The sequence below is a fragment of the Dermacentor variabilis genome, chromosome 8 (genome assembly GCF_050947875.1).
Source record: "Dermacentor variabilis isolate Ectoservices chromosome 8, ASM5094787v1, whole genome shotgun sequence".
NCBI lineage: Eukaryota > Metazoa > Arthropoda > Arachnida > Ixodida > Ixodidae > Dermacentor > Dermacentor variabilis.
In genome coordinates, this window is record NC_134575.1 from 85,143,557 (window position 1) to 85,287,735 (window position 144,179).

General features: G+C 46.7%; 1 long non-coding RNA gene across 1 annotated transcript; it reads left to right on the forward strand.

Moving 5' to 3' along the window:
• Positions 1-30,975: 30,975 nt before the first annotated feature.
• Positions 30,976-58,832, forward strand: LOC142590382 (uncharacterized). The gene is made up of 3 exons (XR_012830086.1): positions 30,976-31,134; positions 45,131-45,245; positions 58,539-58,832. It is a non-coding gene; the product is annotated as an uncharacterized LOC142590382 (long non-coding RNA).
• The last annotated feature ends 85,347 nt before the right edge of the window (positions 58,833-144,179 follow it).

Consider the following 144,179-nt stretch of genomic DNA (forward strand, 5'->3'; position numbering starts at 1 on the left):
CCAGGCTGATGATGATGATGAACGATTCTGTTGTCTCTATATTTCGTTTTTGTTTCCTAGCACTTTCCTCTTTTTCTGATCGTGCTTCTTTTTTTCTCTAAAAGATACCCCTTGCCAGCGACTATAGTTTTGTGGCCATTCAAACCACAAACGTTGCACTCTAGTTACTCACTACAATGCTATTCTTAACTGAATTCATATGCTGGCCATGCATGTGAATTCAGTTAACTTGAATTCAGTGCTAACTTAAATCATTTCGGTTTCTCGGTGGATGAAAATTTCGATGAAAGGTGCTATACTTTATAATCTAGACATGGAAATTTTGAATAAGTTCTGTGATTCTTATGTTCAGAGTAGGGTTTGTTCAACCTAATTGTCCTATAGTCAACTCCGTCGGCAGTGAGTCATCGCTCTGTCTGCGTCAACTCTCTCAAATCGCAGAGAGGCTAAATAGTGTAATAAACTTGGCTATATTCAAGTGACCTGAACATTTAGATTAAACGGAATTGATATCCGTGGTTTAATGTAGCTTAGCTACGCCGTGAATATGAGGTATGCCGGAGTGAGTGACCTTAGATTGTTTACCACTTGCAGTTCTCTGAGGCGTAGCTATTGCTATTTGCAGGAGCTATTTCGCCCTTCGCCCTTATCAAAATGCGGAGCGCTCACTGAGCTACTAAAGAACGCATCTTTGACTTGTCTCTCATTGTAGCTGCGTAGGGAAATTGATGGAATAATCACATTTTCTTCGGAGTGCACGTCCCGCAAAGTTTTGAATACAGTAGTGGAACCTAGACCAGCTGCTAAGGCTCGCGTATATGTGATACTAGTGAACATCAGTCTCGTCACGCCTTCAATGTTCTAAGAAATGATTCTCGCGATGAAAATTTAGAGCATAATCTAAACGAAATGAAGCTTTGTTGCACGCGTAGAACCTTGCGCGCCAAGCGGCACGACACGAAGTTATCACATTTTTTACTGAACAAACCGATAATAAAGGGCCAGTAATAAATGTACAGTGCGAATACTGAAAAAGCCAGACGTCACAGAGGTTTTACAGCACAAGATACACGAGAAAAATTCCAAATTTCTAAAGAAAAAGGCCGGAACTTTTTTTTTGTTACTTTGGTCAAAGTTCCAGCAATGAAAGTCGATTGAAGCGATTAAAATGTTTACTTAATTTTTGTGTCAAAGAAGGCCATGTAAAAAGAACTACGCAAGTTATTGTAATAGTCAAGTAACGTTATGTTGAGCGAAGACTCAGCTTTCAATTCATGCTAAGAATTTATTGATGCCTCTGTCAATTCTGCGCCCTTAGCCTAGCACTGTCCCCGGAAGCAATTTTTCAAATAAAGTCGTGCAAGTTTACGTTGCAGCTTGATAAATCCAAGTATATCATTGCTGAATAGTCAGTAGCGGTGACTGAATGGTTGTACACGCACATATCGTGCGACGTCATGCTGAGAGCTGTTCACTACACTGATGCGCCATCTTTTGTTTTTTTTTCAGTAACCTATAACTTATTACCGATGACCCCCAACCATTGGACAGGAACCAGGGGCGCTATAACGTAAAACTATTCCAAACTTTTCTATTCCAATTCTGCACTCAGCCATCCGCTATTGTTCAAAAACTTTTTTAGACCACCCCCATTTCACCTGTCCGTCACGCGACGTCACGAAAACCGCGATAGCTCCCCTTCTGATATAACGTTTACACACGGATTATGCGTGGTTTGACCGAACAAAAGAAAAATAGTTATTTCTGATTCGACGTCTCTTCGCCATTAGCCCTCGGATATTGGTCAAAAGTTCTCGGGCTGCGCCCACTTCACCTGCCTCTCACGTGACGTCACAAAACCACAAAAACTCACCGCGTCAAAGTGACGTTTACGCGATAAAGATGCATTCATATGCCGAACAAAACTGAATTTTCTTCTGAATAGCCGCAGGCTGCCCCGTTCCGAAAGGAATTAAAGGTGGCTGCCGCCGATCGCGCAGGCGCTGGCTACTCACTCCTGTCGGAGAGCGTGGGTTTATTGGCGTGTAATAAAACTTCTTGCGTGGCCGTGTAACGTTTTCGAGCACTTTCAGCACGTTTGCGACCTCGTTCCGCCAACTCTTCTTTGCTGAGGATCCGTTTTAGCGTCATTGTTAAGTTTACGTTGCATGCCGCCCCGATTGTCGACGAGCCACCACAAGCAGAGTAAGGGAAAGCGGACCAATCGCAGACGCCGGCGCCACCCTCGTCATCCGGTTATCGATTTTCAGTGCTGTGGCTCGGCCCTATCGAATCCCTCTCCACTTTAGCGTGCTCCTCGCCTCTTGTGAACCAATTAGATAAGACAAGCCGCTCAGTGCAGGCAATGTTATTTGTTTTTCAAGGAAACAAAAGTTACCTCCTATGAACGAGGAGAGCGTTTGATTGGTCTGTTCAGACAGCCCTGCGGTAGTAGACCGCCCGATGCTTGCGTCGGCGGTTACGCAAATTTGACGTCATGAGATTGTAATAAAAACATATTGGAATAGTTTTACGTTATAGGGCCCCAGAATCGAAAGTTTAGGTTTGAATCTTGTTTTCCATCGTTTCTCATGAAATAATATATTTTGGCTTTCCGTTTCCAAAGGTATTTCGTTGCTCATTTGTCAGGTCTTGGCTTTATTAGCATTGTGTGATTCCACTGACAACATAAGGGGAAGCTGACGCAGGTTATTGTGCTAATTGAATAAAACGGTTTCGCGCATTAATGGTTGTAATACACCGTAAACGCACAGCTTTGGACGGTCGTGGTGATCGAACCCTCCTTACAGAGGCCTCTATAATAGCTGCTCATTACATAATTAACAAACCTGAGATTTATGGGCAGGTAGGGTGGAATGCGGCGAAGGCAAGTGAGACAGTAAGCCCATCTAGCTGTTGCGCTGAAGGAGGAATAGTTACAAACTAGCCATTTTTAAAATTATGGTCACTGAATACGTGAAAACCTGCACATATGTACCACTCTTCAAACAACCCCGTGCACGTCGGCGTAGGTCACATTAGATACGGGAATGGGCACGTAGCGTTGCTCAAAGACCACTCTTTGACGCCGACTTGGAGCACGGCATATGTGCCACTCAGTCTGTGCTCATCTTCGTTGACGCTCTCTAATTCGAACTTGACTCAGTACGTATGCGCTTTTAAGGCTTTACCCATCCCTAATGAACGTCGATGACGCCTTCAACTTCGGTAACTGGGCATGTGCAAGTGGGAATGTGCAATTCTACAGCGAGGAGAAAGATCCATTATGTTTCTCCGATGTTCAGCGGGATAAAACCAATTTGGAAATGCGTCCTCAAGAACAGTAACCCAACGCTGCAGCATGCTGCGCCACAAATACAGCTATGTGCCCCTTTTCCATGACCGTCTTTCACGTCAACGCGTCAGTGAGCTTCACGATGAATGCACTGGGATGTGGCGCTTTTAAACGAACCTCTCGCTGACAAGTGGTTGCCTGCCTAGCAAGGGAGCAGTTCTCAGCGTTCGCAGGCACCAGCGTGCCATGCGTATCGTCGCGGAGACTATACGCCACGCGTCGTGCAGCACATCGTGTCAAAAAAGAAACGGGGGAGAGAGGAGCCTCATTGTACGTGGCGCGTTTCTAAGCTAGCTAACTAGCTATTATGTAGCGCCCGAATTGGGCAATCCTTTAGATGACTCGTACAGAATACCCACCTAGGTTTTCATGTACTCAGTGAGCTTAGTGAAACTAACGGCTGGTTTCTAGCCTTTTTTTTTTTGCTTCAACACAAGAGCCAGATGCGCTTACTTTCTTACTTGCCAACGCCGCATTCCACCCTACCGGTCCATAAAACCTAAGTTTCTTATTTATGTAATAAGCAACTATTTCATATTCCTCTACAAGCAGGGCTCGATCAGTACGAACGGCCAAAGCTGTGCCTTTACGGTGGCGTACGCCCACGAAAACACGAAACATCTTTTTTTTTCACGTAGCACCAAGACCCGCGTCAGCTCCCGCTTAAGTTGTCGATGGAATCAAACATTAGTATTAAAGCGAAGACCTAACAATGAGCTGGAAATAGTAGGTTTCAGAAATGAAACCCAAAATATTTTTTTTTCATGAGCAACAATGAAAAAAAGAGATTTATACGTAAGCTTCAGTTTCTGGTTTCTGCCCTCTGGTTGGATGACAGCAGTACAAAGTTTTATGTGACTAAAAACAAAAAGAGGATGGATTGCTGTAGCGAACAGCTGTCAGCATGACGTCGCGCGATATGCGCGTCTACAAACCATTTAAACACTGGTACCTACTATTCAACAATGATAAGTTTGGATTCATCGAGCTTCCACGTAAGGTAGCACGATTGTACTTGAAAAATTGCTTTCGGGAACAGTGTTACGACAAGACTGTAGAATCGACAGAAGCATCAACTGAAGGCTGAGTCTTCCCGCATCATGCGTAGCCCCGGTTATTACTCTGGCTTATGCAGTTTTAATGGAGAGACAGTTTATCTAAAATATATGCAAGCACGTTATTCGTTATTGTAGACTTTAATTGCTGGAACTTCGTCCACTGTCGCAAGAAAGCTCTGGTTTTTCCTTTCAAAATTTAAATTTCATGTAAAAAAAAGTCATGTAGACCTTTTCGGTCACTTTCCTTGCTCTCTAATTCGTCCTGTACTTTTATTAGTCCGCTTTATTATCCGCTCGTTCTATTACAGACGTGATACGTTTTCGCCGAGGTCCCATGACACGCTAAGTGTTACGTTTGCTACAAAGCTTGATATGGCCAATTGCGAACATTATCATCTAATTGTGCATTTCGACAACTATTGCTTAACACAGTGAACGCGCGACGAGAGTGGCGTTCTGCAACATCAAATGTACGCGAGTGTTCGCCACTGCTCCAGAACAAATTGATGGCGTCAAATCTTTGCGGTACGTGGACTCCGTAGAAAATGTGAATATCCGATCAGTTCGCCTATGCAGGTGCAATGAGACAGAAGATAAAGATGTCCTTCGCAGAAGCCTGGTGCTCGCCGCCGCATTTCGATAAGGGCGAAAGGTGAAATCGCTCCTGCAAATAGCAATCGGTGCGCGTCAGAGAATTCGAGGTGGTAAGTAATCCAATGTCTCTCACTCCGGCGTACCTCCTATTCAGACGGTAGCTAAGGCATGTTCAACTACTAATATCAATCTTGTTTACACAGAAAGTTCCTTCCGTTTGCATATAGCCAATGTTATCACACTAGGAAGTCTATGTGATTTGAAATAGTTGACGCAGATTGAATGATGAAGCGCTCCCGACGGAATAGCGTACGGCGACTAGGTTCACCAACTGCCACTTGTTCTGATCAACCTTAACTTTCACTTGTACTTTGAACATAAGTAAGAAACAAAGCACTCTTTCAAAGTATTTATTTATATTTGAATTTGACGTAGCCGTTTCATTCGTTTGCACAGATTATGAAGTGTATCTCCTTAATTCTGTATTCTTATTCACCAAGACACTGAGGGTACATAAGATAGAAGAGACATGGTCAGCATATGATTTAAGTTCACGGTAGCAAATTTCTTTTCTTTGTAATTGAACTGCCTGAGTGCAGCGGTTGCAGTTTGAACGCCCACGAAATTGTAGTCGCTGGGAACGTGTATCTTCAATAATAAGAACGAGATACGATCAGAAACACAAGGCAAGTGCTGGAAAACATATACAAAATATAGAGACAGCAGAATTGTCCAGCTTGGCTGAAGCACAACATTATTTTCAGTGATGTTGTTTAATACAAGCAGCTGCAGCAGAATCTCAAATGCATGTGTGATGACTACCCTTTTAAATCGCGACTTGATATATCTGTAGACATTAGAACCTCTCCCGTTAATAATGATTTCTCAAAATTGCAATTTATTACAACGTGTGTAGATAAGACACCCACATTTTTGGTCAAGATAACATAACCTTCAATTTTTTTCACATTTTGCTCTCGGTAGACTTGAAAATTTTGTAAGGCTGCGAGATAAATTAGAGAGTTGTTTCTTAATGCGCTCTAAATACTGCGGTATAACTGTATAGATAATTCATTGTATATGTGATTTTAAATCTACACACAAAGTTTCGCGAAATATTCGCAATAATGTGCCTGTAGTTTTCAACAGCTATGAACATCTCACCTTTTTCTTCACCGAGGATGACGCGCCTTTACTAGGGAGCTTGGGTAATACATCAAAAGAAGGAACAAATGTTTAGATCACAAAAATCAATCTCATGCGAAGCACTTACGAGGCAGTTGGCTTCCTGCAGTTGTTTAAAGTTATATACCATATATACAATGAACACATACAAACGTTAATGTAAATCGAATAGCAGTATGTTTGACGACAGCATCAAGACGATGATGACGGTAACGAGAATCGCAAGGCGAACATGGCATTATTCCTATTGCGGCTGTTCAACAGAAATGTATATGACATGTCCATTGCGTTTTTTTCTTCATAGGTATGGAACGGGCGTAAGAAAAATGGTTTGTGAAGTTATCCATAACTACGTGTTGTACAATGTATCGTACCTAGGTCTACACCATGTGGTGTACAGTAAAACGACTATGGTCATTGTATTGAATGGCTAAGATAATTAGTAATTGGAAATTACAACCAATACTGATACTCGACATAACATTAGGGATGGACCACCGGCAATGTAAAACTTGTCTGCATTTGTCTCGAGTTAAAGCAGTGGTCGATGTCCTTTTGAAGCATCCCGCTGCAGAACCTGTGGCGCTATAGGCGCAATCACGACACGTTTAAAAAGAGTAGACGAGAGAGTGGCAAATCTTGACGCATGACGTCACATGAGCGCAGAAATGGGTCAATGGGACAGACGACTTAGTGTGATGGGATGGCATTATCTCGCACGCGACGACAGTGATATGGTGAAGGACGTGCTATCGGTTCGTGTACTGTAAAAATGGCTTTTCAGAAAGCTCCACGCATCGGTATGTGGAACAGAAAGCAGGAGGGCAGCCGGAAGAAAGCAGTTGTCCTGGGGGTGTCGCTAGTGGTGTGCCGAGGCAGAAAAGGTGCAGCTTCACTGATCACTGGTGCAGCTCGGTGGTGGTAAAGGCGCTTCTGGCTGTATTCGAATACGGTTGCATATTTCGCATGCATACTACGGGTAAGCTATCGAACGCATCGAGCCTATGCGAAGGTGTGGCTTCCCTAGTCACTGGTATAGCTTGCTGGTCGTGAAGCTGTTTCCGGCTGTCTTGAAACAGGGATGCATATTAGAGACGCATTCTCGTACGTAGTGGCCATGCAAAGCTCTGACTTCCCTAATAATTTGTACAGATTGCAGCGACATAATTATCCAATGCTAAACTTTGGATTGGTTGTGTAGAGAGAGAGAGAGTAAACTTTAATGACGACCAGCAGTTCAGTCGGCTTGGCCTAGGCCTCCCACGATGTGACGTCGAGGTCTTGCCTCTTCGCCGCTTCGTAGGCCTGCTGGGTCGCCCAGAGTTGGTCGTCGAGATGGGAGCTGCGCAGGGCGGCGTGCCATCTCGACGAGAGGGTCACGGGATTAAGGTCTTGGTATTGATCTTTGCACTCCCATAGCATGTGGGGGAGTGTTCCCGATTCAGTTTTACAGACCTTGCACGTCTGGCTCGGGTAGATGTCGGGGTATATAGTGTGATAGCGTGTGAGGGAGGGGTATGTATTCGTCTTTAACAGGCGAAGGGTGGTTGCCTGTGCCCTGTTTAACTTGCGGTGAGGGGTGGGGAAGGTTCTTCTTGCGAGGTAAAACGACTTTACAAGGTCGTTGTATCTTGTAAGGCGGTCGCGTCCTGCGCGTGCACCTGCACCGTCTCCGGCACGGTTGACTAGTCCTCGTGCTATGGAGTGTGTAACCTCGTTGAGGTTGGTGAGGTGCGAGTGGACAACGCCGGCGTGTGCTGGGATCCAGACGAGGGTGACTTGATTATCAGGCGAATGCGGGGCTTGTCGTAAGATACGGAGTGATTGATGAGAAATACGACCTTTGATGTAGTTGACTGCTGCGCGAGAATCACTCAGTATGGTGTGACAGGCTGGGTCAAGAGTGGCCAGGGCGATGGCCACTTCCTCGGCCGTCTCGGTATTTTTGGTAATGATGCTGGCAGCATGTCGGAGCAAGCCGCCTACTGTGGTAACCGCCGGAAAGCGCCGTCCATCTTGGTACTCAGCTGCGTCGACGAAGGTGACGCCCGCGGTGTTGGCGTAAGCTTTGATGAGGGAAGTAGCTCGTGCCTTCCTGCGTTCTTCGTTGTAGTCTGGGTGCATGTTTTTCGGAATAGGGTCGGCGTGTATCCATTGCTGAATGTCGCGTGGTATTGGGTGTTTGTCTCGATGTTGACGGTGGTAGGTGATATTAAGCTTGTTTAGAATGCTGCGGCCCGTTTCCGTGAGAGTAAGCCGCTCTAGTTGAGATCGACGTTGGGCCTCGATTAACTCGTCCAGCGTGTTGTGGATACCTAATTGAAGTAGAAGTTCCGTGCTGGTGTGGTTGGGTAGTCCTAAGGCCTGCTTATAGGCTCCTCTAATGATGATGTCCAGTTTAGTCTTTTCAGCTTTGTACCAGTTGAGAAAGGGTGCAACATGAGTAATGTGACAGACGATAAAAGATTGGACAAGGCGGATGAGGCTTTCTTCCTTCATACCCCCTCTCCGGTTGGTCACTCGTTTCAGGAGTCTGGATGTATTGGCGGTCTGTCGAAGGATCTTTGAGATAGCCGTAGAGTTAGCTCCGTTGGCTTCTATGGTCATACCAAGAACTCGGATGCAAGGGACCACGGGTATAGGTCTTCCACCCTTCAGGTTGAGCTCTATTTCCTCGTATTGGCGTTTAGTCGTGGAGCCCCGCGGGGGGCGTCCACCGAGTGTGGGGCGGTATAGGAGAAGCTCCTATTTTTCTGGGGAACAGCGGAGTCCCGTGCCTTCAAGATAATTTTCTACGACGTCAATGGCGTCTTGTAAGGCAGTTTCGATTTGGTCGTCACTGCCCTTTGCAGCCCAGATTGTAATGTCGTCGGCGTATATGGTATGTTCAATGCCGTCGACTTTTTGTAGTTCTTGTGCTAATCCGAGCATAACCAGATTAAACAGTATTGGGGAAATGACAGAGCCTTGCGGTGTGCCCGTGCTGCCGAGGGAGAGTTCCTCCGATCGAATGTCTCCGACCGACAGGAAGGCCTTCCGATTGGATAGAAAGTCTCTTACGTAGTTGTAAGTGCGTTCTCCAAGGTTGAGCAAGGAGATGCGCTCGAGGATGGTGGAGTGCCTTATATTATCGAAGGCGCGCTCGAGGTCGAGGCCCAAGATCGCCTTAGTGTGACGGGATTTTCCATCTAGGATTTGATGCTGAAGTTGGAGCATAGCGTCTTGGGTGGAAAGATGCTGTCTAAAGCCAATTATTGAGTGGGGGTAAGCACATGTGTCTTCGAGGTGAGTGTTTACACGGGTTAGGAGTGCGTGCTCCATGACCTTGCCTACACATGAAGTTAGCGATATGGGCCGGAGATTGGCGAGGCTAGATGGCTTACCGGGTTTGGGGATGAGAATTACTTTGGCCGTTTTCCATGTCGGGGGAATGGACCCCTGGCGCCAGCAGTTGTTGATGTATTCAGTGAGTTGTTGCACCGAGGGGTCATCTAGATTTCTTAGTGTTTTATTCGTAACACCATCTGGGCCTGGCGCCGAACGGCTGTTCAGCTTATGTAGGGCAGCATGAATCTCTGCCACGCTGAAATCTTCATCAAGGTCAGGGTTGGAGGTCCCTGTGCATGGGCCGTGAGGTTGAGTGGGCCCAGATGGGACATACTTTTGACATAAGGTATTCTTGACGTGGTCGTGGCCATGCGTCTTGCTTTCTGTGAATAAAAGCTTGGTGAGGCGATCTTGTTGATATGAGCGAGTGGCGGTGCTATCAATCAAATGTTTGAGGATTTTCCACGAGCGGGGGTGGTGGAGTTGCCCGTCTAGAGAGTGACAGAGCTCTGTCCATTGCTGTTGACTTAGAACGCGGCAGTGAGCTTCAATTTCCTTGTTGAGAAGTGCGACCTTCCGTCTGAGTCTTCTATTGAGCCGTTGTCCCTTCCATCTAGAGGGGATGGATGATTTGGCCTCGATAAGGTCGGCGAGTCTACTGTCCATGCGCTCAGTCGCGGCGTCTGTTGTGATAATGCGGGTGGCCGATTTAGTATCAGACAGTAGATCGCATGACCATGATTCTATGTCGGTAATGGGAGTGTCCGTCGTTGCTGTTACACAGCGTTTAGGGAACGCATCCCAGTCCGTCCAAGTAAAGTCCCTTGTTCTTCTAATAACGGCTGGTAGGTGTGGGAGAGTAATTTCGATGATAGAGTGATCACTTCCGAGGTCGTGTTGGGTGTTGCGCCAATGGGCGTTGTCTGCGTTTTTGGTGAAAGTGAGGTCTGGCGTCGTGTCTCGTTCAGTAGAAGTGCCGAGGCGAGTGGGGAAGGCTGGGTCAGTAATGAGTGTAAGCCCGATATCATGGGAGTCTTGCCATAAGTTACGACCTGCAGCAGAGCTGTGTCTGTAAACCCATCCTGTGTGCGGGAGATTGAAGTCACCTCCGATGATAAGGGGGCTGCTGCCTGCGATGTTAAGGGCCTTTTTGAAGAGGGTTAGAAATCGGCTATGGCGTTGAGATGGAGTATTGTAGATATTGAGGATAAATATTCCTTCCTTTCGTTTTCTGTGCGGGATGAGCTCAATGAAGAGGTGTTCGGTGCGCCGATCGTTGAGATCATGTTCGATTGCGGTAATTCTTTTTCGAACGAGTGTGGAGACTCCGTGTGGAGCGTTGTTCGCAGTGAAAGAGTGATATCCTGGAAGGCTGAGCGGAGTATTGTGCGTTTCCTGGAGCAAGATTACGTCGGGTTGACATGCAGTAGTACGGAGGTGTTGACGGAGAACGGGTTGTTTATGGAGGTAGCCTCGGCAGTTCCACTGCCACAATGTTGTGTCAGTTTTAGTGTGGGCCATGATGAAGGATAGGGGATGCCACAGCTGGCAGGGTGGCGGCGACGGTTCCTGTGGTATCCATGGCTACGGTTTGAGCGGCGGAAGCGGTGTGTGTGAAAAGGATTTGAATATTAGCTTCCATCGCGGTGACTCTGTGCATAAGGGCGATTAGAGAATTCTGTAGAGTTTCCACTGTGCTTTGGAGTGTTACGAGCATATCCTTGACCTCGGAGCGTACTTGGCCCTGAGTTCCTTCTTGGAGGGCTCGCTTTTTTGGGGCTGGTCTTGAGAGTTCTTCGGTTTGGCTGTTGGTAGCGGGTTCTGGGGTGTTAGGTGCGGGTTGGCTTTTGGGTTGTTTGAGGCTGTGAACCTCCTGGCTAAGCTTTTGGATTAAATCACGCATAACTGCGTTTTCTTTCTTAAGGTGTTCTATGTCTGTGTTGGGTTTAGGCAGTGGGGGGGATTTTACGTGACCCTCTCGCGAGACGCCCGTCAGGGCCTCTGCGAAGCTCACCTTTACTGAGGTATATCTGGCTCCTGGAGTCGACGTGGATCTTGATCTGGACCGGCCTCGGTCCGACCTCGGTCTGGAGAGGGAGCGGGACCGGGACCGGTGCTTGGTCTCCATGGACGGGAAATCTTCTGATAGAAGGGCTGAATGCTGTGCTACTCGGCGTTCTCCGAGGCGTCTTCGTATAACGTACGGCGTTTTGTATCTGGCAGTACAAGCTTTGTCCGCTGTGGGGTGGGGTCCACCACACAACATGCACTTGGGTGTACACTGATGATCTTGATCTGGGTTGCGAGCTCCGCAGCCCCGGCAGATCTTGTTATTAGGGAACGGGAAAACGTCCATGCGGTGCCGAGACGGCCGCAGTGGTAACAGATATCGATCTGCTTGCGGTACAGGGAGCATGGGATTAGTGTTGCGCCATACCGAACCATGTATGGTAATGGCACGTCAGGTCCGTCGAAGGCAATGACGATGGTCGTGGTGGAACCGATTCGCTTTGCTGCCAGGGCTAGAGGATTACGGTCATTTATGATGTTAGCATCGACTTGTCTGGCGTCATCGGTGAGAGGGATGCCTCTGATGACCCCTTTGGTGGTATTATCTGGGGCGGCTTCGTATGCGCTGACCTCGTGGGTTACCCCGTTGACTTGGATGCACTTGACTCTTACGTACCGGTCCGCATTTTGCGGGCTGGGCGTGCTGATCACCATCATGTTTTGCTGGTTGTTCGAGCATATTGTGTCGTTTTGACTGGCTTCTGAGCTAAGTTGCGCTGCTTGAAGAATAGCTGCAGTCACTGTAGGGCTGCCGACCTTGGAAATATTGAGTGCTCCTTTGGGTCTGACGATGATCTTGATCTCATTTGCTGGTAGTGGGAGCATGCGCCCGGACTTGAGAACCTGAGTTCTAACTTGCTGTCTGGGTCTATAGCGAGAGCGAGAGTCTTGCGTCCTAGGTTGTTGGTCTTGGGATAGTTTTCGGCCCCGCTGCTCGTCTGGGCGACGGGCGGTACACCGACGGGAACGGGCGGTACACCAGCCCATCTCGGCGGTTAATTCTTCTGGGGAAATATCTTTGCCACATACTTCGACTTCCATGCTTCGCAGATTTGGCCAGGGGCTTGTGCGTCGTAGCAGAGCTCGCACGGACACGCGCGGGACCGTGCCAGGTAGCCTGGTAGGCCGAGCACCTGGCGCACGCGCTTAGCCTTAGCACGGCGACGGCTTGATCGTAACACAAAAGTGGTCGCAGTCCCGGAAAAATAAATGTCCCACCTGATAACTGGGTATCTACAGAGTCCTGGTGGTCTCACGGTTCGAATGGTACAAAATGAGGGCTGGTATGCACAGGAAATCGTGGCGAAAACATTTCGAGAAGATGGAGCCGATGTAAACACAAGCTATCGATTGGTTGTGTAGAAAAAAAATTTTAAGATGGAGTGTCCAATACTACCATTTAGGAAATATTCTACGCGAATTGCTCGCATTATCGCAGTAGTTAGGGGATACGATCATGCAAGAATGTTAGTAAGGGTAATGTTGACGAGAATGATGAGTCTGTTGGTCTCGGAATGGTGCGATGCGGTGATCTTGAGCTGGAACAAGCAGCAGGCGCAGGATGTATGCTATGGATTTAGAAGAAAAGTTCACGCCTCATTTGGTCAGGAATAAGCGCGGAAAACCGCGTATCACATTACGTCACGAATTAGAAAGTTCGTCAGAGCTGTGACATATCCGGTCGAAATAGCTGATTTCATTGATTAGCACGTGTCACAGTCTGCAGTGATCTTGGCAGTTACGGCAATCGCCATTTGTACTTCGCCCAAGCTGAATGGTGCCCCTGCACTTTGGGAAGGGCATATATAGTGTATGTCGCTGTCACTCGAATAAAGTTGTCAGTGGGCCTCTTGCATTTTCTGTTTACGATAATTCCGGACTATCCGAGGCGGCGCTTTCAGCCATCGAGCAATGCTTATACAGCGTCTCGGACAGTGGGCGACTGTAAGGGATGAATAATCAAGAAGCCGGGTAGCTGCTATGATTAGCGTCTGCGCGTCTTGTTGAGGAATATGACCTCACGCTACATTATGTTGTTCACACTTAATGTGAAGTTGAACTTTGATGTCCTAAGTTTGATTTGATAGTTTCTGCTCATCCCAGCATAGTGCAGGATGTAGAAGTTAGAAGTGTTCGGTAGGGTAAAGTGAAGTGTGATAGGTTAGCGAGGCCTAAGATTAACCTCAATTTGAACATAGAAAGAGTAAAATTGGTCAGGAAAAAACAGGTCAACTTGGAGGCAGTAAGGGTGAAAGCAGGCAAATATAGGCTGGCATTTGCAAACAAAGATGCAGCCTTAGAGCAGAGAGATGATGATGCTGACAAAGACGTAATGAATGAAACGGTAAGGAGGCTGGCTTCAGAGGCAGCAATTGAAGTGGGAGGCAAGGCACCAAGGCCACCGGTGGGCAAGTTCTCCCAAGTAACAAAGGACCTAAAAAAGAAAGGACAAAGAATGAACGTGTCCAACTCAAGAGATAAGATAGAATTCGTGCAACTGTGAAAACTGATCAACTAAGTAAACATAAGCGATATTGGAAATTATAACGTGAGAAAGACTGAAGAAGCCCTAAAAAATGGATGCAGTCTGAAATGGGTGAGAAGGAAACTTGTCACAGGACAAACCAACATGTATACATTGGAAGATAAGCAGGGTAATATCTTCAGCAATCTGGAATGTAAAATACATTCAGAGGAGGAATTCTATACTGGGACCTGTACAGTACCCAGAGGATCAGGTGTATTCTTTTCGAAGCAATAACGGTATACATAAACTCTTCCTATAACTTGAGATGAGGTCCGAAGCGCCTTAGAAGGCATGAAATGGGGAAAAGTAGCCGGAGAGGATGGAATAACATTCGATATATTCAAAGATGGAGGAGAGATAATGCCAGGAAAACTGGCAGCTGTCTATACGAAGTGTCTATCGACTGCAAGTGTCCCAGTAAACTGGAAGAATGCAAACATATACTAATCGACAAAAAGGGCGACGTAAAATAACTCAAAAATTATACGCCCATTAGCTTACTCCCAGTATTACATAAAATATTTACCAAAATTATCTCCATTAGATTACGGGCAACATTGGACTTTGCCCAACGAAGGGAACAGGCTGGCTTCAGGAAAGAGTACTCTAAAATGGACCACATCCCTGTCATAAATCAAGTTATAGAGACATCTGCAGAGATCACTAAGGCTGTCTTTATGGCTTTCATAGATTATGAAAAGCTTTTGATTCAGTAGAAATACCAGCAGTCATAGAGGCATTGCTTAATCAATCGGTACAGATCGCTTACGTAAGTACCGTGGGAAATACCTACACAGATTCCGCAGCCACATTATTTCTACACAGGAAAAGTAGTAAGATACCTATAAAGAAAGGGGTAAGACAAGCAGACACAATCTTGACAATGCTATTCACTGCGTGCTTGGAAGAAGTGTTCAAGCTGTTAAACTGGGAAGCTTTAGGAGTAAAGATAAACGGCGAATACCTCAGCAACCTTCAGTTCGGCGATGAGATTGTTCTATGCCGCAACACTGCGGACGAGTTACAACAAATGTTTGAGGACCATAACAGGGAGAGTGTAAGAGTGGGGCTGAGGAATAATATGTAGTAGGCAAAGATAATGATAAATAACCGTTCAAGTCAACACGGGATCAAGATCGCAAGCAGCCTCTAGAGTACGTGTACCTGAGTCAACTAATCACAGGAAAATTTTATCTTGACAAGGAAATTCTCAGAGGGATAAAAATGGGTTGGATCGCACATGGCTGACATAGTTAGGGCCTGACTGGGAGCTTTCCATTAGCACTGAAAAAGAAAGCATACAATCAGTGCATTTTACTGGTGCTTACATATGGCGCATAAACTTGGAGACTGACAGAGAAGCTTTGAAACAAATTAAGGATTGCGCAAAGAGCAATAGAACAAAGAATGTTCTGCATAACTTTAAGAGAGGGAAAGAGGGCGCTTTGGGATCAGAGATCAAATGGGTATAGACAATATTGTAATAGATACTTAGAGAAAGAAATCGCGCTGGGCAGGTCATTTAATCTTCCAATCATAGTCGCGAAGCTAATGAAAAAGTACGGTCATGCCAGATCAACGCTAGGACACTAGAAATATTCCAGCATCATGTTGTTCAAACCATGTTATTCAAAAGGATCCTAACTTGGGCATATAACGTATTCATGTCGAAACTAATAAAATGTTATAGTGATGCATTCCCGGTATCTGTAAGGTACGTAAAACAGCACGAAATTAGAGAACTCTGGATAACTAATATCCAACTTACGAAAAGAAGAATAGCATGTACCATGAATTTGTAAAAACACGCGACAAAAATTTATTTATTGAGTTCAAAAAGTACAGAAACCAACTAAATGTTGAACTAAGGTGTGCAAAATGAAGATATTATGAGAATCTATTTTGTAAAATAAATAATGATCCCAGGAAAATTTGGAACGAGGTTAGAAATCTTTACGGTCGAATAAGGCAAAACCCCGTCCCTAGCATTCTAGGGACGGGTTGCGACCTCTCTGCAGCCTTGGCTACAGAGAGGTCGCAAATGAATTGAAAGTTACTTCGTTACTAGTTGTGGTTGCGATGACATATGTGATGACGATGATCCCAGAATATCGATAAATGACCGCGATTTACCTAACTCCATAGTTTTGCATTCAATCATATCGTGATAACGAAGAATTATAATCAAGATTAAAAACAACTGTGCGGCAGGACATGATACCATCAAACCTATGCAAATAAAACACGTTGCTGATGTGACGTCGCCCGCGCTCTCATACATCATTAACTTAACTTTCCCTACTGGCGTTTTTCCTGATCAACTGAAAATAGCTCGTGCTTGTCCGGTCTTCAGAGGTGGCAATAACAATGAAATCGCAAATTATCGAGCAATACTCCTACTTCCGGTGCTGTCGAAAGTGTGGGAAAGTGCTATTAATATCAGATTGCAAAATTTGTAATAAGTATATTGTCATAACAGTAGGCCTACTTTGGCTTTAAGAAGGGCAAATCCACCGTACTTGCATTACTCGACATTAAAAGTGAGATGCTAAACAATTTTGAGGGAAAGCTTTACACGCTGGGACTGTTTGTAGAGTATTGCCAACAGGTTACTACAAAATTACTTGAGAGACCGTTACCAATATGCAGTTAATAATCAGGAGACATCCTCGCATGCTAAGGTAAACAAAGGTGTCCCACGAGGGTCTCTACTCGGTCCACTGCTCATTATTTATGTAAATGACCTGTGTCGCATTCCGGATTCTCCTAAAGTAATTATGCATGCCGATGACACTCACATGTTTTTTGCTGGTGCTTACGTTTCTAACATTGAAGGTTGTGTAAATAAATATGTCGTGTTGGCTTAAAATCAATAAGTTACGGCTAAACGCGAGCAAAACTAAATACATATTGTTTGCACCTCTCAATGAGGCACGGAAAATGAGCCTAAACGTTTCTTTTCAGGGCCAGACGCTTGAGCAAGTTAAGGTTCAAAAATTTCTGGGCGCATGGCTCGAGGAAGACATGTCATACAATGAACATATATATAAAGTAGCATTAGAATTAAATAAGTGTCGCATGTATGTAGAGATTAAGTCGATCATTACCACTTTGGCTCAAGAAAGCGTTATATTAGACACTCTTCTATTGCAGGGGCATATACAGCGAGTTGATCGGGGGCACAACGACACCACAGAATTATACCACATTACTAAAATTACAAAAAAAGGTACTACGAATATTTGAGGGACATTATAATCACCGGCAATGTCTCAATACGGGTCCGCTATTTTCAAAAGATCTCATATTACAAGCTAATCAAACCTATTATCTTAAGCTCTTTTGCATATCCAAAATAATAAGCTATACCCCACGCACAGTTTTTTTCGATGTGTTCAATACTGCCGCCGTACACAAAGTATAACACCAAAAATTAGAACTACCTATGGTCGGCAGCATATTCTGCACCAAATGCCCAGTCTGCTTAATAAACTTGAAAACTTTCTAGACCTAAATAAACAAATTTCCAAAACTAGGGTCAAACAAATTGTTCTAGAAAACTGCATTTAATATGTTAAGGTACTCTTTAAGTGTTGATTACAACTTCGATGTGTATTCACCTTTTATCTTGCTCAACGTTCACTGTGTGTTTTATTTCTGAGCGCACATTATTTCTTTTTGTTGCTGCTCATAGTATATGTATGTTCATCTGCTGGTTTTCCTTACTCTGTGATATTTCTTGTTTTTTATATTTCTATAAAGACAATTTAGATTGTTAAATGATTATCTTATGTTAATTATTATATATCGTTGCTGTTTCTCGACTTGTATTATGACTCTGTGCTGAACTGTATCGCGGAGCAAAAGCCTCTGTCAGGCTGTATACCCTTTTACTTTTGCTTTGATTTCTGTTTACGTACAAAAGAAAAAAAACAATAAAAATGTGGTTGATTGCTGGAAATTAGGGGTAGACTCAGGACTCGATAGCAACCGAAGGTCAGCAGGACGTCTCGCATTGGGCGTTCACGGGAAGACTACAAATAAAGCTGTGCAGGGCGATATGGGCTGGACACGCTTTGAAGTGAGAGAAGTTCACAGTGAAATTTATTATAAAGAGCGACAGAGGTACATATGTAAGAAAGTAAATGAACTTCTCAAGTTTGCAGGTATTTGTAAAGGAAAAACATTGATTGACAGTGGAGGAATAGAACTAGGAAGTTTACCAGCAAGTATGCGACCTGTTTGGTCAGCAACATGGCAACAAACAACATTAAGCGGAAAGTCAGAGAGTCTGATATTACGTCATGGGTGACGGCAATGGAAAAGAAACCTGCGAAGCATAACTACTTATGAGGAAGAAACATAATCAGGAAACAAACAATTTATGAAAACTCAAAGGGTAGGTCGTTACTTTTCGAAGCGAGATCAGGATGTCTTAGAAGACGCACTTATAAAGCGAGATATAAGAAGGAAGAAGAAGCATGTGCTTGCTGCGGTAAAGCTAGGGAAACGATGGAGCATGCTTTATTCTAATATGAGGATATCTGGACAGCGGTCAATGTAAGCAACTCTGGAGTCTCTAGACGCTCATAGCAACCATCCATCCATCCAGCTGGCGCCACTACAGGAAGGCTTGCGTAGTTTTTGCTTATGGCACGTGCTATACTTACTGTCCTATGTGACAAAACAGAAGTTGCTGGGATGTGATAGTGTAAACGTTACAATTATTCATAGTCTGAGGAGAGCGCTTGGAGCTGGCGTCTCCTCAGCGCGTTGGCCGCGTACGGAGAAGGAGCGCGTAATCATGCGCCAGCAAATGGCTCCAAGCCGTGCATTTAGCAGCGAGGACACCAAAGCCCGAAAGAAGCGTCCCGCGGAACAGGAGTGTGTTCGCTAGGTAGCGAAACCTTGTGTAAACCACGAATGTGTGTATATGTCCTATACGTTTAATCTTATAAAAATTCATTTACGTACAGCCGCATAATTCAACTATTCTTTCAAACTACTTCCAAGATGCGATGTGCCGTGTGGGACAATGATAACGCTCAACTCTCTCAGAGATGATAAGCACGGACGCACAACGACGTCTCACGCACACGCGTTTACTGACGAAATTCAAACCTTGCTTTATTAGGGCATGCCTCTCTGTGTTTTCTGCGGGCTACGCAGACAAATAGCAATGGTGCCCGCAAGATAACATTTAATATCAACTCACTGCTCTCGTATTGGACTAAGCGCTGAAGAAATTACTCAATCGACGATAACATCACCTGTAATTATTGTCCATCAAAATAAACACCACACAAATAACAATACATCTATTGCCACATTTCGTGGGAACCCAATACTTTTTTTTTTCTGTGCCCGACTTATGTCCTTTTTTGTATGTTTCACAGACGAACGGTGTATAGTTTCTGAGAGCTTGTTCGAAGTGTTACCTCATTGAAATACTTTAGCCTCCAATGAGTGTTACACCATCCATGTCATCATTCTCTAAGGGTACCAATGGGCCACTTAGGGGTGGCTTTCTGGCCTATTGTTTTGGTATATATTTTACCGAGAGGGATTTTTATCGACAGGCATAATAAACATACCTTTAATTTGGCCACAAAGTATTGTCAGTCCAGCGTCTATGCAGCCAACATATCTTTGAAGCAACACCACTTAAATGTCACAGAATATTACAGCTGCACGCTACTTCCCTACATTAGCGATTTGTGTACCAATTGTGAAAGATAATAGATTAGTTCGGTGTACCATACTTAATCCTGAGAACTAAAATAAAAAAAGAAAATATGTATCGCCATAAAGAGGAGCTGAGAGGATTTACTTTTTAATAACGGCGCCACAACAGCTTAGAATATCTCCGGTCTTTAAGTCTGCATTGAAGGCCTCAGAACTGCCTAAGGTATGGCCCATCTAAGGCAAATTAAATTACTGTAGCACCATGCATGACCGTGTAACACGTATCAGAAAAAAAAGAAGCTTGTTTGAAAGCCGAGTACAGGATTTGTTTTCGTCTCTAGCAAGTGTCATAAAAAGTTCGACAACCATGCTGGACTTTTTTTTCTTTTTATGATGCCAACACACTTTCCATTATTTCACCGCAATCGTCCGGATAATAAAACTTGCACAAAACAAGAGAAAAAACATACAAACATCAGGAATAATGGAATAACGTACCCTTTACGTGTACCTGTATGTCCTTCCCCCTCTTTCAAATATTTTTTCGTACAATTTCTGCTGTTTTGTTGGTATGTGGAAGTAATACTAAGTTACCTTCGTAAACACTGGCTTTTATGCTGTGAAAGAAAGAATAGGTTCATTGTAAGTTCATAAACTACCTCACCAGACCCTACTTCAAATGGTAAGGAAATTTGGAATTCTAGTAATGATTAACTACCATTACTACCGAGTTCACAGTACGTGTCCTTAAGATACGAACGTTAAGTTCCAGTAAAATGTGATATACCATTAGAAAATAGCAAACAAATTTTTCTCTGCATATCTTTTGTACGAGTTAATATGATACTTCCCCATGTTCTCCTGAAGTAAAAATATGTGTGGCAGGAGTACAAACAATGTAATAAATTATAATTTATGGAAATATTACTTTGTAGGAGAGGTTGGAAAGTTATGTGGCGTTGCAATTTCAAAGTGTGCTTTTTTACAGGCAACCGAAAATCTTGCTGCAGCTCCTGCTATTAAAAAGCCTTATTGAATTATGAACGAGCTTCAACAATTCTGTTGTTTCTCTATTTCGTTTTGTTTCGTTGCAGTTTCCTTTTTTCGTGATCGTACTTCTTCTTTACTCTGGAAAATATACCATGCAAGCGACTGCGATTTTGTGGCCATTCAAACCACAAACGTTGCACTCTAGCTAATGCACTACAAAGCTATATTTAACTGAAATAATATTCTGGCAATGCGCCTGCTAACTTAACTCATTACACTTTCTTTGTCTATGAAGATTTCGATGTAGGAAGCAATACTTTATAATCCAGGCATGCGAACTTTGAATAGGTTCAGCGATTCTTATGTTCAAGGTAGTATTTGTTGAACCTAACTGCCCTATAGTTAACTCCATCGGCAGTGAGTCATCGTTCTGCCTGAGTCAACTCTCTGAAATCGCAGAGAGGCTAAATGGTTCAATAACCTTGGCTATAATAAAATGACCTCAACATTTTGTTTAAACAGAATTGATATCAGTGGATTAACATAGCTTAGCTACGCTGAGAATGTGAGGTTCGCAGGAGTGCGAGACCCTTGACTCTTTATCACGTGCAGTTCTCTGACCCGCACCTATTGCTATTTGCAGGAGACATTTCCCCTTTAGCCCTCATCGAAACGCGGCTGCGCGCACTAAGCTGCTGCACAAGGTGTTTTTTTTGTTTGTCTCTAAGTGTATCTGCGTAAGCAATTGATGGAATAAACACATTTTCTTCGGAGTCTACGTCCCGCAAAGTTTTGACACCATCAGTTAGCCTTCGAGTAGCCGCTACGGCTCACGTAGATGTAATACTGCAAACCACCAGTCTAGTCACGTGTTCAATGTGCTAAGGAATGCTTTTCTCCAGTCAAAATTAGACGATAATCTTCTCGAAATGAAGCTTTGTTGCATATGTAGCACATTGAGCGCCAAGCGGCAGGGCGCGAAGTATTCACATTTTTAATTGAACGAACCGATAATAAAGTGCAAATAATAGAGGTACAGTAGAATGAAGAAAAAGGCAATTGTCATAGAGGTTCCACAGGAGAAGATACACGATAAAAATTCCAAAATTTTGAAAGGAAGAGGCCAGAAGCTTTTCGTACTTTGGTCAAAGTGCTAGGAATGAAAAGTAATGGATGCAATTAAAATTTTTACATATTTTTGGTTTAAACTAGTCCCTGTAAGAAAACTACGGAAGCTATTGTAATTGTCGAGATGCTTTATGCGGAGCGAAGACTCAGCTTTCGATTGATGCTTAGAAGAACCTAATTGATGCCTCTGTCAATTCTACAGCCTTAGCCTAACACGGTTCCAGAAAGCAATTTTTGAAATACAGTTGTGCTACTTTCCGTGGCATCTTGATGAATCCAAGCACATCATTGCTGAATAGTCGGTACAAGTGTCTCAGTGGTTTACGCACACATATATCGTGGGACGTCATGCTGACAGCTGCTCACTACAGCGATCCGCGTCTTTTTTTTTCACTCACACAAAACAAAGTTCCGCAGTCTCCCAACTAGTGAGCTGAAACCAGAAACGGAAGCCAAGGTTTAATGTTTTTCATTGGTGCCCATCAAATAATGTACTTTGGTTATTCTTCCCAAAATGTACTATCTTATTGCTCATTCCTTAGGGCTTCGCTTTATTAAGTAATAGAGTTTTATTCCATCCACAACATAACGGAAACCTGCCGTGGGTCTCTGGGCTAAGTGAACAAAAATTCTTGAGTGTATTCATGTGTGCAATGCAGCTGAAACGCACAAATTTTGCCGGTTGTGGCGATCGAACTCTGCGTATCGATGCCTCTATAATTGCTGCTTATCACCAACGAAACAAACATAGTGCTATGGGCCGGTAGTGGGAGAACTAGACGAATGCAAGTGAGAATGCGCATCTAGCTATTGTGGTGAAGGAAAAAGGTGAGAAACCAGAGTTCAGATCAATTATATCGCTGAATACATGAAAACCTGAATATATGTGCCTCTGTTTCACCACCCTCACTCATGCCGACGTCGCTCACCAGTGCTCAAAGAGCCGAGCTGGAACATATGCCGAACATATGCCGAGCTGGAGCACGGCATATGTTCACTCGGTCTCTGCAGTCTTCGAGCATCCGCAGCGCTGTGAGTTGATTTTTCGCAGATTTACACGCTTTGGCAGCAGCAAGGCGGCGGCCGCCAAGCTGAGCCTACGGAGGATTCCCAAGCTTTGCTCGCCGAGGCCACTCGCCTCGCGCCTCGGCCACGAGCCGCCTGCCCGTGCCCGAGCTTTGAGACCGAGCTTTTCGCCTCGTGAACCATCTGCCCGCCGCGTACTGGCCCTTTGAAGGCGGGCTACGCTTCATACTCAAGATGGAGTATCAAGTGGCGGGGGAGCATACCTCCCCTGAAGAGGTTACCCAAGATCAAGGCTGGTAGTCTGTGGGGGCCAGAAGGGTTAGCGCCAAAACGCGCACGGCTGACACTAATGCGCAATCGCCCCAGCCGGGAGCGCGTCGTGGCAAATCGGGTGGTGCTGCGCTAAAATCCAAAGTGATACGAGCCTGACGAATGCCCTCACTTCCTCGAGACGATATCAAGATTGTGATGAGGCCGCGAGGTGGACTTAATATCTCCAAGGTTTGCGTTGTTACGGTGGCTGACTCAATACTCGCCGCCGCTGGCATCACTCAGGAAGATCTATGCCAAGGTACTCTATGCCGCAATCTACAACAAAATATTATGGTTGCCAGTACTCCCAAGCGCGAGAATGCGAACCGCTACGTCCGGATGAGGCAGATGCTCATCTCGGGCAAGGTATATGAGCTCAGTGCCACGAGACGGCCCCGCACTCTACGTGCAAGGGGGTGATCCGCAACATCCCTCTTCAAGACGGCCCTGACGTCATCGATGCCAAGGTTGTCAACGCCAATAATCCACTTGCCTTAGCAGCGAAAAGAATAGCTCAAACCGGCACGGTCATCGTCGCGTTCGACGGGCATCGAGTACCGAACTTTGTCAGATATAGACCGTTACTCATGCAGTGCTCACTCTACCGCAAGCAAATCGACGTGTGCGATACGTGCGGCCGCCTCGGTCATCGCGCCGACGTGTGTCCCAATCCAGGTGACGCTATTTGCCGTGGCTGTGGTGCCCCTAGTCCCGATGAGCAGCATCAGTGTACCCCGAAGTGTAAACTCAGTGGTGGCCAGTATCTCACGGCTAATAAGTACTGTGCTTAAAGGTTCGAGATCCCATACATCGTGCGTCGTCGTCGCAGCGAGCGCGCCAAGATGGCCGGTGCCGCGTCACCGTCCCCTCAGCCGCTCTCGGACACTGCGGAACTCGTCCAGGCTTCGTCCACTCCGGGTGCTCAGCGCAGAGGACGCTCCCGTTCCAGGGACCGCTCGAGAGTCCGTTCCGTAACCAGGGCCCACTCCGCCTCCAGGGCACGTTCCAGCTCCCGCCATGGGTCCAGAGAACGGGCCTGTTCCCGGGGACGCTCCGGTTCTCGGACTCACTCCAGCTCCAGGACGGGGCTCGACACGTCGAGGGGGACCAGGTCCCGCTCCCGCACGCCCACCGCCCTTAGAAGCAAGTTCACACTCTCCTGAGCCGACAAGGTTCCAGGGGGACTTGAGGGTCCAGGAGGTGACGACTCGCCTCGCGATTCGCACCACGCACACGAGCTCGAGGAGTTCCGACGAGTTAACGAGCAGTTGAGGAAAGAAAACGCGCAGGTTAAACAAGAAATTCGCAGGATAACTGCGGAGATGGCGGAAATTAGGAAGCTCGCGCTTTCACCCTCCTCGCCGCAACCCGCTTTGGCCCCGGTCACCATGGATACGTCCGGGACATCCCACGCGGCTCGCCCGCCGAAGCGTCGAGCGGTAGAGAACAGAGAGGAAGACGAGACTATAAAATAGCTCTCAGAACTCAAGAATGCCTTCGCCAGCATACAGGCTAGCTTAGCAAAGGTCCAGGAATCTATAGCGCACCCAAAAATGGGCTTAGGTGCACTCAGTGAACGGATAAGCAAACTAGAGGACGTCGATGCCAGGAGAGAACCCAGCCCCGCTCCTTCGCAGGTCGCAGCACGACGTCATGTACTAGCACCACCGACGGAGGGCGCGATTCTCAGGGCCGTTCAAGCCTCCACTCAGCCTAGCCATGGATAGCGCGGACGAGAACTTTAGTATCTGGCAATGGAACTGCGGAGGGTTTCCCAACAAGAAGCCGCTTCTGCAGCAATATTTATGAACTCTCACGGTTAAGCCCCAAATCATCGCCATTCAGGAACTTGATCGGCAATATGGAGCTCGCGCGAGTGTGCGCCACGTAGACGGCACACCGTCAGTGCACCTGGCACACATGCAGCGGTAACGCGGTCGATTCAGAAAAAGGTTCATAGCACAATGAATGTTCGTAGCACAAGAAACTGGAGTGTCCCACCTGAAAAGGAGTTGTCGACAGAGTGCTGGTAGCTTCTCGGATCAATTGATAAAAGGTTAAGGCACACTTCACAACAAAATGCTGAAAATCATTTCTCGAACACGGAGCCTACGCGAGCACGTCTACACTCCTCGGCGATCGCAGCGCCCCCTCTAGATTGAACAGAGCGAAAATCAAACTGTGCCTTTATATTATACTCTGTTGCATACATAGCAGCAACGCTGTGGAAGCTACGCAAGAAGTTTGTTCAAGAAACATTATCACTACGCGCGTTCTGTGCGTCCCTGGGCGTCAACAGCGTTCGCTGGCGCGAGCATGCACGTGAGGAGTCTCGCAAATGGTTGAAATAATAGAACCCGAAAGAGCAACAAAAATAAAGAGGATCTAAAGCAAGGCATTATACTATACTATATATACTACAGTAGTATACTAAAGTAGGTTTATTTCTAGGGATCAAAACTTGTTTAAAACAATACTGAGCACGTATGAAAAACAGTTACGCAGAAGTGCGGTCAAAAAATATCAAACTATTTCCGAGTGCGAGCGAAGCGACTGCAAGAAGTTTCTCTACTCTACGCAGCGTTGACTGCTATGTACTAAACGCAGTATAGGTACACGTGACGTAACTGGCAGAAAAAGATAACTTTTGTTTTGGAATGCAATGTTCCTATAAAGATGATTCTACACATGCTGCATTTGCATTCTCTCCTTTTTCAACTTCCTGCGCGTGGCATACCTTCGTCATCGATGATAAGAGCCACGTGCGTTTGCAATGGCCTTGCGCACGTATGTTTTCGATGAGCAAATTGTCGAGCTCGTGCTGAATAGCATGTCCCACAGCACCGGACACAAAATAAGGAGGCCGTGCGATGGAACTGGCGTCTACAGTATGATTCCAATGAGTGACCACCACCCCTTTGGCTAGACATCCTTCGTAAATGTCAAAGATGTTGCGATGAGATATCAACAGGTGTCGGAGATAGGCAGCGTAGGCTGGGACGAGGTCACTCGCTATCATCTCGTCAAAACTGGCATCGGCATTACGGTACGAGTAGGTGGCCGCAGCGGAAGAGGAGGAATCGCTAGCAGCGAATGCAGAAGGGATGGGCACATCGGTAGAAGAGGCGTTGGCCAGAGCCATGCCCACCGGGATAGTTTGCGTGCACGAGCTTAAGTTCAAGATGGACAGTGACGAGTGCGTCGGAGACGGCAGCATTTCGGCCCAATAGAACATCGCATATTGGAGTCGTTTAAGCAATCACCATCCGAAATAGCAGGCATAGACTGAAGTTCACGTAAAAACAGCGGGGGGTGGTAGTCGAACATGATCGATGGAGCACAAACGCGGTTGACATGCGGTGTTGAGCTAATGGCACCACTGGTGATGCACAGTAAGTAGTGCAATCGTAGAGCGTTCGCCAACATTTATGCATACTGAACACGTTCTGAGGGCAGGAAGTGTTTAACATCGGTGACAACGGAAGCCTGATAATGTGGTTGGTATGATGACCTTCTTTACGCGATGAGAGATATCTGAACGTATTACACATATCTGCATGCCCGTCTCAACAAGAGCAGCGATGAGTAAACCGTCAGATTGTGCCTAGTCGGCAGTGCCGTGTTGCCTTATTATAAATGTGTTGTCCACGTAACATACATCGTTATGGGCTTTTAATGGGTAGGATTTGAAGAAGTCTGCTTCAAGCTGTCCCAAGAACATGTTCGCATACATGGGAGTGAATGTTGTTCCCATGCTACTGCCGAAAGTTTGCACGTAGTGAATGGAATTGAACTCACGATAGCTGAGCTTAAGAACTAACCTATAGCGCGACAGGTAAACTTCAGGAGTGTACGCTTAGGATTTACTTGAGGGATTTCGATATGGCTTCAATTTCTTGACTCATAGGTACGTTTGTGTAAAGGACAGAGACAACCAAAGTGACTAAAACAGCGTGGTCGGAAAGGATTTGGTTGACGTTGAAGCCGTCGATAATTCGAAGGAAGTGTGGCGTGCCTTGAATGAAAGGTGAGGCATGGTGGGGATGTTTGACAGGTGGTGATGTCCGAATATATATAGTGACTCGGAAGGTGTGTTGTTATGGGACACTATCGGCCTCCCTTGATTTCGGTGGAAATATTTCTTCTACAGGAAAGTTATGTATCTTAGGAAGACGATCACAGTGGCCTGCTTCTTTGTTCGTGGGCATCGTAAAGCGATATTGAGATTCCGTTATTCTTTCGCTGAACAGGAGCTGAGCTCTGCTTTTGTGCTTTGCACAGTATTGCTGTTGTCTGAAGTTGGTTAGAGTCTAGGTTTTCGTAATGGGTGTTGTTATTCATTTCTTTGCAGGTCCCGTTATTTTACTTTTCCGGAGGCGAGATCACGATACTAAAGCCATCAGACAAAGGCCACCGCCTCCTAATGTGGCCTATAGAAAGGCGCAAGAATGACGCTTACACAGAAGTGAGCAACAATAACCATTGCAGAAAACTCCACTCTTCGAATGTGAAAGTTCGAATGCGATTTATATGCTTTAGTGTTCTTTCTGTAAGAAACAATATATCAGCGACATTGGACGATTAATGATTTTCAGATTAAAGGGACATCTCGAGGACACAGCTAGAAAGCTTCCCAAAGCCGTCGCCGAACGTTCCCATCAATGAGGTTGTAACCCTAAGGAACTTAAGCTCTGGATCTTACAGTCAAAGCTGTGTTCTGAACGGCAAGGAAAATACAGAGAATCACACCTAATTTATAAGTTCAGGACATTGCAGCCAATAGGCACAAACGTTACCAAGGGACCTTTAAAATGTATTCGCTCTGCTAAATCGCAAGCTATAGGCACCAACACTCATTGTCGTTGCGTTGTGTTTTTTCCCTCCCTAGCTTTCTTTTCGTTTTTTTATTTATACATTCATTCTATTTCAACAACTATTAATCATTTTTTTCGTGAGCACCGTTTCCTGCCGCTAATTTTATTATATGTTTTGTGAGACGCGATAGCCCACGACCACCAACGAAGCAGGTAATAGAGGGAAGCTGTGCACACGACTGTTGACACGCCAGCTGACAGACAGTCGTGTTATCGGCCTTGTACACAGCAATCCTTTATTCTCAATTCTACACCGTCTCCGCGAACACACCTTCTGTCATTGGCACACTCACCAAATTTACCACCTCTCCCGTTTAGAAGAAGCCTAATATATACTGTGCCGAATAAAGCATGTGTTGCCTTAGAAAAGACAAGTACACTTTTCTAAACGTTGGTTTCCGCTTTTTTCTTGTTCTCGATATACTGATCGCACTGGTGTCTCGGTTCACGAGTTTGAAACCTGACGCTGACATTTCTCGCGGCCACTTTCGCCTTGGCACTGACTACTTTGGAATCCCTGAATGTCAAAGGCGCTTTGTGCCAATGGAGTTAATCGAACATCTGTCTTTCTTGTATTATTTCTTCAAAGACTCCGCCAGCAGTGTCACCTATGGGCTGATACTGTAATTGTGATTACTTACACGAAAAATAGGGCGATCTCTTAGCATATTGCAGGTAGTTACTATCAAAATGACATTCGTTTGCAGACTTGCGAAGTTCATTGAAGCTCTCTAGATTTGGCTGGTCTAATCTCTGATTTATTGTAAACAACCTATAACTTGCCGCATTGTCATTGTGTTTAGGCCCATAATGCTTGCTGAGGCACGACAATGCTTTCTTGTAGCTCAAGTCATTTTGTTTCCGACGGGCACAGTTAACAACTAGCAGGCTTATTGCTCGCGCGGCTATGGCATAAGACAAAGTTATCTCTTCTTTTCCTGTCATTTATGTCATTAGCCTCGAAAGAGGCTTCAATGCAGGTCAAATAAATGTCCAAATTAAGATCGATTGCGTCCAAGCTTGGAAAACAAGTAGCTTGGAACCATAGCGTGGATTATCGAACACACACTGGTCCTAAAAGCATATCTGAGGCGGCTGTACACCCCGTCACCACTGGAGCAATGGCCGACAGTTAGGCCGAGCCATTTTATGGCAAAACAAGGTCTCCTTATTTGCAAGACAAAACAAATTTTTATAGGTATTTTACTTCGTGAAGTAATGTAAACCAACAAATCCTAGACGACACGTGTCAGCATGAGAACTAACAAATTATGAGAGATGCCACCAGAGGTGTCGAGCTATTGCGAGATTGCCCCCAATTTTCAGATTTTTTAGTTGGGCAATGAATATGCTATAAAATTTGGCTGACCAAAAAAAACTATTTTTATGAGTAGTATCAGTAGCACATTCATGAGAAAGACATCAGAGTAGCAGGTATTAAAAATCTTACCGAAAATCGTTAACCGAACGGAATGCTTGAAAAAAAATGTAGCTTAGCTGATGAAGCAACTGTTAGTGCACCTGTTATTCCATTTCAGTTTCAGTTACAGTTTTCAGTTTCAGTTTGCTTATTCAGACATACATTGCCTGGGTTGAAAGGACTAAAGGCAGATGAACTCTGCGAGACTAAGGTCCCTCCACCCATACATTTAATTCCACCCATACATTCTGTACGTGTAATTTATATGGTAATCTCGCTCTGACTATTTTAGGATGGTGCTTTCTGATGTGCTTATTGCTGGTGCTTGCTGCCTGAAGTTTGATTGCTTCTAGTACTGTGACTCAACACTCATTTGAGAGGCGGCACACCTACAATTCGCCGTGATGGCGCATGCCAAACGCATGGAATGCTGTTTAATTTTTCATAGTTGTTAGCAGGCAAAAACATATTCATGTACTTGCGAAGTGTATGTGACTCGCGCTATAATAAAACACGTTGAGATAATGGAATCAAAAGAGCTTGCTATATTAAGCAAGGTCCTGGGCAAAAAAAAAACTAAACTTCATTTCTCCCATTGCAGATGGTACGTTAAGTAGCACACATACGTGCTAAGGTGCTCATGAAAGCTGAGTATTCATTAAGTCAAAGCTAGCGTGTTAATGGTGTGAATTTATTACAATGGGTTCATTCCGTGAAGAGGGATAAGCAACCACATACTAAGTGTGACCAAGAACAAAGAATGAAAAATGACCTCATTGATTTAATGGAACATTGCTCTTGTGCACAAATAACCTACCGAACATTTGATTTACCCTCGTCATCCTGAATGTAATCAGTAGGTGCAATGGACGCCATATTTGAGTGCCCGAGGTATAACTTGGCCACTGGGTGCTCTCATAGCGTAACTAATTCTAAATAAGCGAATGTGATAGCCCGCACAGAAGTGCGGCCGCAACCGCCAGGAACCAAAAGAGGCGCTTTTCATAACATTCTACCTGCACGGTTGGTGAATGTCATTACACAAATGTTTAATCTGCACGTGTCGCAGTCAAAGGTTTTACCAGTAACATGCGTCGTCGCTAGTTATTTTCTTTTCGTTGTCTATGCGCTTGGCTGTCACCAATGTTCATGAGTGATTAGAACGCTGCTATAAATCTTTAATACCGCAAAGAGCACTTTAGGTTATAGGCCAACAGAAATTTTTAACCAAGAAGGCGTCCCTTAAATATGCTGAATGCCGAGGTCATCAAAGATGTCGACAACCTTTTCATGCAGGAAGATCGGCGCAGAAGTTCGCAGGAAATGTCATGAGCGCTGTATATGAATAGGAAAGCTAGCGAATTATTTTTTCGTTAACTTGGGTCTAGAATTCACTGAAAGCGTATTTAAAGAGGCAGTGCCAGTCTCTCAAGTTGTTTTTATTTATAAGCGTGCAAGATTATATTTCCTGTTCAACAGTATGAGCGTCCTTTGCCTGTCGTTCATAAGTGTAGCTCTAGCCACATTTTGCAGAGTTAGTTCAATTACTTGGGTACCAGTACCGCTTGTTAACGGTACTAACGGTAAGTTTATTGTACCGTTTGTCATCATTCTCAAACATGTGCTTAAAGCCCATGTCACACGGAGCATCTGTCATTTCTTACTAATGACATTTCGTGAGGCTAATGTCACCATCACAGCACGCTGCCACAAGACAGAATTTAATGTCGTTTTATAGGAATAAAATTGACGATAGTTCAATGGATAGAGAACCAGGAACAGCTTCTAACCAGCTTTTTTCCGATAATTATCTTTCAATAATCTACATTTCCTTGAAATATGTATTCCTCCCTTGAAATCTGCGCTTTTCGATAACTGACCTGTTCACGCGGCCAACAAAGTCAAGTGAAGCAAAGGCGAAGATCAGGCTACCAACATGGCGGAAACCGCGACCGGCGGTGGCTTCGCCTGGTCCGTCGTGAAGAAATTCAAGAGGACATCGGAAAGTTCTATATTGTGAGCAGCTTTCTATAACTTATAGACCTCTTGGATGGCTTCTCTATTGCAAAATCACTATCAGCAGAGCATGCTTCCGACCTTTACATACATAAACGGTGATGAGCATTCTTCATGTGTTTCTTCCACCTTTTCGCGTTAAAAAAAACTACAGACCGGCGTTAAAGTGAACTATTTGCCGCATTCAGCATTCGTGTTACTGAGAGCTCAACAACATTTGTTATGAAAAACATCTTAGCAAACAGATCATATTAAATGTCCGTATTCAACCTGGTTACAGACTGCTCCTGATGGTTTACTGTTGGTCGTGCTGGTTTTCCGCAGGCACAGCACCATACTTTTGGCTCTTGTGGACCGTCAGCACCTTCAGATATATATATATATATATATATATATATATATATATATATATATATATATATATATATGTGGGCAGCCAAGCGAGATTTCACGATGGAAGTGTTTGCGGCCACACCAAGCTCTACCACTCGGTGGAAAGTTAAAGTGCACAAAAGCAGCCCTTACAATAATCTGCAACCAGGTGTATCCTTTGAACCCAAAACTCCTCGAGCCATTTCCAAATGCTGTCTCAAGAATCCATGAAGGAGTTTTCAACTACCACTTACCAAAAAACGAGAAGAATAGATATGCCTTGAAACAACTACAAGATCATTTCAGAAACACATCAAAGGGGATGGAGGGCAAGCTCAGGACAGCAAAACAAGCCATCTCTGTTCCTTGCGTGCCACACCACATCGATCAATTGCCCCAGGAACCCATTGAGCAACAACAGGAGCAAGCGCTTGAAGACATCAATCAACACTATCCCCAGCCAGTGCAGAGAACTGATGCTGTTAGGGGTTGAAGGCTGAGAAGTGGGGGCCTCGCTGGCAAAGTAATTTTGGAAACTTGCTCGCTAGCATGATCACAATCATGATTTTGGAGCAAACGTTCCACTCGATGACGAACAGCACTAATTGACAACATGGGCGCTGTAACGGAAAACTATTCCCAACTTTTCTATTCCAATTCTGCTATCAGCCCACCGCGATTGGTCAAAAACTTTTTTGGACCACCCCCACTTCACCTGTCTGTCATGCGACGTCACGAAAACCGCGATAGCTCCCCATCTGATATGACGTGTACATACTGATTATGCATAACTTGACCGAAGAAAACAAAAATAGCTTTTTCTCATTCAACGCCTTTTTTCCATTAGCCCTCGACTATTGGTCAAACGTTTCCTGGCTTCGCCGACTTCACCTGCCTCTCACGCGAGGTCACAAAACCGCAAAAACTTACTGCGTCAAAGTGACGCGTACGCGATAAAGATGCATTAATATACCGAACAAAACTGAATTTTCTTCTGAATAGCCGCAGGCTGCCCCGTTCCGAAAGGAATAAATGATGGCTGCCGCCGATCGCTCCGGCAGTAGCTACTCGCCACTGCCGGAGAGCATGGGCTTATTTGCGTGTAATAAAACTTTTTGCACGGCCATGGAACGTTTCCGAGAACTTTCGGCACGTTTACGCCCTCGTTTTGCTAACTCTTCTTTGCTGAGGATCCGTTCTCGCGTCATTCTTAAGCTTCCGTTTCATGCTGCCGCGTTTGTCGACGAACTACCGCAAGCTAAGTAAGAGAAAGCGGACCAATCGCAGACGCTGGCACCACTCTCTTCATTCGGTTATCGATATTCAGGGCAGTGGCTCGGCCTCATCGAATCCCTCTATACACTTGATCATGCTCCTCTCCTCTTGTGAGCCAATTACGTAAGACAAGCCACTCAGTGCAGGCAATGTTATTCGTTTTTCAAGCAAACAAAAGTGACCTCCTATGAACGAGGGGAACATTTGATTGGTTTGTTCAGACAGCCGCGCGGGTGACCGCCCGATGCTTACGTCGGCGGTTACGCAAATTTGACGTCAGAAGATTGGAATAGAAACATATTGGAATAGCTTTACGTTATACGGCTCCATAATAGACAAGGCAGTATAGAAAAAGTAATCGTTTTAAACGTTGTGATGACAGCTAATCCACCGTCCATGTCAAGGTCTGCAAGGATACAATGTTACATGTGCTGTCACGCTGTCAAATATGCATCTGTGGTATGTCTGGTGCTTGCGACCTGAAGTCATCTTTTGAAATACCAAGCATAAACTCTCACTGGTAAACGTTATATCAAAATAGTGGCATGAGGTGTGATGCATTGTGAAAATCAGGGTCATGCAAATATTCAATTTTATTACATTCATTCCCAAATTCGCCCAAGTAGAAATGTAACCTGCACTCATCACATATTATTAACTATTTGGAAGCTTTGTTTTTAATGTGAAGCATTCTTTTCTCATTATTGGCACTGCGCGAGAGTTAAACATATTTTAGGTTTTTTTCTCACGTCGCTTTCATAAAAAGAAAATAATGTTTACCGGATGGGAATCAAACGTCTGCTGTCGGGCACAGTAGCCCAGTACGCTGATCACTAGGCCAGAATCGTTGCACAATTTCTCATTCGGAAACTAGCTAGTTTTGTGAAACATTCAGCACATGCAATCCGTGCCGATTTCTAGTATTCGATCCTCGTTGACAGCTCTCCACATTGTTATATCGTAGAAATATGCCTCGTATATCTCGCGCCAATTTCTAGATTTACGGAAATACACTAATCACCTTGGCACCACTTTGAGGAGGGCCAAACAATGCGACATAGAGAGCAACCTGCTTAATGCATCGCCTAACATTGTTTCCCAAAGAGCGTGGGGCGTGCTCATTTTTTTGTAGTAAGTAGAAAACATTCTATTGTGCTTTATGTAAGCAAACGCCAGCATCAAATGTTTGTTTTCTGGATTGCCGTGTCAGGCAGGCAACCATGGTAACGCGCAGTTTTTAACCTGTAATTGTCACAATCGTGCAATCTGCTTTCTTTCAACATGGCTGTTACACTTTATCATAGACCAATGGATCTACTGGCTATACCAATTGCATTGAAGGTGAAAGTTACCCAAGAGCATAAAAAATTTGGTGGACGAGCAAGCTGCAGCAGTCCATAATGCGAAAAATCTTACGAACGGAAAACACATAGTTTCGATCTGGTGCGTGAAATACGTCGAAGTAACTCTGAAAAGCAACTCTTTCTCGCGATGTGCTTTCACGTGTATACCACGCGTGTTATTATTAAGAACCATGTCGGTACATTTTGCTCTTAACAGATGATAGCTATTAAACACTTGAAGCTAAGCAAAAGCCAGTCCCACAGCACGCGTGTACAGTCATTAAAAATTTCTGCAAATGAAGAACACGATAACGTTGAGCGGCTGAATGTAATTATTTTCCCCTATATCCGCCAAGAAAATAGTCTATATTCCCACTCAGCAGCCTTCTCGCCCCGACCAAGAAAGCCACTCCAGATAACAACCCTTTCTTTCTTGGAATTTTTTAAGTGCAATCATCAATTTTATTTACTCTTCAATGAGCTGTGCGAGCATAGATTATTTCTTCGTTATTTTTAGCAATTGGATTTTTTTCCCAATTCTAGAAGCATTTGGTTCAGGTAACCCGTCTGGTTCGGCTATTGCTACGAGTTCTTCGCGGTCGTTGCCCCAGTCGAATGTCGTCAACGGCCATGGTGGATGGCTGGCAAGGTCCGCTTCGAGCACTGCTCTCTCTGCGCTGAAAGTGATGTCATGTGTCATCTCATGAACGAGTTGACTTGCACAATGATACCTTACACACGGAAAAACATGGAAAAAACAGACTTCCGTGGTGCGTCGCTAGAGCGGGCAGCGATATATGGTCCCGCCGTATGCCACGTAGTTGCTCATCCTCATGCCCTCGATAAACCACCACCACCACCGCCGTGGTATTCTTCATCCGCCTGGCCTCTAAAGCGCCCAGATTGCGGCGATTTACAATTCTCGCTCTGAGTTGAGCCTCGCTGACTTCCACGTCGACTCCTCTTATGATTCCCTTACACGGTTTCTGGGGTCGCGCTAGGTACGCCGCCACCCCAAACGTCCCTTCGCCGAGCCTTATTTGCTGCACTCGGGCCTACGCGTCTGCATTTTTCTCGCGCGGCGTGCACACCACAAAAGTGTTCTGAACTCTATTGGGACACATCGTGTCCTCTTCGATTGTCACCAGAGCCAAGGATTCCTCCATGGGCAAGGCTTGCTCATAGCGCATTTTACTAACCTTGTTTACATTCAGGCCATCCAGAGTTCTGTCAACGATGCGAAAAGTGCCCCTCGCCAGTCGAGGCAGCCTCGGAGCAGCGGTGACGCGTCGTAACGCGTCTCGAGGTGCTGCGGTGCGGGCGCCATCCATCCGTTTGCCACATGTATTTCCACCGTCTGGAGCCGAACAGTCTTCCCTGCGCCTGCCGGGCCGTTGGTTGTAGGCTACCTTCCATCATGGGTCACGTGCCTCTTCTTGAGTAATCTCTTTTCCTTCCACAACGTCCATTCTGGGTTCCATTTGCCATACGTTCGGGAGTAGGCCGAAGCCTGCCTTCGCTGTGTTTCAAACACTCACAGAACGGCGGAACATCCTTCAACCGAGGAAAATCCGGTGCCCGCAGAGTTATCTTGACTTGCGATGTCCATTACGGTTTAAATCTCCCGGTTCCGCGTGGAGAACCACTCGAGAACATCGATGAAAGCCGGAGACGACGTCAACGCGTCCGCACTAGTCGACTTCTTCTTCTAGCCTCAACAGAGAGACAACAATTTGTTCACATAAAGAAATCCCTCGACGTGTCCACAGTCATTACACTTGTGCGAAATTATCGTTGATTGCTTACTCAAGCCAAAGGACTTTCGCGAATCAGCAAACTTCGGCGCATCACACACGAGTTCGGCCATTCTATAGAGTTTATGCCTTTACAGTTTGATACTTTGTCGCATGCATAAAAACCAATTCTTTATGTGCGTTTCTTCATGTCTAGGTATAGCAAAGAAAAGGTTGCTGAGCGTCAACAACGGAGTGGAGATCGTGTCTGCAAATTATAAAGACAGCTGCGCGACGCGAAAATGATAAAATTTTCAATCCGTGCTCCGAGGGAGAGAATCTAGGCGTGGTATTATGTAAAACTATTTCAATCACCTATTTTGCCTCCATGATACATAAAAATCGCTTGTGTCCCACCCATACAAGCGCCACCGCGCTGTATGAAGGTGTCCGATCCATTTGCATCTACGGATTGGGCACTACTTGGAACGTCTAGATCATCGAACTCAAGTTAAATCAGTTAGCCAGCGCGGAGGTCACAACGCCGCCACAAGAAATGTCGCAAGCAGAAAAAAAATGAAGAAAAAATCATGAGCCCTTCTATTCTGCGAAAGAGGATGACACGAGAATTTGCGCAGCTAACGGCAAATAGGTGACACAGAGTTATGAATAAAGGTATGGACACATATATTGTCATGCTGGGTGGTCATCCATCTTAGCAAGAAACAAGCAGCAAAATCCGTCATCACTAAGCCTCATGTCAAGCTGACGTCAAATCATTAGCTATGTCTTGGCAGAATTGCAGAGATGGATGGATGGATGGATGGATGCAAAACTTTAATGAAGGTCTTGAGGTACGCGACTCAGCGCGCTGCGGGCCGCTCCCACGTTGGGACAGTCAGGCCATGCCCGACCGCCGCATCGTGGGCCCTCTGGACAGCCCATAGTGGCGCCCCGGCATCGGGGCTCTTGATAGCGGAGAGCCACTTGTCCTCATTGATTTGTTCTGTGCTTTGTAACGAGGGGCAACGCCAGAGCATATGGTCTAGGCTAGCGATGTCATTGCAGTGCCTGCAAAAATCAGTGGCATAGGTGTCGGGAAAAAGCTTGTGGAATAAAGCTGGCTGGGATACGAGTCTGTTTGCAATAATCTGAGGGTCAATGCGTGCTCTCTATTTAACTTCTTGTGTGGAAGGGGAAAGTCTCTCCTGCCGAGATAAAAGTGCTGCGCAATGTCATTGTATGTGGTAGGTTGATCTCTGTTCTCCACCACTGCGGGCCGGCGTTGGAGTTCTCCATGGTCGCGGAAAGCGAGACCTCGCGCCTTGGAGTGGGCCAGCTCGTTGAGGTTTGTGGGGCCTCCCATGTTGGATCCCATGTGAGCGGGGAACCATGTGACGGTGTGGGTGGCAATGCTTTTGCCGTCAAAGATGCGACAGGCTTCCTTACACACAGCGCCAACGCTGAAGGCATGGATGGCTGCCCTGGAGTCACTGAAGATATGGGCATGTTTGTCTTCCAAGAGGGCCAAGGCAATGGCCACTTGCTCGGCCGCACGCGACGACGTGCTTCGTACCGAAGCGGCGTTAACGGTCGAACCCCTGTGGTTGATCGACACTACCGTGAAATTGTTGCTGTTGCCATACTGGGCCGCGTCAACGAAGCAGCTGCCGCCAGGGAGTTCTATCGCGCGGCGTAGGAGCGCCACCGTCCTGGCCTTCCTTCTTTCTACGTTGCGCTGGGGGTGCATGTTGCGCGGGGCAGGCGATATGAGGATGTATCTTTCTGCTCATTCAGAAGGCCCTGATAGGCGTCTTCGACAGTGGCCGGGGGGACGCCCATCTCTGTTAGGAGTCATCTGCCTGCCCTGCTGCCGGAGAGCCTGAGTATCTGTGCCATTTCTTGTGCTTCTGCAATTTCTTCCAGGGTATTTTGAATACCCAACTGTAGGAGTCGGTCGGTGAGTGTGTAGTTTGGTAGTCCGAGCGCGCTCTTGATCCCCCTCCTTATCATGGCATTTAGCTTGTCTCGCTCGGCCCTCTTCAAGACGTGCATGGCCGCTACGTACGTGAAATGGCATAACAAGAAAGCGTGGACTAGCCTTATCAGATTCTCTTCGCTCTGGCCTCTCCTTCTGTTACACTCGCCTGATTAGACCGATGACGCTATCCGTCTTCTTTGCTAATTTGTGAATGGTGGTGCTATTTGTGCCCGCCCCTTCGAGTGTCATTCCCAAGATTCGAATGGACGCGACTTTGGGAATGGGATCTCCGCACTTGGTGTAGAGATTAATGTCAATTTCAGTGGGGGGTTTCCAGTTATGTGGCTTGCGGCCCTTTCTAGTTGGGCTGCAGAGAAGGAGCTCCGATTTCTTTGGGGAGCACCGGAGTCCCGTTTCGGTTAGAAAGCGCTCTGTAGTGTCGACAGCTTCCTGGAGAGCGGCTTCGACTTGTCCGTCACTGCCACCCGTGCACCAGACAGTGATGTCGTCTGCGTAGATCGTGTGAACGATGCCCTGGACCTTGCCTAGGTACCTTGAGAGGTTGACCATTGCGATGTTAAACAGGAGCGGTGAGATGACTCACCCCAGAGGGGTGCCTCTTCTGCTCAGCTCCATTTTCTCCGATTCCAAATCTCCAGCCTTGAGGATGGCGCATCGTTCGCTCAAGAAAGATCTAACGAAGGCATGGAAGGACGAGCCTAGGTCAAGTTTGGAGATGGCGTCGAGAACGAACTCGTGACGGATGTTATCAAAGGCCTTCTCCAGGTCCAAACCAAGGATGGCTCTCGTGTCCCGAGTGCAGCGTTCCAGGATTTGTATCTTGATAAGCTTCATGGCGTCCTGGGTGGAGAGGCCTGGCCTGAAGCCTATCATGTTGTGAGGGAAAAGGTCGTTGGTCTCGATATACTCGACAATTCTGTTATGGATGATGTCAGATGACGTCAGTGAGATGAGGTGGAGGTTGTCCAAGCTCGGCGGTTTACCGGGCTTTGGGATTAGTATGACCTTCGCCAACTTCCATTCTTCCGGTACAATTCCCTCCTCCCAAATCCGATTTATCTCATCTGTGAGAAACTCGATCGATGCGTCCTCTAGGTTTCTCAGAGCCTTGTTGTTAATGTGATCCGGGCCGGGCGCTGACCTGCCATTTAGGTCGTGTAGGGCACGACGGATTTCACTGGCTTTGAAAGGCTCGTCCAGCGCGGAGTTCGGCTTCCCTTTGTATACTGGGTATGCCGCATCATCGGCCACAGTTTTGAGCGGCAGGTACTTTTTAGCTAGCATCTCGAGCACGTCCTTTTCCGTAGACGACTTCTTGGCTTCGTCGAGCGCTTCAGCGAGGACACTTCTCTGGTTTGACTTGGTGCCGGAGTCGTCGAGCAAGTGTTTGAGAAGATTCCACTTGCCTCCCGTCCACATCTGCCCGTCGATTGAATTGCAAATTTCGTCCCATTGCTGCCTAGCCAGGGCTTGGCAGTGCTCGTCGATCTGCTTGTCGATCTCGGCTATCTTTTTTCTGAGCTTGCGATTTAAGCGTTGGCTTTTCCACCTCTCGAGAAGTGATTACTTGGCTTCGAGAAGGTGTGCTAGCCTGTTATTCATTTTGTCTGTCTGTAGATCCGTCTCTGTAGTTTTGGTGGTGGAGCAGACATCTTGCAGAATTAATGTGCACCACTGGACGAGACTCCTCTCCGGCTTTTCTCCGCCGGCGGCGCGGGCCCTGCGAACCTCACGGAATTTGTCCCAGTCAGGGACCGAGAAGGCCTTTTTTCTTTTCTGCTCCACTTGTAAGGTGGTGACCGTGATGTAGTGGTCGCTACCGATGTCTATGAGCAGATTCGACCCCACGGCTGAGCCAGCGTTTTTAACAAAGGCGAGATCTGGGATAGAGTCCCTGGTCGAGGAGGTGCCACATCTGGTGGGAAAGGCTGGGTCCGTCAATAGAGAGAGTCCCGCATCTCCCGCCTCCTGCCACAGGCTTCTGCCCTTGACCGTGTCGTGCGTGTAGTTCCACGCGTGAAAGGGGGAGTTGAAATCGCCAGCCACAACCAGTGGAGAGTTTCCGGCGATTTTCGTTGCACTAGTGATGATGGTTTTGAAACGTTGTCTGTGATCGCTCGGGCTGCTATATACGTTAAGTATAAAAATGCTGGAGATGTTGGATTGACATGGGATGACTTCTACTAGGGAGGTCTCCGTCTTGCTAGGCCGGACTCCTAGATCGCGTGCGACGAAAGTGAACTTGCTGCAGACTAATGTGCAGATTCCTCTGCCGTCCCCACGGAGAGCCAGAGCTTTGCATCCCTGTAGTGAAACCTGATCAGTCATCATTTCTTGCAATAATATAACATGTGGCTTTTCTTCGTGAGTGCGAACAAACTGCTGCAGGCTACATCTTTTATGGTGGAGTCCCCTGCAGTTCCACTGCCAAATTCTAAATTGGGTGTGTGGCCCCATCATTGCTGTATAGAGCACCTTCCGGCGTTGCTACTACGGTCTCTAGGGAGATGGTTCTATTAATCGGTCCGGAGATGTGCAGTGGTGGTGGCGTAGGTACCGACGCACTATCCGGGAAGTAAACTGGACGTACGTGGATCGACGTCCTGATGTCCATTTCCTGCACCTTTGACTCTATCTCTGGCATTCTGTTTTCTAAGCATTGAATTTTGATGTTTTGCTCGTCTGACTTCTGATCCACGACCAAGAGTCGCTGATCCACTGCAGATAGTCGTTCATTAATCTTGATCTCGAAGCAGATGGAATTCAATATTTCTCTGACTTCTGACTTGGCTTTAGCCTGTGCATTATCGGGCATGCTTCGAACGGCCTTTCGTTTCGCTGGGTTGCCCGAGTGGCTTGCATCCACGACCATGGGAATGTCTGCTGTTTGGGGAGAGGGGGTCCCCGAGGGGGATGAACTAGGGACTGGAAGGGGTTGAGGTCCCCCAGGGGGATGGGACGAGGGGGTCGCCGAGGGCGTCCCTGAGGGGGTTGAACCAAGGGCGGGAACGTGGTGAGGTTGATTAGCCTTTCTGAGCTCTGCTATTTCGGCTCGCATTAACTCGATTATGCTGCGCATCTCGGCATTTTGTTTCCTGAGCTGAGCTATTTCAGAGGAACCATGCTCTAGCGCCGCACCCGCCGTTACTTTTTCGGCAGTTCTCGCTCCACTACGCACCCTGTCTGCCCAGGTGGCGCCTTGTTTCCCAGGACCGGCTGGCTCCTCGAACCGGACCCTGTTCTGTGGGTCCCGGGACCTGGACCTAGAACGGCCCCTAGACCTGGACCGGGAACGGCTCCTGGACCTCGAGCGGCTTCTCGAGCGGGAGCGCCGGCTCGAAGATCTAGCTGGTTCGCTTCTGGCGCATGTCTGTGCTGGTGACGGGTCTCGATTCCCGGATTCCGCATTTAGTTCATTCCTCCTCCGTCGAACAATATACGGGAGCTGGAATCTTTGCTTGCATATCTTGTCCGCTGTGGCGTGCGGGCCGCCACAGAGGCCGCAAGTAGGCGAGCAGGTGTGGTTGTCAGGGTTGTTGGCCCCACATTTGCTGCATAGTTTGTCCTCCGGAGTTGGGCAGACGTCGGCTCTGTGGCCTAGTCTACCGCAGGCATAGCAGCAGCCGTGCTGCCTGAGGTACAAAGAGCACTTCACTAGCGCCGAGCCGTAGAAAACGAAGTTGGGGACCTTGTAGTCGTCGAAAACGATGACTACCGTTTCGCTATTCTTGATTCGCTTGGCTCCCAGGGCTAAGGGATTTCTCTTGTTGAGGATGCTTCTGTCCAGGTCGGCCTGGCTGTTTGACACATCAACTTGGCGTATGACACCCTCGCACGTGGCGTGAGGCGCGGCTTCGTAAGTGCTGAGTTCGTATTGTTTAATTCCCAGAGTGATGCAATTCATTTTTAGATAATCATCTGCGTTATCGCGAGACGCGGTGCTGAGGACGATAATATCTTGTGCTGCGTTGGGGCAGACGATGTCGTGGCTAGCTTGCTCGAACGTGAGTCCTGCCGCGGCGGCGACGGCCCGACCAAGCCTTGCGGAGCCCGTTTTCTGAACATCCAAACCACCCCTGGGGCGGGCGATAATCTTCCAGTGTTCCTTCGGGAGCTGAGGCATTCGCGACGACTTGATGGATCTTGTGCTTTAGGCTAATGGGCTTCCTGCTGCCATTGAGACGCTCGCGGTGCCCCTCGCTGCTTGCCGCTTCACGGGTGCTGTCGCGACGAGAGACGCGCAGGGCGGTTTAACGCGACAGCGTTAAGGAGCTCGTGTCGCAGAAAAGCCGTGTCGGCGTCGGCGTCCGCGGCGTTGGCCGTGAGCGATAAATCAGGGCAGGCACTTCATAAATAAAAAGCAACATCCAAGATGGGCTGGGTGGGAATTGAACCAGGGTCTCCGGAGTGTGTGACGGAGACGTTACCCCTGAGCCATGAGTTCGATGCTTCAAAGCAGTACAAAAGCGCCTCTAGTGAACGTGGTGTTGCCTTAGAAAGGAGCTGTTTCTAAGGCTCAGGCGTGCGTCGCTTGCTCAGGCGCACATTTCCTTGTCGCGCCGAACGCTGCGTTGCTCGACGCTCACCGCGTCGGATGCGGGGCGCGTAGTCGCTGCGCCGTAGCCCATTGTCTTACACCCCTTGGCGGGTCGACGGGAACGCTGTCACGTTCAACTCTTGAACGCGAAGCTTAAGCGTCCTCCAATCTTTTTCTTGATAGCAGAGGAGCGCCAGCCGTGCTCCGCACCAAATTCTTCCGGAGGAAGATCGTCTCCTTCAATTACAACGACCATTCCGTCTGTCATGACGAGGCGGGATTAACCCTGCCCGGCGAACGCTGGTTAGGCCTTGCCGTCAGACTGAGGGAAGCGCGGCGTCACGGAAGAGAAGCAGCTCGAAAAACCGCCTAAAAGGCCACCCACCGTTGAAAAGTTGCTATCCGTGGGTTCCTCTTTTCCTTATGCATCCGCTGGTGCAGAAATCATCGAGATTGAGATGAATTGCTCACCCAAAAAAATCGAAGAAAGCAGGAGCCGATGTGGGCACGACCGTACTACTCGGCTTCTTCCATTCCATTCCATTGTAGAGATCGCCTGTTTGTTTTTACGCTGCTAGGAATACCGACACGGCAAGAAGCCGTAAAGCTCGTTTCATCTTTAGTGAGCATATGGTACCACAGCATTAGGATTGGTGATGCGTTGACAGTGCTCTATGAAAGCCTAATTTTTCACTACATCGTTAACTTACTACCCCGCTCTATCATGGTACGTGATGGTGGTAGCCTGCAAATGCCGAGTACGTGCTAAATAGAGGCCGAGAAGACACTGTGGCTCAGGTGGATATCTGTAGGCACATTCGCCCGTACTACTTGCTAAGGAGGCTGAAAAATAACTGCAGCAAAAACGTATAGGTAAAGCGAAGTCTTGCTGTCGTATGCAGGTAAACGCAGCCGATGCTTACGGGGTGAAATCATTTCTTGCGCCAATCCACCAACCATGGATAATGTAACATGAAAGCAAGCAGACAGTGAACAGACGACGTGGTGCGAATGTTACCATATCGAGGGATATTCGGCCTTCCTAATGACTAAGAATTCAAGTAGCTTGCATAGCGCTGCAACCAGCTTCTCAGATGGATACCCTCTGTAATACCTTTGTGATCTGGAGGGTATAATAAATAAAATTGTCCCAGGGCGAACTATAGATGGGTTCATTGCAGCAAAGTTGATTGCAAGATGGCAGGCTTATGCCCAACTATTCATCGTATAGAGAGCCATATATACAATAACTCTAGTCAGCGCATTCGCAGAGGGGAGCATAGTAGGAACGTTGGCATTAGCGACATCGAAGCCAGCTGTGGATGAAGACGAACGTGCGAGCAGTGGCACGATCACTTTCGCCCGGTTACGCCGAGGGGCGCCAACGAGCCAGCTGTTGAAGAAAATGACGACGAACGCGCGAGCAGCTGTAAGAGCTATTGTTCATGATGACAGATTTTCTCGCACACAAGAAAATTTCACTTAACCCTAGCCATAAACGGCTTCGGCGTAAAAAAGGAGGTGGGCTTATCACATCATTGAGACGCAAGCAATTTTCTTCAGTAGGCTATAAGGCAGTGAAGGAATTGTCACTACTGACGCTGACGCTAGTCCTCGAAAAGGAGAAGAGTATCCCTGTTGAGTATGAGACTCGAATCGTTGCTGAATAACAACAGGAAAATTGTATTGGTCCTTTGCCTTCCTATAATAAATCGATCTAAAAATGTTTTCGTTAAGAGGCTCCTTGGATGGCGACTTTTAACTTCCAGAACATAACATAAATTTGCCATGGGTGTTCCTTAGGTGTACTTTGAAGCTATTAAAATTTTATGTCGAATGACAGCCATCTCAAACAAACCATCCGGTAAAAGAAGCTGTTCCTGAAAACTATAATATGTTTTACCATCTGGTGCATCAGAATACTTGTTACTCGAGTGTAATAGTGGCAGTTATTGATGCTTGTTTCATGCAGTTCTAGTTACAATGTGCCACAATTGCCATGTTTACGTCCTACGAAAACATGCGAAAAAGAGAAACCTTCAGTGTGACAATCAACAACTTTATTTTGGGTGTTCAGTTTCACGGTTGTAGCCATGTTACAAACCTCAAGCATTTTAAACAACAGTTCAGCGTTAAAACGCTCGCTTCGCAAATGCGGTTTGGCCGTGTGGTGCAGTGCCTATAATGAAATTACCACTATAATAGCAACATCAGTCTGATACGCTCTAGTTTCGTAAAGCTTTCGAACGTGCTTGAAGAATTCGGTTAAGTGCGATATATTTTGGCCTTCATTTTACGCAGCTACATCGTGCCTTTATTTTAATGATACACTAGAGAATGGTGTGGTACAAGTCAGTGATTGGCCATGCGAAAGATTACGTTGCAATACTTCAACCAATGAAGTGGAAGTGACTGGGTAAGTTACTTTTCAGCTTCCTAATGACATCAACTTACCACTGCTGCGCATGCGCACTTATAGAGGAATGTTAACGGATGAACAATTGTATCAAAACTTGATTTTCAACCAACAAAAAGAATGCGCCTTTATTCTATTAGGTATTAAGAAGATTTTTTTTCACGAAGTGCGATTGATCGTGCCTTGATTCTGTTTATTCGAACCCGTGTTAAAATGAACGAAACCTTAACCGCTTGAAATAAAACGAATTAGAAATGTTTGAATCGTAGGTTCGCGCTTGTACAGCAGACCACAAGTAGCGGGCATTGATAGTAAGCGTCACAGAGGCATATAGTAACACTTTTTACCATAACGGCGCTTAGATTCAAGATGGTCGAATATTGTTTTTGAAAAAATAGATGGAGAGGCATAGTAGAAGCTGAGTAGGTAGATAACTGTACGCGTGGTGCTTAACGACCTTTCGGATTGCGCAGTAAAACTTTCGCTTTTTCCCCTGCACTTTGATAATTTTCCGGGGTAGGCGAATTTTCGGAGCTTCCAGTTCTAATTCAAATAGTTAGCTTGAATGATTCGTTTCCTACTCAAAAATCAGGCATTCCGTATTTTCGAATACTCGTAAAGAAAGAGAAACGTTGCAACAGTTGACGGTATAAGCCTGGCTTCTGTTCTTCATCTGCTAAAGTACGTATAGATAAATATGAGAAGTGTGACAACACCCGAACCTTATGAAGCAAAATGGGTAATGAAACAGAATTGGTAATGGGAGATTTGTGTTTGGTTTCACGGCCGAAGAACAAATCCTCACCTGTTATTTTTTTATTATTCTCTGTAATATAGTGTTTTGTCAGTCTAGCTATGTAGAAGTTTCATTACGTACGCAACAACCAGTGATGTCTTCAACGGAACGGGCCCTTTCTTGAATGGGCAAGAAAGCCGTAATTCCCGAAGAAACCTTTTTCTTTGAGCAGAACTTAGCTTTTTCTTGGCAGCCGTTTTGTTTGAAAGCTACTCATGCAATAGACATTCTTTCTTGGAGAGCTTGTTTTGAATGAGGCTCTAATGTTGCTAAACGCTATTCATACAGTATTTTGTTATGTTCGGTGGCATTTTCTTAAAGACTGATTGTTTGGGAGCTAGTCAGTACAGGCGTTGTACCTTACTATACCAGCGAATAAATGTCCATTCTGTAAATAAACGCACGTGAGCTTGAGTAGTCAACATTCAACAAAATATTCAACACGAGCTATTATAATTGATTCGCGTTAAAAAAAATGGCACCACCCATCTTGCCATGACTGTCCACGGTAGTGCGATTAGCGTTGAACAAAAACAGCCAGGCAATGTATTTCCACCGTCAAAACAAGTTATGAATGAGTTTTGTTTGATGCATCCAGACTCCTCTTTCGTGCTTTCCTCAGAACACTCGACGTCACCTTGCACCACTGCGGCGAAGTGTCCACGTAGCCCCTCATAAGCATAGCGCGCCGGTGCGTGCTAACACTGAGAAACGCGTCGTGCGCATATTGGTCTCCGCTGTCGCGCCACTTTCTGCACACATCGTATAACCTACTGTCCCTGCTGAGAAGTCCACGCGCGGGCCCCGATACCAGAAGCATTCTTCTGCAGAGCTTGCGCAAGCTGGGAAGTGCTACCCCGCTGGCCGCACTTCTAGTGGCACATACTGTGATGACCCCAATATGGAGGCAACGGTTCGTGTACTCAAAAGGTTCTGACGGTTCTTTTAGGCGGAGCCTCCGAGAAGCCAATTGAGGACAAAGCCGTTGGTTTGAACACACACACAAAGACTTTTATTCCAACTAAAAAGAGGCATAAAGTAAATAGAAGGAAATAGAAAGCATGCCTAAAATGAACACTCAAGCAGACATAGCGGCAAGGAACACACATAGGGCTTGCATGAGGTTAACGAGTGCGCGAGTCCGGGCTTGCCACGAGGGCAGGGACGCGTAACAGTCTCGAGGCGGCGACGCGGCGACAGGCTAGCGAAAGGAGGGGCGCCGGTCTCACCATAGGTCGCGGTGTAAGCTGACCGACCGGGCGACCGGAGCGCGCCAGTTCGGGCTAGGCGAGGTAAAGCGGGCGGCTTGGTGGCAGGAGCAGACGGCGTCGGCGTTCTGGCCGGGCAGCTGGGTGTAGAGTTCGGGCCCGTAGCCCGACTATTCTTGTCCCGCCCACGGGCGCAGAAGCTCGAACGCCGGCCTCGGACAGCAGGCGGCACGACAGACGGGGGTGGCGTTCTGGCCGGGCAGCTGGCGTAGAACTCGGGCCCGAAGCCCGACTGTTCTCGTCTCGTCCACGGGCGCAGAAGCTCACCGGCCTCGAGAAGCTGGCGGCCCGCTCAGGTAGACGGGCGACGCACAGGAACAGGTTGGCAGGAGGCCCCGGTTGGGTGAAGTCCTGGTGGCTCGGGTCGGGAACCCGACGTCCCGTCTTCAACGCCCGCTCCGTTGGTTGACCTCCTCCTGCCGTTGCTTCCTGGAACTCTCCTGGCGTCTCCCCTGCGTCTCCTTGCGTGTCCTCCTCTTCTGCCGGCGCACCACGCTTTTTAACGCGATAGCGTTAAGGAGCTCGTGTCGCAGAAAAGCCGGTGTCGTCGGCGTCGGTGTCGGCGTCCGCGGCGTTGGCTGTGAGCGATAAATCACGGCAGGCACTTCATAAATAAAAAGCAACTTCCAAGATGGGCTGGGTGGGAATCGAACCAGGGTCTCCGGAGTGCGAGACGGAGACGTTACCACTGAGCCACGAGTTTTTTTTTTTTTATTACCGGCTAGGCAAAAGAAAATACAATGTGAGTATTACATGGCCATAAAAAACAACTAGTCAATGCCGGATCAGTGTGGTGTGATAAGAACGATGTAGGCTAGTCACTTTGTCCAAAGCACTTAGCCAATCAGGAGGATCACTCTGTGTGCAGAAAAATTCGCGTATATATAACACACTTTCAATGAAGTATTCATGTGCTGGGGCCTGGACAATGCGCTCATGTCTAATATCCATACGCGTTCGCCACACACTGTGCATGCACAGAAGCATTAACAGATCGACAGGCACACCCTCTGGTTCCGCGCATGGCAGGAAGCGTATTCCGAAAGCACTTAACGGCAATTCCTTTTTAAGGCTACGTTTTAGAATATCCCACAAAAACACTGCGTCATGACAGTCCAAAAAGATATGCTCAATCGTCTCCGGTTTTTTGCATATAAAGCACTTCACAGACCAAGGTACAAAAATGCCTTTGCTTTGCAGCCACGGTTTCACTGGGAGAGTGCCTGTATGTAGTTGAAGAAAGAAAGATTTAACAGAAGCTCTTACCGGCATACCTTTAACTCTCTTAAGAACATCTCGTTCTGAACCTAAAACAAATACTGTACGATACAACGGTACAGGCAAGAATACATCAACAAGATCTTTGTACAACTTCTTACTAGTAACAACGGCCAGGTATTCACTAGAAAATCTTGCTTTTAGTATTCGGAAAGACGCGACCACTTCACGCAAAAAAGCACTCAAAGGCATTGGCCCCGCATACATGGACGACACTACATAATCATGCAATGAATCACGCAGTCTAGCTTGAATCATTGTTCTCAGAAAAGCATCCTTTTGATCACGCAAAAAAGTAAACCTGCTTGCAATCTGTTTGAGGAACAAATGTGACAACCCCAGCCCCCCGTTAGACACTCTATGGAACAGATTACTACGACTTGTACGTTCCCATGTTGAGGCCCAAATGAACACCGCAAATACTCTATGTAGCTTTTGCACAGACATCCTCGTCAGACATAACGCTTGCATCACATAAAAGATTTTCGCCACTAAAAACAAATTACACACTGTGGCTCTTGCAAACATTGAAAATTTATGCCCTCCCCATTTGCCGGTCTGGGTTTTCATTCGCGCTACTTCATTGTCCCAATATTCTTTGCTATCTCGATAATGTTCGAGGGGGACACCTAGGTAGGTGCCTGGAGTTACCGCCCATTGCATGTTACAAAAAGTCTCAGGCTTGTATTGCCAATTCCCATGCCAAAAACCAAGACACTTCTTCCAGTTAATAGCACTTCCACTTTCAGTACAAAATTTTACACACTGAGCCACGAGTTCGATGCTTCAAAGCGGTATAAAAGCGCCTCTAGTGAACGCGCTGTTTCTAAGGCTCAGGCGTGCGTTGCTTGCTCAGGCGCACATTTCGTTGTCGCGCCGAACGCTGCGTTTCTCGACGCTCACCGCGTCCGATGCGGGGCGCGTAGTCGCGGCACCGTAGCCCATTGTCTTACACCCCTTGGCGGGTGGCCGGGAACGCTGTCGGGTTCCACTCTTGAAGGCGAAGCTTAAGCGTCCTCCAATTTTTTCTTCTGGTCTGGCCGATTTGGCCTTTTCTAATTGGTTGCTTTTCTTCTTTTTGTTGTCTTTGATGCACCGCGCGTTCTCGTGCCGGACGCTCTTCGGCGTCGTTGTTTTCCTTCTTCCACCTCGGCGCGCGTGCACTCAGTGTCGTCTGCTCCTGGCCGTCCCGATCAACGCACCATGTCGCGCACCACACATGACACATACTCAGTGACCCAAGTAGGGAGAAGTTCATTGAACACTGCCACATACCCATTGCATTTACGGCGCCGCTCGAAGCACTGTACTGAATGAGGTATATAATATTATTGAAAAGCGGCACAAACACAGGGAATTGCTGGGAAGTCTGCTAAAGCGTCTAGCTTCTGTCTTTGAGGAACCAATGTGACGTGCGTACAATTGCGCTCAGTGTGGCAGCAATTTAAAGGGTCTCATTTGCTATTCGGGAGTGGAACATTCCCGGTGGCGCACACCTAGTTACGAAATTTGGCGGCAAAGATGCTTGTTGAAGGGTGGTGAACTCTCATTAGCACACACCCACTACCCTAGTCGGCATGAAATTGGTTCACTGAACACCAGCATAGACCACACGGCACATATCAAGTGCAATTATTGCGAGCCTGTTAAAGTGTCGACATAATGTCATTGAGTAACCGGTATGACGTGGGTACAATTAACCTCAGTGCAGAATAAATTGAAGGGATCCTACCTGTCACATTGGACTGGCAGATTACGGCACGGGCGCTACGGCACCACCAGAGTGTTTCCTACTACAAGCTGCACCACCGATCTATCTCCAGAACCACCTATCTCCACGTGCTTTCGCCTCCTACAAAGTCAGAGCTCTTGTAGACGTAGAAGCTCACTACTTCATCAGCCCCGGTTCATTTGCTGCAAAGTTGAAGAAAGCAAAGACTTCGTGGTATGACCCTCTAAGCTGGAGAGCTGAGGGACACCTGGTAGTGCCGACTGAAATTTGCGCAGCAAGAATTTCCATTTACGATTGAACGTACCCTGCGACTTTTGTATTTATCGGACAGTGCTCTCAAGAAATTATTCTGCGCATGATCATTGAAAGTCACTAACGCTACCAGCAGACCAAGCAATACTTCGAGAGAGCTTCTTGAGTCATTTTGACTAGAGCGTGCTCACAGAGCAAGTTAGCATTCCACGTCCCTCCAGTATCATCATTTCCTCGGCACCAAAACGGCAGCCGACGCAAAAAGCGTCGCCAAGGGCGAACAACCTCTACTGCTCGACCACGAAATTTGCTTCGCAAGTGGTATCTCCGTACTAGACGGAAGTAAAGCGCTGGTGAGGCTGTAAAACTTTAGCCAGGAAAACAAACACTTCAACAAGGAAGCCATGATCGCATAATAACCGAAGTATGCGAAAGGCCACTTCACTAAAGCCCGTATCGATGTTTGACGCGGGATTTAGAAGACACAAAGGGAGGAGTCGGTAAAATGCTACGCGACGTAATCATCCCGCTTTTGAAGAGCCCATGGGCTTCTCCTGTAGTCATGGTGAAGAAAAAGGACAGTACCCTGCTGCCACGACTCAGTGTCGATGCATTAGCTCCTCCTGAGGCTGTGGCATAATGGAGAGGAGTCAGGTGCCCGTTTTCACCACTTGTAGTCGCGAAAGAGACAAATGCCTGATAAAAACGCGCAAAGAAACGTAATTTTGATCTTATATCTCAACAACAAGGCAAATTGACTTTGTTAAGCGGTAGTTAGGAACTTGGTATAGACACAAAGTGCATGACAGAGTCAATCGTGAACGACAGGTTTAAAAATGCAGAATCATTACAATCTGCAGTGGTACTCTCAAAACAAATTATATATATATATATATATATATATATATATATATATATATATATATAATCAAGCACCGCGATTGAAAGATATGGAAATGCCACGTAGCCTGACGGAGCCAAGGTAAAGTGTTTGCTACTGCTTGGAGATACTGAGATTATTTTCGCAATCCGCCTAATTCAACAGTTAGTCTGACATAATCAATAATCTTCTCAATTAAAGTTATTAGATGAAAAGTGTCAATGAGAAAATTGTAGAGAAAATGAAAGACCGCCGATACACCTTTATGTTGCTTAATACGTGCTACATAAAAGTGTTTCGGAGCGTGAGCGACGCCCACAAATATACTATATATTGCCGGGCGATTGGCTGATGGAGGCATTTCTCGTTTATTTGCGAGTGACATTAAATAAATCTGGCGCGTCGACAGTCGGTGCGCACCGATACGACTTGAAATTGTTCCTCGAAGTCAGCGCATCCCCGTACGTGGCTGGCTTCCACTGCTGCAGGGGTGTTTGGTGTCGAAACTGATGTTCGCAGGGTGCTTTCCCGGGAGATACTTGGTGTTCATTCCTCCTTAGCGCAGGACACAGGTGAAGTGCCGAATCGCTGCCTTTTAATAAACTTCTCGAGGCGTCTGCATGCACCTCTAGCTATGTCGAGATAAACAGAGCTCTTTATTTAAAAAAAACAGTGTTTAGCCCGAGTTTTTTAGCTTGCCTGCTAATTGGCAGAGAATGGGACGGATATGCGAATAAGGCAGCCCGCAAAGGCAATGATCCCATAAAATTTCTAAAATGTATTTTATTAAATGAGGCCTCCATTGTAGGGCCTTCCTTCTTCTTAGGTTCTCGTTTGTAGCGTCGAAATTATTCTATTCAGCATTCTGTAGTGGCGTGACCTTCAGTGACCGGCCCTACTGTGTGTGATTTGTACTCTGTTCTACTTTACTCTTTATATTTGTCCTGTTGCTCTTGCATTCCTCATTCCTGCCCTCCTACCTATCTTCCATTTCTGTGTTTCTGTCACCTCCCTTCAGAAGTGTAGGCAGGCGTTGTGCCCCCTCTGGTGGCAGTTGCCAGCCTGCTCCTCGCTATCCCTTTCCTGCTAACTGTCTATATGTGTTCAAAACAAATAAAATTAATAATGGGACGAAGAGCAAGAAAGGCCCTAGAAGGAGGTTTCATTAAATAAAATACAGTTTTAGAAATTTAATGGAATCATTGCCTTTGCGGGCTGCCTTATCGGCATTTTCATAACCTGTTAAACAGCAATGTCCTTGAATCCACTGAAATACTATCGCATGTCCAGCGGCTGAAGCCAGGTGGTGTACATGTCCTGCACCAAAATGTAATTGCTTGATTTAGTCCTTTTCGGCCAAAGGCTTTGCAATGCTGCTTTGGAATCTGTGAGGACTGTACATTGTTGCTGAAGCTACCGTAGTGCGTATTTTGTCGCCTGTATCATCGTGTACAGCTTAGAAAATGCTGATGGTTACTTTATCTAAGGCCATGAAAATACCTGGCCCGTGGAAGGAACCAAATACCACAGCTACAGGTATATTTTCAAGAGGAGCCTTCAGTAAATGTGTGCATCTTAGTCTAGTATTTCCAGCTGACGTAAGCCTGTGCTGTCTGCAAATTTCTGCTTGCGATATTTTCTTGGAATCTATTCTTCCCGAAAAACACTTGAACTGCACATGCGAACACTGGCTTTTGCCGCAGTTAGATGCCACTGGCTGTCACTTTCACCAGAAGGCAACGTAATTTAGGCAAAAGACTAGCTACGATCAAAAATATCGACGCACGCAGTCCGGGCATGCTTCAGACTGTGCTAATGGTCACCTTCCCTGGTGAAAAATTTAGTCATACACAAAAAGTCACGAGTGCACATAGCTCAGCGTGTGCTTGATGCACCGAATATCACGTTCCATAATGTTTACGCAAATGTGGTGCTCGTATGTTTGCGTTCTCTCAGAGGAGCAATGCCTAATAGGCCTGTATGGAGGCGGTGAAGTGGAGACATCAATGAATAATGCGAATTTTGTGAAAACTGCGTTTCTGCATCGAATATCGTCGGCTGAAAAAGATCACGAAGCAAAATGTATGCCCCCGCCCACTTATTTACGACGCATTGGATCAGCTTTACAACGTGACCTACTACTCGTCGGTGGATCGAAATGACTGGCGATAGCAGCGAGAAATCGATGAGAGGGATCGCGAGAAGACTGCCTTCATTAGTAAGGCCTATACCAGTTTGAAGTCACACTATTCGGGATACGCTTGGCACCCGCGATATTCCATCGCGTGATACAGACGGTGTTATAAGGTTTGAAATGGCGGACCCGGCTCCTCTACTTGGGGCGCTGTCGTCTTTGCCTGCAATTCGGACAGTGAACTTAGGCGGCTTCGGACCGTGCTAGAGTCCATCAAGTCGCGCACTCACTATAAACTTAGACGAGCGTAGCTTCGCTTACCATCAAATTTTGTGCCTGGGCTACATCATCAGCAAGATTTTAGTACGCCCTGATCTGCAGGAAAAGAGGCCTAGCATCTTCTTCGTCCTCATCTTGTGCGCAAAAGCCTGCATTCATAATCATGATCAGTCTATTTTATGTCCACGGCAGAACAAAGGCCTCTCCCTGCTATCTCCAATTACCACTGTGCTGCGCCAACCGATTCCAACTAGCACCCGCAAATCTCCTCATTTCGTCGCACTACCTAGTCTTCTGCCGTCCTCTACTGTGCTTCCCTTCTCTTGGTACCCATTCTGTCACCCTAATGGTTCCTTCGTTATCTAATCTGTGCATTACATGATGTGCCCATCGCCATTTCTTTTTCTTAATGTCTCTAAGAATGTCGTCCTTACCCGTTTGTTCTCTGATCCAAACTGTTCCCTTTCTGTCTCTTAAAGTTGTGCCCAGCATTCTTCGTTCCATCGCTCTTTTTGAGGTCCTTAACTTGTTCTCAAGTTTCTTTGTCAGGCTTCAAGTCTCTGCCCCATATGTCAGCACCTGTAAAATGCTCTGATTGTATACTTTCTTTTTCAATTCTAAAGGAGAGCTCCCAGTCAGGAGCTCACGATGTCTGCCGTATGCCAATACAACCAATTTTTATTATTCTTCGGTGAATCTCCTTCTCATGGTCAAGGTTGCCTGTGATTAGTTTACCTAGGCAGACGTACTCCTTCACAGACTCTAAAGGCTGACTTGCGATCTTGAACTCTTGTTCCCTTGCCCGGTTATTTATCATTAGCTTTGTCTTCTGAATAATGATCTTTAACCTCAATATTACATTCTCCCTGTTAAGGTCCTGAATCATTTTTTGTGCCTCGTTCACAGGGCTGCTGAATATAAGAATGTCATCAGCAAACCGAAGGTTGCTGAGGAATTCGCCATCGATCCTTACTCCTAAACCTTCCCAGTTTAATAGCTTGAATACTTCTTCCAAGCACGCAGTGAACAGCATTAGAGAGATTGGGTCGCCTTGTCTGACGCCTTTCTTTATAGGTAACTTCCCGCTTTTCGTCTGCAGTATTACGCTGGCTGTAAAATTTCTGTAGGTATTTTCCAGGGTATTTACGTAAGCGGTCTGCACTCCTTGATTACGCAGTGCCTCTACGACTGCTGGTATCTCTTCTGAATCAAATGTTTTTTGTATTCTATAAAAGCCATACGGAGAGGGTTATTGCACTCTGCGCATTTCTCGATAACCTGATAATTAAAATAGTTGTGATCTATTGTAGAGTACCCCTTCCTGAAGTCATCCTGTTCCCTTGGTTGACTAAAGTCCCGTGTTGCCCTTATTCTGTCGGATATTATTTTGGTAAATATTTTATATAATACTGGGCGTAAGCTAATGGGCCAATAATTATTCAGTTCTTTAACGTCTCCCTTTTTGTGGATTAGTATGTTTGCATTCTTCCTGTTTTTGTGACCCTTGCAGTTGATAGACACTTCGTATAGAGAGCCGCTAGGGTTTCTAGCATTAAGTATGCTCCATCGTTGATTAAATTGACTGTAAATCCATCCTCTCCTGCCGATGTTCCACGTTTCATGCCTTGCAAGGCCCTTGTGACCACATCTCTAGTTATAGGAGGAGTTTGTATATGCTGTTTATTATTGTTTCGAATAGAGTACTCGTGAGTCCTCTGGGTACTGTACAGGTCAGTATAGAATTATTCCGCTGCATTTATTATACCTTAGAGATTGCTGATGAGATTACCCTGCTTATCTGTCTGTTCATACATCTTGGTTTGTCCTACGCTAAGTTTCCTTCTCACTGATTTCAGGATGTGTATAATTTTTACGGATTCTTCAATCTTTATCACGTTATAATTTCGAATATCACTTATTTTCGTTTTGTTGATCAGTTTTGACAGTTGTTCGAATTCTGTCTTATCTCTAGAGTTGGACACTCATTCTTTGTCGTTTCTTTATTAGTTCATTTCTTACTTGGGAGAGCTTGCCTACTGGTTGCCTTGGTGCCTTGCCTCCCACTTTAATTGCTGCCTCTGAAGCCTGCCTCGTTAAGGTTTCGTTTATTATCTCTGTCATCATCATCTTCTCTATGTTCTAAAGCTGCATATTTGTTTGCAAGTACCAGCCTAAGTTTGTCTGCTTTTGCCCTTACTGCCTCTAAGTTGACCTGTTTTTTCTTGACCAATTTTACTATTTCTCTGTTCAAATTGAAATGCATCCTTGCCCACACTAACCTATGGTCACTGCACTTTACCCTAGCTATCACTTCTACAACCTGCACTGGGCTGGAATCAGCGGAAAGTATGAAATCAATTTAATTTTATATATAACCATTAGGGCTTTTCCAGGTCTACATACCGTAGCCACACTTTCTGAAAAAGGTGTTCATTATTTGAGGCTTATTCCTTTCTGCGAATTCTACCAGCATTTCTCCTCTAGCGTTCCTGGAATCGACGCCGTAGTTGCGAATTCACTGCTTTTCCCCACTTTTGCATCGCAGTCACCCATTACTACCGTATACCTAGTTTGCACTTTCTCATCGCTAAGTCAACATCTTCATAAAACTGATCTACTTCCTCATCGTCGTCACTGGATGTTGAAACGTAGGCTTGTACTACCTTTAATCTATACGTCTTATTAGGTGTGATTACGACTACTGCTACCCTCTCGTTAACGCTGTAGGATTCGTCAATGTTGCCCGCTATGTCCTTATGGATTAGGAATCATACACCGTATTGCTTCTTATCAGGGAAACCTCTATAGCAGGGGACATGGCCGTTATTTAGCAGTGTCTAAGCCTCACCAGTTCTTCCATCGCTCTAAGGCTGATAAAATACCAAACAATGCCTGATAGTTCCACAAAAAGTCCTGCTCAGCTAGCCTCACTCGAGAGGGTTCAGGTGTTAATCATTGCATGGGTCAATTTCTATTGGTGGCCTGTCCGTACTCCGATATTCTAAGCATCCTCTGCTGTGTTACAGGTTTGACCACCGCCTTGGTCAGGTTCTCTACAGCTGCTGGGGACTGACGGCATTGGTTATTTATGGATATTATCAGGGAGGTCGTGGCCGAATACAGACAGTCCGATTCTTTTTCTAGTGAGGAATTGTCGTTATGAAGGGCCTTCCTATCTTGGTTGTACCTGGATTAGCATAGCTCCACTCGCTCGCAGCATCTTTCGCTGGTGTCAGGCGTCACTCCAAGCCTGCAGATCTCCGGAATTAATTCACTTTCCCACTTGCAATGCTAATACATCGCCTTGGTGTAGCGGTACCAAGCTGCTCTTTATGCTTCTCGTCTTTAATCTTCATAGCAACTAAAGGAAGTCGATTTTGCTAGGGGACCTGCCGAAGCTAACCAGAGGTTTTGGCTGCGTTTCACACGTGTGTCATGCCGTGATACGCATTGCACAGCCTGTGTCGATGCACAGGCTATGCGGCTGCCGATGTGCCTACGACATACAACAGTAGTCTGGAATAGTACGTTGCGCAAATAGGTGGTTCTGCATGGGGGTCGCGTTTAATACTCTGATTTAAATATTGATGTTTTCAGAAGTCATGTTATTCAGAACAAGTAGTAGCGCATTCTAAGGCAACCTGGACGTCTAGGCTGCTGTCATATGCTTGTTTCTGTTTAAATGCGTAAGCATATTTATGGTTACCCAAAGGAAATAATGTCCGTATGTCTGTATTTCGGTAAGGATGACAGCTTTCAAGATAGAGCCAGCCAACTGTGGGAGAAGCTGACGAAGAAGGCACCTGCAGGGGGCCATGTGACGTATGATCAGGCACGCAAAAGACGCACTTTTAGCAAGCCAGAATTGTGGAGCAGCCATGGCTTCGTATCTGAACGTCATCAGCGTGACTTAATACTTCGGTGTTTCAACCACGCTTCGCAGTTTCACGATTCATTCACGGTCGTTCTAGCAATTACACGAAACACACCCGCAAAAGACTACGCAACACCACGTCGTTACTACAAAATGCTTGGGCATCATTTAGATAACTCCCCGAGGGGATGCTACGTAATTAGTTTAAAGCAGCAGAGTGTGGTAATGAAATTGAGGAATTATAATTTTTTTATATGCGTTACAGGTTCATTGATGAATAAGTCAATGTATGAAAATTTTGGCTAATATGTCGTTAGCAATTTTTTAGCCAAATGAGTGCACGAGATTTCAGGTAACAGTTGGAATACTAACAATAACGACAACAATGCTAACAACCCACTGCGATAGGTAACCTTTTAGTAACAGCACAGGAAACCTTGCCTTTGGAAAATAAACGGTGTGAATTTCAACAAGTTCATAATGTTTGCAATTGCGAAATTGTTGTCTGAGCATTCACATTCCCAGTTGTACCACTTTTGAGCAAACTAAAAAAGAAAGGCAAAGTTGTTCGAAATTCAGTTGCACATTACCCGCCATGTTGAAATTAGCGTACCTCCAAATTTGAGCTAACGATGAGAAGCATTAATGTTGCGCCTGCTATGCTCGAGGCATACTTTTCATGCTATGAAGTTAACTTCTGCATCACTTCCTAAGCCTATCGTCAAAGCAGCTGGGAAGTTTCGTTGTGTTGCCGTTATTACAAAGCAATCGCGTATACAATCTCTCTTTTTTCCTTGCAGCTGTCCTGCGCCAAATGACGCTTGGGATTACTCGAATGGGACCCGCGGCATCTGGCCCAATTGTTGCAGAAAAGTGGGGTCTACGTAGAATTGAGAAGTCTCATCAAGTTCCCTCTGTAATTCACAAAATAGGCAGGAAGATCACTTTCCTAATGTTACAAAATATAGCTGTTGATAAAGAAAATGAATTGAGTATTTGCTTTCATTGGCTCTAGCCTTATTTAAGGTGAGATAGTATCTGTTCCGGCAGATGTGATGTAGCATTGACGGTTAATAAAGCACCAGAACTATGAATGACAGAACTTGCGTCTTACTGGGCGAACCTGTGCCCTCAAAAGCTGGCTTATCTCAAAGAACAACGCCAGAGGAAAACACAGTCGCCGATGGTCGAAAATCTCATCAGCGGGTCAAGCACGTTGGCTTTTATACATGAGTCATCGAAGGTTCCGAGTAATCGCTGGTATCTGCCTGTCTCTCACAAAGCGCTACACATCTTGCGGTGAATGTACATGTAATCTGATTACACAGGGTTCGGTGACAACAGACAGCGGATAGAACCATCGATAACATTCGAAAACCTCCCGATATGCAGGCGCATCCTGCACTAAGCGATAACATTTGTTAGCGGTAACCCGATAAAGATGAACAAGTACACGTGTCAATTGCCCCATCTGAAAAAAAAAATTGTCCCGATGGAACCAACACGAAAGCACAAACATAACCACGCATACTAAAGAAAAAACAACAATAATATAACAAAGAGGCTAACTTCCTAAGTTTGTCAGCTGGCGTAGAGAAGTTTAGGACGCCCCACATGGATGAATTCAGATAGTGCGCGGCGCCACTCTGAATGCGAAATGTCTCGCACGACCATATAGTCCAGTGCGCCAATCCGTCGAATGATCTTGTAGGCACCGAAATGGCGGCCTTACCGTTTGTCGCTAAGTGCTCGCCAGCGAATCGGAGTTCAGACCCAAACGCGGTCGCCGCACTGGCGCTCGACGTAGCGTAGTCAAACCTTGTAACGTCGGCTGTCGGTCCTCTGCTTGTTCTTGATCCGCAGGTGGGTGAGCTATGGCGCTTCTTCGGCGCGTTCGAGATAGGTGGAGACGTCGAGATTCTAATCGTCGGTGACGTGCGGCAGCTTGGCGTCGACAGTCGTCGTCGAATTTCTGTCGTAGACCAGCTTGAACGGCGTGGTCTCAGTTTCTTCTTGCAGCGGCGTGTTGTAAGTCAAGGTTACGTAGGGCAAGACGGTTTCCCACGTGTTGTGTTCGACGTCGATGTACAGTGCAAGCATGTTGGCGAAGGTCTTCTTGAGACGCTTCTTAAGACCATTCGTCAGCAGGTGGTAGGCACTTATCCTCCTATGGCTGGTGTGGCTGTATTGCAAAATGGCTTGCGTCAGCACTGCATGACGGCTGTTCTGTCGGTCATCAGGGTTTCTGAGACACTATGTTGCAGCAGGATGACCTCCATGAACAATTTAGCGACTTCGCCCGCACTAGCTTTTAGCAGAGCTTTCGTTTCGGCATAGCGTTTGACGTAGTCAGTGGCCACGACTATCAACTTGTTTCGAAATGTTGACGTCAGAAAGGTCCCCAACAAATCCGTCCGGATCTGCTGAAACAGTCGACCAGGTGGCTCAGTCTGCCGTAGTAATCTCGCCGGCCTTGGTGGTGGTGTCTTGCATCGCAGGCAATCTTGATGTGTTTTGACGTAACCGGTGACGTCGGCGGTCAGGCGTGGCAAATAGTAATTGTCTTTTATTCTTGCGACCTTACGTCAAAATTCCAGGTGCCTGGCTGTCATATACTGCAGGGCATGCAGGACTTCTGAACATAGTGCTGCGGGCAGAACGAGGATGTTTTTTTTTTGCGCGGGATAGCGAATCGTTCTTCATGAGGAGCTCGTTCACTTGGCCTCCTGTAATTGGTCGACATTTCTCTTGCGTCATAGTCCGTCAGAGACAGCGGCGCGGTCGCGCAAATTATGAATACGTCACTATCACTTCGTGGCATTATTCAGTTCAGCGAAGCACCGATCGACGGGCGCCAAAAGGTGGCGGAAATAGGGACTGCCAAGCAATACGGTTATTGCCGGAAACTCGGGCAAGCGGCCGAAAGAAGTGGAAAGCAGGTTTAGAGATTATTCTCTTGTCGCCGGCGCGACCGTGACGCCCCGACGGCTTTTTGTGGGAACACCTGTGTATTCTCTGCCCGACACGTGCATTGAGACGCTTGCTAAGAAGTCAGGGGTGCTAGTACTCCGAAATATTTGGTGTCTCTGGGCAATCCTTTGTCAACGATTTGCTCACAGTGTATCTGTGCCTACTGCGCCGCATGGCCGGCTGCCGTAGTTTCTCCTGTGTTTGTGAAAGAATAGAGGCTCGCCGCGGACTGAAACGTGTGCGTGTGTGCTGCAATACAAGTGCGTTACGTCTAGCAGCAGGGGCGAATCACCCATTCCGTCGCCCCTAATTAAAATGAGCGCGTTCAAGACCTTGGAAGGAGCCGGGAGACAATAGGGTGAGCTTGATTTGATCGTCACCAATATCTGCGGTTCCACATTACAGGGAGCTAGGGAAATGATAAGTTACTTTAACGCAGATTTTAGACCGAGCTAAGCAGTCTAGGAGCTTAGCCTAGAATCTGCTGAGAAGCGTCATGGAGCTAGTGTCGTCCAGTATCGCCTGGGCTACCTACTCGCGTCTGAAGCGCGAGTTAGTAGTTGACGAAAGAAACGACAAACCAACGTCTGCAACGAAGCTCAGGGTAGTTCCCTTCAAGATAGCTCAACTTGCTCGAGGGAAGACGTCAGATCTAGGCTGTCGGGACACCCAGCCCAGCAATCGCATCCACCGCAACGAGACCTACAGGCCAGCGTTCTTCAGGAAAGCTCTGCCGTCGACTCCACGCTTTATGAGGTTGCAGCTACTGCCCGGCCACGCGTGTGTGATCATTTGTTTTCGTTTGAACTGTGTTTAGTTGCCCACCGTTAAGTGTGTTTTGTGTAGTGTTAACTTCTATATACACTGTTAACTCGTGTATTTCTTCGTCTTCATCATTGATCTATATTAAGTGCATTAAAATCTAGATATTTTTTCTAGTTCTTTTTGCCGTGTTTAAATTTGTGTCGTTGTCAGTCTTTAAATATTTTTCTTTCTTTCTCTTTACTCTCCTTCGCTGTGTTGGCTTGAGTAAGGAAGGACCAACTGGCTTGTCTACCTGGTCAATGACATCGTGCCAACGGACAACGGGTGACAAACCATGCCAGTCACGCATCTGTCAATCATTTTTCAAAGCGAACGCGTTGTTGGCTAAGAGCGGAACTGGCGAACAGGTAGTCCGCTCTGCGTTCTGTTGCTGTGGCTGAGCTCTTGGCTTGTGACACGGGCAGCGCGAGCCGTAGCGCGACCTCGGAGATACCTGGGCATAACGCACGCGTGCGTTGGTTGCTTTGGAGGCTTTCGCGTGCCCTTGTGGTCTGCTTAGCTTTGCTCTTTCGGTATCGAACACAGCTAGAAGTGCACTACGCGCTCGAAGAGTTGGCGGAAAATTATGCGCACCGCCCCTGCCGTCGTTGTAAGCAGACCGTTTGCTGTATACGCCACGAACTGGACAATACTCCAGTGTAAACGCAGCATTGGTCATTCCATGCAGTGCAAGAAATTGCGCGTTGCGGTTCATCGCCACTGGCCTCCAGGTCTGTCAGAAGCGAAGTATCAATCGGAATGGCCTATATCTCTGTTTGCGACATTGTCAACGGAGTTGCTGTTGCAATAACTTTACTGGCTGGTAGAAGGACTGTGTCAGCTTTCCCGTGGCTTCCACTTCAAAGCCAATGCCAAGGATATATTTGCATGGTGATATCCATTTTACAGTGCTATCGAAAGCGTGAATAGCTGACCGATGGCCATTAGGCAGTCAAAAGGGTTCGACCTTGGCTCCTTGAGAACTTCCTTCGTGCGGCTGATAGAGTCCGGACGGGAAGATTTTGTGGAGATGTCCTATTTGGCTGCCATTTCTTGTCTACCTTGGGAGTGCCGCTCTTTCGTTCTCAGTTGCAAGGCACAGCGCGCACTGTCAGCACCCCGATTTTCGATTTTACTTTGTGCAGGCAATCCACTGGGCCGTAATCTGTAACGGTTCGCTTCGGAAGCGGTTAGGTCTGGCTGTTAATTCACGGTGACGTCAACCGGAGAAAGAATGGAATGTCGCGGCGCGAGGAAGACTAGTGAACAACCGGGGTTTTGTAGCAAGGTCACGTCATCACTTGCATTTCTACCTTGGGGACGATAGTCTAATAGAAAGATGTTACTTTGGTGAAAAATATTGGTTGGTATGCAACACTTGCACATATATTTTCCAGTAATATTTGAGCCTCCGGCACAGACAGCTAGTGGTTTCATGTTATCTGCGTTGCTTTATTCTTTTTTTGTCCCTAGGTGCTGCGCCATACGTTAAGTATTCAAAGCGATTCTCTGCGTGTCGGCTGCCGCTCTAATAGGATTTTGTTTAGCCGCGGCATACGCTCTTACGGTGGACAATTGAAATGAGAATTCCGTCCACGCGTTCCACAACTTAGAGAATCTTGCCGTGGCCAAGGAAACGTTCTTAACTGCGACTTTCTCCTGCAGCGTGGACGGAAATCTCACACCCGCTTTGCTTTTCGCTCAACCTTAATAACCCTAGCGACGGTGGTAATGATGCAAGTCACGGAATGTTGCGGCACCCAAAGCTTGTACATGCCAGATGCACCGCTGAAAGAGCCCCTAGAAAAACAAAGTAGCGCGCGCAGCACTTACGTCGCAGCGCCAACGCTACTAAATGTTGTGGTCCGCGATATTCTAGCTCGTCGCAAATCCATAACATTCTGTTTTTGGGCAGCTAAAATGCTTGCGGAACTCGCCTTCGCTCATGTCGAGCGCGTCGCGCCGTTGCCTCTCGTCACGTCGTTGTCGTTGGCCAACGCTCTCCAGAACCACAACCAAAGAAGCCACTATCGGCATCCCTCTCGTCGCGCCGGCCAGTGCGAGACTAGCAGACAGCCACGGTTGCCCTAGCAACCCCCAACATTATGCTCGCCACCGCGCGCCCCCCTCCAGCGACTATTTTCGTAGCAGACGACAGGTTCCTCTCCAGATTATTGAACACCTGTATGACGACAACAAAATTTGTTGTCACGCCAACACGGATGACGAAAACTAAGCTCCGACCAATGGCGTTCATGAAAGCGTACCAGTTCCAAAGCAAACCATTACAGAATACGGTCCCAACGTCCGTATATGGCAAAGTTCAACTTCATATTCCATTTCTTCTATCACTCAACGCCCCGTGAAGCAGGACGCAGCGAAAGCGGCAGCGAACGGGTCATGTCCGATCCGATGAGGAAGGGCGAAAAAAGGGAGAAAATTGATATATTCAGCTACTAAAGGCGGCCGTAAAAAAACAGTTCACTGTTTTGCTTCGCTCGCGACATACGAATTGCTGGCAGTGCATTCCTGGTGCGTGCATCGTGCAAGCTCCTGGTAGCAGACAACGTAGCGCTGCGCTCTGCCAACTCATTTACGCTTGCGATACAGCCTGTCGGATGAGAATGAAAAACAATGACATAAATACATATACTTCAACAATTGCGAAATCGCCCACCAGCGCACAATTATACTTCGGAATTGACAGATAACATTTAATTCTTATTTTAACTTCCATTATCTAGCAGACACTTTCTGCAGTTTCTCGATTAGGTCGTCATATGGTGACGTACACTTCAGAGATGGCACCCTCTCGTCTATGGGCCGCCTCCACCCTTTCTTTCAACTCCGGCTCAGGGGTGACCCATTCGGTGACATAAGCGGCTAAGTGAATCGCTCGCTTTTGCAGCCATTATAATTACCCACCAGATTTGCTGATGACATGGCTCAAGAACAGAAGCTCATTGTAAGCGAACCGGCACTTTTCCGGCCCTGATAACTTGATGGCCTCTAGTACTGTCGCAAGCCGTCTATGGTGATCATAGAAATTTCTGGCGAACACGTTATCGTCGTCGCAGTGAACAAGACAGGTCTGCCACTTCAATCGTGCTAACACTGTGACCCTGACGTGCTAGAATGTTGCAGGAACAGAGCACATACCGACTGGCATGACCACGAAGTCTTAGAGGCGATCTGGCGTGATGAAGTTCGCGTTTTCCCGATCCCTCTCGTCGACTTCCATTTGCCAGTAGCCATATAGAGAAAGAAATTTCAACAAGAGCGGACACTCCCATAGAACCCTGCGGCCAAATTTACTGTAGCGCACCAAGCGGTTGGTGTTAACACCTTCTGATTTCGGTTTTGATCGCGCACGTTTTGAACGCTACTTGGTACACGCCCCACCGGCTCCGCTGATCGGCGCGGCATTTATTTATTTTTTGCGCTTCTACTGCTGAACCAAGCGTGGCCTTGGCGCTGAATCGTTTTAATTTTTAGTAAAAATGATTGCGAACAGTCTTTACAAGCCTCTGCCGAATCTGTGTCACGTGCAATTTCATAAAGAAAACGCAAGACGTATTATGAAGTGGTGAAATGTTTATTTTGCTTTATATAAATGCTCGTTCCGGACTTCTTGTGCATTCATCCAAAGCTATGGCACCAGGTAAGCAGCAGTACGAAGCTGAACCGGATGCCATCAGCTGAGAAAAGTTAATTACAAGCATGTATCATTTTGATATATTGACCTAACAGGAATATTGCGCGTAGAGGCGAAATGTGCGTAAGATGTGAATGAGCAGCATTACAGATAAATTCACTTTTACATACATTTCCTAGCAAATAGACTCCTCTGTAGAGTTTATTACATTTGGAAGCAAATGCTAATACATGTGCAGTAAGAATACAAAATCCGCAACATATTCAATGTTTATTGGTTTCTGTGCAAGAAAAAAATAATTCTCCAGAGGAGAGGTACAAATTAACGTGCGTGTAATATTCGAGAACAAATAAGTAACGCTATTTATTCAATCCACAAATTTAATGCTATCTTAAAAGATTCATTACAATAGCCTACACTTTTTCTCTGAAAAGTTTAATAAGTGAAATAACCTTTCAAGATGCATCGCGAAATTCACGCCTCACAACGGACAAGGAATGCATCTGAACGGTACCGCGTTAAACACAACGTTGAAACTTTGAGTACATTGGTGTCTCGTCATTTGCCGTTGCCGAGGTGGAAATACTTCAGGCTGCTCTGTAAGCGCAATTTTTGCATGCTAAACAACAAATGAAAATTGTGACGACCTCGTCATTGGTGGCGACCGAACGCCTCCTAGTACTGACAACTCACAAAGGCGTACGAAGCAAACGTGAAAATGCACTTCCTTTGCTGCGTACCGTGTCAACAAACGCATAGAATTGGGAGAATGGAATGTGCGGTACAAGTTTTTATTCTTCCTTCACGTACGTACCAAGTTCGGCAGTTCACGTATCCGCGCATTGCACCTGTTGTGCGAGACGCCGTTTTCCAAAACGAACCATCGAAATAGCTTTATGGTAGCTCTCCGCGCACTTTCGACGGAAAATCGCAGCGATCAGTGCCAGTGCACGACCAACCAGTTGGTCGCAGCCGAAAAATGGGGGAGGGGGTCGGCACTGCAACTGCTATTTTCATCGCAAACGACGGAAATCGCACTGCCGGTGCGACGAAAATCGCATCATGTAAAACAGGCTTAACAGATGTTATTCTGCGGTGCACCGATTACTCTGGAACCTTCGACTCATGTACAGCCTTCGACTCATGTACAAAAGCCGACGGCTTGACTGCTCAATCAGATATTCAACGATCGCTTGCTGTGTTCGCCGCTAGTGTTCTTTGAGTGTAGTTTGCTTTTGAGGGCTCTGACTCGCCATATAAAAGGGCAGTTTTGTCATTCACAGCTCTGCTGCTTTCCTTACCGTCACTACTACGAGACATCTGGTGGAGGTGCTAGTCCTTTCATACACCGAACCCTCCCAAAAAGGCACCATCCAACTCTAACACCTAAGGACAACGCCAACTTCACCAAGGAACAGCGAGCTAGCCGTAGGCATCAAGGACTGCTACCTGAATACGGACCCCAAAACGACAAGAGGAATCAAGGCAAAGTCAACAACCACAATGGTTACCACAGCCTCCCGCAGCCTGCTGCGAATCGAGACTTTCAACAACTAGGACTCCAACGACAAGCTGTGGCATGTATACTTCGCCTCAGAAGACGCCGCCAGAATGTGTTTTTTGAAACCGGAGCCAACCCTGACAACATCGGACCTGTTGTGCAGTGGCTTCCTGCAGATCTTTTCAAGCGTCGTGCGCAAGGCAAGGACCTAAACTATGCCTAAAGGCCGAGTACACTTACCCAATGAGAGCAGCGCTATTTTCACCGAAGGGATGACTTGCCTGTTCAGACATGCGCATCCCGATATGCCAGAGGAGAAAAAAGTTTGTTTCTTGATGAGTGGTGTCAAGCAAGAACTCTTCGCCGGATTAATACTCAACCCACTCAAGAGTGTTGCTAAATATGTTTTCGAAGCAACAACTCTTCAGAAGACGGTGGAATGCTGACAAGGCAATATGGCCACGGAAACTGCACCAATTTTGAAGCACGCGGCAGCGACGACATGCGAAAGACCATCAATGCGGTCGTTCGTGAGGTACTGGAGAAGCTGTTTCGAAGGTCGCAGCCTTAAGTGGCCTCAATCGCAGACGTCGTCACAGAAGAGGTTCAGCGATCAACTGGGCTTTTACTAAGTGCAACCATCATGGCCACAGCCCCAGCCGTAAGCGGTCAGATGTGCCGGCGTTGCTCGCAGCCTGATGCCACTCTGCTCCTGCGGCAGGGGCCCTTGATGCCTTTCCGTCGCCAGACGCCACCACCACCGTCCCACCCACATGTCGCTCACCGAAACGCCCGGAGGAATAACAAAATTCGGCGCGCCCCGACCACCGCCCGCTCATGGCCACACAGCCACTTGGGACTGCGAGGTTTCCCTTTTAATGCGCCGCAGCGACTGCTTGGGGAGCGCCGTCGTGGCATTGCCGACTACCACGCGCCACCCCTCTGTGAAGTTCTCGATGACCGTCCCGTTCGCCGTCACCATGTCGCCACCTGCCACCGCAGCGCCGGCCATACGCTGGCTCAGCCGGGGGCCGGTCCATAAGTCCATATTCGCAAAACTAAACAAACTGGCTGCGGCTTAGCTAACCCTGAATAAATATAGCTCAGCTAACCCTGGAGCTTGGTTTAGCGTGGCTAAGCTTTGGTTTTGCTTGGTTAAGTTTTCATTAACCTGCAATTATTATACTTATGTATACACTCATCGTCAAGCCAGGCACGGCGTCTATGCCTAGATCTGTGGATAGACATGACTGTGGTGAGGCTTCAGTACACACGGATCGTTCGACGGTACGACGTCTGTTGTGCCACAGGGAAAGTGCAAGTGCCAGACATGCAAAGAGACGCCGCGAACATGCGCAGCGTCGAAGCACGAATGGAGAGGGCGCGAACGCGGTCGCTACATAGACCTCGGTGGTGCGACGCCTGTTTCATTCCGAAGCCCCTTAAGCGAAGCAGCTCACCGGCCGATATCCGTGGGGTGGCCAGGCGCCGCTTGGCGACGACGGCTCAAAGCTCTTGCTCCCGCACAACGACCAGAGAAGACGGTCCGGCTTCGCTCTCGTTCATGGCCAAGCTCGCACTGACTAGGCAGGCGTGGCGCTCCACTTAACCAGGCGCACGGCGAGTCACGTGGTAAGGCGCCGACCCAGCTGCGGAATGCGCATGCGCAAGCCGGCAGTGGCGGCGGAGCTCGGCCCATCGCTTTGGCATGGCTACGGTGCAGCTGCGGTCGAATGAAATTCAAATTACAGGTAACAGCGAAACTGCGCTTGACGCAGTTAGTAACGCTTTCGCCTTAAAGGGAAGCTGAAAGGTTTTCCAGAAAAAATGAGTGAACATCTGTACATAATGGTTTTAAACCCTCCTAATTCGAATATCGTATCGAAATTGAGCGAAAGAAAGCGCAAATATATTTTATTTCGACGAAAAGTGCAGCAGCGGACACGCCCAGCTCGCGCATCTCGTTTCCGCCTGTGATTGGTCGGGCGCCTCGTGACGTCAACACTAGTGTTCGTCCGAACCGACCGCTGCCGCTACACATGAAGCGTGGTGCCAGGTAGTTTGGCGCTGTTTTTCTGAGACGGTAATGGAAAATTTAGAGAGGCTGCGTTTTTCTGAGGAGTTCGGCGTTACTGCCTACATGTACGAGCCGATTGCGAAGAGCTGGCCTCTCGAAGAAGCAAACGATGCTGGTGCGAGCAGTGCTTTCGACGCGAACAAAAGCGAAGTCTTGGGATCTCCTCGTGTTGGAAATGCCCTTTGGTGAGTATGTTTTTTGCAAAGCGATCTAATGATCTCGCCGATCTTTCGCCGATCTAGTGAGCACGTTTCCGGTCAAACAACTGTAGTGTTGTGTTCCTGCATGCCTCCTCGTGGAACGTAAGCGGGGATGCGATCGTCGGCATTTGTGCGCTGTCCAAAGCTGTCGGCAATCTACAAAGACGGTTTAAACGCGTGAAAAGCTTCCCGGTTCATGCAGTACCTGTAGTGACCTTCATCTGTGTGCCATCCGCACACTACTCATAACCGAAGTCGTAAAGGCGGCGAATTCCGTCGGCTACGTGAGACGGTCGGTTTCTCGCTGTGCGCGAGAGAAGGGGTAGCGTAGCGCCCTGGCGTGCGCCGGCTTTCCAGCACATGCAAACTCTACATTTGCACTGCGTTATGGTAGCTGCATGCAGGCTGTTTCACAACACACGTGCAGATAGAAAATTCGCGGCGCTTTGCGACGAAACCTGCTTCAAGGGCGGGAGATAAACATGCACCTTCCGTTCAGCGTGCTAACACGAAGGAGCTCGCAGTAAATAAAAATCCAGGTTTGGGCGAGTTCGTGTATTCATAAGGCCTTCCAACACCAGTTATCATCAGTCAGTCCGCACTCATGCCGTCTTTGTTTTCGTTGCTCCGATCTTTTCGCGCTGCGTTTAGAAAGCCTGCTAGTGGCAAGTAGTCCTCTCTCATTCTGTGGCCATATACAGCAACTGCGCAGGCCGAATTGCAGGGCTGGCCGTATACTACCACTCTACATACACGCAGACGCACCAACAAAGGAATGCAGGGTCGATCGAAGCAGATTACGATGGCACGCACGCAGAAACAAGCACGGTCAGGCACGGTCGCGGAGGCTGCGAAGGAACGGAACACTAGTGTTGACGTCACAACACCGCGGTTTCCAGTCTCCGCTCGCATCGTCAGCGTCAGCAGCAGCGCGCGGCATTCGACGGGAGGCGGAGCTACAGCGCAATTTTAACCGACGATTACGTCGCTCCTAATTGAAAAAAAAACCCAAATTTTACCTACATGGTTTATACGGTTCCCGCATCCGTATATGAGCGTCTTATTGAATTCGACAGACTCTTCAGCTTCCCTTTAAAAGCAAGAACCGGTGAAGGTGCGTTTGCTGTACGCCTAAATGCCGAAGATCCTCCACCGACGATGACAATACCTCAAGATCTAGATTGAAGATGTAGCAACGACACGCCGCCATACGGACAAAGCCTGGAAGTCAAGAATACGCCGCCGAAAGACGACCTCACTATGCTACGCACCAGCCACAAATCAACCTGACGTAGCCGTGATTCGACGCCAACACTTAACTGCAACAGAAGATACAGAGCCACCGCCCTCGACGTGCTTCTCGACGGCCATAAAATCCCCGCGCTTTTAGAAATTGGAGCCGGCTACTCTATTATCAGGGGCATATTCGCTGCCAAGTTGAAGAAAGTCAATACTGCAAAGTACGGCCCTAAAATTCGGACAGCTGGAAGACACCTGGTGGGGGGGGTGTTATTCTATAACAGTCCACCTAGCGGAGTGTGCATTTCGGCCACTCCTGATTGGATGCAGCTGTACGAGAGAGGAGGAGACGAGAGGCCCTAGCCAATCAGCAGGGGCCGAAATGGACAGTCCACTAGGTGGAATCTTACAGAATACCCTCCCCCCCCCCTGATAACGCCGTCTAGAATCTGCATAGCACGAATTGCCATTCATCACCGGACCTGCATTGCTACTTTCCTTTTCTCCCAACAGAGTTCAGGAGTCGTGATTCTCGCGATGCACTTCCTGAAGCAACACAGAGCCATAATCGATTTGATGTTGAAGCCAATAACACTACCTAAAGTTTTAGCAGTACCATGGAGAAGCCCACAGGCGCCACGCCTTGAGCGTGTTCGAAGAACAATTCAGCATCCCACCCTACTCGAGCGTTGTTATTTCCCTCTGCACCGAAAGACCCAGAAATGTAGAAGGCATCACCGAGGGCGACCAATGTCCACTGCTCGAATGTGAAATTTGCGTGGGAAGAGGGGTCGATCGACTGCAAGAAGCGAAAGCGAAAATGATTCCGACAAACTTCAGCAAGGAGTTCAAGCACGTCAACTGGGGCATGATGATCACATACATAAAGGAAATTCTCGAAACAAGTAATGCGTTTGTATTCTGAGATTCTGCCACATCTACCCAGACGACCATGGTTCTCGAACAATACTTCGACATAAATCAATCTCTCCCATGAGTAAGCAGCAATAGCTCAGAATTGTTCTACGACGATGCATAGACTGCTGTTTGACATCATCAAAGATTCGACAAACACCAGTTGCAAAACGTCGCATCATAACCGAAGAGTGCCCTCGACCACTCCACCAAAGCCCTTACAAAATTTCCACGCAAGAACGTGAAACAATAAAGTAACAAGTCTAGAAAATGCTGCACGACGACATCATCTAGCCGCCGAAAAGCCTACTGGTATATTGTGTAGTCTTGGTGAAAAAAAGGACGGAAGCCTATGTTTATGCGTCCATTATCGCCGACAAAACAAGATCGTTATGAACGACGTATAACTCCTTCAAGAGATCAACAACGCATTGGGTCACCTATGCAACACTAAACACGTCTCGTCAATGTGTCTCAATACTGGCTACCGTAGAGAAAGAAATCCAACAAGAGGGGACACTCGGCAAAAAATGGCAACAGAAAACACGTCAGGCCTAGTGTCAACTCCATCCGTTAGTTGACGCGAGCATCAAATTTTTTTTTATTCGTTCCCACTCAAACTAAATATGTTTTGCCTGTAAATCAACTTATACTTTGTGACTTATTTTCTTGCATTGCCTAGGAACAAGCTAGTGGTACGCCAAATGCGTGTGCAAAGGCCATACGCCAGACATGCCACAGGAGTGAGCGAGGCCTACTGCGCATGTGAAGCTCGCATGCTCGGCGACCCGTCTGTTTTGTCTGTAGCCCGCTTTTTGGGCTCCCGGTGTTCTCTTGTATTCCGTCTGCATTTCGACACCACACCGCTGCACTAAGGCAAGGTGAGGAAGGACTACAGCAAGGTGATGAATTTTGTTTGACAGTCTGCGACGCACTTCAAGCACATTTAGGCTCAGTGCACAGAACTGAATTTATATAGTGCACAGTAATCGAAAAACGGCTCTGCCGTAGAAGCCTAGTCAATTTGATTGAATTATTCGTACTCAGAGACGTTTGCGACGCTTTCTATGAGCCCAAGCATTATTATAACTTATTTCGAAAGTTTTCGGGCACGCTCGCCGCGCCCGGCTTTGTGACGAAAAGCACCTCGGCCGTGTGATGCAGTTTCGCGTGTAATGAATCTTACGGGGACAAGTCATGGCGCTTTTTCTGGCTCTAGGCATTCTTGTGACAAATTTCGCTACTTTTTTCGGTGTTTTTCATGCACAGTGGGTGCACTCGGCGTAGTGGCGGAATCAGCTAAAAGCTGCTCCGCTGTGTGCCGCAGTTGGTTTCGTGCCTACTGAATCTTACTGGGGAAATTTCGTGACGCATTGTCTGACTCAAAACATTGTAATTCAATTCGTAACTTTTGGGGATACTTTTGAGCCATGCACGCCGCGCCTGGGGTTGTGAAGCTGTTAGCAAAAAAGCAAGCCGGCCGTGGTAAGTTAGTTTTGCGTGCACTTAATTTTAGTGGGACAAGGTTGTGACGATCTTATGACCCTGAAACAACCTATAGCTCATTTCGGTACTCACGCTTGTCGGAAACGCGACGAGTGATTGCCGAAAGTGATAACACGGAAATGTGTTGCTTGCGCCGGCAGGACGCTTAAAAGATAACAGTGAGGAGCTCAGCAGCTTAACCTTTCTTTCCTCTGAGCGACTAAAAAGAGCCTTTGCACCCACGAATCTGTCTTGAGGGAGAATAGAAGACACTCTGCGAGCGTGTAACATGATCTGGCTGAGAGCCTGCATTGTAGCCCACCGCGGTGTACTTGGCGTACCATCGCGTCGGCTGAGACCGAATTGTTTTGGAAATGCGCAGTCACCCGTGTATTTGTGCTCTTGAAGTGGAGGAAATAAGGCTCTGGAAGAGAGGGACGATTGAAAATCGGATATTTTCGTGAGATTTTATGGCATTCTTTGGGAGTCTATTTGCTACGAAATGTATGTAAAAGTGAATTCATCTGTAATACTGCTCATTCATCACTTACGCACGTTTCGCCTCTACACGCAATATTCTTGGTAGGCCAATATACCAAAATGACACATGCTTGCAATTAACTTTTTTTTTCAGCTGATGGCATCCGGTGGAGCTTCATACGGCAACGACTGCTGCTTACCTGGTGCCACAGCTTTCAATGAATGCACAAGAAGCCCGGAAAGAGCATTTATAGAGAGCAAAATAAACATTTCAACACTTCAGAAGACGTCTTGTGTTTTCTTTACGTGACATTGATTCGGTGGACGCTTGTAAAGATCGTCTGCAATCAGTTTTACTAAGTAATAAAACGACCCCGTGCCAAGGGTACGCGTGGTTCAGCAGGACAAGCGAAAAAAAATGCCATGTCGATCAGCGGAGCTGGCGTGGTGTATAACAAGTGGCGTTCGAAACTTGCGCGCCAAAAACTGAAACCGGAGGTGCTAATGCCATCCGCTTGGTGCGCTACAGTCAATTCGGCTACTGGGTTCTATGGGAGTGTCCGCTTTTCTTGAATTTTTTTTTCTCTATATGGCTACTGGCAAATAGAAGTCGACGAGAGGGATCGGGGAAACCCGGACTTCATCACGCCAGACTGCCTTTATGACTTCGTGGTCATGCCAATCGGTCTGTGCTCTGTGCCTGCAACATTATAGCGCGTGACGGACACGGTGTTAGCACGATTGAAGTGACAGACCTGTCTTGTTTACTGGGATAACGTCAATGTCCTGGGCGGAAATTTCTATGATCATCATAGACGGCGTGGGTAAGTACTAGAGGCCATCAAGCCATCAGGGCTCGCTCTGAAGCCGAAAAAGTGACGCTTCGCTTACATTGACCTAATTTGGTGTAAATTTGATAATGGCTGCAAAAGCGAGCCATTGACTTCGCCGCTTACGTCACTAAATGGGTCACTCCCGAGCCGGAGGTGAAAGAAGGGGAGGAGGCGGCCCATAGACGAGAGGGTGCCGTCTCTGAAGTGTACATCATAGGACGACCTAATCGAGAAACTGCAAAAAGTGTCTGCTAGGTAAAGAAATTTAAAATAAGAATTAAATGTTACCTGCCAATTCCGAAGTATAATTGTGCGCTGCTGGGCGCGTTCGCAATTGTTGAAGTATATGTATTTATTTCATTGTTTTTCATTCTCATCCGACAGGCTGTATCGTAAGCGTAAATGAGTTGGCAGAGCGCAGCGCAACCTTGTCTGCTACCAGGAGCTTGCACAGTACACGCACCAGGAATGCACTGCCAGCATTTGCTAAGTCGCGAGCGAAGGAAAACAATGAACTGTTTTTTACGGCCGCCTTCAGTAGCTGAATGTATCAATTTTCTCCCTTTTTTCACCTTTCCTCATTGGATCGGACATGACCCGCTCGCTGCCAGTTTTGCTGCGTGCTGCTTCACGGGGCGTTGAGTGATAGAAGAAACGGAACATGAAGTTGAACTTTACGATATACGGACCTTGGGGCCGTAGTCTGTAATGGTTTGCTTTGGAACTGGTACGCTTTCAAGAACGCCATTGGCCGGAGCTTAGTTTTCGTCATCCGTGATGGGCGTGACAACAAATTTTGTTGTCGTCATACAGGTGTTCAATCATCTGAAGAGGAACCTGTTGTCTGCTACGAAAAGATTCGCTGGAGGTGGGCGCGCGGTGGCGAGCATAATGTTGGGGGTTGCTAGGGTAACCGTGGCTCTCTGCTAGTCTCGCACTGGCCGGCGCGATGAGAGGGATGCCGATAGTTGCTTCTTTGGTTGTGCTTCTGGAGAGCGTTGGCCAAAGACAACGACGTGACGAGAGGCAACGGCGCGACGCGCTCGACATGAGCGAAGGCGAGTTCCGCAAGCATTTTAACGGCCCAAAAACAGAATGCCATGGATTTTCGACGAGCTTGAATATCGCGGACCACAAGATTTAGTAACGTTGGCGCTGCGACGTAAGTGTTGTGCGCGCTACTTTTTTTTTTTCTAGGGGTTTTTTCAGCGGTGCATCTGACATGTACAAGCTTTGGGGTGTCGCAACATTCAGTAACTCGCATCATTACACCGTCGCAAGGGACAATAAATTTGAGCGAAAAGAAAAACGGGTGTCAGATTTCTGTCCACGCTGCAGGAGAAAGTCGCTGTCAAGAACACTTCCTTGACCATGGCAACATTCTCTAAGTTGTGGGATGCGTGGACGGAATTCTCATCGCAATTGTCCACCCTAAGAGCGTATGCTGCGGCTAAACGAAATCCTATTAGAGCGGCAGCCTACACGCAGAGAATCGCTTTGAATGCTTAACGTATGGCGCACAACCTAGGGACAAAAAAAGAATAAAGCAACGCAGATAAAATGGAACCACTAGCTTTCTGCGCCGGAGGCTCTATTATTACTGGAAATTATATGTGCCAGTGTTGCATACAAACCAATATTTTTCACCAAAGTAACAACATCTTTCTGTTAGATTATCGTCCCCAAAGTAGAAGTAAAAGTGCTGACGTGACCTTGCTACAGAACCCCGCTTATTCACTGGTCTCCCTTGAACCGCAACATTCCACTCTTTCTGCGAGGGACGTCACCTTTACGTAACAGCCAGACCTAGCCTTTTTGAAGCGAACCGCTACAGAATAGGGCCCAGTGCATTGCCTGAGCGAAGTAAATTCGAAGAGCGGGGTGCTGGCAGTGCGCGCTGTGCCGTGAAATCAAGGACGAAAGTGCGGCAGTCCCGAACTAAAGCAGACAGGGCAGCCAAAAAAGTTGTGGAATGTAATAGAAACAGTTCAGTTTCCACTACTTTATTGTAGCAGAACAGGCGTTTCATTTTCCTTTATTAGTGTTTTCACCATAGCTGCTTGTGTAGATGACGCTACATATGCTTTATGAAACATCTCACCTAATTGCAATAAAATATGTAATCCTACAAAAAAATATTACAATTTCTGCTGTAGAAACTGTAACAGATCATATGCACATCTCTGCAATCGCTCAGTGTTTAGGTGGCTGTTAACATTGAAAAGTTCCCTTTGTACAAATGCACCAATTGTAATTCTTTATAAATCTTGCCCCCATTCGATGATTACGAAGTTAACATTAGAATGTCGCTCAAAAGGTGTGTACAGTGCTAGAGTCTTGGTAATCAAGTATCAAGGTTTGCCTTAGCAGGCACTTTGCCTTTCAAAAGGGAATTTTCGCAATGCTGCAGCCCTGCGGTATTAGCTTGACAGCGGGGCACTTCATTCGATATGTAGGACAACTGGTCACATATCGCAGTATAGGAAAGAGGCGTTTCATAAAATGTGTAGCACATTCTCTTTGTCGTCTATTGCATTAACAGTATTTGGTATTCATAAAAGAAGGAAATGCAGTCAAAGGTGACAGCATTGCACAGAATAGTGTTATAAGATTATGATATAAGAAAATTAGTGGCCATTCGGTAGGTTTGGTTTATGCGTGAAAGTAATTATATGTTGCCGAGGCCTCTATACACTATGGTGGACTCTGCCTGATCAAGAGGTATAGAAAAACGCTAACAAAAAATGCATACACTGATTGGTGCTTTTTCAGAAAATACTTGATGGTATGTCTAGAACTTTTAATAGAAGAGATATAAGCAAACAAACAAATACAATTATCCTATAGCCGGGAAGTTATTTTGTATTCCTTAAATGTGTCGCACTTGAAGGGTAATTGATATTGTGTATTGCACATGCAGCTACTTCTTATTGCCAATTAAGCTTTGTGAAAACAATGGATTGAAATTTAAATATATTTCTACTCATCTTCACTTACAATTCAATGGCGGACATTTAGCAAAATATCATAGGATATGTGCCAAGCTCCATCTACAAGGCCCATTTATCATTACATGTTCGTTCATAAATTCTGGCTCCATATTTAGCGTACTGTACAAAACAAGGTGCTGGATTTGCTTTAATGTGTACCTTCATAAAGATATGCTTTTGCTGGTGCGTTCTCTTTTGTTTGTTAATTAGATCAATCCACTACAACTACATGGCAATGTATTGATTAGTGGAATAGCATACGCCTAATCTATCAAAACAATGCCTTAATTCGTAAGAATTGGAGTGTAATGCTTTCTCCTAATGTATGTTCTATTGTTTGTTGATTGACAGTTACATTCCTGCTATATAGGAAAACCTACTGCAGTATCTTGGCCATCCTCCATTGCATCGAATAGAGCAAGAATAATTCGTTTGAAATGCAACATACTTGAATTTTGTATCATTACTGTACAAAATAAAGCACTTAAGAGCTTGAATACTTAACAATATTTGCCCGAAGATAAACATCCTTGCTAGACATTTGTACTTTTGGCGCCTTGAAACTGCACAGATGCTGAGGTCCAGAGAGTCCATTGAAGGAAAGCATATTGTAAACAACCTAATTTGTGCAATTTTGCTGAACACCCTGCAGAACGATTTCACAACGAACTTTTTACATTAGTGGCTGCCCTAAAGAACATTGTCCTTCAGCTATTTTATAATTTTAGTTCGGCATTCTATGTCTTGCCGCTCTGGAACCTTCATTATCGTATGTTTTATGTGCTAAAAATGTATGATTGTCATTTGTACCCATTACACATAAATCATATAAGAATAAAATTGCTGTTTGCCATGAAGATTCCGTGCTTGCTGTCTCAACACTCACTGAGGGAAAGTGCTTCCCAATATGCTGACGGGTATATCCAATTTACCATAGCCACTACGATTTAGTTGCACAGACATATTTATCATGGTTTACTTTCACCATCAATGTTCAAGTTGAATTAAACTTAATATCACTTTAAACTCAAATCATTACAATAATGAAAACACCTATATAAATATTAGACACAAATTTAGCGGGGTACAAAATTAATAATTAGGTAAAAATAATGAAATAATATATTGAAATATTATAATAAATGGTACAATAAAGTACATGTGCATATAATATGTGCATTGTAATAAATTGCTGCTTATTGAAATCATCATTTGCGTGAGAGGTTTCAAAGTTGTCGGGTAAATGAAGTTGCGGATGAAAAATGTGGTTTTCTTTACAGGCCTCAGAAATTCTTGTTGCCGCTGCTCGTAATAAACAGCTTCACTGAAAATTCCCGTGTACTTCAGCAAGGCTGAACAATTAATTATGCTATCTGAACAATTATGCTATTTCTATATTTATTTTTTGTTGTTTTCTAGAACTTTCCTTGTGTTTCTGAACGTACTTTGTTCTTTATATAAGTTATACTCTGCCACTGACTACAATGTTCTGGGCGTTCAAACCACAATCATTACAGTCTTGATGTAGAAATATAAATGGAAGGAAATTTGCTGCCATTAATGGATTTCATATGCTGGCCATGCGCCTCCTACATTAGGCCACTTCAGATTCTTCGTGCATAAGAATTTCGAAATAAGGATATATATGGACTGATCTACGGATATAAGGACAAGGGATATACAGACATTAAGGATATATTTTTCAATACAAATGGTTATATAAATTCAGAAATGAAGGAACAGCTTTGGAAAAGTTCTGTTTTTTAACTACATTTAATGTTCAAATCAAATATAGATGAGAACAAGTGGTGTTTGTTGAGCTTAGTCGCCTTAGTGAACTCCACAGTAAGTGTGCCGTCATTGTGTCTGCGTCAACATATTCAATTCGCAGAAAATCCAGATAATGTAAAAAACGCTGCCTATGTGCAAACGAGCTAAATTTTTAGTGTAAACAAAATTGATATCCATGGTTTCACGATGCTTTCGTTACGGTGTCAATACTCGTTGCACCAGACTGAGAGACCCTGCATTATTTACCACTTGGTGTTTTCTGACGCACACCTGCTGTTAAGTGCAGAAGCGATATTGCGTTTTACACTAATCGAAATGCGGTGGCCGGCACTAAGGTTCTGCGGACGATATCTTTAACTTTGGCTCCAAGTAGCTGCATAGACAATGGATACGAGAATCACATTTTCTTCGGAGTCAACATCCCGCACACTTTTGACGCCATCAGTACATTCTCTAACAGTTGCTAAGGCTCGCATATATTAGATATTGCACAACACCACACTCGTCACGCGTTCAACGTGGTAAGCAATGCTTCTCACAGTACGCAACTGGACAATAATGTTCGCAAAATTTGGCAATATCAAGCTTTGTTGGAAAAGTAGCATTTATCGCGCCATGCGGCCCCGGGGCGAAGTAATCATGTTTTTAATCCAACGAGCGGACCATAAAGCGAGCAGAATAAAAGTACATTGCGAATACTGAAAAAGGCAGGTGACACAGAGGTTGTAGTGCACAAGCCACACGAAAACGGTTTTTGGATACTGAAAGACAAGCAAAACATTGCTCCTAAAGTGCTTAGAGATCTAGCAATGAACGTCAAGGAAGCGATTATTATGCTTACTCAATTTTCGAGATCAAACAGTCTCTGTGATAAAACTAGAGAATCTATTGTAAAAGTCGGGACGCCGTTATCTTGTGCGAAGACCTGCTTTCGATTGATGCCTCTCTCAATTCTCAGTTCTTAGCGTAGAACTGTTTCCGAAAGCAATATTTGAAATACGGTTGTTTAAGTTGGCGTGCCAACACGATCAAAACTTTGCGTATCACTGTTGAATCGCCGGAACCAGTCCGTGAATCGTTTATGCACGCACATATCCCCCGACGAAAGGCTGGCATCTCTTCCTTACATCGCTCTTTGAACTTTTCTTTTTTCAGTCACATAGAACTTAGTTGGGCAGGCTCCCAACCAGAGGGCACAAACCAGAAACTGAAGCTTAGGTTTAATCTTGCTTTTCATTGATTCTGATCAAATATTACAAGTAATGAATTTTGGGTTTTCGTTACGAAACGTGGTATACCTTTCGCCACTCATTTGTTAGATCTTCGCTTTGATATTAAGCTTTGATTCCATTGACAACATAACTGGAAGCTGGCGCTGCAGCCAGGTTTCCTTATGTGAGCGTTTCGACAGCGAGTTTCAGCGGTTATCGACTGAGATGTATTCATGTTTGCATGTGCTCCCGTGACAGCATATTTGGTAGTTTAGTTGGCACACGAATGTTTACAAGTTCATGCGTCGGATAAAACTATTATCCTTAGTTCTGGTAACTGTCCACTATTTTGCTATCGCAATTAGTGCTTCCCCATAGCGGCGAAACTGCTACTTTTCTTGAAGTGCAAGTGATCATGCCTTGATTGGATTTATTGAATACACAGCTGGAGTAAACAAAATTTGAACTACTTGACATATATCAAAAACAAATTCGTAATATTTGTTCCCGGAAGTGTTGCGGATCACAAGACGGCAAAATTAGGAAGCGCCATAGTGGCAGGGCATGTGCCATAATATGTATAGAAGCGTGCAAAAAACAACAACAATGCAGCGTTCGCCGCGCTTGGGCGACGACGAAGTGTTGAGCTCCAGCGGTGCGTGGCGCGTGGTGCCGCTGGTGTTTCGCGCTGCTCGGCATTCACGTCAAGTCGTTTCTCGCTGGACGCCAGCTACGCAAAACTCCGGATCCACCACTACGTCTTTCTCGGATGCCAAGGACCTGTGTTCCTGCTGGGCGGCTACCGGTCCAGGGTGCCCGCTTTGCCGGGCCACTTAGATGACTGGCATTGCTGCCAGTGGCGCAAGCAGTAGCTCGAGCCATCATTCGGCTACCGCGGCAACGTCGGCTGCCGTGGCTGTGATCACCGGCGCTGCTGGTGGCGAGAGCAATAGCTGGAGTCAGTACATACATTCCGTGGCTACGTCAGCTAGCGTGGTTGCCTTTACAGTCGCGGCGGCGCCTGCACGTTCTGTGATTTCGTGGTGAGCCTTGTGGTGAAGCCGTACATAGGCCAGTCGACCCTTCGGGACCGACATTGGCATCGACGCGTGAAAGGTATCTGCACGCACGAACGCAAGGCGAGGGACTATTAGTATCATAAAACAAAATTTTTTGTTCGCAGCCGTTACACTGAAAGTGCTAGTCGTAGTACCTTTAGGTACGTTTCTCAAGTTTATGTTTGGTCTTGTGAATATAGATTTTGTGTTGCGTGTGCACACGGGTGTCGACTCCGATCCTCGGTGAGCGACCAAGGGAACAAACCACTCTTATTCAATCACAATCTGGCGAGCCTGCTAGTATTCCGCTCGCGAAATCATCAAAGGAACTTATCCTCCCTCGAATGCGCGCTCACAGAAAACTATTTAATGGATACAGAAAGATGAGCCACTATTTGATCACAGCTTGGATTGTCAGGTGTTGAATTGCGTACGTGGATTTAGAACGAAAAGTAACAACAAAGAGCAGAACGTGCTGCTGAAAGAGATGCAAGTAAGCAAGCAAAAAAATACAAGTCGACAAATACTTGAGCTCAAATTGGGTTTCCAAGATGGAGCTCAATCTGAATCCGCAAGGAACAGTGATTTGATATGTCTTCCGAGTAGCGCTTCTTCAGTGCTAAATCAGCAAAAATTGCTTGCATTGTTTGATGAGGAACGTGATTATTTGCATACACACTTACAAACGCTCGAGCACGTGGCAACCGGACAAGAGTGGCCACAAGACGAGGGGCTATTTGCTGTGAGCATGTGTTTCAGTTATGAAGCGTAAAGAGAAATTGGCCGAATGACTACTGCTAATTCTTAAGACTATGGAAAGTAAATCAAGCTTTGCTGCAATTATTAAAATTCGCTGCACAATGTTACCAGGAGAAAATTTGTGAGGAACAGGTAGAAGATGGCGAAACCGGGAGACAGGCAACTGCTGGGCTTTTTGGCTACTTCGACCACCGGATCGACATTCCTAACTCATCCTGAACGTTCGACAGCCTTCGAGATAACGTGGTCACTGAACAGTTTATCCCGTGCTTCCATCCGGCGTCTCCTCGTAGCGACGGCACACCGTCATGATGGACTCAACCGTTGCAAAGCTCTTGCAAAGAAACAGATTGAATGCATCTTCCACACTGCCCTTTAAATCTGGCCGACATCGCGTGCCTCCATCGACTCCGCATCTACTTTTCGACAAAGAGCCTGAACATACTGAATATATGAATGATACTATTCCACGGATGTCTGGGCACGAGAGGCGAACTTTTTTTGGCTCCTAACTTGTGTCCACCGAGCTTTCCAAAAACATCAAGCAGCTTCTCTTTGCATGTGTCCAAGGTGCGAGGTCGGACTCGTGCGTCTCAAACAATACCTTCGCGGTTCTTTGAAAGAAAATATAACATTTGCCAGCATAAGTGTGGCATCCCATCTGTTGTTGCTGGTGAAGCGTTCATACCACTCCAGCAGTTCTTCACCTTCATCGGTGCCCGTGAATGTTCCCGGATCGAGTGGGCAGGAAAGACAACTTGCGGTGCTGTCTTAGTAAGGCTGGGGCAGCGTAATCAGTCATGGCAGCAGAACAGAAACGCCGTCTGCTGCGGTGACCTAGATCCGTGGTTTGGCACGTTCAACAAATACAAAGGGCAAGCATACGTACGGGGGTTATACATACAGGGAGAATACTCAGCACGAAACCACGGAGTAGAGCGATACAACTGATCGATTTTAGCGTCGCATAACATTCTTTCTCTCCTTACCACCTATTTCTATAGCGGCAAAACTATATATATATATATATATTCTGAATTTTCTGAAGAAGAAACAGTTGCTAGCTTGAGCTTGGTGCCCGGTGTGTCTACTGACTCAACATGGTATGGTATAAAGAACTTTATTTAGGTCCTGTGGGATCAGTCTGGGACAGATGCGGGCCGCTCCCACGTCGGCACAGAGAGGCCGAGCCCATCTGCCGTCACACGGGCCCTCTGGACAGCTTTGAGTTGGTCCGCCAGCACTTCACTGTGCAGCATCCGCTGCTACCACTGTTCACCTCGAGAACCATCACCGGCCAACGCCAAGCAGCGCCTAAGCATGCGTTCTAAATAGAGCAAACCCCTACACTTACTACAATATACTGAAACCCCGCAGTCCGGATTAATTGTAGTCATGATGACCTGGTTAGGGCACGTTCGTATCTGCATAAGCCTTGGCAGGGGGAATGCCCTGCGCCCTAAGTATTAGTGCTTGGTGATTTTGTTGTAGGTTAACAGTTGGTCCCTGTACTCGGGAGCGGGAGATCCAGCCCCTTCACGGAGTACGCGGCACACTAATCCTCGTGCCCCCCTGTGCGCCACCTCGTTGAGGTTACGCGGGGCTCCCTCCACTGTCCCCATGTGCGCCGGGGAACCAAGTAACTGTATGCAAAGTGATATCCCTACCCTGCAGCAGTCTGTTAGCCGGTTCCCCAACAAGTCCCCTCGAGAAGGTTTTAATCGCAGCTCGCGAGTCACTAAGCACCAAAACACTTCTGGAATCAATTAGTGCTAGAGCAATAGCCACCTGTTCGGCAACCCCCGTATCTTTGGTATGAATTGAAGCGGTCTTTCTAACGCTGGCTTTGCCATCTACCACCACCACCGAATAAGCATATTTACCATGAATCCATGCGGCGTCAATAAACGCAGACTCCTCCTCCTGATCCTTTGCCTCTCGCAACAAAGCCCTAGCTCTCGCGACCCGCCTCCCTACATTGAGCACGGGGTGCACATTCCGCGGAAACGGACGAACCATGATATTTGCCCTAAGGTTCACGTTCAGCTCGTGTAGCGGAGCCCTATCGTGGGACACAGCCACCGATTATTCAATTGACTCTGAAGTATACCTACCCGCTCGTGTACATAGCAACCGCTCCCTCTATGCAGTACGCTGAGCCTTTGCAATTTCATCTAAAGTGTTATGCAAACATAGTCGTAACACCATATCGTTTGACGTAACCATAGGCAGACCAAGCGCAGCCTTGACGGCTTAGCTGATTAATGATTAATGCTTCCAATTTACTTTTCTCCCCCCTATTCCAATTTAGTATAGCTGCCACATACGAGAAATGACACATAATAAATGCGTGAACTAAGCGCATTGCACCTTCTTCTCCTAAACCCGTATGCCTATTAGAGATCCCTCTTATAAGTCTTATGGCCTCCTCCGTCTTCTCGGTAATACGCTGAATGGTTTTAATGTTCGATCCGTTCGCTTCAAGTACAAAACCGATGACCCTCATTGCTTCAACTTTGGGTATCACCGACCCTTTCTTAGCATAAATTCTAATGCAAGGCTCAACTTCCGGTACCCAACCCTTCGGGCTACAACCTAGCTTCTTAGATTTGAAGATCAACAACTCCGACTTTTTAGTGGAGCACTTAAGCCGCATGAGACCCAGATACTCCTCCGTAAGCGTTACCACCTTCTGCAGCCTAGCCTCAAGGTCTCCATCACTAACCCCGACACTCCATGTAGTAATGTCATCCGCGTACATAGAATAGCCAATATCCAGGACAGTGTCCAGTGTATTAGCCAACTTCGACATCGCCAGATTGAATAGCATAGGCGAGAGTACAGATCCCGGTGGAGTACCACAGCAACCCAATTCAAAGACTTCCGATTTTATTTCCCCAAACCTGAGACATGTCCTTCTATCCATAAGGAAAGCCTTGACAAAATGGAAAAGCCGCGGCCCCATATTGCCCCATATAGCACCCATGGAATGAAAGAATGTCGGATTTTGTTGAAAGCTTTTTCCACAGCAAGTCCAATTAGTGCCTTAGCATCTCTTGTGCGCCGGTCAAGGAGCAGATGCTTAATCCTGATCATACCATCTTGAGCCGAGAGGCAGGGCCGAAATCCTATCATCGAGTACGGAAGACCCCATTGCTCTCAACATAACGCGTTAGCCTATTTAAAAGGACATGCTCAGTGACTTTCCTCAAACACGATGTCAGGGAAATGGTTCTGAGATTTTCAAGCCCTATGGCCTTCCCCGGTTTGGGTATCAGAACAGTAGTTGCAAGTTTCCACCCTTCCGGGAAAGAGCCTTCCTTTCATCGACAATTGATCTCCCGCGTAAGGAACTCAATTGACCCGTCGTCTAAATTCCTTAACATTTTATTCGTAATGCCATCCGGCCGTGATGCCGATCGACCATTAAGATTCTGCAGCGCCATCCTTATATCACATTCAGTAAATTACTCATCCATAGCTGAATTTTCGTCCCCACTATATTCCAAAATCACGTCAGGTGTATCGTGCCAGGTCTCCAACGGAAGGAATCTCTCAGCCAAATCCTTGAGCAGCTCCTGCTCCGTGGAGTACCGACACGCCTGATGGACCAGCTTACCTATCACAATCCTCTCATTAGATTTAGTGTTTGTCTCATCTAGTAAATGTCTGAGCAAACTCCAGGCGCCTCCCCTCTTAATGCGACCATCAATAGAATTGCATATTTCATCCCATTGCTGCTTGCACAGTACCCGACAATGGTCTTCAATTTCCTGATTAACCACTGCTATACGCTTTCTAAGCCTTCTGTTTAATCTCTGACCGTTCCATCTCGCTAATATCGAATGCTTCGCTTCGAACAAATGTGCCAGGGGACTATCCACGTGTACCGTGTCAATATGTGTCTGAACCGCTTTAGTGGACGCCTCAACGTCACTTTTAAGCTGAGTAGTCCACTGTTCTGAGGTCAACTCATTTCCCTCATCTTGGATTCTGTGCGCTCTTCCTTTCCTAAATGCATTTCAGTAAATCATCCTGAATATGCGCTCGTTTTATTAGCCACTACCAAATGAATCATCCAGTGTGTAATGATCGCTACCAAAATCTATATTAGAATTCGACCAGGGCGAATCCACCACCCCCCGAACAAAAGTGAGATCAGGTGTCGAATCTCTACATGTCGACGTGTCACATCTGATGGGATACGAAGGGTCTGTAATCAGAGTTAAATTCAAGTGTAGTGCCTGCTGTCATTGTCTCTCCCCCTTAATAGTGCTATAAACATACTTCCACACATGATATGGTGCATTGATTTCCCTTCCAATAAGCAACTGTGCATCCTTAGCCAGATTGATTGCCTTGGTCAAGAGACATTTGAAACTCTGCTACGTGTCCCGGGGGCTACTGTACAGGTTAAGCAGGTAAACGCTCCTCTGACATGACCTCTGCCAACCTAAAATTACCTCCACCATAATATATTCATTCTTGCAATCCGCCATGTGAATATCATGTCTAATATACGCCAACCTCCTATTAATGAGAGTAGCGAGTCCTCTGCCCTGTTCATTATCCTTAACTTCCGCTTTGAAATCCGTTAAGGTCACGTTAGACGTCAGTGTTTCCTGTAACATGATAACTTGAGGTTTCACACAATGCGTTCTAAAAAACTGCTGCAGAGACGCCTTCTTATTATTGAACCCCCTACAATTCCACTGCCAAATACTTAATGAACTATTTAATAAGGCCATCTTGACCACAGAAATTTGGTGAAGTAGTTTTGAGCTCAAGTTCACACGGCGACTTACCCTGCTGGACTAATGGCCGAGTGCATTCCCGCTCCATAACAGGAATCACCGTCTCGTTTAGATATATTTCAATTTTGCCTAATCTCTGATCCGTGATATTTTCCCGTTCTTCTTTCCGTTCCAGTCTACTAATGATCTGATTTACACTTTCTTGCAATGTCGCCATCATTGCTTTAAGCTCGGAACCTACTTTGCACTGAATTGGCACGGTCGAGAATGGGGCCCTCTTTTTCGGAGCAGGCGTCTCCTCGTCCGCCATGTTCTCTTCCGCGACCTCCACAGAACACGGTACCTCAACCGAGTCATTATGTTTCCTAGCCTGTCCTAAGCTATCGCTGTTACCGGAAGGTAAGCAGTTCCTAAGTTCAGCTCTCTCTTTGATAAGCCCGTCAATGGCTGCTTTTAAGCAAGGATCCTCTCAATTCAATTGCGCAATCCTATCCATATCCCTATTACTATCCACGTGCTCATGGCGCTGCTCGCGCGCTCGGCCGGCGCTGATGCCGCGCTTGGCCTTGTCAGCCCAAGTGGTCTGGCTTCCAGCTGCGCCGCCACTTCCACCAGCTGCAGGAAAGTGCAGCCGCGCCTCCCTAGAAACGAATCGGCTCCTGGTCGTTGGAGTCCCAGACGATGGCCGCAGCCTCGACCTGGAGCGGCTCCTAGAGCGCGAGCGTCCATTAGAGCGTTAGTGGGCGCTCACCAGCCGCACCATCTCGGCTGCCTCCTGTTCTGCCGTTAGCTCCGTCCTGGCTCTCTCCTGTCGTCGAACACGATCGACGTAGGGAAGCTGGTATGGTTGTCTGGATTGTTTATCCGTGGTCAGGTGTCGTCCGCCACAAAGCTTGCAACAAGGCACACAGTTGTGATCCTCTTCAGGGTTCCGAGTCCCGCATTCTCGGCATTCAAAGCAATCTGGCGCCGGACTGACATCCGCCCGATGTCCAAGCTTGCCACACACATGAAATACATGCAACTGCTTTCGATACAGGAAGCACCGGACCAGAGTTGGCCGATAGCTGACGAAATTGGGTACCTTTAACCCGTCGAAAACAATTATAACTGATCCTGTGTTTTTGATTCGTTTGACCGCCATTGCCAGTGGATTGCGATCGTTAACAATGTTCCGCTCAAGTGTAGCCGGGCCATCCATAACGTCTACGTTGCGAATGACCCCCTTACACGTAGTGTGTGAGGCCGTCTCGTACGCACTGACTTCAAAATCTTTGTCTGCCACTCTGATTGACCTGAGTCTCACAAATCGTTCAGCGTTGCTGCTTTCAGGCCTACTAGCCACCAAGATATATTGCATAAAGTTAGGCCAAATAACATCTTCCCTAATCTGCTGAATACTGAGGCATGCCACCTCTGCGATTGCCTTGCCCATGGCTGTAGAGTTAACTTTCTCCAAATTCAGTCCACCCCGTGGGCGAATGACTATTTTGATGTGTTCTTGTGGCATCGGTGGCATGCGCGACGCCTTCACAATGCGATTCTTGATTGCCGAGCCTCCGCGCCGTTAACCTCAACGTGGCTCAACATGGCCTATCCGGCATCCTTACGGAAATCTCTTGGTATGTGTACACCAAGCTCAATGCCGCATTTTCTAACACATCTTCATTTTCTTTTTTTCGCCAAGTGTAACTCCTGAATTAAGCCGATTTAACAGGTTAATCACCACACCTTATCACAGTACCACAGTGAACCAGCGATGGCAGGTTTTATTTCGATGATTTACGTTGTAACAGCCAACATTATATTGGTCGTGATTTCAATTCACTATTCCAATTTGAAAGGTGCGACAACGCCATCTCTCCGTGTAGTGGTACGAAGCCGTTCTTTACGTTCCCCACCTTTTTTATTATTTTTATATATATATATATATATATATATATATATATATATATATATATATATATATATATATATATGTGTGTTTGTTTTCGCAAACGTGCAAGCATTTATTTGGGTACCAAACGAGAAAGTTCTGCCTACGTCCGTGCTTCGCGTAGGGCGATCGCTGTCAAAATAGAGCCATACAGCTGTGGAAGAAGACGACGACAAACACGGGTGTAGTGGCAAGATCGCGAAGGGAAGTATGGGAAGGCTGGCATGACGAGCGTTATCGTAACCAGCTATTTAAGGCGATGACGAACGCGGGAGCAGTGGAACGAGGGCGTCGCCTCGACCACGTGACGTGCGATCAGGCATCCACGTGGCACACTTTCAGTAAGCCAGAACGGTGGAACAGCCATGACTACAGATTGGAATGTGGTCCCCGCAAGTTAAGAGTTCCGTGTTGGCACCGCGCTTCTCTGTTTCGCAATTCTTTCACGGTCCCTGTCGCAGTTACAGAAAACACATCAATGCAGGACTTCTCCACACCCCGTCGTTACTATGCTTATGCATCATTCGGATAACTCTCTTAGCAGATTACGCGTAATTCTTCAAGAGATCAGCGCATGCCAGTGAAATTGTCAAATTACGATGCCGCCATATGTTTAAGGGTTTGTTGAAGAATAACAGTATGTAGGAAAATTTTGGCGCATGCGTTACTAACAATTGGTTAGCCAAATAAGTATGCGAGCTTTCTGGTTTTTAGCTGTAAGAATGCTAACAGTAATGTTAACAAGGCTTACAACACGAGGCGACAGGTAATCGTTTAGTAGCGGTAACGGAAACGTTGCCTTTAGAAAATAAACTCTGATGTTCATACAAGTTCATTATGTTTCAAGTTGTGAAACCGTTTGTTTGAGCATCCACATTTCGTCATTATATCACACTTTTCAGGAAACTCATAAAGACACCTACAAATCTTAAGAATTCCGTTACACGTTGCCACCACATTCAAATTTGGTTACTTCAAAATTTTAGCTAACGAAACAAGCTATAAATTTGAGCCTACCCCGCTCGACGCATACTTTTTATGCTACAAAGTCAACTTTTGCATCACTTCCTAAGCCTATCTTCAAAGCAGCCGGAGAATTTCCTTGTGTAGCCGTTATTACAATGCAATCGCGTAAACAATCTATCTTTTTCTTTGCAGGTGCCCTGACCCACGCTCCCAAAGGATATACTCGCGAAAGCCGCGCGACTGGCCGGAATGCTGCAGAAAAACTGTGCCTTACCCGACATTTCTAGGAAGATCTCTTTCCTAACTTGACAGAGATATTGACGGTTGATAAAGAAAATGAATTGAGTATGTGTTTTCATCGGCTATAGCCTGTTTTAAGGTGTGATAGTATCAGTTCTGACATATGATGCGTAGTAGTGACTGCGAAGAAAGAACCGAAACTGTGAATGACAAACCTTGCACCTTACTGGGCGAACCTGAGCCCTCAAATGGAGGCCACTTTCAAAGACCAACGACAGTAGCAAACGCTGTCGCCGATCATCGAAAATCTCACTTGGGGGTCAAGCACGTTAGCTTTGATACATGAAGCATGGAAGGTTCGAGGGTAACCACAGGTGCCCGCGCGTCTTCTACAAAGTGCTGCACATTTTTCAGCGAACGTACATGTAATCGGATTACACAGGGTTGGGTGACAGCAGACAGCAGATCTAACCACCGATATCATTCGAGAAACTTCCTATACATGCTCGCGCGTCTTGCAATAAGCGATAACATTTGTTAGACATTGAAAACGGTGACCCGATAAAGATGAAGAAACATGTGTGTCAGTAGCCCCCTCTTAAAAAACATTACCCGGGCGCACGAAAGCGAAAAAAAGACCGCGTAGACTAAAGAAAAACAACAATATAACAAAGAAACTAAATGTCTAAGTTCGTCAGCGGGCGTAGAAAAGCTTAGGATGCACCACGTGGCTGACTTCAGGTTGGGCACTGCGCCGCTGGGACTGCGAAATTCCGTCTGGTATGACCTCATAGTCCAGTGCGCCAATGCGGCGGATTATACTGTAGGGCCCGAAATATAGGCCATACCGTTTCCCACTAAGTCTGCGTCGGCCTATCAGAGTCCAGACCCAAACACTGTCGCCAGGGCTGGTGCTCGACGTAGCGTCGCTCAAGGTTGTAGTGTCGGCTGTCGGTCTTTTGCTGCTTCTGGACGCAGAGAAGGGTGGGCTGTCGGGGTTCTTTGGCGCACTGCAGATAGGCGGCGAGGTCGAGATTTTCTTCGTCGGTGATCTGCGGCTGCTTGCCGTCGAGTCATCATCGGGTTCTGCCGTAAACCAGCTTGAACGGTGTGTTCTGCGTTGCTCCTTGCACGGCCCTTTTGTAAGCGAAGGTTACATATGGCAGGAGGGCTTCCCGTGTCTTATGTTCGAAGTGGACGAAAGTACATTGCAAGCATGTCAGGGAGGGTCTTGTTCAGCCGCTTGTTAAGGCCATTCGTCTGCGGGTGGGAGGCACTTGTTCTCCTGTCACTTGCCTGGTAGTATTCCAAAGTGGTTTGGGTGAGCTCTACAGGGAAGGCCGTTCTTCTGCCGATCATGAGGACTTCAGAGGCACCATGTCGCAGCAGGATGTTCCTCACGAACAATTTAGCGACCTGGGCTGCACTACCTTTTCACAGAGAGAGAAGGGAAGAAGGAAATGCAGGGAGGTTATCCAGACTGAGTCCAGTTTGCTACCATGCACGTGGGGAGGGGAATGGGGAGTGAAAGCTATCGTTTTGGCGCAGCGCGTAAGGTCAGATGCCGCCAATACTATTTTATTATTGCAAGCGTTCGAAAATCTGGAGGCTGCAGGTTGTCGTTTAATTGGTTAGGACAAGCCGCACTTCTCATCGCAGTACTGTAGGCCCAACGAGGGGTAGTTTGCGCAGGCTAGCGAACAGTTCTTCACCAGGACGTCGTTCACTTGGCCACACATAATCGGTCAACATTTTTCTTGTATCAGAGTCTGTCAGAGGCAGCGGGGTGGCCCCGCAAATAATCAATAGATCACGCATCTCTCAATTCTTTTCAAAGCGTACCCTTCGTAGGCTTAAAGCGGAAAACGTGAAGTAGTCCATTTTGGATTATGTTGCTGTGGCTTGGCTATCGGCTTCTGACCCAGGCAGCGCGCGCTGGAAGCACGACCCCGAAAACACGCGGGCGTCACGCTTGCGTGCGTTGGTGCCTTCAAAGGCTATCACTTTTCCTTGCGGTCTGCTTGGCTTTGCTCTTTTATTGTCGACCACTTATAGAAGTGCGCCACGCGCTCAAAGAGATGGCAGAAAGTTATTTGCATCGCCCCTACCGGCTTTCTAAACAGGCCTATTGTGGGATACGCTACGAACCGGAGGAGACTCGGGTGCAAACGTAGAAGGGGTCACTTCACACAGAAGAAGGAATTGCGCACTGCAGTTCATCGCTTCCGCCCTGCCGGCATGCCGGAAGCGAAGTATCAATCGAAGTCACCTAGATCGGTGTTTCCGACACGGTCCACGAAGTTGCTCTCGTATTACAGTGCTGGTCGGTAGGAGGGCAGCGTCAGCATTCTCGTGACTTCCACTTGAAATTCAATACCAAGACATTTGCATGTGAAATTGAAATCTCATTGCTAGTTACAGCGTCAATATATCAGAGATGGACATTGAGCAGTGAGAAGGGTTCCACTTAGGATGCTGCCGCCCTTCCTTCGTTCGGCTGTTAAAACAATAGAGTCAGGATGGGTGAGGCATTGTGGAGATCTCTTATTTGTCGGCCTTTTCTGCTCTAGTTTCGGAATGCCGCACTTTCGTCATTAATTTCACGGCACAGCGCGCACAGCAGCCAATGCAGGGCCCGTATATCGTAATTCTCGATGTCATGTTCCACGCGACGCGCCGTGAGGCAGATCGCAGCGACAACGGTAGCATGGCACCGAGAGGAAAAGAAGAAAATTTGATTTAGTCCGCAATTAAATGTGGCCCTAAGCACCAGTTCACTCTTTTTCTGCACTCGTGACTTTGGAAATGCTGCCGTCGCATTCCTGATGCGTGCATTGTTCAAGCTCCCGGTAGCGGAGGACATAACGCTGCACTCTGACAACTCATTTACGCTTGCGGTACACTCTGTCGGCTGTGAATGAAAAATAATGATGCAAATAAAATAGTTCAAGCATTGTGTGAACATTCATACATAAGAACTTGCGAGATAATAATAATTTATATTTAATTCACAAGCAGGAACGATCTGCAGTTTGTCGATTAGCTCGTCATATGATGACGTACATTCCAGAGGTGGCAGCCTGTCCTTTCTTGGTCACGTCCTCCCCTTCTTCCACCTCCAACTAGGAGATGGCCGATTTTGTGACGTAAGCGGCGAAGTGAACGCTGGGCTTTCCTAACCGTTATAAGATTCCGCATCAGATTTGTTGATTACGTGACCTAGGAACAGAAGCTTATTGTAAGCGAAGCGGCACTTTTCAAGCATTAGATGAAGCCTTGATGAATCGATGGCCTCTAGTACTGTCTCATGCCACCTAAGGTGATCGTAGAAATTTTTGCGGAAGATGACGACGTCATCCAAATAAGCAAGAAAGGTCTGTCACTTGAATCGTGCTAACACCGTGCTCATCATGCGCTGGAATGTTGCAGGTACCGAGCACACCCCGAACAGGATGACTTTGACCTCATAAAGGACGTGTGGCTTGATGTAGTCGGTCTTTTCGCCATCCCTCTATCGACCCATATTTGGCCGTAGCCAGTCTTGAGATAAAACTCATTTAGCAAACATGACCTATCGCAAAACTTCGCCAACCATTCCTTCTTTTGGGGCGCCTTCACTGGCAGCCAGCTACAGGAATACTTGCAGTTTACAATTTGCCTTTAATTTTAAACATACAGGAAACCACCTGCTTTTCGGTCAATTCCCCATGGTGGTTATGCGCCAGTGTTTCCAAAACAAGACAAGATTCATTTACAAGAAGTATTTAGCATTGCAAAGCCTATGCAATGCTTGGTCTATCTGTGGGAGGGAGTATAGGTCCTCCTTCGTGATCATGTTCAGTCGACGATAATGAACGCAGAAACATAGGTATCCGTCCTTTTTTCACCAAGACTACAGAAGATCGATGGATGACCTTTATTGGACTACAGGAGATTCGCATCGGCTTTTCAATGAATGGATGAGCAGTTCCTCGACTTGGTGCCTTATTTCTTCACGTTCTCGCATCGAAACTCGGTAAGGGCTTTAGTGCAGCAGCCGAGGGCACTCTTCGGTTATGGTGTGACGTTTTTCAACTGGTGGTTGCCTAATCGTCCATCTCGTCGAAAAGCAGTCTATGTATCGTCGTAAAAGACTTCTGAGCTGTTGCTGCTTACTTATGAGGAGACATGGATATATGTCACAGACTGGTTCGAGAATTATGGTCGTCTGGGTAGATGTGGCAGCATCCGAGAGGGCCAAGGCACTAATGCTTCCCACAATTTCCTTGCTGCATGTGATCATCGTGCCCCTGTTGACGTACTTGAAGTACTGGCTGAAGTTGGTCAGCCTGACTTTCGCTTGCTGTCTGTGCATTCGAGCGAACCCTACTGCGACGCAAATTTCACAGTTGAGAAGTAGGCGTCTGTCACCCTTGACGATGCCCCCTACGTCGGCGGGCATTTCAATGTCGAAGAAAATGACAATGTTGTAGGAAAGCGGGATCTTGACTTGTTCCTGCAGTACACTCAAGGCACGCTGACATGACGGCTTCTTCGTTGGTGACGATCGGTCTCCGGACAGCGTTATCGAAGTCCACCTCAGGTTGATGATTGTTCCGCGCTTGTTCAGAAAGTCCATGCCGAGAATTACGTCTCGCGAGCACTGTTGGAGGGCAACGAACGTCGCAGGCTGGGTCCTGTCACGAGCTGTAATTGTTGCCCTGCAGATTTCAGTCGACGTTATGAGGCGTCATCCATGAGTCCCAATATGAGGGCCATCTCAAGCAGTCTTCGCTTTCTTCAATTTGGCAGCGAATAATCCCCTGACGGGGTAGTCGGCTCCAATTTTTATAAGTGCAGTGACTTCGGGCTTGTAGCACAGCTTCGGCCCTTTTCATGCAAACGACGCTCGAAAACACACACAGTAAACCGCTACGGAACAGGTCCCATGTTGTTAAGGTCGACTCCCGGTTCTGAAACCACGTTCTCGCGGCTTCTTCAAAGACGAAGTACACATGCCGCACCTTGTTTTCGTAGTCCCACTTCTTGAAAGTCGCGATTCGTTCATAGGCCTACATCCAGGATTCTGGGTTTTCAGCAGATAATCCAAGAAAGTATGGTGGCTCGCGAGGTTGTTGCAATAGAATGTGGGGCGGTGGGGTAGCAATTGTAGCTGCTGACTTGGCCTTGATGTGTGTGCTCTTCTCTGGAAGAGACTTGTACTCGGCTAGCAGTCCTTGCAGCTCGCTGGTCCTTGGCGACATCGGTCTTGTCCTCGTGTGTCGGAATTGAAGTGCGGCTTTTCGGGAGCATTCGGTACATTAAAAGACTAGCGCCTCCACCAGATGTCATGTTGTAGTGGCGGTGAAGAAAGCAAAAAAACTGTGAATGGCGAAATTAGTGTTTTATTGGGCGAGCAGGTGCCCTCAATCATAGACTACACTCGAAGAACAACGATAGGGGTGAACACAGTCGGCGATCACCGAAAGTTTGATCTGCCGGTGAAGCCGTCGGCTTTTATGAACGAGTCATCGAAGGTTCTAGCCTAGCGAAAAATTCAACAAAAGCGGACATTTGGCAAAAACTGGTAAGCGGAATCACGTCACGACTAGACTAATCCCATCCGTTAGTTGACGCGAGTATCGAAAAAAAAATGTGAAATGAACTTACAGTCAATGTATTATTTTTATTTATTCTTTCCCGTTAAATCTAAAGAGTTTTACGCATAGATAGAGTTATGCTTCGCGACATATTTTTCTTGAGTTACCTTGCAACAAGCTAACGGCCTTCCAGGCGCGACAGATGCATGCGTCATGTGCTAGTTACGCCATACAGAAAGGCATTCAACAAGAGCGGACACACCTATAGAGCCCAAGACCGAATTGACTCTAGCGCACCAAGCGGATGGGATTAACTCCTTCGGTTTCAGTTTTGGGCGTGCTCGTTTTGAACGCTAGCTGGCACGCGTCACGCTAAATGCGGCACTCGGTGCCTTTGCTTTTCTTTTTTTTCTTCTGTTGCCTAACCGCGCGCGGTCTTAGTGTGGAATCGTTTCGTTATTAAAAAAAAACTTATTACGAACAATTTTCGCAAACCTCCATTGAATATTCGCGTGTGAAATTTCCTAAGGAAGACGCTGGGCACCATGTGAGATGACGAAATGTTTATTTTACTTTGTAAAAAAGCTCGTTCCGTGCGTTTAGTGCATTCATCCAACGTTGTAGCACTAATTAAGCACCAGTCGTTTCCGCATGAAGCTACATCGGATGGCGTCAGCTAAAAAAAAAGTTAGTTACAAACATGTGCTAGTTTGGTATTTCTACCTTATAGGAATAGAGTGCGTAAAGGGGAAACGTGCGAAACAGGTGAATGGGCGACAGTTCAAACAAAAGCAATTTGCTTTTACATAGATGGCTTCGAAGAAACCCAAATCATTCCAAGCAGTACTGTAAATTATGAAGGAAACATCTGATTTTCAAGCATTCCCACGTTCCCGGGCACTATTTCTTGCACTTAAGGACCACAAATGCACGGGCGATGGCGCCCTTCCAAAACTTGTCTTCAGCCGACATGTTATTACGCTACATACACAGAGGTGGCCACAACATAGGGTCTCAGATAGTCCATGCTAGACTCTCCGAGAAGGCCTTCTATTCGCCCTCAAAACAAATGCATGGGTGATGAGCCTGTTTTAGTCACTCAGAGGGCAGAATGTTCGAGTTGCTGGATTTTGAGGCCCTTGGCGTTATTTTTGTGCGTTCTGAGGCCTCTCCCTGCGATCTCCAATTACCACTGTCCAGCGCCAACCGATTCCAAATAGCGCCCGCGAATTTCCTAATTTCATCGCTCCACCTAGTCTTTGTCGTCCTCGATGGCATTTTCTTTAAATTGCTAACCATCTTGTAACCCTAATGGTCATACAGCTATCTAATCCACGCATTACATGACGTGCCCAGCTAAATTTTTTTTCTCTTGATCTCAATTACGATATCGTCTACACCCGTATGCTCTCTCATCCAAACCGCTCTCTTAGTGTCTATTAACGTTATGCCTAGCAATCTTCGTTCTATCGCTCTTTGCGTGGTCCTTAACTTCTTCTCAAGCTTCTTTGTCAGTCTCCAAGTCTCGGCCCCATATGTCAGCACTGGTTTAATGCACTGATCGTAAACCTTCCTTTTCAATGATAATGATAAGCTTCCAGTCAGGAGCTACAGTTTTTGCCATTTGCGAACCAAACAATTTTTATTCTTCTATGAATTTCCTTCTCATGATCAGGGTTCCCTACGATAATTTACCTATGTAAACGTATTCGTTCACAGACTCTGGAGGCCGACTGGCAATCCTCAAATCGTGGTCAAGATTGCCAACTCATTTATCATTATCTATGTCTTCTGCATGTTAGTATTCAACCCCACTCTTACACTCTCTCTGTTAAGGTCCTAAATCATTTGTTGTAACTCGCCTGCATTGTTGATGGATAGAACAATGTCATCGGCGAACCGAAGGTTGCTTAGATATTGGCCGTCAATTTTTACTCCTACGCCATTCATGTTTATTAGCTTGAATATTTCCTCTAAGCACGCAGTGAATAGCATATGAAAAAAAAATTGTGTGTCCCTGTCTGATACCTTTCTTTATAGGTATCCTCCTGCTTTTCTTGTGTAGAATTAACGTAGCTGTAGAACCTCTGTAGATATTTTCCAAACTACTTACGTAAGCGTTCTGTACTCCTTTATTACGCAATTCATCTCTGAGTGCTGGTATCTCTACTAAGTAAAATGCCTTTTCGTAATCCACGAAAGCCATGTAAAGAGGCTCATTGTAATCTGCGGATTTCTCGATAGCCTGAGTAATAACATGGATGTGATCCATTGTGTTTCCCTTCCTGGTTGACTAAAATCCAGTGTTGCCCTTATTCTATTGGAGAATATGTTGGTAAATATTTTATATAATACTGGGAGTAAGCTAATGGGCATATTATTTTGCAATTCTCTAGCGTCTCCATTATTGTGGGTTAGTATAATGTTTGCATTCTTCCAGTTTTCTGGGACCATTGCAGTCCATAGACACTTCATATAAAGAGCCGCTAGTTTTTCAAGCATTATATCTCCTCCATCTTTGATTAAATCAACTGTTACTCCATCTTCTCCTGCCGATCTTACTCGTTTCCTGTCTTGCAAGGCCCTCCTGACCTCATCGCTATTTATAGGAGGAGTTCCTGCGTCCTGTTCATTACTGTTTCCAATTGGGGTGTCCTGACTGCTCTGGGTACAGTACAGGTCAGTATAGAATTCTTTCGATGCTTTTACTATACCTTCGAGATTGCTGATAATATTACCCTGCGTATCTTTCAGTGAATACATCTTGCTTTGTCTTATGCCAACTTTCTTTCTCGCCGATTTCAGGCTGCGTCCATTTTTTACGGCTTTTACAGTCTTTCTCACGTTATAGTTTCGAATATCCCTTGTTTTCGCCTTGTTCATCAGCATTCTATCCTATCTATCTCTTGAGTTGGACACATGCATTTTTGTCGTTTCATTATTAGATCCTTTGTTGCTTGGGAGATCTTGCCTACTGGATGCTTCGGTGCCTTGCCTCCCACTTCAATTGCTGTCACTGAAGCCAACCTAGTTATGGTTTCATTAATTAGCTCTGTGTCATCATCATCTCTCTGTTCTAAAGCAGCATATTTGATTGCAAGTACAAGCCTGAATTTGCCTGCTTTCGCCCTTACTGCCTCTAGGTTGACCTGTTTCTTCTTGCCAATTTAGCTCTTTCTATCTTCAAATTGAGGTGAATTCTAGCCCTCACTAAACCATGATCACTGCACTTTACCCTACTTGTCACTTCTACATCCTGCACTATGCTGAGATCAGCAGAGATGTACAGTAAATTTCATTTCTTGTTTCACCATTAAGGCTTTTCCTGGCCCTCTTTCTGTTGCTACGCTTCCTGAAAAAGGTGTTCATTATTCGAAGCTTACTCCTTTATGCAAACTCTACGAGAATCTCTCCGCTAGCATTCCTAGAAGCAATGCCGTACTTGCCAATTGCTTGTTCCACCGCCTGCGTTTCCCCCCCTTTTGCATTGGAGTCGCCCATTACTACAGTGTAATGAGTTTGCACTTTTCTCATCGCTAATTCAAGATCTTCATAAAACTGACCTACTTCCTCATTATCGTGACTGGATGTTTGAGCATAAGCTTATACTACCTTTGATCTATACCTCTTATTAGGTTTATTATGACTACAGCTACCCGCTCATTATGATGTACAATTCGTCAATATTGCCCGCTATGTCCTTGTGGATCACGAATCCTACCCCGTAATGCTTCCTATCTAGGAGACCTCTATATCAGAAGACATGTCCGTTATCGAGCAATGTATAAGCCTCCCCACTCCTTCTAATCTAACTAAGGCCGATATATCCCAAGCAATGTCTGATAATTCCTCAAAGAGTCCTACTAAGCTAGCCTCACTCGAGTGGGTTCGTGTGTTAAACTTTGCAAGGGTCAGTTTCCATTGGCGGCCTGTCCGGATCCAGAGACTCTTAGCAACCTCTGCTGCGCTACAGGTCTGACCGCCGCCCTGGTCAGGTGCTCCGCCGCTGCTGGGGCCTGACGGCCATTGGCTAATTGAATCAGCCACGAGGGAGGGGGTGGCCGAAGACTGCACCAGGGCGGCCAAAACAGGCAACTCTTTATTCCAAGTGTCTATCGACTACAAGGGGCCCTCAAAACTGAAAGAATGCAAACATTATACTAGTCCACGAAAAGGGAGACATTAAATAATTGAAAAGTTATAGGCCCCTTAGCTTATTCTCAGTATTATATAAAATATTTACCAAAATAAAGTCTAATAGAATGAGGGCAACACTGGACTTTAGTCAACCAAGGGAACAGGCTGGCTCCAGGAAGGGATACTCTACAATGGATAACATCCATGTCATCAATCAGGTTATCGATAAATGCACAGAGTACAATAAGTCCCTCTATATCGCTTTCATATATTACGAAAAGCGTTTGATTCAGTAGAGATACCAGCAGTCATAGAGACATTACATGATCAAGGAGTACAGAACGCTTGCGTAAATACTTTGCAAAATATCTGCAGAGGTTCTACGGCTACCTTAATTCTACATAAGAAAAGCAGGAAGATGCCTATGAAGAAAGGGGTCGGACAGGGAGACACAATTTCTCCAATGCTATTCACTGCATGCTTAGGAGAAGCATTCAAGCTATTAAAGTTGCAAGGCTTAGGAGTGAAGATCGACGGCGAATATCTCGGCAACCATCGGTTTGCCGATGACATTGTTCTATTCAACAACAATGCAGACGAGTTACAACAAATAATTGACCTCGTTAACAGAGAGAGTGTAAGAGTGGAGTTGAAGATTAATATGCAGAAAACAAAGATAATGATAAATAGCCCGGCAAAAGAACAAGAGTTCAAGCTCGCCAGTTGGCCTATAGAGTCTGTAAAGGAGTACGTTTACATAGGTCTAATATTCTTACGGAACCCTGATCATTACAAGGAAATTCACAGAAGAATAAAAAATAAGTTGGATCGCATACGGCAGACATTGCCAGCTCCTGACTGGAAGCTTACCATTATCATTGAAAAGGAAGGTGTACAATCAGTGCATTTTACCAGTGCTGACATATGAGGCAGAGACTTGGAGACTGACAAAGAAGCTTGAGAGCAAGATAAGGACCGCGCAAAGAGCGATTGAACGAAGATTTCTCTGCAAAACGTTACGAGACAGAAAGAGAGCTGTTTGGATCAGAGAGAAAACGGGTATAGACGATATGCTAATTGACCTCGAGAGGAAGGAATGGAGCTGGGAAGGTCATCTAATGCGCCGGTTAGATAACCGTTGGAAAATTAGGGTTAGAGAATGGGTACCGACACAAGGAAAACCCAATCAAGGACGAGAAAAAACTAGGTGGAGCGATGAAATTAGGCAATACGCGCGTTAGTCGGAATCGGTTGGCGCAGCACAGGGGTAATTGGAGATCGTAGGAAGAGGCCTTCGTCCTGCAGCGGACATAAAACAGGCTGATGATGCTGCTGCTGCTGATGATCATGATTCGTGACAAGCTGTCCTTTGACAACGTCTGCCTATACCGTCCTTGCGCCTTTCGCGCACTTAAACCTAAAATGCAATACCAAGATGCTGAAACTACGTTTCTTTTTTTTCAAAGAAGAAAAACACAGAAATTATGTAGTAAACCTACTTTACAAAAAATCTGCCAGACATATCGCAGGAAAAACGGCGACGCAAATACTTTGTTGTGCGACACCACGACCAATAAAAAGTTCGGCAGCTGTCAGGTTATTGTAACACAAGTAGGCGAAAACCAGCTGCATATTCAGTAATGCATGAAGCTATACAATCGCGGTCAGATTTCTTTGTAAGGCATATTAGCAATGCAATTAGTTATGTAATCGCGGCTAGACTTCTTGTACGGCATAACGAACCGCAATGGGAAATACACATGTGACAATAAGGCAGCCTCCTCACAAAGGTGAAGCAGCATCCGATTCTTTCGCAAAAGTACACTTGCGTCGAACTTGCATCTCTCGCCGCAATTGTAACCGCAATTGCTAAACTTAAAATTCTGCAAGCACCTAAGCCTGCTTTCATGTGAATATGCGAAAGCATTATACTGTTTGTCGACCTTGGGAAAGTATTGAACGTGCTCAGTTTATACACTAATGACGTGGGGCCACCTCCTCCGCACCTTTATGTGCGCCAGCCAATGACGCACGTACTAGTCAGTGAGATGGCTGCGACATAGCGTGCGAACCAGCTACACACTAGGCACACCCTTGCAAAGCCAGAACCGTGGAGCAGCCATGACTCCTGTGAAGCATGCTCGCCTCACTCTCTGGAGGCGCGAGTTCGATTCCCATCCAGACCGAATTGCGCCGAATTTCAACGGGATAGCGTTAAGGGCCCCGTGTCGCAAAAAAAAAAAAATCTGATGTCGGCGCCAGGCATGGATTGGCGAAAGATCATTCTCAACTACAACCAAGCAGACCCTTTGTGTGGCGGCGATGCGTTACTGAAATAATTGAATTCTTCTACATAAACTACGCCAGAAAAATCGTACTGCACGACCTAAGCACAACCTACAGACACGATAGCGTCGCAGTTTAACTTAAGAGGAAGCTTTAGCTCGGGCCCAACTCCGACGCGGCCTATTCAAATACATGTAAAACGCAAAAACGTTTTTATGAGATAACCCCTGGACCGATTTTGATGAAATTTGTTGCATTTGAAAGAGAAAGCTAAATTCTAGTGACTGTTGGAAGCGGAATTTCGATTTAGGGCTTGAATTTTCCTAAAACGATTTTCAAATATTTGACCGTTTGAAACAAATAGAAGCACGAAGTTTACAAATTGATAGCTATGCATCAAGAACTGATATCGCGGTTCTGTAAACGGCATCCATTAGATCATTCAAAGCGGACAAATTCAATATGTCATTTTGCATCTTACATGAATTTGTTACGTTGGTTACAACGGTTTTACAAAAGTTGTATTTCCCTATGATTAATTTTTTTTATATTCATGTGTAACATATCAATTTTGTCCGCTATGGATGTACTTTTAGATGCAATTCACAGAATTGTATTATAATCTTTAGTGGTTGAGTTACAGAGTTGTAAACTTGATAGTTTCGTTTATTGAAAATTTTTGATTTTCGACAATTTTTAATAAAAGATTGACGACCTAACTCAAAAATTCAAAACCAACAGTCACAAGATTTTAAGTTTTTCTTTTATATGCAACAAACCTCGTCAAATTTGGTGCAGTGGTTGCCGAGAAAAACGAATTCTCCTTTTACATGTATTTAGATAGGAGCACTCGAGCTAAAGCTTCCTCTTAAGTATACCCAAAAACATGATTATGTTACACGAAACTCAAACACAAACCCCTATTTCGAGTGGTGCGGCCCGCTCGGTTCCTTGCAATGTCATCGTGCTCGCTTCCGCGCATCCGCCACAAAGTTGCGGTTGCCAGGAAGCATGACGAGTAGTCGGGGATACTTGAAATCAGTCGCGCTAACTTCCTTTTGGATACAAGACTAATTTACTTCGCTTACAGGAATCTCCCCGAGAAATATGATGTCAGTCCCAGAGTTGTTCGACATGTTTTCCCCTTCGTGGCGTCGGCCATTTATCGCCGCGGCGCAGATTCCCCGAGGTCACTGCTAACACAGAGGCATAAGGTTTTCGCCTTAAAAACGGTCGACCATAGCATCAAGAGAATTTTGTTCTCTTGATGCTCTCTTGTGTTCCTGCTTGTCCCTGTGTCATTTTTTGCGCTATGTATCCCAGTCTGTATGTATCCCACCAACACGCCCAAACTTCTTCCCTGCTAGAATTTTCTCAGCTCATGATGGGGCACGGAAACCGGATCTGATTGTGTTGTGCTGGTGCAGTATTCATAGAAATGGATTTGGTTTGCGCATTACTTTCAAAAGAAGAATCACCATTTCGAATACCATGACGTGCTGTGTACCTTAACCACTGCCTCAGCTGGCAACGTCTTCTCATGTGCAAGCTAAAGTTTAGTTGCTATCTCGGCCAGGCAGCCTGTTCTCGAGCAATTTTGCATTCATGCACTATTCCGCTGACGCGCGTTACCAGCGACATTAGTTGTGAGCCGCATTGATCAAACCTCTGCGGAAAATACTTGTTTCATGGAGTTTCACTTTTGTCAACGACTTCTTTTGGCACGATGTCAGCGTCCCTACAGGCTCCTAAGGAGGGAGCAGGAGATAAACAGCCGGATGTTTCAGCCATTACTCCGTCGCGTCGAGGAGCATCTTGTAAAATTTGATATCACGTCAATACATTACCCCAAGCTTCGCATAGGGCGGCAAGTCCCATACGCCTTCCACACCATACTTCAACCTAAATGAAACTGGTTGATAGAGGGAGGTGTATAATCCTCAGTGTTGCCATTTCAATTGGCATTGCCAATTATGTCATTCATAAGAAAATATTATTGCATCTGAATTTGCGCCAACTTCAACGCAACCATAATGGAACCTGCATCATAAAGCCGTATTCATTATCCAATATGAGGCATATCTTTTGAACTCTATGAGGTGATTGATGTTTGTCACCCTTGACCTGAAAGATGCGTGGAGGAATAAACAAAAACTTTGGTCATGAAAAACACCATGAGCGCCTTCGTTTGTCATAGCTCATTTAGTTTAGGGGTTGCTTAGGCTCATGTAAGTTATCATCGCCGCATAGAAACTATACATGAGAGCTCTTTTCCCGCCCAAGTGTACGTGTACATTGAAGAGGTCTGAGTTTTTGGAAGCTGCAGCGAAAAAAAGAAACACGACGCTTGCGCATATTTTGCGTGGGATCCACCACTACGGCATCATGCCGAGAGTTGCCAAGTATTAATTTCGAATCGCTGCTGTCATAAACTTGGGTCGGAGCATGGATGAAGACGGGCTGCATCCCTTAAATATAATGTAAATGTGACAGGCCACGTGTCTCCAACAAGAAATGTAAGTTAGCTGCGCTCCTTTCTAGGTTTTCTGGCATACTGTCCTAGATGCCACCGCTCATGGCTATTTTGTTTGCTCCGCTTTGTGCGTAGACTGTTCGCGAAAGGGTTTACTAAAAGTGGACGTGGGACGCATGCCAGGAAGAATTATGGGAGAACTGATGTCACAATGACTGCCCATGGCATGCGAATAACATTCGAGCAGTGTAGGAACACACCATATTTCTGAGTTAATGTTTTATTTAAAATTTGTGGTGTTGATTTTGAGACTTCTGTTGGTTCAGCTATTACCGACACACTATCGTAACGCCCCACTGCGTTATGGCACTCGATTGGAGAGGCACTCGCGCTGCAGCATCGGATCGCGGCTGTTCAAGTTCTCGCAGTATTGACACATTGTGTCGTCTCGTTTTTACGTGGCCTTTTCTTGGCTTTGAGGCTTCGGTTGGTTGGCTTCGTGCCATCACTACGTCACGGAGGTGGTCTTTCTGGCCTACAAGTCGGTGGTGGAGGATCTTCGGCATTTTGACGTAGTGCAACAGCAGCTTAATCGTAATCGGTTCTTCGTTATAGTTTTCGTGCTAAGGGCTTACGGAGCGGCCATGCACGGGGCCAGCTTATGGCTATCGGACACACTTGAGGCTGCGACGAAGGGAACAACCACTGCAGCTCCTCTCGAATAACTCTGTTGATTGTCTCGCACCAGTCGGTGGTGCTTAGTGTTCGAGCTATGGCGTAGTCTCTCGTTAGCATGCGTAGGTACAGTAGCCTCTCTCGCTCCTTTAGCATCTTTTCAATGTTGATTACTTCAGAGAGAAACTCACCGACCGTCTGCGGCTGGTAGCGTACCACTCCACCTAAAACTTCTTGGTTGAGACAGCACATCAAAAAACATGCTTTCTTTCCATCGGTCAAGGGCGTTGCCGTGGCGAAACACATAGGGTAATTAGCCCCATGCAGTACCTGACACTCTCATTTGGGAGCTGTATTCGAGGGCAAAGTAAATCTTCGGCTCTGAATCTTCGTATGATGTCTGTGAAAATTCCTGAGAACATTGCAATAAAACAGGTACACACGATGCTAAATTAGGCTCCCGATTCTGTAACCACGTCCTCGCGGCATGTTTCAAGTGCTCCTTCTGCTTCTGCTTCTGGCGTCCACGATACGATTCACGCAGTTTTGAAGGCTTCCGTGGTACTTTTTTGGAAATTGCTCATACGGGATTTGGCGAGACATGCATCGCCAATCTTACCCGGTCGCAGAGCGCGTAAAGCCACGCTGCGTTTCCGCTCCTCTCTTCAGCATCGACTACTGTCTTCTGACGTGGAGGCATGTCCCTTTACGAGCCCCGTCACACAATGCACTCTTTATAAAGTATACACTGGTCGGGGCCTATCTTATGCCGCAATAATCGTTATTTATTTTCAACGGCTTTTAGTTTCTGTAACGCAGCGCTCCCGGTGCATCCAGGTCGCCAACGGCAGGCGCGTTAGCAGTGTGACATAATATTCCCGACAGCAAAGCAACTAGCGCCGCTAACTCAAGAAAGGAAGCGCAATCGAATCAGCTAACGAGTATTTCCGTCGGACAATATAGGCCGCTGAGAGCGTAATATTTTCATAAGCGTATGAGTTACCACGCCCGCTATGCATCCGTAACGGCCGGTGCGCTGCTTTCTCATCTGCGTGCGCAGAAGGTCAAAACCGCTCATCAACACTCAGACACCAGCGCATGCCCAAGGCTCGGGCAACGTAGTAGGCTCGTGTCTATCTTGAACTCCGTGGTTTATTGATGGCCTCCTCGCATGTTTTTGAAGTGAGTTGGCGAAACGCGAACAGGTGCCGCACGACTTGTACCGCGGCGCTTTCTTCCCTGTCGTGTTTGTTCTTTCCGACCGAGAAATTACACCTGCGCAGCACGTAACGCGCAGCGCAATGTTGAGTCGGAAATGTTTCGTAAATATCTACTTCGTTTTATGAAACATATGGTCTCAATGCAATATTATTGGAACTTCATTATGCTTATAAATACTAGTGTGATTGGCCGGCATGCAGAAAAAATGAAAAACAGCTTGGATCAAGTCATGACTGGCTCCGAGTTATGGAAAACGACATTATCTTGGATCTGCCTGGCTACGTGGCACAAGCATATTTCACAAATTTTAGCACAAGCTACCTGGGACATATAGTGTACATAATGTCGCAAGATCACAATAATCTTATTGTCTGAATCAATTCATAGCAAGACTACACGTACGCTTGCCGGCGTGCGAAAGCTCGCGCTCACGCGCCTCATGCACGGGCAGATGGTGCGTTACAGATGGCACGCGTCGAATGGCGCAGCGAGCCCAAATATGTTATCCAGGAAAATCTAAATGCACTGGCTGCCTCACAAGAATACGAAACGATGTATACCGAGGCGAAAATTATGAACCATTATTTGCGAGCCGCACAAATACAAAGCGCGTTGCTGCGAGCTTTCAAAAGCCGACATGCCTACAGTGGTTCGGCCGTTACGCAAGTAGCAAACTAAGACATAGCTAACACATAGGTGTAGCAGAGACAAAGACCTAGAGGTAGCAGAGACTAAGACATCGACATAGCCAACATTGTACACGTAGCTCAATACCCGCCTAAGTAGTTCACAGCCGCATTTTGCTGTGGAAAAATTCCGTGATGATTACGATACTACCTAATGCGAAATTTGAGCGCAGCTCTACGCGTGTTACCATATCGCAATATATTCAGGCAATTAATTGAGAGAGACATATAGCGTAGTCGACAATCAGCGACAATATCGTATGCCGGTCATGCGCGTAGGCTAGTATTCATGACTCGTCGAAGGTTACAGTGTAATCGCTCGTGCCGCGTGGTTTCTAGAAAGTACTACAAAATTCGCGTCACGCATAGACTCAGATCACAAACCGATCGCAAACCATCGCCGTCGAAAGAAGCAAAAACGTGAAAACACCAAGCCAACCAACAAGGGGTTTGCTCGTATCCGGCTGAAACCAGGTACGAGTCCGCATCGAGCGGTCGGGCGGGACCACCCAATCGCCCGATGCTAGTTTCCCGCGCGAACGTCACTGAAGGGGCCACTCTCATTGGTCTTCGTCGTTCGCGGCTTGCGTCTTTCATTATTCGCTGTACTCGTCCGCTCGGCTGCGCCGCCACCGACCCTCGTGGCTGGAACGGACTCCTAAACGCCCGTTCCAAAAAAAATATTTCAGTGCCCTTCCCCTCTGTGAAGAAGGATGAACAACAATCAAGGCTAATCCCAAAGTCAGCTCCGCCGATAGGCTCTACGGACAGCAATCCACGTTCTGTGCCCGTTTCTCGGCACCGAGCAAGGCACTCCGCCAGCGGCCGCGCCGCACTTTCTTCCTGGCTCGACCAGCTTCACCTACACACCCATGCAACGCCCGCGGGCAGCCTGTGCTCAATTTCCCGACAATGGATCCAACCATACGCGTCTTTCTGCGGCGCAGTTCTATCAATCCACCATTGAAGCCTTCCTATGAAGCCCCTTTAGAGTGATTATGCGTTCAGAGACAACCTTGAAGATTGGCGATCGCGGCAAAGAAGAGACAATGTGGTGCGACCGCGAGGAAGCCGCCTATCATGAACTATGAGTTTTTGTTACTGCCACCATTCACACTTAACCCCCCGGCATTCAAAGGGAGGAGCCCCTGTAGCGATGGCCCTTCACTTTGTGGTGCCCGCCGGGGGGTCATTGCCCTTTGCTCGGGAAATCCAGTTTGCGTCGCAGTGGTGGTCATTTTTCCCTGCTCATTCTTGGAAGAAAATCGGCTGCCGGAGTAGGGGGCCACCACTGCCATTCGGAAAGCCTGCTTTTACTTTTATATAAAGCTAGTGAACTACGCATTCTCAAGCCGTGAAAAACACGCCTTCGTTGAGTCTGCCAAGACGAACTTCCAACATGCGCGTCACCCTTCGTCAATATTTCAGCTTATGACGGTGCAACATTACTAAACAGTGGTTTTACAGCGGAGTTGTCTTAGGCTAGTTTCCAGCGTTTATTGATGTGCGTTTTTGAAAAATATCATCATGTGGGTCACCTTTACGGGGATGTGAGCCTGCTAGGCGTAAGAGCATAGGTGAACGTCCCAGAGATCGCGTACTAGATGGGCTTTATGGCGGCTATGACATATTATAGGGCAGCGGTCTGCGACAACTGTCACCAGCTCGTGCTAACGAAGTCTTTAGGCGTGTACGCGGTCGTAACAAGGTGTTCAACCCGGAGGTGAAGTGGCATCATTGCTACTTGCCGTTGTGGCAAGTTGTGCGTCAAAAGGACGCCGTGTCTACGGCAATCCTCATCAAAATCGAGGCCGCGAGGGCCCTAGAATAATAAGAGGTGCGCGTCATCTATAGCCGGATCGTCGGAGCTGATCGAGCCGTCGTCATTGAGTCCAGTGCAGTGCGACTCAACTGATCCGACAAGGACACCGTTGCATATAACACCGATGTTGCCCTACAGGGTGTAGGAGACGTACAAGATGCTAGAGCAGTTGATATGAACCTCGGATACAGGTCCGACGACGAGTGTGTTCATACACAGGCCAATGTGGCCTGCATGACGCTTGTCAAAATGAGATATTTACACCGTGTGATTCTGCTAGCTCGGGACAAGTATTACATGATATCGATCAACATCGACGTGAAGGACGGATTCGTGAACGATGTAATTTGGGAGATCGAGTTCAGAGAAGACGAAGCGCACGATGCGGTGTACATTTCGGTGTAACTTGATGAGCCGCATACTGACCGTCGGACTCAGATGGAAACCAAGCCCCTCACGCATACTGTTTGGGGACGGGGGATCAAGATCATGGTGGTTGGGCTGCTTATTAAGTTGCGTACCTTCACCCTCACCCTGGATGCAAAGACGGGACGGAGTTGGCGACGAAGGCAGTTTCCGGTCTTTCAAGCTAGTGCGGCCACAGTACAGCTGGGGACGGAACCGTTATCGCCACTGTATCCCGGAAGGCAAGAGAAGGTGAGAGACCTTGGAGAATTTCTCAACTCACTTGGGTAGATCCTACAGCGGACCTTAATCTCCTCGTTATTGCGGGTGACTTTACCGTGCATGTGTATCTTTCCGGCGCAAAGCGGTTTTCCGTGTTTCTCTTGGCAAAGTTTGGCGTTCAATGTTACACCAACACCAACGTCTCCACGACACGCCATCGCTTGTGTGCAGACCTAACATTCGCTAAGATCTCCAGTTTGGTCACCGAGCCCAGGGCCGTCTATCATAGTGACCATGAAGCAATAATTACAGAGGTCACGAAATACCCTTCAAAACAAATAAACAAGATTTCCATACTTGAGCAATATTGTTTTTATATCACTTTATTTATAGTGTTATGCACCTTCACCGGTCATCCCCCTTCGCAGATTGGGATGGATATTTACCTATTATTCAGTGAAAAGACTCATATCCACTTAGATACAGATACTATAGGACAGATTTATTTGCTTATTTAGTAATACCAAACTTAACTAGAACCGGCTTTCGTATCGCAAGGACAAGTTCAATAATCTTACAAATGCTAATACTTATTCATTACTTGTCTAAAGTTCACTAGCAGTAGATGAAGGCTCTGCTGTGGAAGTTGTTGGCGGTTCAGTACTAGTCGTACTAGTCTCTGCTGTGGAAGTTGTTGTCAGTTCAGTACTAGTCGTAGTATGCTCCGTGGTAGTTGTCGCTTCAGTAGTAGTCGTAGTTGGCTCTGGTGTGGTAGTTGTTGTTGTTGTTGTCGTCGTCGTCGTTGTTGTTGTTGTTGTTGCAGGTATAATTAACTGCCTCCTCTTTACGCAGCAGAAAGGCCATCCTATGCCCGGGTACCGTGTTATAATCTTAGTAAAAATATCGTCAGGTGGGCACCTGTATATAAAAATATTAAGACTTAATAAGCAATATTAATAATTGTAGCCAAGGGTCCGCAGTTTCTAAACAGTACAAATCAATAAGAGTAGAGGTAAAATATTTTTATTATCTACAAAAACTAGATATGTATGATTTGTAACAACACAAATACATTAACGAATTTTCTAAGTCCAACAGGAGGAGATGAACTTCAGCAAACTACTTCATACTTGTGTTAACAGAGCCTAAAGAATGAAATAAAAATTCGCTAATGTAACCATAATGTAAATATAAATCGAACATTCTCAGAAGCTTAGGAGAGTAGAAAATGTAGGAAGAAATTCTTAAACGACAGGGAACCACATAAATATAGATTAAAGGGACCAGTATTCTATTCATTTTACATTATTGCAGGTTTTTAACAGCTTCGTGCAAATTTATCTTGCCGGATGATTGCGGCAAATATAAGTAAATTGTGTTGGCAGCATAAAAAAGCACCATATGGTTCTGAAATTTTTGTTACACTGGTGGAATCCGATATCAAATCGTATACATAGTTTCCCTTTCAGATTTCAAGTTTTTTTTCGCTTCTGCTACAGACTCAACCAAGGTGCAACAGTAGTTGAATTTGCTTTCGTCAGGCCATACCTTCAACAAATTTGTGGCCTTTTGTGTACCTAACGACGGAAAAGGGACTTATAAACATGTGTGGGGTAGGTATTTATGAATAAATCAACTCAACTGCTGCCTATGCCAAAAATTTTTTCTGCTTTACTCCTCTGGTGCAGGTTTGGGATACCGAGCGACTGTAGAGCCATTCACGATTTATACACAAATTGCTTAACAAGGTAAGTAATGTGAAACTATCCTTTGTATGACTGTGAAAATGCCATTCCTTCATATATATATACAAATGTTCCTGAGACGCTAGTGTAAATGTCCGATGTGGTCGACTTGAAGGTATGTTTATAAGGCCTGTAGATAGAAATTTATATATGGCAAAATATTTGAAAAAATATTCTGTCAGATTGCTATCCATACAGAGCCAAAATACGCATTGATGCCCCTCGAGAGGGACGAAAGTAGTGGCGCAACAGTCTTTCAATGGTAAAGTATTTCAATCAGGCCACGTTCCAAAGAAGAAGTCCGTAAACATACTAAATATTCCTCTTAAACGCAAAAAAAAGAGACATGTTGAAAAAAAAATGCTGTTAGGCTGATATTCCCCATCAATAGCATGACGAAGTCTTAATAACTTAACCATGTATGTCAAACTGAACGAAAGTGTGTTGCCTACAACAATTTTGCTAAAACCCAGGATAAAACTAAACCTCAGTGCCATTCGCTTCAATCAAGTGTATGAACAAAGTATGCTCAGTATATGCGAGCGCGCACAGCTCGTGTGAGCAGCGAAAGGGAGAACGCTGCACTGGCTGCGATAGCGAGCCCACTGATATGAAAATTGACGGTGTGTGTTCGCTTCGCGTCATCGTTTCTTCAACCAAATGCACTCTGCTCGTCTGGATATTCTTTAATTCTGGACGACTGAGCGGCGCCGGCGCTGTGAAAAGTGGGACTGCACGATGACGGTGGTGGCACCTGTGTTGGAAACGCGCTTGAAGCGTCTACATACAGTATTTGCTTTTTCTATAACTGCTCTGTGCAAATTTCAGAGCTACCGGGTGTACCTGGTAACGCTAATTTCAATACCGTTAGGTACCACTTACATGTTAAGAAATCCTCTCTTTTGAAGTGTTACGAATTATACAGAAATGTGCCTGCGGCGTACCCAACGAATCGGTTATATTCATATTATTATATACCCAAAGGTGTTTATTTGGCAGAGCTCGGAGCAGCACAACGCCGACGGGCACGGCAGTCACAGCTTCAAGCACGAGAGCCGTTGCTGAGCAGGAGCGCTCGACCCACTAGCGTTTAGGGCCAGTAGCGCTGAACCCACTAGCATCTCTCTTCGCTACAATCACCTCCCGGGAGCGAGAAGGGAGCCGTCCGGCGACCTAACTGCTCGTCACGATGAACGGGTCGTAGTAACGCTTGAAACGGTCGACATGGACAATGTCTCGTCTACGGCGGCGTATATCTGAAGATGGCTCAACTCGTTCTCTGACATAGTTCACAGGAGATGCGCGTTCGAGAACACAATCAGGGCCTTCATACTTAGGGACCACTTTTGATGAGAGGAATTCTGCAAAAGAATGCAGAATGGATGAATTCCTGCAAAAGAACGTAAAGTTACTAACCGTGAACGACCCTTTCCGAACAAAGAATTCGAATGACGTGGTGCAGTTCTTGCTTGGGAATAAGGATGTTGGTTACGGTTTTTCTGTAGATGTTGAAGCTTTATTTTATTCAGTTCCACAGCGTGAACTCCTGTCTTCGGTACATGAATGTATTGAGTATAGTGGTGCGATCTCGTTCCAGAATTATGCCGGACTTTCAGTTGGAAATTTCCTAAGTCTTTTAGAATATTACCTTCGAGCTACTTTTATTGTATTTAATGACCAACCGCATTTACAATGAAATGGTATTTGTATTGGATCATGTGTTGCTCCCGTCCTTGTGGATATTTTTATGTCTAGTATGGATCATTCTTTAGACCATGCTTTTATTGAGGGGAAAGTTTTAAAGGTTTTTAGATATGTCGACGACTTTTTGGTATTTTTATCGCTTGACTCGTCCTACCAGGATACGATCCGTTAGGTTTTAGAGGATTTTAAGGTACATGGACAAGGTCTTCCGTTTACCCACGAGAGTCCACAAAACAATGTATTGCAGTTCTTGGAACTGAAGCTTGAATTCTGTGAACGCCATGTGTGTTGGGTATCACCCCGTGCGAAAAAGGAACTGTTGTCCTTCAGGTCTGCGCACTCGAAGATTGTGAAAAGAGGTATTGCGTCGTCATGTATAGAATTGGCACTTAAGAGTTCGTGTGTGCAAAAGATGCAAGAAACTTTTGATAATCAGATCAGGCGACTTTTGGCAGCTGGGTTCCCTATGTCGCTTTTGACTGCCGTGGTTGAAGCTCTGATCCAGAGAAGTAAAACACAAAAAGCCGGCCGCCGAACGTGAAACGCGTAGGCCTGCGGTGGTCCCTTATATCCATAAGGTGACCCATCAACTGAAGAAAGTTGCTTGCAGGCATGGGGTTCCTTTGGCATTTTCTGCGCCAAACAAGCTGTCAAAGACATGTTCCCGCACCTGCGGAGAGAGCAGAGGAGCATGCCAAATTCGGCATGATGCCTCATACGTGTCGTGCGCTGTCGGCGTGGTTTATGACATTCCACTCTCATGTGGTAAGACATACGTTGGCCAGACAGGGCGTTGCGTCCATGAGCGACTCAGGGAACATGCGCAGAAAGTAAACAAAAATGTAGATAAAGGAGCGCACCTGGTTGCGCATATAAACTCTTGCAGCAATTGTGAGGCGCGACTTGATCGGATGATAATTCTTGGAAAAAGCAAGAATGAACATGCCCGGCTTGCCTTAGAGGCCTATCACATAAAAAGACCAGGAAATAATTGCATTAGTGACACACCTGTGTCCCTGCACCCATCAGAAATTGATTTCCTACGTTTGCGTATACGATAGGTTGGCAGGTGTCAGTAATGTATTCTGTGCGCGTGCGCGGTTGTGTGGCCTAGGTATATATATGCATCGACAACGAAAAGAAAAAAGGAAGTTGTTAGTCAGCGCCAGTGTGTGTCGTGTCTTTCTTTTTGTGGCTCGTCTTAGGTGTTTGCGCTGTTACGTTTAGTTCAGAAATACGGCAAGAAATAGGGTGAAAATCCAGTGGTGCTCTGCGTAGGCGACGAATGGCAGAATGGCGTCCCAGTTTGTGTGGTCGTAGGAAGCCTACATTGAAAGCATGTTGCCAAGCGTACGGTTGACGCGTTCTGCGAGGTCATTCGTTTGAGGGTGGTACGCCGTAGTCGTACGATGAACAACGTGGCACTCTTTGAGAATCGCTTCAACTACTTCCGAAAGGAGGACGCGTCCGCGATCGCTGAGCAGTTTCGAAGGTGGCCCATGCCGCAGGATGAATCGGCGAAGCAGGAATGATGCAACATCGCGCGCTGTAGCTGCTGGGAGAGCGGCGGTTTCAGCGTATCGTGTAAGGGGATTTACTGCCACAATAGCCCAGCGGTTACCAGCCGACATCAGGGGAAGTGCCCCATACAAATCGATGCCAACGTGCCCGAACGGCCGGGTAGGGCAGAGTATAGGCTGCAGACCAGCTGGCGAGAGGTGTGCTGACGATTTTCGGTGCTGGCGGTCGGGGCATGAGCGAACAAACTTTCGAATGTAGTTGTACATTCCTCGCCAGTAGTAGCGTCGTCGGAGACGCTGGTAGGTTTTGAAAAGTCCTGAGTGAGCACACTGTGGATCAGAGTGGAACGATGCGCAGATTTCAGAACGCACGCTTCGAGGTACAACTAATAACCACTGGCGGCCGTCAGAGGTGTAATTGCGTCGGTGAAGCAGGTCGTCGCGAATTGCGAAATGGCGAGCTTGACGGCGCAATGCACGAGTGGTTGGCTGCGATGACAGATCAGCAAGGCAGTCTATGATGGACGAAATCCAGGGGTCCTTGCGCTGCTCAGAAGCGATGGTCCCAATGTCGACAGAAGAAACATCAAGCTGGGATATTCCGCAGCAGGCATTGTCGTCTGCCAAGGGAGAATGCGAGACGGCGTCAGCATCAGCATGCTGGCGTCCGTTGCGGTACAGTACGCGAATATCGTAATCCTGTAAGCGAAGCGCCCAGCGAGCGAGATGGCCTGAGGGATCCTTCAATGACGACAGCCAGCATAGTGCATGGTGGTCCGTGACGACATCAAACCGGAGACCATACAAATAGGGCCGGAACTTGGTAAGCGCCCAGATGATCGCCAGGCGTTCTTTTTCCGTGACGGTGTAATTGGTCTCGGCTTTAATAAGCATACGGTTCGCATATGCCACAACATATTCAGGAAACCCTTCCTTGCGCTGCGCTAGGACAGCGCCGAGGCCAACACCTCTGGCATAAGTGTGTACCTCAATAGGTGCCGTTGGGTCGTAGTGGCGCAAAATGGGAGGAGACGTCAGCAAACGACGGAGCTTAGCGAACGCCTTGTCGCACTCGGGCGACCACGAATGGAGAGGTCCATTGCTGCCAAGGAGCTTCGTCAGGGGCGATATGATGGCGGCGAAATTGCGAATGAAGCGCCTGAAGTAGGAACACAAACCTACAAAACTGCGCAGTTCTTTGACGGACATCGGTTAAGGAAATTCAGCTGCGGCACGAAGTTTGGCTGGATCGGGGAGGCTTCCATCCTTCGAGACGACGTAACCTCGTACCGGGAGCTGCCGCGCTGCAAATCGGCACTTCTTTAGGTTCAGTTGGGGGCCAGCGTTCGCTAAGCACGTCAAAACACGCCGTAGGCGCTTAAGGCGCGTGGTGAAGTCCGAGGCAAAAACAACAACGTCGTCGAGATAACATAAGCACGTGTGCCACTTCAAACCGCGGAGAACTGTGTCCATCATGCGTACAAAGGTTGCTGGCTCATTACAAAGTCCAAACGGCATGACGTTAAATTCGTATAAGCCGTCGGGTGTGACCAAGGCTGTCTTCGGCCTATCGACGTCAGCCATGGGTACTTGCCAATAGCCGCAGCGTAAATCTAGAGATGAAAAGAATTCTGCTCCTTGTAGGCTATCGATGGCGTCATCGATTCGCGGCAGCGGGTATACATCTTCGCGAGTGATCTTGTTCAGGCGCCGATAGTCTACCCAGAACCGTACCGAGCCATCTTTTTTCTTAACAAGGACCACATGGGATGCCCATGGATTGTTCGAGGGTCGAATCACTTCGAGGTGAAGCGTATCGTCCACATGCTCATTAATCACAGGACGTTCTGTGGCAGACACGCGATGTGGTAATTGCCGCAATGGCAGTTGGGAGCCAGTGTCAATATAGTGCGTGACAGCAGACGCCCCGCCCAGGGAAGGTTGCCCGACATCAAAAGAACGAAATTCTTCTAAGATGCGTGGAAGCTGCGAACGCTGAGGTGGGGTGAGGCCATTGGCAATAGATGAATCGAACACACCTGTGGGCAAAGGGTCGGACGTAGAGAGAGAACCGAGCGTGTTGTAACTGGCACAGGACGTGTCTTAGGGAACATCGGTAAATTGTACAGCGTCGATCACTTCCACGTGGCCAAGACATTCGCCTTGAAGCATCATCACAGGGTATGAGAAGGGGTTACAGACAAAAATAGCTGTGGAGCCCTGTTTGACGTGCACAGTCGCAAAAGGCAGCAGCAGACCTTTTTGAGTATAAAAGCTGCCCGACGCAGAAAGTAGTGCAATGGCGTCAGAGAGGCTGCTGCAATGCATTGAGGCAATCCCTGACGAGTTGGGAGGAATGTTGGTGTCGTGCCTGACGAGTAGTTTGTTCGCAAAAGAAGCATTATCGGCAAGCGTCGTATCTGAGATCGGCGACAGTTCTAGTTCAGCCCGTGCGCGATGAATGACGGCATCGTGGCGGGCGAGAAAGTCCCACCCCAGGATAACTTCGTGGGAGCACGCGAAAATCACAATAAATTCGACGGCGTATAAAACGTCGTCGATGAGAACATGAGCGGTGCAGGCCGCAATCGGGTGAATACGCTGTGCGCCTGCTGCGCGGAGAGCGAATCCAGCAATGGGCGTCGTAACCTTTCGAAGGAAGCGACAAAGCTTTGCGTCCATAACTGATACAGCGGCTCCGGTATCCACGAGGGCATATGTGCGCACACCGTCAACTAACACGTCTATCACATTGGTCGGGCTACGTTGAGGACTTTCGCGTTTCAACGGCGTCGCAGCCCTTGCCTCATGGACTGCGACGATTAGTTTTCCTCATCCCGAGCTTCGGGACGAGGCCGCATCGGTAATGGGGAGCCTCGGCGTGGAGAAGTTGAGCGATGGATGTTGGCGGACCGGCGAAATGGTGGTGACGCAGCCCGAGGTTCGTTGTCGTAATAAGGGCGCGGAGAACCCGCCACAGAGCTTGGCACATATGGTGTAGCGCTAGGCGACTGTACGCGACTACAGTGGCGTGCGACATGGCCTGCATAGCCGCACGCAAAACATATCGGTCGATTGTCCGCTGTACGCCACCGAGTCGTTGCGGCAGGTCCCATCCATGTGGAAGGACGTGTTGAACGTGGCGGCTGGTGAAGTGATTGCACAGAAGGCTGTTGTCGGGGTATAGCGAGGACTTCGGCGTACGTGAGAGGTCCCCGTTGAGGTAGTTTTTGAGGCTGGATGGCGACTCCCGCGTAGCTGAGTGGCACAGCCATCGGGATCTGTTGGGGCCTGGCCATGACTTTGGCGTAGCTGTGAGGCGCAGCCGCAGGAACACGCTGGTGGTGCTCAGGCAAAACCTTGGGCATTTCTTGGGCTATGACGGGGCGAAGCGGAGGCGCAAAACTTGGCGTAGGCACGTGTACTGACTGCGGCTGTGCAAAATCCATCAACGAGAGTTACCAGGCAACTTCCTCGCGGACGAACGCCTTCATTTCTGCGAGCAACGCGGCCTGGTTGGACATGGCAGCCAAACCAGTGAGGTGTTCGTCACGCGGTAGAGATTGACGGGTCAGTGACCGCTGCGTGCGGAGTTCTTCATAGCTATGGCACAGTGGGACAATTTCAGCCACAGAGCGTGGACTTTTGGCCAGCAACATATTAAAGGCGTCGTCTTCTATGCCCTTCAGTATGTTTCGCATTCGATCAGACTCCGTCATGGTCGACTCGACTTTCCTGCATAGGTCCAGGACATCTTCGATATAACTGGTGAATGTTTCGCCTGGCTGTTGAGCTCGTTCTCGCAAACGTTGCTCGGCACGCAGCTTGCGAATAGTAGGGCGACCAAATACATCGGCGAGGGAAGTCTTAAATTCCGACCATGTCTGGAACTCTGTCTGATGGTTGTTATACCCCAGGCTGGCCACTCCAGCGATGTAAAACAGAACACGGCTCAGTTTGGTTGCTTCGTCTCACTTGTTATGGTTGCCTACCCTGTCGTACGCCGTGAGCCATTCATCCACGTCAGTGTTGAACGCTCCAGCGTAGATAGGAGGGTAGCAATGACGAGGCACCCTGGGACACGCAGTGAGTGCAGGAGGAGGCGTTTGCTGGGAGGCGTCTTGAGGCATGGTAGATGGTAGGGTACGGGACCGGAGTTCCAGGATGATAATCTGAGGGTACCCCGCACATTCCACCAATTCTAAAGGTGTTTATTTGGCAGAGCTCGTAGCAGCGCAACGTCGACGGGCAGGGCAGTCACATCTTCCAAGCACGAGAACCATTGCTGAGCAGGAGCGCTCGACCCACTAGCGTTTAGAGCCAGTAGCGTTGAACCTACTAGCGTCTCTCTTCGCTACATATAATATTATCTAATCGCCATAGCAGGTACAAGAAAACACATCAAAGCCTCCTCACCAGACGATACGCAGACGAAGTGTTTGCGATCCTGGACATTATCTTCTAGCTCAGCTGTTTTCTCCTTATTTCTGCGGCCATCCTTAGGGAGCCGGCATGGTTCGTGGCGCAGATTCAAGTTGACGTCCCCATGCGTCTTCCGGGAATGGCAACTTCAATGGCGGCTGCGTGTAGGAAGCGGACCAGCCTTCAGAGCGACACCAACAGCGATGGCACGAGCGACTAGTTACTCAGCAGTGAGGACTTCTCTGATGATGCCTTCGAGCTTGTGCGGAGCCGCAACGCCAAACGGAGACACACCACCAGGGCGTCCATGTCTTTGAGCACGCCAACGGTAGGACCAACTCAGAATGCCACAGTCAGTACGATTCTATTTTTACTATAACTCGCTACCGAAAACTTGAAGCCACTCAACAGACCGTATGTATCGAGGCACCTTGAAGCGGTGGTGCCAAATCCGGTCCCAGATGTTAGAGTCAACACACGAAAAAAATGTGTTGGCTTTTGACGTCACACATGAGACTGCGCTAAGAAATTGGACTAAAGTTGCTGAGCTAGGCGGCGTAAAGCTTCGCTCGTAGATCCCCCCGAACAATGCTTACACTACTGTTGTCATCTGGGACGTCTCCATCTCCAGCGCGGACTTACCGACTCAAGTGAAGCCTGCCGTTGATGGCTTCGCTATAACCTATGTTTATCGCCTTGGCACATCCGGCTGTCTTAAAATATCTTTCAATTGCGAGACACTCCCTTCTCACTTCAAGGTGGGTCACTTTTGGAAACACTGTGTGATCATTCATCCCCGGGCCACTCCAATGCCGCAATTATATAAAGCTCGGACACCCTGTGCACACCCTCGGGCACCGTATCAGAGCTGTGTGCTAGAACACGAAACTCTGCTCACGCGGTAGCAAGCGCCACGCGGCACCTTCTTGTGCAGCCACGGTCCTCAAATGCACCGATTGCCTTGGTTTCCATGATGCTTCTTCGAAAGACTGCCCCAAAATGAAGAAAGAGAAGGTGATCTTGAAGCAGATGGCGAGAGACCATTCTTCTCGTCGGGAAGCTGCTGCGGCCATGGGAAAGGGACACTCCCGACGACGTCGGACTTCAAACAACGCTGATGCCTCTGTGAAGAGCAATACCCATCCGGCAGCCCCTCCTCCCCTGCCACCTATGCCTGGTGCAATTCCACCTAAATCTGGCATGATCACGCGAAGAAAAATGTAACTTTGTCCGCACTACTAAAGCAACAGACAAAGCCAGAACAGCAGCAGAAGTCACAAGAGAAGCCACAGCCGACAGCACAGCCGATGCCACAGCCGATGCCACTGCCGAAGCCGGAGCCACGTCAACTGATACAGCTGCACAGCGCAGTAGAGTACGCAGCGCGGGTACTTGACAAATTGCCCGAAGAAGACAGGCAAGTGGTTATGATACTCCAGTCTCTCGTGTATACTTTTCGATTGCTCTTGAGTAACCTGCCCACATCGTCAGCGCGAAGCGCAATGCAAGTGCGGGATGTTCTCAATTCAGCAGTTGCAAGTCTTGAGTAAGCATCATGGCTCACCCGCAGCCTTCTATTCGCACTAAATTCAAGAAGGCTGGGCTTTGCCTTAACAATATACTGCCGCGTAGCGCAATGCACTGCTGATGCCTGCGGGCTCCTTGCTCTTCGCTGGTGACTTCAACGTGCAAGCACCAAATCAGACATGTATTCCCTCTCTCCAGCTTTTCTCTTTTCATCTTCTCCCTTCCCCTAGTTTAGGGTAGCAAACTTGTCGCGCGTCTGGTTGACCTCGCTGCCTTTCCTCCCTTTGCTATCTCTCCCTCTCTTCTCATCAGACTCCATAGCAAATTATGTTTATAGCAAAATTATTGCCAAACGACGCTTAAGTACTGTTGTAGGAATTTTTCTTAAAGAAGGGAAGGCAAGGAAGACATTTTTCGGACATGTTACCGTACCGCTAAAAGTGAGCGCTGCCGTCTTTTAAAAGAGATACTTTTCCCATTTACTTTGACTAGCACCCGCAAGTGCCGTTCCTTCAATGATTTTCGGGCACTGCTACATCCCCAGCCTCTTCAGCCTGCGGCGAGGCCGAAAGAATTGAGTATCTCCTTTATTTCTGCCCTTCTTTCTGCAAGTAAAGAGAAGTCATGTCTTTAAGTATCATTCTAAATGGAGGCCTCGCGACCGCTGACAGGAAAGAAGTATGTAACCGCTTCGACAGTCTTTCTATTCTTCTTGTTTATGTCCCACTTTTCTTCCCCAAGGTGCTCACACATGCTGCCGAAGAGTTGTAGAGAGCGAGTGTGGTCGCGAAGATGATGAGAAATAGCGCCTCTTCCACTGCACAATCACTCTGTCCTCTCCTTTGCGTTCTGCCGCACAGCAGCCGAGGTAACGCGCGGCCGGTAAGTCTCGAGTCCTGTTCCTTCTTTTTTCCTTTCTTCTACTTTCTTATTAGATACGAAGCATTTGTTTACCTCGACGGATCAAAGATCAAATCAAATGCTATGACGTCCAAAGTCTGAAAGTTTGTCGCGGATGAGCGCGCAGCCCCATGCTCCAGCTGGCTGCCTGCTGTTGGTTCGGCACCTCCTTCCTCTACGCGCATGCGCGTGCTCTCCCACGCAATCGCCCACAACCTGCCATGTCTTAGGGCCGAAATATGGTCAATCCGTCCTTCCGTTCCGCCCTCGTCCGCTTGCCTGCAGATGGCTCTCCGGTCAAGACGGACGACGGGTCGCGACTTTGCAATCCGCACGCCTGCTCGACTCTCATTGGCTGGTCCGAGGCAGACGGCGTCGGGCGTAGTCACGGCAAAGATTGCACTTGCTCGAAGCTGGGACGGGATGCCTAAGCTACAGCCTTGAGGTCTGAGCTACAGGCGTGTCAGAAACAGTCTCTTTTTCTCCTTCATATGATTTTTACTAGAGTTACCTGGCACCCCCGGAGAAAGTCATCGAAGCCAGGAAGCCCTTGTGTAAACTTTAAGGTTTAGCAGCGCGTGCGAACACTGACAGAAACAGACGAAGCGCAGGAAGTGTGTTGTGGTTACGAGAGTGTCAGAAGAGATATATGAAGCCGTCGACATCAGGATTTTTCGTGCCATGCTCCACGTGGGAGCAGGACGCATGTTCAGGGCATGGTGAATTAAATAGTGTCCCATCTGCGCACCTTGTGTACGGGAGTGATATATATTCCGTGTATGCGGTTTGTTGCCGCGAAGTGGTGAACGCCAGTCCTTTGCAACTTTCAGAAGTAATGATGCGATCAGTAGCCACAAATTGTTATTCCCTCGTTGTCGCTGCCGTTCCGTGCGTGCTACACGGCGTCTAAGCCGTTTCGCCGGCTGCGATGCCTCTTGGTGATCGCGACGTTCGAGCTGTTTTCTTGCTGCGTGATGTGTCGCAGCGTTATTGGGTGTAGGCGTGCGCGTTCTACGCTGTGTGCGCGTGCTCAGAAGCGAATTGTGCAGAAGTGTGGCCGATCGCGTTTTCATATGTAGTATCCTTATAGATAAGCCCTCTCAGACCGGCCTTTTCTGCTTCGTGCATGTATCGTTAATTTCTTAATTTGTTACAGCACTTTACAAGGTGGTTTTATAGTGGTCGACGTTAGAGAACATCATAATTGTTACCTTTGTCAAGAGGTACAGCCTTGTCCTGAAATGTGGATACGCCTGAATGCACTAAGGTCATAAATAAAAATTTCTGGCAGCCTTGCTTTTTATTATGTGGACATTGGTGTGAGTAGAAAGTTTCTAGATTGCACAAAGTATATTGCTTAATATTTTGTCATGCAAGTGGCTCACATACCCTAGAATCCTAACTGCTTGTTTTTGGCTGGTGACTAAGCACAGAGTCTGTTTGTAAAGACACCAGTGGCATGGTGGATGAATAGGTTATATGGAAGAACTGGATGCTTCCCTCTTATTAGTGAAAATTTTACGTTTCCTTACAAAAACAAATATAAATGTTATAATGAAAACCTATGGCATGTAATAACAAGCAGACAAGTAATTGTCACAGAGACGCTGATATATGATACTCTGCTTGCAGCGAGCAGAATTGCCTAAAACAAATTTTTACTACAGTTCTTCCTCACTGGCTAGCTACGGCCACGTTAATAATGCAGGAATAATTAGATAAGCGAAAGTTTGGCGTCACTTTGTGCATCCATCCTATTTAATTCTCTGTTTCGTGTCACCTGCTTTGTCATGAGCCTCCCGTTTAAAGCAAACAGGGTCAAGTGCCACTCTAGGTGCTTGATAGGTGCATTCTGCCGACGGTCATTAGCAAATACCGTGCATTAAACTGACTTGCGCCTGCAATGCCTAATAAATATTTTTATGGCGCACAGTCATCTACCTGTAAGCATACTGCTACCTATCATTCGTGCGTGTATGATGTTTTACGCTATATGTGGCTATCTCACCGATCTTTAGGTTTTCCCAGGCCACGGTTCCACTCATTAAGTGAACCGTTTTCATCTGCGCTGCCAGATTATGGAAAGAGGTGCATCGCCCTTGTCGTTCTTTAGCATCCTTATGGCCACAGTGCATTCCATCAGGGAATTCGGCTGATATCACAATATAAAACGTGCCTGTTGGCTATCACGAGAATATTTTGAACGCAAATTCTCATAATTATGTGAACATTAGTGATGTGATTGAAGACAGCAAATGTGGGCCAACTGCTGGCAAAATTTTCATGTGACTCAGCCGACAGAGTTTCTGCGCCCTATAATATGTTAGCCATACTCTATCGGCCAGTGTGCTGAATTTTTCTTTATTGACACAAATTTACTACCCAGCCATATAAGATTAACCGTAACAGATAAGGTTACAGATAAGATAGAACCGTACATTTTAGGTCCATACACATAGTCACGGTGCGCCATTATTCCAGTCAGCGAAGCACCGATCAACGGGCGCCAAAATGTCGTTGGAATAGGAGCCGGCGAGGAAGACGGGTGTTGCCAGCTTCTCGGGCAAGCGGCCGAAAAAGGCGAAGGCCGGTTAAAAGATTATTTTTTTGTTGTTGTCGCGCTACCGCGATGCCCCGACGGCTTTTTGGGGGAACACCAGCGTATTCTCTGCCCAACGCGTGCATTGAGAAACTTGCTAAGACAGCAGGGGTGCGAATACCCGGAAATATGAGGTGTCTCTGTGCAATCCCGTGTCCACGAATAGCTGACAGTGTATGAGTGTCAGACAGTTTGCGGCCTTATGGCCGGCAGCCGTCATTTCTTCTGTGTGTGTGAACGGACGATAGACACCGCCACGGACTCAACGGTGTGCGTGTGTGTCTGTGTGATGCGACGTAAGTGCACCACCTCTAACAGCAGGGGGGAATCGCCCGTTTCTTCGCTACTTATAAAAAGGGGCGCGGCCAAGGATTTGGGAGGAGCGGGTGTACAATTAGGTGAACATGATTGGATCGTCACCAGTATCTGGCGTTCGCGACCAAGGGCAATAGGGAAATGAAGATTATTTAAACGCCGATTTTAGACCGAACTTAGTAGTCTCAAAGCTGAACCTATGAGCTGCTAAGAAGCGTCGAGAGGCTAGAGCCATCCAGTATCGCCTAGGCCTCCAGAGCATGGGTGTCTGAGCTCCGAGTTGACGTTGCAGACGACATCTCTAATGGAGCTCAGGGTAGTTGCCCTCAAGTTAGCTCAACCTGCTCGAGGGACACCGTCAGATATAGACTCCCTGTAAAGCCAGCATAGCAATTGTATCAACCGCAACGAGATCGGCTCGCTTGCTTTCTTCGGGAAAACTCTGCCGTGGACTCCACGCTTTACGGAATTGCTGCCGTTGCTCGGCCATGCTTGTGCCATCATTCGTTTTCTCTTTAACCCCGCTTAGTGGACCCCCACTATGTGTAGTCTTGTGTAGTGTTAAGTTTTATAACGACAGTTGATTGTTCGTTGTATTTCTTTTGTCGTCATTGTTGATGAGTATGAAGTGCATGTGTGTTAGTGCTCTTGTGTTTTTGTGTTTTTTATTTGTGTATCGTTGTCAGTCATTAACTATTTTGTTGCTCTCTTTCTCCTGGCTCTCACTCCTTCGCTGTGTCGGATTCAGTACGCACCGACCAACCGGCTTATATGCCCGTCGAAGAGTTCGCGCAGACGGCGAACAGGTGACATGCGGTGACACACAAGAACACTTCTTTATTTTACCATATTCAGTAAATTGTACCCATGCCTAGCTTAGATTAGCAACATCAGCTTAACTTATGGACGGAGGTAAGTGAGAAAAGGAAATTATTCCGTAACTAACAGGAATTAGACCGGTGCAAGGAAAATTGTCCTTATGCCTTGTTGCGTAAGTTGTGCTGTTCATTTGATGCACACAGTAACATATAAATATAAACATATGTGTATCTTGCGTTTACGTGCAAGTCTGTGAATAAAACAGCACAATTTCTGATATCAAGGCACGTTGCACCGACTACCCCACATCACAGATGTTCTATATGGTATTCAGCTGATTCTATTTAAATTTCATAACATGGGCAGTAATGACATTTCATACATGTATGTAAACCCATACATGGACTGTATCCACTGCATGTGAGAATACGTATTTTAGACCAATGACAGTAGCTGAGGCACTAGCTTTTTATTTAGGTTTTGCCATCGCTTATTGGAGGGATGATGTTGATTATGGCATCCAAGCAACAAATATAAGGGTTTGTGTTTAATACACCAGCAATGAAATACTGAATGCAGCTGCACTTCTTCGTGCACTAGCGAGTTTAATTCTACTTCTAATCGTACTCTCATGCATCGTTCTTCAGCCACAAATGGTTACCATATTTGGCGTCATGAGTTCTTGGCTCATTTTCACTTGGGCCTATCGATGGAGTGAAATATGCCTATTCAACAGCCAGTTTAGTGGGAAGGCACCTCTGAACTTATTGCTCAAAGAACAATTCCTGCATGCTCTTTGCCAATCAGATTGGCTGCTGAAATTATGTGTGACAGACCACTTCAGCTACATCAATATTCACACAGCTGACCCTGCTACATGTAGTTAACTCATTGGTAGAGGCAGAAGAAGATGTTGCACGTAATCAACCCTTACGTTTTGCTGCCGGGCGGTTGCAACCGCCCGGCAGCAAATCGGGGAACACTTGTGCTATCGCAAGTGAAAACAATCAGAATAGTGCCACCATATCAGCTGGTTTGTCGTGATTGCATTGTCTGCATGTTTCTTCCTTATATAGGATAGGTTTCCATATTATGAATTCACAGCTTTCAGAACAGTTACTGCACTAATGAAGGCACAGAACAGATACCAGTACTGAATGAAGTATATGCAAGTAGAGCAGAGAGAACTTCTGGATAAGTCCAAAGCTATACAGGTAAGTCTAGGTCGAACAAAACAATTTTCACATTAGAAGATTTACCACCATTATTCCATTTCCCATTATTCACAAATCTGAACCTGAGGAACTATTCGCTGGTTTGTTGTGCAACTAAAGAAACATCAATGAATGTTTCCTCGCTCCTTGTGCGGCCCTGTTTTTCGCATATGAGCCTTCATTTGATTGTCATGTGCATGTTAAAGCAGCTACTAATAAGAAAGACAAACACAAAACCACTAACTACATCAACCTATTCCCACCACTTGAGGTCACTGAACTCACTGCTAAGTTAGGTTACTTGAGAACTTCGGTTTGCTTTCAACTAAAGTACAGGTAATGTCCAGCTGCTTACGTAGTGCTATCCATTTTTAATTTTCCTAAAATATGGCTGTGCATCAGCTAGCTAGGTTGTTGCTGAAAAATACATAAACGATTTGCAGCCCATGCCTAACAAACACAAATAACCTTAGTAGAACCTATAATAGTTTAGGTATCACGTGCATCTTGCGTGAGCCTATTTCTTATACGTAGAGCAATCAAAATAGAATATGCATGTATGGTGCTGACAGTATCAAACAGTCTCGAGTCGATAATCTTTTTGCTGCCATGGGTGAAAGACGAAGCATTCTGATCATGGTACTGCTTAATTTTGAGCACTTTAGTAATGTTTTGTACATCCTTGAAATGTTAAATTATGTCTGTCTAACTAAGAAAGTGGCCACAGACTGGACAGCCAGGCTGGCAAGAAAGAGTAGAATCGTTTGATTTCATTCAAATAAGTTGTAATGTCAGCACTATAAGCTATTTGCTTTCAAATAAATATTCTCCTTGGAACTACTTTTTGAGCATTTATCTGCGTAATGTCACCGCTATACTTGTATATTGCTTTTATGCCAGTCATAATAAACTGCACACTCACTGCCTAAGCTTCAATTCCTTGGTGCATCAAGTTGACCACTTATGCACAATATTTTTGCGCACGGTGAGAACGTCATTCGTTGCTGAGGACATCATTTAAGGTTACATTTTGTTTGGAAAGTTTACAAGCAGCAAGTATTAAATTTCTAATATATATGTTTGAGGCCTCACTTCTTCTTTGATGGCTTCATACATATAACAAAATGCAAAAAGCATTTGATGGATCCAAGCACACCTAAAATTGGCAGTATGAAAAAAGAAAAGAAGGAAAACACGAGCGGGCAAATGCAGGCATACCTGCGAGCTCTGCTCAGAGCCTCATACACGTGCTCAGTGGTAAAAAGGGGTGTCTCGGCGACGTACGCAGCTGTATCTCGTGACAGATGAGATGTGCGTGTGTTCAGGATTCTTGCAAGCTGTCACTAGCACTGCAGAAACTTCGCCATCGCACAGAACCCAGATATTTTGGACGAATCACTGCTCGCGATACCATCACTTTCGCATAACTTAGAATGCACCAGGTTGGATGATTCGAGAGGTTTTGCTAAACCAGCCAAGGCAGCGAACATTGAAAGTAAGAGTCCAAGAGTACGTCCCAAGTTGCAACATAATGCTATTCCAATACATTTTTTTAAGGGTGGCGCAAATAACATGACTCTGCAGTGTTTTGAACAAGGATGACGGTGCCAATGCAACACAAGCAGCTGCAGAACGGAATGTGGCAGGCTAGAGTCGCATTTTCATCATGACGCGGAAACTTGAAATCACATCGGCAAAGATATGCCAGTATCGTCTGCAGAGGAGGCGATGTCTGCTGTCAAAGATACTTGCCATCCTTGAACAGGTTTGTTCCGCCGAACGGTTGCCAGCTGTCAACAGACCGCGTCGTCCAAATGGAATGCGCGTGCGATCCACTCGTGCGGATTGACCATGCACCGAATTTTTCGACAAAGTTCGCATTTTGGGCGCCCGCCCCGATCCGCACGTGGGCGGACGAGGAAGGAACGGACGGGCGGATTGAGCCGGTTTCTGCCCTTAGCGACTCCTCTCCTTGCTGCACTCACCTGGTACGGGTGTGTGCGCCAAAAATAGACGTGACTCGGTTGCCCTAGCTACGCCATTTTGCGCGGGGGCCTCTCCTTGAACATAAGTACTTATTCGATATTGTAAGGAGGAAGCAGAGCGTAAATGCCACGCCAAGGTATGCGATGCGCACCATTCCAGCGAAGCAGGAGGCGATGGAACGACCCAATGAGATACGCAAGGCACTCGATAGCAAGCAAGAGCAAAAGTGATTTGCGGCAGGATAACAGGGCCAGACCTAGCGAACGGCTACTCATCAGGCAGCCGAGACCACGGTGACTTTAAAAAGCAGTTTGTCAAAGACAAATATGGCGCGGCTTGTAGCTTTATCGTCTGCTCCTGGTTCCGCTCGCACTTCGTCAGGTTGTCGCGGCCCACGCACGTGGCGATCCTCAAGTGAGCGTTTCCCTGAGAGGACGGTATTTTTTTTCGGGTTTTCTACCCGCGCAACAACGAAATGCTTCGCATACACTTAGAACAGCATCGAGGGTGGTTTCTGGTGGAATTTTTTTAATCAGATTGTGAATTTTCACTGGTAGAACTGAGCATAGCGAGTGAGTGACGGGGGGGGGAGGTCTCGTAGTGAGTGACGATGTTAGCTGTGCGTTTTAAACAAAACGTTTGTGCGCGTTACTTTGGCCTCTCTGGCTGAGTGCCAAGCTTCTTGGGGACGGAGTGAGCGTAGTCTTCGGGGTTAAAATAATAATATTTCACGTCAGGGCAGAAGGAGTGGCATTCAGTGATGAAGTATTTGGCGGGCGCGATCGTCAGCGCGTGATTTAAAATGCCCACACCTTGCAAGGGACCATTTGAGAGTACAGGGGTCATGAACTTCTCCACGCATGGGTGTACAAATTTCTTTTTATGAGTTGCAAAAAAACCTGGAATGTTAAGGTTCGGACAAGCTGAATCATATACAGATCCATGGTGGTTATGTTTCTTGTGTGTGCGATGGGCACTGTTAAACATTTCCACTGTGCTGAGAACTTTACTGGAGCGTATTTGAACCCGTCACGATAGGACACAAGACATGCCGTGCTCCACAGCGAGTGAGTAAGAATCGTTGCTACTTTTCTTTCTTGCAATGATTTTCGCCTGTAGCTAACGTGGAGTTGATATTTCTGCGGGTTAATAAACTTTAAACGAGCAAATGCAGCATAAAGTGTGTGACTCCACAGCATCTTCAGCACTGTCTGCTCTGTAGCGCTGACGACTCGCCACATCGTACACGCTGAGGCTTCTCAGTGCATTCATGTAGGCTTACTTTTCTAACGCTTTTACTTCGTACGCTTCATCGTAAGGGCGTGCGAATGCCTTGAACCAGCAAGACGGCCGGTTCACACCATGGCTTCTTCTGCGTATTTATTGCTCCCTATCCAGCGTCTCGTGCCTCCAGTGTTCCCACGAACCCTTATTGTTACTTTTTTCTAACCACCAACAACGATAGCAGACGATAGCTCTTTGACGAGAACCACCTGTGCGCCCACAACAGCTCCAGAGCAGGGAAGCTAGTGGCTAGTGCGTGTGCCCACAGCAATGTTGCCAGCAGCTGTAGCCAGAATGCTACCCTCGTTCATGGAGCATCGACTGAGTGGAATGTGACGGTGCGTCGTCTTGGGTTTCGCTGACATTGCAGTCAAGCGCACTGCATATCTCTGGCGGAATAACTGTCCGCGGTAGGGTTGGCGCATGCGTCATCGATAGTGTGAAACAAGGACGACAATGACGGGGCCAACGCACATCGATTGTCCACATTATTGCCATCGAAAGAATGTGCATTGGTTAACGCACTCTGTGCACTCTGGTTGTTTTGCTTTGTGTGTCGCGTTTGCGAAGAAATGGTAACAAAGGCAGCAGTGTTATTTAGTACTTTCGCCCGTCTTGCAGATTTTTGCATGTTGGTACTGCTTGGATTACGCCGTTGATAGAAATCCGCCGACGAAAACGGCTATTGTTTTCGCTTTTTATTCGTGTTGCATGGCCCGTTTGTCGCTGAAACGCAACTATTCTAGCTTTTGAACACGGACTGCTAGTTGAAGGTACAACACATAAATGACTTGGGTGGCGGCTTGGTTCCCGACGATATTACGCAATTAAAGAACCAATCTTGCCTAAATATCCGCACTACAACAAATATAGGCCTTTGAGTACATCATTTCGGTAAAGAAGTGTTGCGCTATTCGATTACACCGGCAATCATCGTAGTGTCTACACAATAAACTACATAAATAAAAAAAATTACGCCTTACCCATCTACTGTAACCATGCCAGCTGTCGCTCTGCAAGTAACTCTTGCACAAGGCCATTCCAATTTCACGTCCGTTTTATCTTGTACGGTTAAATTATGGTATACACAAGAACCTGAAAATTGAGACCATCGAAACACAGAACATTCACATTGATCATCGAAGGAAATACATTCGAACTATAACGCTCTTCTTTTCTATTCATATGGTCATGCATACAACTGCCTAAAACAAAGGCTTTTTTTTCCAAGGAACTTTCCTCACGCGATGCCAATATTCAGCTCTAAATTGTATAAGTTGAGTCAAGAAGCAATGGTCTCTTGCCTCACCGGCAGGCCGATCTCGAAAATGCATGCGTACAGATATCCCAGATGAGTCATTTGAAGAATACCGCCGCTAGATAAACAGAAGTAAAAGTGAATTCATGAACTCATTTCGGATATTTGAAAATTAATAATTTCCATGGGTATACGGCTATTCTTTGAAATGGGCCAAAATACTTAAGTTATGGAAAGAAAGTGAAACGAGACTTCTTTTCAGTCGCTAAAAGCTATATGCAGTAAAGATACCACATGATGTAATTTTTTTAGTGTTTCAAACTGCACAGTGAGATATCGACACGCGACGGTGACAGCCAAAAACGACACAGTGCCAAGCTGTGACTTTCAAAGGTAAATCCTTTGGGCCAACGTGTGCCCAGGATAAAAGGAACACTCTAGCACAAGGATAGCGGCGAGCTAAATTTGGCAATCATCGGAAATCTTATCTACGGGTCAAGCGCGTCCGTTTTTATACATGACTCGTGGAACGTTCCAGCGTAATCGCTGGTGCCCTCGTGCCTTCCACAAAGTACCACACAATTCGTGTCCCGCATACATTCTGATTAGAGAAACTACGGCGACAAAATTCAAAACGAATAAAATCAACGGTAACATTCGAGCATGATCTAAATCATGCGGGCGAGTCTAGAGCTGAGTGATAAGCTTAAGTTGTTAGCGGGCTAAATGCAGACCCCCCAAAAGGCACGAAGAAGTTCACGTGTAAGTTTGGTATCAGTGCGACCTTTGAAATGTTAAGCGGGGTGTATCCGTGAATCACACGCATTACAATCCAATGCTACATCAGATATTACCGGAATACACGAATCATTCATTATTGAAGTTATCCTAGATGGTGCAACAGTAGAAACGGAAGTGTCCAAGAAGGAATTATATCATCAAAGAATTCACCAATCTTGCACAAGTTTTCATATAGTGCTCTACGGAACAAAGTAAATAAAGGAATTTGCATCATAATTAACACATAATTCCATATATTAGAAGGTCTAGTATCCACCATTGTCCTATAGTCGCGAAAAGCTTTCGTTGCTTGTGGTTGAAAGTTCGGCCACCTGGTGCCTTTCGATAACAATGCTAAATGTCCATTAGGCTTGTGATCGTACCATCGTATCCCTCTTGTAAATTGCATTGGCAACCTGATAGAAAGAATGGATTCGACGCCTCCTTGACTGGTACTTGGAACATAATCAGAAATCTCCGCATCGCATGGTGGGCTTCTGGCGCGGTCGCTTGTTCATGGATAACGTGCTCGGCAAGTCACTTCTAAGAGAGCATAAAGCGATTAACGGTGGCAATGTTCCTTGATATCAATGGCGCACATGATAGTGTAGCTACAAAGCAATCCTCGATGCTTTGGCTGACGTTGGCATTGGTGGCCATGCATGGCGTTAGATTCATGGCTATTTCGAGGATTGATCCTCCTTCGTGCTTACAGATGATGAAATGACACGTCATTATCTGACAAGTAAAGATCCGCCGCAAGGTGGACTACTAAGCATCACGCTCGTCAGCGTTGCAGTGTTAGATTTTCATGGGTCATTGCCAAGGACGGTCCAGATTCACATCAATGCCGATTATATCTGCATATGGGTAAAAAAAACGCCCGGATGCAGATATAATCACTCGCCCGATCTGCATCGGAGGCGAGCGAAACCGCGGCGTCCATATTTTCAGAGATAAAAGAGAGCGCGTCCCAAGCATTGGAGATCGCGGCATACGCGCAAGGGTCGGTTGAATTTGGAGTACTTCAACAAAAGAAAAATGAGAAGAAACGTCTTTAATGTATACGTAAGTTCAGAAATATCTGCTGCCTAAAAGAAAAAAAATCCGCTTCCAGCTATTCCCGCAGGTTTTGAGAAAACCAACCAACGAGACCCTTCGCAGTCCCATTCTACGCTCTGTCAAATCAGGAACTGTCTCTAATGGGATGTGTGACTGCATAATATATTCGCCATTGATAACCCAATGGTTGGCGGGAACTATTTCCAGCCATCTCTCGAAGAAACTCACCACACATTCCACCAGCAGCTTCGAACATTACGGCGCGACCACCGTGTTAATTTATTAATTTGTCGTATCGCTGATGAGTGCTATTACGTGGCTGCGGACACGTGGCCAAACCATACTTTCTATTTTTTATCGCCTCGCGGTTGTTCGAAATAAGACGTACCGATATTGTGCACCTCATTTCATTCGTCATTTTCTATTATAAGCTCTTTAATTTTGGTCGACATTTGCGATGTTTGTTTTCTCAAGAAAGGCAGTAGAAGTGACGTATTTAGCATACTGAAAAGCTTCATGTTGACATATCGAGACCGGAGATTGCATCATCTAGCTTCCCTGAGGACGTCCTGTTATGGTTTATATGCGGCTCAAGAAATTGATGTCACCTATTAATAGCGTCCAGAACATTTCTTAAGGAAACATACGCATTGCATTCGCTTAGTTGGAGATATTCAGACAGCATACAAATATTACTGACTAATACTACACAAACCTATGAAAAGTGGTTCGAACGCTTGTGTCGAACTAAAATTTAACGGCAGTTGAGCTTTTAAAAATGCACATCGGTTTACTACAAGCTCAGTTTTAGTTTTGTGTTGAGCGTCAATTGATTTTGAAGTAACACTAGCCTCCAAAGCAGTGGTGCAACTCTTCAAAGGCACTAGATTATGATTTATGTGGTGCATTTAAAATAATAAACCACTCTCCAATATTTAAATGTAGTTGAGCACAAACGCTCTTGCGTTGAAGCCATAGTGCAGCATAATCTTTTGCTGGGACGGTGATTCGGTATTTGTAAATAAATAGCTAGGAAACCATTGAGACATACGTACTTTACGCAACTGGACTCCACTGGATTTCAAGTTCTTTTTATATATGTTACCCAATTGTTCTCGTTGGATTAGCTATGCACCTCAAACCCTTCTCTTTTATTCTCACAATTCTAGTGCTCTTCTTTCTTGTACATGCAACTCACTATTTTCGCCATTACAAACACATGTAATGCACGACATGTGCAAAGCAATGATCAAAAGGTCGCTTGTTACCTTGAGAAATGTAGCCCCCATAGTGGTCCTTTAAGTGAAGAATTTGACTTGTGTGGGTTAGCGCTCCCCGACCCTCAACAAGACAATTCGAACCTCTGACAGGAAATATGGCACGCAGACACAACTTCAGACCTAAAACGATACTTCAGACCAAGAATGTACCAACAGGAACTTCTTGTAGAACGTGAACGCTTCCGATTTCCGCCTCGTTGAGAAAAATGGTGTGTAGTGCTGTACGTCTTCTCCAAAACGATAATGTGTCATTACATACGGAGACAACTATATAACGCTCCTAAAAAAAAGAGGCTGAATTACAAATCCTGACTTTTTCCCCAGAGCCTATGACATATGCCAGACGCGGAGGAACTAATTATCTGCATGTTTTTCCGGACAACCCATATCTCAATGTGCACCACCCGCAAGGAGGAGAGGGGAAGATAATTTATGAGTAAAAAAAGAACAGTAAAAATAGCAAAGAAAGGAAAAAGAAAATAAATGTCTTTCTGCTTGTACGGGGGAGGGCGCCCTCAGTCCAGGGATCCTGCGACTCTTTCTGTCTCCCGGGCAGGCCGCAGCAGTTGCTGCTGGTTACGAGGGTCCGAACTAGCCAGCGTGGCCTCCCACTGCTCGGGCGTGGGGTTGGGTATTTTCGGGGCAGCCTTTAGGTTGGGGCACGCCCATGTGGTGTGATATAGGGAGGCGTAGTCGTTACAAAGGGGACATTTGTGTGAGTATAGTGTAGGCTGCATTACGTCTAGTCTGCTTAAATTGCGGGTTCGTGTTGGTTTGTAATTGTCACCGTGCTACGGCGTCTTCGCGTGAGAGGCTTTCGGGTGGAGATGGTTATTATCATCTGTTCAATCTATGATGTTGTAGTATGGCGTTGTATTTTAATGGTGCGCGCTCCATTCTTGCGGCCGTATCCCTCTGTTGTGGCGCGTCAGAGGCATAAGCTGTGGCTACGGCGTGCGCACGCTGATTTTCACGGAGGGATTCGTGTTCCGGAGTCCATGCTATTTCAACGCGCGGGGATTCGGAGGCTTTTTTGATCACTCGGTGGGTGTTCGAAGATATTCTGCCTCTCGCGTAGCGATGGCAAGCTGCCCGGGAGTCAGATTTCATTGCGACTAAAAAATTAAATTATGGGGTTCTGGGTGCTAAAACGACATTCTGATTATGAGGCACGCCGTAGTGGAAGACTCCGCAAATTTCGACCACTAGGTGTTCTTAAACGTGCATCTAGAAATAAGTACACGGGTTTTTTTTCGCATTTCGCCCCCTTCGATATATGGCCGTTGCGGCCCGGGATTCCATCCCGCGACCTCGTGCTCAGCAGCTGAACACAATAGCTACTGAGCAACCAGGGCGGGTAATAATTGTAACGTGCTCGTTGATTAGCTTAGAGATGATGGCCAAGGCGATGGCTGTCTCCTCCGCTTCGAGGGCACTGACCGTGCGGACCGTCGTCGAGGACACCTCTTGAAGGTTATGGTCGACAACGCGGGCCGTCGTGGCGGCTTTTTAGGGGTACTGCGCAGCATCTGTCTATAGTGTGGTGGAAAGACTGCCATATCTTGTGTGTAGAGTCATTGCAGGAGCTTGGCAATGACCGGCATCATGTTCGAGGTGCATGCTGCAGATGATAAGGGCTACCTTGATGTGCTCCCGGATGTTCGGCGCCAGATAGATGGCTTGTCGGTGGCTATTGCCGTGTGTAGGGTTCCCTAGGCGTGCTTGGACTGTTCATCCTGTTGGTGTGAGGGCTAAGTGTGCTCGTCGGCTTGTGAAGTGGGCGTCTATGATTTCTCTTATTGTTTTGTGGACTCCTTCGTCTTCGAGCTTGATTGTGGCGTTTCCCGGTGGTAGGCCGAGCGCTTGCTTGTATGCTCTCCGCACAAGTACATCTAATTGATCTTCCTCTTTGGGAGTAAGGCGTAGGTCCGAGGCAGCGTAGGCAATGCCGCTGATTATCAGGACATGGACTAGCTGTGTTATGTCGTCGTCGTTCAGTCCGTGTTGTTTATTAGTGACGAGGCTGACCATTCGAATTATATCGATGGTGATTTGCTTGAGACGTTGCATGGTGTATTCGCCTCCGCCGTTCTGTTGTATGCGGAGGCCATGGATGCCGACATGGTTTACTGTGGGTATTTCTTTTCTGCCAAGGGCGAGTGTGATGCACCACTTGCAATAAATCAGCACCTTTGGACTATTTTCTAGTTATTGAGTGAATGGACGCCCGCAGACGCTACTAGCAAAGCTGCGCTCCCAACATCAGGAAATCATAAAGTATGTCGCCGAGCTAGCGCCACAGCAATGGATACAGGTGTGAAAGAAACAATAATGAATTAACGTACTCCAGCAAAGCGTGCGATATTCCGAGATCTTTTCTGAAGGAAAGTAGAACCTACTACGTCAGTGGCTGCCTGGCCTGAAAGAAAGCGTCGCCAATGCCACACTCTAAGACAGCGGCAGACATTTTCGCAGAGAAATGGTACCACGGCAGACCATACGAGAGTAATTAGGGTCGAGCCGGACGCCATGATCTAAGCTAACCCTTTCCGGTATTGGAGCTCGAAGGCTCTACTTAGAATGAGCACCAGTGGCGCACGAAGTGTTGATGTACGCACGTCCGCATGACAAAAACTTTACAGAAAATGTAAAATAAGTGTTTTGGTAGTGCTGAACTATGCATGAAATGAGTAAATGCCCCCTCAGGAATGGCTCCCTTTGATTGTCCAGTTTTTCCTAAGCGAAACGAAACGCCGAACTACCTTCGTTTCTTAAGGCCAGTTTGTCTCACACCACGCCTGCGCAAGCGCTTGTTGTGCATAGGGATCGCAAAATAATAGGACAGTTACTGGAATATAGTATTCTGACTCACACTCAAAATGAATTCTATTCTTGACTTTCGAGGCTATTACTATGACGCGCATAAAGCAGAGCGCGTTCGACGCTTCGTTTTCGTGCCCCGGTATCGATAACGTAACTGTTTCTAACGTAAGGTAACTGTTGATAACGAAAGAGTTTCTTCAACTTTCCCCGCCCACCTGTTATGCAAGCCATAGAAGAAATGGGCCTTAAAGTCATCTCCTAAAATTTCATTGCTGCCTTCGTACAGAAAATAACGTTTCACGTTCAAGTTGGAATCGAGGTGCCCTTCGATTATGACAACCTTGTTGGAGTCCGACAGGGAGTTGTAATCTGCCCTTGAATAACTATCCTCGCCTTAGCTTTCCTTCGTGCAAAACTATACAAACCACAAGCAATGCGCACGTAATTGAATAAGAAAATGTGACGCTGTCGACTACGCCAATCTGCCTGTGAGAATTCTAGCTCACCCGTCACATGCGATTAGCAACGAATGTTACAAATAAGAGATAGGTCTGACGCTACCGGCGCAATTAACAAGTTTCCCGTTACGTATGGTTTGAGATGGTAAAATTCGAAGGACATATAAATAGTCAGAATTCATTTCCATCGGACAGACGCCACTTCTGGGGAAGTGGGCCGTGCGCACACTCGGAATGTTTTTGGACGAGCAGTGCGTATTCACAACGTAGTTTAAGCAACCACTAATTGTCATCACGGAAGCGGCCGAAAATTCGTGCTGTATTTTGAAACGCACGAGGGCCTACAAAGGAAGATGATCGAGAGGCTTTGTGCAGACTTTCTTACAATCTCGTATTTTATATGGCATGCCTTCTTCTCCCGATCAATGAAGCACATCTGCATACCGTGACGCACCTCAATAGCGAGGCCAGCAAGGAAACAGGACGGTCCAAATCGCAACACTTTCTGCACTCAAAAGCTCCTGTACTACTATCCAAGTACATACGACGCCGTCAATCGGCCAATATAAAGGCCCAAGAGAAACGGCAGAAGAAGTGCGCACATGAATTGCGTGAGGACGACGACCAATCTCCCAGCTTACACATGGTCTACATAGATGCATCTATCGTAGGACGAGAGGAACGGCCAGTTATCACAACACCGTAAATTTTGGAAGCAATCGGACGGGGAAGCAAACTGTACATAGCGAGAGATGTTCGTACTTATGCGGTAGGATTGCATGTCATTATAGAGTTTGGTTTGCATGTCAAAACCGTTGCTCTCAATTCCTCAAGAGACAGTAAGCAACACTGAAGAGTGTTTGCGGGCTCTCGAGATGCCTTTCGAGCTAGCAAGCAGGCTCACCCTAATACTGATGTTGTTCGACCGATCCACATGCACCTGCATCGTCAATGTTAACATGGTAAAGTTTTAACCTTACACTGAAAGCCGGTCATGCGGTTATAGAATGAAATGGATGGAACCAAAGACTAGCGCATGCCATGCAGAGGATCGTGTTAGAAACTTCGTCCTGTCAAGCGATCATTAGCATGCAATAGCCGAAGCTATTTGTCCCTACCGTCGCTCTCTTCTCGGCAGTTTCCAACCACTGGACCTTCTTCCAATTCCGTCCCGAGCGGCTACCCACTAGAAGCAGGCTGTTCCACAGCAGGTACCCACTGCTAAACTCCATGCTCCCTTCCTCATGCAGCTTTTTTCCCTACACACCCCAAAGAACAACCGCGACTCCTCTCTGATGCAAACTGGCTGCGAACGCTTTGCGCATGTCCTGTTTGAACGCCTCGTGAAAAACTTAGCCTTGGGGAAATGGCCGGCTACTTTCCCGTTGGATAGTAAAGTATTTAACGCCACCCTACTATGACACGCGGAGCTTTCCACCGCGAGCCGCGCTTCACAATTCCGCTTGAGTAAATAAGGTGAATTTGACAGAAATACGTGCACCACGTATTTCCTGGCAGATTTTCATCCGTTCATGTGGAAACGAAGGTAGGGCGTTATGATGATTCCCTGCAACGTTTCAATATTACATAGCCTTGAATATTGTCAATGAAATTTAATATTGTATTCAGGTTACTTTGAATCGGTGGGTTCGGTTTGAATTGCAAATGATACCTGCTTCGGTAGATTAGGTATGCTTTATCAGATGATTAAATGTTGAAGTTGTTTAGAGCTCATCCCCTAGGCACCCGTTCATGCGTTGAGCCTCAGTGTGCCTCGTCATGGTGCCTCGTAACCAAGCGAACGAAGAAAGAGAACGCGGAACACAGGGGGAGATGAAAGAAGAGAGCGCGAGGACGAAAGCGGAGGATGAGCCTGCCATGAGAGCATGAGTCGGAAAGCGGAGGAGGAGCAGATGGGAGGCGGCGTGCGCATGCGCTGAACTTCCAGCGGCCAAAGCGTCCACATCTGCGCTTCCAAGCAGAAGGAGGGGGGCGGGAGCTAGCAGGTTGGCGTGAGGTGGGGAAGGCTAAGCTAGTCCGCGGCGTACGCTGCTGAGGACAATCGGCGCTATCAACGTGTGTGATGGGGAGCACTGCTCCTGCAAGGGGGATTGCGAGCGGCTAAGTGTAAGACTACTTGTGATTTTCCCTTGGGTAGTGTCGCCGCTGACACTAGTAGTACGATATTCCCCGCAAAGGGTTGCTCTCGTCGTTGGTGGAATGTTAGCGTGAGAAGGAGAGCGTAGTGCTGCGCAGGACGGGTGGTGCAGCGACGATTGCTACGATATGGTTCCACAGTTGCACGAGTCGCCTGCACGGGAACAAAGTACTGCATGAGCGGAGGTCTGTCTGCAGAGGCTGCTGGGAATCGCACCCACGCGTCACCGAGGCATTGCCTTTCGCGATCTCACGATTAGCGAGGCAGTAACGTCATACTTCGCTTCAATTTCGATGTGCCGCACAAGACAGATTTTCCGCGCCAGCTAGTGTACTCAGTGCGTTCTCTTGTTGTAAAGCGTGTATATACATACATAATAGAAAATATTTACACGCGAAACCAAAAAAACGTACAGAGCAGCGCTCAAATATCACCTCAGCGGGTATCGTAATCGTAGGTGAACGTTTTTTTAAAACAAGCTGTTTCAAGTAACCCAACTTAACACATTATATAATCCGAGCAGATAGTAGAGAAATGAAATATTATGCATTAAAAATACCTAAACACTTCATGTAACAACGGCCTACTCCAAAAAGCCTACAAAGACGTAGAACATATCGTATTTGCCGTGCGTATCATAAGGAACCAAGACTCTTTAAAAAGGAGTAAACGGGCTTGGTAAAGTGCAAGTCAGTGAAACACTAGGACTCATGAAAAAAATGTACATAGCGTTTGCTATTAGCAACATCAGTGGTTAAGAATATCAACTTGCTATTAAATACGCTATTGCAACTTTGGCACAAGTAGTTTTCCTACTCAAGAACTGAGCATTGTCTCACCCTTGTCTGTTTTGACGTAAATATCACTTTTTGTAGCATTCGTAACCACGAAAGCATGTAGTCCGATAGCCAGTGCTACAAAAACGGAAATTGACCACGTACAGTGCATCTCTGTTGAGGAAATACCTGGAAAAGAAAAGTTGTATTATGTAATTCTGAAGATGTGTCATGTATCTTTATCAGCTAAATATGCGTCTAAAACTGCTACTCATATGCTGTAGGCTATATGCTTTCGAGATTAATCGGCGGGCGTTGTAACGCCGATGCAAATTCCTACGACATCCTCTAAGCAAATGAAACGTTAGCCAAAGTGCCCCCCCCCCGTCCATGCTCAAACCGTCCATGCTCCTCCTGATCTTATTTTTAAAAAATATGTCCTGTGTCGCCACCGCAAAAGAAAATTAAGCCCGCCGAAAATGATGATTATCTTTGAAATCACAAGGACACAAGTCACGTCGAGGCATAGACGTACCTCACAACAGCACGGAAATTAATAGTTTATGGCTTGGACTTTATCGTTCAGCGGCTCCGAGCAGGCGAGCAACAGGCAAGGAGAGCAATCGCAGTTCCCTTAAATACCACGAGCAAGAAACATTGTTTTTCTCCGATGTGACGCACAACTTGCGTGAGCCCCTATGGTGACCTTTAGCAGATCCCCTTTCCGCGTGCTTGCCAAACTACGTTCGCCAATGAAACACCACATGTTGCAGCAATACTAAGATTAAAATTTAAAACGAGATCAGTTCTTACACTCCAGTCCCTTTTTAGCCTTAAAGGCACGTGGGTCTCTCATGCAATAAATGCGTCAGTAAAAAGCCGAGATATATTAAATTATAAAAAGAAATAAAATGTTTCTTCTCTGTGAGGCCTATCTTTTTTAGGCTGTACTGCGCGATTACTGCGGCCGAGCTGGTGGACTTTCGAAAGAAGATTAAATCTGGCCGACAAATGGAAGCATATTATTGCAAAATTATTTTGTTGTGTAACATTCTCATCCAAGTCAAGCCAGTGTCTTCAGGAAACCGGCTTCTCGCCTCTTTGCGAAGCGGTCAGTAAAAAGAAGAGACCACCGTTCCGATAGTCGTCGTACGTGACTTCCGTCCCAATAAAATAATAGCGTTTACATTAAAAACAAATGCGTTGTACGCATAAAGAACCGTGACTTCCATGCGCTTCTTGAGATGCTGCCCTGCTACTAAGGCCAGGCACACTTCCGGTACTTTTGAGATATCACTTGCGGTAGTGCAAGTGTTCGCTATATACGGTGCCGCTGCGCCCGACTTGCTCCAATAACTCTCTAGAGGCTCGCACTGAGTTCTCGCTGCCCTCAGCGCAACGGGTTTCAAGAGCCGCGCTTGTCCTACGCCCATGGGTATCTGCCAATATCCAAAGGCAGTTTTCCCTCAACTAGGACTAAAATACCCCCCGATTCGGGGAATATGTGTGTGGCTGCTAAGTTCGGTAATACGATCTCTGAGAAGAGAAACTTCAATAAGTGTTACGCAAATAAAGTGCAAACTCCGTAGTTTAAATAGATCTGGGCTGGTTAGTGAATGTCCGTCGCCAATACCCAGCGTGACCTATTTTAGTTGGTGGCGATTTCAACGCCCCTCACCCAGATTGGGGGTACCCTACTTCGAGCCCTCGAGGTAGGCGTGTGCGGGACCCCTTCGCGGATGCGTTGTTTGTACTACTGAACCATCCCGATTCAGCAACGCGGGCTGTGCCTCAAGCTCGATGTACAACATACGCACTGGATCTTACGTGGTGGTCGGGTCCCGGCACTCCCAATTGGCACCTGGAGCCCGACTGCTGGGGTAGTGACCACCACCCTATCATCATCGGCCTTCATCCGTCGCAGGCCCGGCGATTGCGCCGCAAGTGTTCTGTGGTCAACTGGGACACCTTTCGCTCCGTTCTCCAAGATACCTCTGTGGGCTCGTCACCACTACTTGTTGACCGCATACAAAGCGCGCTCAATGAAGCTACAACCATCAGCTGGGTAGACGTCGATCGACCGGCACCGGATATCGGCCTGCTCAACCTGTGGGCTGCTGGCAGACAAGCTGAGCTGGCAGCATCCCGAGACCCCACTTCTGCACAAGCACGTACAAGACTGAATTTCCTTACTACTAAGGCCCGCAGATATGAACGCGACCTCTCGCTTAGGCACTGGCATACGTGGTGTGAGTGGTTTTCATCCAAGACATCGAATGCTTCTCTCTGGCGAACGTTCCGTGCCATGGAACATGGTTGCCGCCATCCAGATGCGGCAGCCACAGCCTGCTTCGCTGCTGGCTTGTCGGCGGATGATTTTGCTAGAGAAGCAGCCCTGAAGTTTTCCCGCAGTACGACGTGTTGCCTCAAACAGCCAATGTTGCTTCCTTGGCAGGCATTACGACACATATCGACAGGTTACCATCTACAACAGACTCCGAGGGGATTGCAAGCTCTTTCACCATGCCTGAGTTGCTTGCAGCGATAGGTGGTACCAGTCGCAAGACAGCACCCAGTCCAGTCTCTATGACTTATGAGGCCTACAAGAACCTGAGTTCCGCTGTGCTGCCTCAACTCCTCTACACCATTAACAAGGTATGGCTAGATGGCGTTGTTCCTCCAGGCTGGAAATCAGCTATTGTTATCCCGATTCCGAAACCAAGCAAGCCGCCGACTGACCTTGGCAACTTCCGACCCATTTCCCTAACGTCAACGTCGTGCAAGCTTGCTGAGAAAATGCTAGCCACACGACTGTCGTGGTGGCTAGAGCACCACGGTTTCTACCACCCTGCTGAAATTGGCTTCCGTCCATCCATAGGTACTGGTGATGGGCTGGCTGTCTTGGCATCCTCGGTTTTATCATCAACTCGTAGCCACAGTGTCTGTACTGTCCTCGCTATGGACGTCGAAAAGGCGTATGATAACATCAGTCATGCTGCCATCTTGGCTTCAATTGACATGCTGCATTATGCCCATAGAATACGGAATTTTGTCAAATCTTTCCTTGAAGACCAACACTTTGCAATTCGCCTCAGTGGTGACGCCGTCGGATCTTTTGTCCCTCTTCGTGGCGTACCCCAGGGATCTGTATTGTCACCCACATTATTCAATATTGCTTTCATCCCGCTTGCATGGCGCTTACACGAAGTACCCGACATATAGTTCTTGTTGTACGCTGATGACATCACGGCATGGAGCACTCATCACGACCTGCAGACTCAAGCCGTTGCCCTTCAATCAGCTTTACATATCACGGCGACTTACGCTTCATCGGTCGGCCTTAGGCTTTCCGTCAGCAAATCTTCTTACATGTCAGTCGCCAATCGCTGGGGCCGGCGTAAACTCTCTGCAACACCCATTCGTCCTCATCTATCCAGAACCCCTCTTCAATCATGTTCAACTATAAAAATTCTGCGTCTGATGGTACACGAGTCGGGAACCGGAACTGCTTGGCTCTCCAGCGCTAAAAAGCAGGAAATTCAGACGTTGGGTCTGATTAGGCGCCCTGCTCCTAAAACGGGCGGCGCCAGCTCATATGTTGCGCGACAGTTGGTGAAGACGGTAGTGAAACCACGCCTTGTTTATGAAGCCCGATTCCAGCAATTGACGAGGGCACAATGGGATCGCCTTGAGGCTGTTATTCGCAAGGCAATGAGGGCCATCACTTGCCTTCCCCGCATCACCCCGATCGTGGCTCTCCGAGAAAATGCACAGCTCAACATACTAGATGAGCTGGCGCAGCAGCGACGTCATGCTCGCACGCTTAAGGCCAGCCTTTCACACGCAACGTGTGCCCTAAGGGCTTGCGCTTTCTCGAACTCGCTTCGACCACCACCATCGCCAGTTATTCCTCCCTGGAGTTTTGTACAGCTGAGTGATAAGATGCCAACTGATATACATCGCCGATATCAACTCAGGCGGCGGCGTCGCTTCGTGACCGAATTATAGCTCAAGATGCCCACCTGCACTTGGCTCCATCGTCATTTACGTTGATTCAAGCATTCAGGACTGTGAAACAACCACTGCAATTTATTTCCCATGCGCACCTGCCCTTAATAAGACGACCCGGTTTCAAATCCAAGAACCTCCTTTCTCCTTTTGTGCTGAGCTCCTTGCTGTCCGAGAAGCGTTGTGCTCTGTGGCCGCCTTTCCCATGGTCCCCACGGCCCGCGCCGTCATCCGCACTGATGCCCTCCAGGCGACGCGGCTTCTGCGACGCGTCAGTCGCAGCTCTGACATATGTCAACAGATCCATCTTCTGGCGGCAGGCATCCCGCAGCCAATATCTGTCGAGTGGATCCCATGCGACCTTCTAAGCTTCCAAAGCAGTGCGGATTCTGCGACCCGTCTAGCGACCTCTCCATCGTCACTGCCTCAACTC